The sequence below is a fragment of the Ochotona curzoniae genome, unplaced genomic scaffold (genome assembly GCF_017591425.1).
Source record: "Ochotona curzoniae isolate NIBS_2020 unplaced genomic scaffold, NIBS_Ocur_1.0 scaffold_4506, whole genome shotgun sequence".
Classification (NCBI taxonomy): domain Eukaryota; kingdom Metazoa; phylum Chordata; class Mammalia; order Lagomorpha; family Ochotonidae; genus Ochotona; species Ochotona curzoniae.
Window position 1 is genome coordinate 5,706,810 of NW_024467119.1, and position 141,413 is coordinate 5,848,222.

General features: G+C 53.3%; 1 protein-coding gene across 1 annotated transcript; it reads left to right on the forward strand.

The window, feature by feature from the left end:
• The first annotated feature begins 21,240 nt into the window (after positions 1-21,240).
• KIT (KIT proto-oncogene, receptor tyrosine kinase) lies at positions 21,241-85,435 on the forward strand. The gene is made up of 23 exons (XM_040967093.1): positions 21,241-21,876; positions 21,961-22,141; positions 22,227-22,658; positions 47,290-47,559; positions 49,479-49,760; positions 51,390-51,526; positions 54,591-54,762; positions 56,993-57,182; positions 58,578-58,693; positions 69,598-69,712; positions 71,024-71,208; positions 72,423-72,529; positions 72,837-72,963; positions 73,217-73,321; positions 73,403-73,513; positions 75,202-75,352; positions 77,059-77,150; positions 78,032-78,159; positions 78,998-79,120; positions 82,631-82,742; positions 82,837-82,936; positions 83,093-83,198; positions 83,785-85,435. Exons 1-23 carry the CDS (start codon positions 21,241-21,243, stop codon positions 83,911-83,913), a joined length of 4,107 nt encoding a protein of 1,368 aa, XP_040823027.1. The 3' UTR covers positions 83,914-85,435.
• Positions 85,436-141,413: the final 55,978 nt, after the last annotated feature.

A 141,413-nucleotide genomic window follows, 5' to 3' on the forward strand; every position in this document is an offset into this window, starting at 1 on the left:
TTCACTGTGACCACCACCACAACCTACACTAACATCATCACCACACCACTGCCATCACCTTCACCATGACCACCACAATGCTCACCATCACCACACCACTGCCATCACCTTCACCATGACCACCAACCACAATGCTCACCATCACCACACCACTGCCATCACCTTCACCGTGACCACCACCACAACCAACACTAACATCATCACCACACCACTGCCATCACCTTCACTGTGACCACCACCACAACCTACACTAACATCATCACCACACCACTGCCATCACCTTCACCATGACCACCACCACAACCTACACTAACATCATCACCACACCACTGCCATCACCTTCACTGTGACCACCACCACATGCTCACCATCACCACCACTGCCATCACCTTCACCATGACCACCACATGCTCACCATCACCACACCACTGCCATCACCTTCACCGTGACCACCACCACAACCTACACTAACATCATCACCACCACCACCATCTCCATCACACTTGTCTTTCCCGTCACCATGACCATCACCATGTCATCATGGGATAGAAATCAGAGTTTTGGTACAGCTTTTTAAAAACAAGGCAAGCATTGTAAACAGCAGTTTGAACTTGCGATTTGTTCAGGAAATTCTCTGGCCATGTAGACAGTAGGATCAAAATAAGAAGTAATATATGAGGCCAAGGAAATCCAGGCAGATCTGAAAATGATCCTCGCCCCTAGCAAGAGCATCTTGTTCTGGGGATTTTATTTTTGGCCTCTCTTCACTTGTTTTGGTCACTGTGGAAAAATAGGCCTGCTGAAGGTGAAAATATCTAGTAATCCTGAGCTTGATTTAGCCTTGCAATTAAATACATTTTATAAATGCTACTAATTGTACCTTAAAATAAACCAGAACTCGCTGAAAGTGGATGTCACAGTCTAAAATTACCAATCTATTTTGAAATCCAATTCATAGCTTCCACTCAAATGTTTACAGATTATAGTAAAAAAAATAAGAACTATCAAAATTATGAAATGTTGAAGTATAATTTAGAAGGAATTTATCATTCATGATTTAATTAAGTACTTCTTTGCAGCTGTTCAGGTTTAATCTGGAACAAAAATATCTTGCTCCAGCAGTGTTAGGGAAAGCCAGAAGTTCTGGTGCAATAGTGTTTGCTCTTGTTTCTAATTTTTTTCCTTCCAAGTGTGAGACATGGGAAAGGTGTGATTTCCTTAACTCCGCTCTTTATCTCTTTGAGAGCTATAAGAGGCGAAGACAGAGAGAAGTAGAGACAGAGCGAATGAGATTACCTCTGCTGGTTCACTTCCCCAATGCCCACAATGGGGAGAAGGTCAGCAGGTGGGAGCCAGAAGCCAGGCCTGCCTTCTGCACGCTGGGGCCGTCGTTACTACCTCCTGGAAAGCTGCGATCAGGGCTGACAGCCAGCTGCTGACCAGCTCTTCCGACCTCCTAACAGCTGGGCTAAATACCCACACCAACACCTTTTAAAATGCAGGGGATATTTGTATATCAGGCCTCACTGCCCCAAGTTCAAGGAATGAATGACTCGGTGCAAAAGACTTGAGGAACCCCCAAGGGGCTGAGAGGGTCCCTTATGCCCTCATCCTTCATGTCTAACCTGAACCTGGATCCCGTGATGTGGGCCAGGCAAAAACCCACCAGGCTAGCTCATCTTGAAAGTCTCAAAGGCCACGTCCAAGCTGAACATGAAGTTGAGTTTTGATCATCTTCCTGCATTCAACTGATCCAATGACCTCAGCCTCTTCTTCACCATCACCAGCTGTGAAACGCAGGATGAGAGGGGCCTGAATGGTTCCTAAGACAAGGATTCCTGGAGTCAGGAAGGGAAGTTTACCGGGAGCTCAGAAGGTGAACCCAAAGAACTGCCCATCCTGCTGGTCTCTGATTCAACTAGGAACAGAGACAGAGCAGCAGCTCTGAGACAGGTGGTGTGGGTACAGAGCGGATTTCACAGCCCAGTCTGCCCACAGAGCCAAATTGGGTACCATTTTGTCTAGAGAGATAAAGGCTTTTGAACAGGACTGCCCATGCTCTGAGCTGGGGGTGAATTCATTTCTAGGTCAGCAAACTGCAGCAATGTGGCATCCTACAGGCTCTCCCCAAGACAGGACCAGGTAGCCCTCAGACCCGATGGCCAGCAGATCAAGAGCTCATTGAGTAACACATCAGGTGCCATTTTGTACAGTGCGGCAAAGGCTTTGAGACAGCAAAGACAACAGTGAGCTGCATATGCGCTGAGCTTGGCGAGAACTCACTGAGCTCAGTGCATTGCACTGGTCCCGCAGGAAAGTAATACCAACTGTGGCATTGTGTGGGTCAAAATAGGTCCATGTGGCCCTCAGACCCAAAGGCCAACAGGTGCTGGCAAGATCAGCACCACCATTAACCTAGCTATATAGGATATCTGATGTCTCCCTAACCCTGGGAGCCTCTCCAACCTGAACGGGGAGAAAAGTTGTATGGACAATGGTGCAGCCTCAGCACGGCATCACAGGACGTGGAGAGTGGTGAACCAGGAGCTGGGACTATGCAGACCATGGTGGAAATTTAACATAAGAACCCAGACCTGAAACGCACTGGATGGAGTGGCACAAGTGACTGCAAACAAAGAGCCATGTACCAACTGCAATAAGTAAAATCAAACTGTAGACCTGTGGGTGATAAAACTTAGAAACCTACCCCAAGGAGAAGAATCTGATAACTGGAAGTACAATGACCAAGAGCAATACAAGAGACAAAGGTACAATGAATATTACTGAAGACTCCCCTGAAAAGGAGCAAAAGCCTTTGCCAACCTCAGAGTTAATTGAGGAAATACATCGAGAAAATGGGGGGATACAAAATTCAAAACACTTGTTATAAAGCTTCTTATCAACAACGAGAAGCAAGTAAAGCAGGTATTCAAGGAATTCAAGGAATATGTTACACGGAAATGAATCAAATGAAAGCTGATATATCAGAAATGAGGAATAGAGTGGAGCAAATGAAAAGTACAATGAAGAGTCTCCAACATAGAATGAAGGAGGCAGAAGAAAGAATCTCAGAATTGGAAGATATTTCCTGTCACCGGGGGAAACAAACAAAAAGCTAGAAGCAGAGCAGGGTCAAGTTTAAAGAAGTATTCAAGAATTGAAAGACATTATTAAAAGGTCAAATATCAGAGTTATGAGAGTTCCAGAAGGTGCAGAAAGAGAAGTTGGATTTAAAAATATATTTAATGAAATAATAAGGGAAATTTTCCCTAATCTAGAGAAAGAATTGGAAAACAACATCCAGGGGTGCACAGAACTCACCACAGGGTTGACCAAAGGTGATCTTCACCATGACACATGATAATCAAATTCTCTTCAATTGAACATAAGAAAAAGATTCTTAAATGTGCATGTGAAAAAAAATCAATTGACATATAAAGGAATGCCAATTAAACTCGCAGGAGACCTCTCACCAGAAATTCCACAGGCAAGAAGAGAATAGAGCAACATATTCCAGATTCTAAAAGCAAAAAATTTTCGGCCCTGAATAATGTACACAGCAAAGTTTTCCTTTGTCTTTGAAAATGAAATAAAATTCTACAACAAATAAAAGGTAAAAGAATATGCCTCTTCCAAACCTGCCCTACAAAGGATACTTAAAGATGTTCTTTTGACAGAGAAGAGGAATAGCACCCACCAAAACCAAAGGCAAATGGGAAGAACATTCCAGTAGTATAACAACAGAAAACTAAATCATTGAACAACCCATTACTAAAATGACAAAACCAAATTACCACCCACTCATATTAACCCTGAATGTAAATGGCTTAAACTCATCAATCAAACTTCATAGATTAATGGACTGCATTTAAAAAAATCTACTTGTTGCCTACAGGAGACATATCTCACCAACAAAGATCAGCAGAAACTATATCTCCATAGATTTTTATGTGTTTTTCCTTTTTTTTTTTTTAGTTTTATCTCTTCAAAACACTTTCTCATTAAATTCTTCACTGACTCATAGATCATTCAGTCACATCATTTCTTCAAGAAGGTTCTTGATTTTCTTTTTCATTTCTTCAACGACACATTAGTCACTCAGTAGCATGTTATTTAATTTCATGGCATTGTAAGTTTCTATTTTTCTTCCTGTTGTTGATTTTGTATTGCCTTTCATTTAAGGGGATGTACAGTAACTGTGTGATGGAGACTATCATATCCAGATGTGAGGATACAATGCAGTATACATCTCTACTTCCTTTTCAAAGATGGACTCCCAGTGAAACTGTTTACTGTATCTTGACAATAGGATGCTGGACTCTCTGCCATTGCCCATGCCCACAATGATGGACATATGACTGTGTGTGAAGAACTATGCCATAGTATAACATAGGGAAACTCAGTGGGGGGAGAAGGGAACTTGGGGAGGGGGTAAGGGAAATCTCAGGGCCTATGGAAGTATATCATATAATAATAATAGTAACAAAGCAAAATTTTAAAAATCAAATATATTGGTTAACATAGTGCAAAAAAAAAAAAATCCTTTGTTGTAGATAATCCTAAGGACAGAAGAATATTCACAAGGGAAGACAATGTTTGTTTAGCAATTGAATGCTGATGTCATGAAAGAAAAATCAAGTGTACAGATTCTGGGTAGGTTTTAAATAAATATATATATAAAGATATTTAGTATATATAAATTTAATTATTTTTGCTGGAGGACACAACAAATTGATCAACTTCCCCAGCCAAGTGTTGGCAGTGAAAATCTGGGGACCCGGAGACTCTAAGGTGCACTATGCCAGCCAGTGGATTCTGGAGAGATTTCATCGTGCGGAGTGGTGAGATTGGCAGCAATTCAGAACCGCTGAACTATCAAAGCCACTTGAGCAGGACCCTAGGAGCATGCCCAACACCCAGGACCCAGATGTGGGTGGGAGGCTGGGTGGGGCTTCTCCCTTTATCTCCACGTTTCTCCCAGATATTTCTCCCAGATAGGGGAAGGAAAAAAAGAGAATGTAGAAGCAATGGTCTCACCCACTTTCCTCTAGCCCTTGACTCTCACACCCTACTCAACTATGTAAAAATCATCAAAGATAAAATTTTTAAATAAATAAATAAATCTTAGGGAAAAAAAAGTAGGGCTGACGTTGGCCTGGAGGAATGAGTTCATTTGCGTGGGGAGGGTCCTCATAGAAGGGCAAGGCTGGCCCCTCCCTGACCACTGGCTTCCTGCCCTTCCACTGCATGGTCCTTCCCAGAACTGAAGTGCTCAGGGCTTAAGCCTCCAGGGGGTGAGCAAACTTTTATGACTTTGCACACATCACCCGCCTCAGGCACTGGGTGGTGGGTCCAGGAAATAAACAGACACAGCCTGAGGCAAGCAGCGAGCAGAGCTGGAGGCACAGGAGGGCTGCCTCTTCGCAGAAGGCATCCAGAAAATCAAGGTGTTCTTGCTGGCTGCCAGAGTCCGAAGTGCGGCACATCAGGGCGAGTCTGAGGGAGGCTCAGTGTCCCTGTGGAGAGCCAGCCACAGCAAAGACATGACCGAATTGCACAAGTTTCACAATTTATGAGGAAAATTATATGGCCCTGCATCAGAGTCTTGCTCCAATATAATGATTTCTGTATTTTTATAATTACTGAGAGGAAGTAGGTTTTCTGGAAAAGGAGGTGGGGCTTCATTTTTTGGTTGTTTTAGCTCTTTTCAGAACGTTCAAGGTGGAGGCAGTCAGGTTTCCAGGTCTTGGGCTGTGGTCCGCTTGGGACTGACCGGAGCCGCTGGTGAATCCAGCAGCGCTTCCACCCTCAGGGACAGCGGCTACACGCAGCCACAGGCCCTGGAAGCACGTCAGAGCCAGAGTGACCGCAGGGGGTAACAGTCCCAGCTTCCCGGTCCCTATGATTGCATAAGTCAGGCTTCAGGCATCGTTGGTGGCCAAGTGCGGGTGTGAGTTTATGACACAAAAGATGGATACAACTTGAACCTGGAAGATGGTTGCACATATCCATGCAAGTGACAAAAGCACATCTCGGCGGGGAGAGGGGCAGAAGGGCCCAGCAGCAGCTCATGGGTTAGGTCTCTGTCTACAGTGCCAGCATCCCATACGGATGCTGATTCAAGTCCCAGGTGCTCCACTTCCAATCCAGCTCCCAGCTAATGTTCTGGGAAAAGCAACGGAAGTTGGGCCAAGTGCTTGGGTCCCTGCTCTGCACCTGGGAGCCCTCACCCTGGCCCAGCCCTGGCTGCTGCAGGCATTTGGAGAGAGAATAAGACAAGAGGGACTCTGCCTTCTCTACTTACCTCTGTCTGTCCCTCTACCTTTCAAAGAAAAGTGAAAATTCATACAAAAATTATAGTAGTAGTGAAAAAGAAAGAACCTACTATCCAACTGTCGTCTTTATGGAGTTCCTCCAGGCCGCTCTTTTCCTGCCTCTCCGTAGTCAAGGCAACTGCACAGCGTCTGCTGAGCGCCACAACAAACCCGCGCGTTCACACCAGAGCAGCTGTTTCCTGCGCAGGCAGTGGGCACTGAATGAGTCACAGCATCTCCGTTCACTTTCGTCGCTGAGAGCTGAAACCCTGGGGAGACACAGGGGACGGGAACTTGTAAGCCCAGTGTGCTACAAGCCAACAAATGAGAGATCTGATCCGGGAAGAGGGAGAGCCACAAGGACCATGCCTGCACCCGATGTCCGCCGGAGACTCCTCACCCCTGCCCCGAACTGTGGTCCCCCTGGGAACTGTCGGTGCAGTGTAGCAAGGGCAGGGTCTCACTGCCGGGCCTGCACACTCACTTACAGGGGTGGGTCCCATAGCACATGGAAACAGTCACCGCTAAGGACCACAGAGGCTGTTTCCTGAATTTCACACGGCTCGGGATGCAGTCTTCTTGCTGGTATACATGGCTAAAGAGCAATTCCATGGACTGAGGAAAGTCAGGATTTAATATTTCATTATCTTGCTAGCACTTTGATTCTTCTGGGGGACTACATGCAAACTCCCTCATGAATATTTCTGTGAAACATCGCTATTGCTAATTATAATTATAATCTCCAATGACATCATACAACTCAGGAGCAGATGCTGTGGCCCGGATGAAGCCACCACGTGGGACATCCACATTGCATGGCTGAGTGTCTGGTTCGAATCCTGGCTGCTCAGCACTTCCAGTTCCTGCTAACGCACCACGGTGATAACAGATAATGGCCCCAATACCTGTGGCTCTGCCATCCTCCCAGGACACCAGGACTGAGTTCGTGGCTGCTGGCTTTAGCCTAGACATCCCCTGGCTGTTACAGGCACTTGGGAAGTCAGCCAGCAGATGCAAGATTTCTCTCTCTCTGTCTCTCTCCCTCCCTGCCTCTCTCTGTCTGCTGTCTATGGAGCTAGCATCCTGCATCAGAATGCCATTCAAGCCCTGGCTGCCCCACTTCTGATCCAGCTCCCTGTTGATGTTCCGAAGAACGCAGAGAGGATGGCCCATGGCCTTGGGCCCCAGGACTGCCCCAGGACTCTCTCCAAAAATAAACACATCTTTTTAAAGAGAAAGTTATGGAGGCTGCAACAATGGGCTATCAGGCTATTCCTCTGCCTGTGGCACCAGCATCCCATCTGGGCACCATTTCATGTCCCAGATGCTCCACTTCTAATGCAGCTCCCTGTTCACGGCGCAGAAAAACAATGAGAGATGGCCCAGATCATTGGGCCCATGCAATCACTTGGAAGACCTGGGCAAACCTCCTAGCTCGCAGCTTCAGACCGGCACAGCTCTGGCCACTGCAGCTGTTTGGGGAGTGAACCAGCAGATGGAAGATCTCTCCCTCTCTAACTGTAACTTTCAAGTAAAATAAATAAATCTATAAAAAAGGTATAAAACTCAGAGTTGAAAAGATGATAGAGTTGCTAGGATATTCACAAAACTCACATCATGAGCCAACAGAAGACATCTGAGCGATGGAAGTGAATGAAAGATGGCAGAGATGGACACCAGGGCCCAGATGACAGTTCTCTATTAACAATAATAAAAACCACAGCTTCTCCAAGGTCATCTGCTCCTTTCCCACCGGTGCGACCACAGTCAAGGTAAAGACCACGGAATTCAGAGGCAAGCCTGTGGCCCACTGGTTGGTTCGTCTTTGGGAACAGCCACACCCATGTCTAAGTGACTGAGGCCGGGCCCACTCCGATTCCAGCTTGTTCTAGGAGGCAGCAGGCGGGTTGCTGGCATCCATCTGGGCACCCTGGAGTGAATCACCCACTCCTAATTTGAGCCTGCGCCAGTGGGCATTTGGACAGCGAAGCAGCCAATGGGAGCTCTTGATCTCTCTCTCTCTCTCTCTCTCTCTCTCTCTCTCTCTCTCTCTGCTTATCAAACAAGTAGAAACAAATAAATAAACACAGGCTGGGCAGGAAAGCTATTCTCCTGCTTCCTTAGCTGTGTGGCCTCAGGCAAGTTGCCTAACTCTTTCTTATCTGCATAATGGACCAGTCATCTGCATGGATTGTTTGGAGATAATTAACAGGAAAATCATCCCCTTTGGGGCTGGGTGATCTTGGTTGGAGAACTCTGTCCTCTTAGCTGCAAGGTGTCTAGCATTGTCCCTGGGGCTCCATTCACTTCTGCACACACCCCTCTCCTAAAGCCCCAACAGGGCATTGACAAATGTTCCCTGCTGGCTACAGCCACTCCAACCAGTAACATTGGCAATGCACCTGACACATAGGAGATGCTTTAAAAAGGATTCTCCAGTAGTAATATTAGCTTTTTAAAGATTTTTGTTTTTTGGAAGGCAGTAGAGAGAGAAAGAGAGAGAACTTCTATTCCCTGATTCACTCTCTAAATGTCCACACCTGCCGGGGCCGGGCCAGGCCAAAATCAGGAGCCAGGAGCTTCTTCTGGGTCTCCCACAATGGCAGTCCTAGGGCCCAAGGCCATGGGCCATCCTCTGCTGCATTCTTTGGAACATCAGCAGGGAGCTGGATTAGAAGTGGAGCAGCCAGGGCTTGAATGGCATTCTGATGCAGGATGCTAGCTTCATAGACAGCAGAGTAACGTGCTGTGCCACAGCATGGCCCCCTTTCGTCAGCATCACCATGACCGTTACACCACCAATGATACTGGTTTATATTGCCGGTAGACAGCAATTGTGTGCTTAGAGAACCTTTGTTCGTTTTTGCATTGGCCTTCAGAGGGCAGGAAAAGGACCCCAGGTGGCAAGGAATGGAGAGGGCCGGATGCCCCAGGCAGTGGCATCAGCCCCTGCCAGTCTCTTCTCCCGGGGGGTTTCCTTTTGTTCTTCCATCAAGGATCAGTTGGTGCCCAAGACCGAAGCCTGGCATCCCAGGCTCTGCAGACTCCTGAGCTCCCGAGGCCACTGTGGGGGAGAGGGGAGCAGGACAGCACAGCAGCTCCCATGCGCTTGTGCAAGGAGCAGCCTGGGGAACCGGCGGCCCGCATGTCATTTCCATGTCTTTCTTACCCATCGCCTTTCACCACCGCTATTACTTAACCCACTGACCCCAGCACTGTTCATTAGCAATGACTACGAGCCGAAGCCTTAGTGGGTGTTGCACCAAACAAGAAGTTTCTGATTTGCTTTTAGCTCATTGCCCTAGAGCCATGACATGAGTAATTCTGCAAAGCCTGGCTCTGTCATTTCTATAGCTCCGTGCATTTCATTTATGAAGTTTCCCCTGCCCCCATGCACATAAGCCTCATTCACTTAATGAATGTGGATGAGCTCTTATTGTAGCGGGCCTTGTTGTCCCTGCAGGCATGGCGTAGGTTTCCAGAGGCCTGTGCTGGCAGAGGCAGCGGGCTGGGACACAAGCAGCAGGTTAGGATGCCGGAGCAGGTGTGTCAGGAGGTAGAAGGAGGACCCTCCCCCTCCAGGCCTCAGGGCTTGGAAAGTGGGAGACCCAGATAAATTCAAGCCCCCAGGCTTTGTTCCTGGCCTTGCCCTGATTGTCGTGGGGGAGGGGGCTCTGAGGGAGTGAACCAATAGATGGACCATTTCTCATTTTCTCTCAACTCTCTGCCATCCAAATAAAAGGAGAATTTAAAATTCAGTCACGAGGGTTACAGGGACATTGTGACCTCTGCAGAGTGCGCCTCGCTCATAAATGCGAGCGCATCGGACGGTAGGAACGTTCTGCTTCACACGGACATTTTTAAAAGATTTAACTACTTATTTAAAAGGCAGAGCTACAGAAAGAGAATCACCCATCCTCTAGTTTACTACCCAAATATTCACAACCTCTTTGGGCCAGCCTGTAGTTAGGAGACGAGGACTCCAACCCCATGTATCCCATGTGGATACAAGGGCCAAGCACTCGAGGCCTCCTCCTCTGCTTTCCAGGTGTATTGGCAGGGAGCAGGATCGGGAGTGAAGCAGCCGGAAGTCAAACTCGTATCCATAAGAAATGCCAGCATTGGGCCTGGCACCATGGCCTAGCGGCTAAAGTCCTTGCCTTGAACGTGCCAGGATCCCATATGGGCGCTGGTTCTAATCCCAGCAGTTCCACTTCCCATCCAGCTCCCTGCCTGTGGCCTGGGAAAGCTGTCAAAGACAGCCCAGAGCCTTAGGACCTTGCACCCGTGTGGGAGACCTGAAGGAGGTTCCTGGCTCCTGGCTTCGGATCAGCATAGCACTGGCCACTGCGCTCACTTGGGGAGTGAATCATTGGACGGAAGAGATCTTCCTCTTTGTCTCTCCTCCTCTCTGTATATCTGACTTTGTAATGAAAATAAAATTAATCTTAAAAAAAAATGGCAGCATCCCAGGGCACAGTGCTACAATGCCAGCCGCTTCAATATTTTCTGGTTCCCTAATTTGTTCCAAACAATATTTCAAATAGCATCTTCTTTATTTTCTAAATTATAAAAAGAACAGACAGATGTATTTGAATAAAAGCAAACAGTTCAGAAACAAATTGAGGTCAGTGAACCTTCTCCAGGGACCTGTTGAATCCTCTCTACCTGCAGATGCCCACGCACACCCCTCTCCAGCCCGGGTGGACAGGGAAGGCTGGAGCACGGCCTCTCGAAGCTGCCTTTATCTGGAACAACGGCACGGCCAGCTGCTGCACGTGGCAGTCAAGGGCAGCTGGGGTTAGCTGCCACCCCGGACGGTTCCAGCTAATACAGCACAGAATGCAATTCCCCCTCCGTAAAGTATGCAGTGGGCTCTGCTCCTCCTCTTCGCCCTCTCTGTGAGCCGACAGCAATCCGTCTTACTTCCTTGGCACACGGTGTCTCTAAAAGTCTTATTAAAAAATCATGTTGGGAGGGTAGATGACGGCTCGAGGGAGGTGGTGCCCCTGCGAAGGTGTCACTGCCAGGAACTCTTAAGGAGCCGTGCTCAGGTCACCCACAGTGGCTACTCTGCACACTGCGAGTGGCCGAGGACACGCAGGAGTAGTGTAAGAAGCTTTCCGTGTGCCAACAGAGGAGGGGGCAGTCCCCCTGCCCTGGGCGGGGCTGCCTCCAGCTGGCAGTGTAATTTACCTTGCAGCCACCCAGGGCTCTGCAGCCCCTCTGGAGCTGGGGGCTGCGGGCTCCACACAGTCTGGGCAAGAGAGCGCCTGGCTCCAGCAGCCTGAGGCCCCACAGTCTGCGACCCAAAGTTGTGTGTGTGTGTGTGTGTGTGTGTGTGTGTGTGCTAACAACAAATGCTAACTTATTTCACTTACCTGATCCCCCCAGATCGCTGCCATTCTTCTTGATTCGCTGTTTTTCATAATAACACCCTCAGAGGGTAATTGGAAGGGGCAGAAACCTGTGTTCAGATGTTTGCTTCAGTGCTGATGAAAACAGATAGGCTTGGGCTGGCGCCCTCCTCCTCCGTGAACTCCAGCGTGTTTAATAGCCGTGGAATGGGGCCAGGTATCTGTTATTTGTGCACACAGCAGGCAAGGCTCTTTGCAGAGCCCCAGGATGTGGCTGGAACCCCATTCCTTCCCCCCTCCCTTGAATAACTCACCCTGGGTCACGTGGCCAGACAGTGAGGGTGCAGTGGAAACAGAGGGGGAACGTGTATGGGGTTAGTGGTTGAGTGGCGGAGCTAAAGGCAAAGACTCAGGGGACTTGGCATCCTTCAGCTGAATCCTCCAATGTGAGGGCGGGACAGGGAGACCACACCACACGCTAACTCATCAAGGGAGGAGGACCCTGGCCCAGGGCACTTACGGGCTTGGGCTGGACGAAGGTGGCTCATGGCAGTGCCAGGGACAGGCATGGCTGTTCCCAGGGCTATTTTTATTTTTTTCCCATTTGCTTAAACACCACAAATGACTTTTACAAAATGGTTCACTGTGGCAACAGCTAAGCATCTACAAATGCACCGAGCCTTTAGCAGCCACACGTCTGGGGAACCCCAGCCATGCTGCCCACTTTCCTTGTCACTGAGCTGGGGCTGTTAAAGAGACCGGCCTGCAGGGCTGTCAGCTTTCCATCTTAGAAGGCAAAAAGAGAAAGAGACCGTCTATCTGCTCATCCGTTCCCCCCAGACACCTGCAAAGCCAGGGCTGGACTGGATCAAAACCAGAAATCAGGAACTCCGGGTGGGTCTCCCACAGCTGGAGGGACCCAGCCACGAGAGATGGGAGCCATTGCCTGCTGCCTCCCAGGATGCACCAGCAGGAAGCCGGTCAGAAACAGAGCAACTGGGACTAGGACCCACACTGTGATGTCAGAGGTGGGTGCCCCAAGAGGCAGCTTAACCTGCTGTGCCACAGCCTGCTCTCCAGGAATTACTCATTTGCTGTGTAAGTCAGTGCTGGCTGGTGGCTCTTTCTCTCTGTCCGTTGGAAGCTCCTGGCAGCCACATTGCTTGGTCCTTCTTCCTTCTGCTTGCAGAGGTGGGCAGCAGGAAGCTGGCTGGAGCCCTGATGCCCAGGATGACCACTTGCCTGGCCCTGGGGGGATGCCCCTGAGAGCACTGCCATGGAGCTGGTGAGTGTTATGACCTGCTGCCTCTGCCTGAGTCTAACAGAAGGTCTGATTTTCACAGAAGACCCCCTAAAACAGACTCCCCCCGTTTGCCTCCTTCCTCCTGCCACCCACAGTCCCTGCCATGAGCCTTCACCTCCAGAGCCCAACCTACTGCACATGTGGCCACAAGCCATGATGGGGCACCTGCCACAGGAGGGCAGGGATCCTGCACATCCACTTGTTTGCCTGCCTTTTTAAAGATTCATTTATTTTTATTGGAAAGTCAGATATACAGAGAGGAGGAGAGACAGAGAGGAAGATCTTCTGTCCAATGATTCACTCCCCAAGTGAGCACAACGGCCGGTGCTGTGCAAATCTGAAGCCAGGAGCCAGGAGCTTCTTCCAGGTCTCCCATGCGGGTGCAGGGTCCCAAGGCTTTGAGCTGTCTTTGTCAGCTTTCCCAGGCCATAGGCAGGGAGCTGGATGGGAAGTGGAACTGCCGGGATTAGAACCGGCACCCATATGGAATTCCGGAGCTTTCAAGATGAGGACTCTAGCCGCTAGGCCACGGTGCCGGGTCCTCCTGCCTTCCTTTTAAAAATATATACGCATGTATGTATTTGCAAGGCAGAGTGAGTGACGGAAGACAGAGGAATTTTCCACCTACTGGTTCCTACCCTAGATAGTCACAACAGTCAGAGCAGACCCAGGTAAAAGTCATGATCAGGGGCTTCTCTCGGGTCTCCCACACAGGTGTCGGAGCCCCAGGACTCAGGCCGACTGCTGTTTTCCCAGGAAATTGGATAGAAAGCTGAACAGCCAGGACTCGAACCAGCACTCAGGTATGGGAAGCTGGCATTGCAGGCGTTGGCTTAACCCCCTGTGCCACAATGCAGCCCCTGAGCCCTTGCCCTAGTTTGTACCCTTTAATAGTGAGTGGTGCCCAATTTGAAATCTTTTTAAGAAGCACACACAGATGACATGCAACCCTGGCTCCATGGTTTCCGCCAATGAGGAAGCCTCATTCATCTGTAGCATGTCTTGTGTTAAATTCACACTTACTAACTGTAGAATTAACTTTGCAGCCTGTTTGTGGCATAGTGAGTTGAGCTGCTGCCTACAGCTCTGGCATCCCAAAAGGACACCAGATCAAGTCCCAGCTGCTCCACTTGTGATCCAGCTAACATGCCTGGGAAAGCAGTACAAGATGGTCCAAAAGCTTGGTTCCTGCACCCACATGGGACACTCAGAGGAAGGCCCTGACTTCAGATTGTCCCAGCTTTGGCCATTGTGGCCTTTTAAGGACTGAACCAGTGGATGCGTGTCCTCTCTGCCTGTCCCTCTCTCTCTTTAACTATGCTTTCCAAAGAAACCAATCTTTGAAAACATTCACTGAAGCGTTTAGGATGCGCAGAGAACGCGTTCTCTTGCATCATGACTTCTTTATCAGAGTGGAAGGAAAATGCAAAATAGCAGAAAGGTCGCGGTGTTCAGTGAGAGATGAGCACAGATTCACAGATTCGGATGATACAGATGTATGCAACAATCGGAATGAAGACTCTGTGGGGCTGCCTGGGGCCAAAACAAATGCTGACGCAACCAAATGCTCCTCCCAGTGCATACTGTGGGTAACTCAGCAACATGCAGTGCCTACTGCGCGCCTGGCTCTGGGGAAAGCCTCCAAGGAGGCTCAAGGGGGAAGTCATTATTTGGAGGAGAGGCTCCGATCAGGTAACAAAGAATTCTGACACGCACTGGAAAGGGAGTGACTTGGCAGGCGTCAGGAGCACCTGCGCAGGGCTGTGCAGACCCAGGCGGGTCTGAAGTCCAGATACTGCTGCTCATCCTGGGAGGCGACAGAGATGTCCGCAGGCAGCCCTGTCAGCCGCCATTTCTGTGCACTGCTCTGCTTGTGGGACCTTCCAGCAAACAGCTGCTGGAACCACCAAGTGAGGCTCTCACACACACACACAGTACGTGGCTTTTACCTTGCTTGAAAGCCGCAGTGACAGGGAAGAACAGAGATGAGACCTTACTTCTACTTGTGTCTCAAACGGCAGCTGGGGACGGACCAGCCCAGGCCAGGAGCTTCTTCCAGGCCTCTCCTGTGGGCGCCAGGAACCCCAGGGCTTGGGAGAGGTGTCTCCCATGGGGAGCATTGGCAGGGAGCTGCATCAGAAGTGGAGCAGCTGGGACCTGAACCCGCGCTCATGTGGGATGCTGCCTTTGCAGGTGGCAGTTTGGCCCACTGTGCCATGCCCTCCCCCTTCTGGCATTCAACCTTCCACAGTGCACTTCCACAGGCTCCCAGCTCCCTTTTTATTTGTTCATTTACTTTTGCACAGTAAACCATACTTTTTCTTCCAGACTTATTTTACTATTTTTTAATTGGCAAGTTAAATTTAAGTGAGACATTCCATCCCCTACTTCACTCCTCAAGTAGCCACAATGGCCAGAGCTGAGCCAATTTGAAGCTAGGTGCCAGGAACCTCTTATGGGTCTCCCAAGTAGGTGCAGGGTCCCAAGGCTTTGGGCCGTCCTTGACTGCTTTCCCAGGCCACAAGCAGGGAGCTGGATGGGAAGTGGAGCAGTTGGGATTAGAACAGGTGCCCATATGAGATCCTGGTGCATGCAAGGTGAGGATTTAGCCAGTAGGCTACCACGCTAGGCCCCTGAACCATACTTTTTGTTGACCATGGAAACTCTGGGATTCAAAAGGAAGCTCCTTGCCACGAGCTTCTTACAGATGCCAACATGGCAGTGGCGTGGCCCATGCTGCTGTGCCGTGACAGGTGCACCTGCAGGAGTGAGGAGTGGCTGCTGCCTGGGCACCACAGATGCCAGGCCCGGGCGGCTGTCCTGGGGCTCCGGGTGTCTGCAGTTAGCTGAGCCAAACTTTCTTAGCCAGCTATGAGGATGCTCTGCTCCATGCAGGGTGGGTGTGAGCACATGTTTAAAATCTGGTGTACGGGGGAAGAAAGACCAAACCAGACGTGTCTAAGGTTTCTTAAGGAGTCTTTATTAACCAAGCTTGGTGATAACAGGGCCCACTAGAAATAGCAAATCACAAGTCCGTATGGCAGGGCCTGGGGGCATGGCCTAGCAGCTAACGTCATCACCTTGAACACACCAGGATTCCATATGGGCGCTGGTTCTAATCCCGGCAGTTCCACTTCCCATCCAGCTCCCTGCTTGTGGCCTGGGAAAGCAGTCGAGAACAGCCCAAAGCCTTAGGATCCTGCACCCATGTGGGATACCCGGAAGAAGTTCCTGGCTCCTGGCATAGCATCGGCCATTGCGCTCACTTGGGGAGTGAATCATTGGACGGAAGATCTTCCTCTCTGTCTCTCCTCTTCTCTGTATATCTGACTTCACAATAAATAAATAAAAATGTTTAATAATAAAAAAAACAAGTCCATATGGCAATCCAGAAACAGAAGGTCATTACCCTCAAGTCCATCCATTAAGCTGAAGACCGATGTCCCAGCTTCCCCAGCAATATAAGTCCCTTATCCTAAGGGACACGCAATGAATAACCTGGACACACAAAGCTGCAGACATTCACCTTCCCCTGGCTTCTCTGCCCATCACTGCTAGGCCTCACCTCTCCTGGAGCTCCTGACAGCACACACAATATGTATCAGTTTGCTCACCTGAAGAATGGGACCATGCCTCGAGTCCTTCTGAGAATTTAGCAGAGACACCTGCCAGCCTCTGTCCATGAACTCAGACTGATGGACTTGGATTTGACCTTTCCTGCAGGGCCAGCTCTCACGTCGCTGACTGCTGCTGTGCTGAACATCCTGCTCTGGGGTGCCATCTCTGGGGTCCCTGCATCGGCCGGACACAGGACAGAGTGGTCATGGCTGAACCCAGCTGAGGGGGAGGACCCTGCTCTGAATGAAAGGGGGTGAGGGAAGAGACAGAAACCTGGAGAAGCAGATGGGTCCCTTTATTTAGTTATTTATTTATTTTTCCAGCCGCTTCCCATGTAAGGGCGGGACAGGAAGACAGAACAATAGAAAATAACGCAGAGGGTAAACATCAGGGTACTTCTGGTTACCTTTTTTGTGTGTAAGAGTTAAGGCCAGAGGGACTCATTATTATGCTGATAAGCAGCAGCTGGGAGGGGGGATTTGCCTGTTATCTCCCTCACCTTGAGTCCCTGGATGGTGAGCTTCCTCTCAGCCTGGTGACCTGGAGCTTCATCCAGAATAACGCCTTTCTGCTATTAAAGAAAAAAAAAAAAGATTGGCTTATTTGAAAAGCTGATTGTCAGGGAGAGAGTGGGGTGGGGGATCTTCTGGTTCACTCCCCAAATGCCTGCCACCCTGGGCTGGGGCAGGATGGAGTCACGGGGAGTTAGGGACTGCGTCTGTGTCTCCCATCTGGGCAGTGGCGCAGCAAGAGCCCAGGGCAGCGAGAGCTGGATCAGAGTAGGAGGGAACAGGCATGCTGACTCAGCATGCAGGTGCCCCCCCCCCCCAGGATGCCTTCACATGCCGCCCCCAGTGCTGGCTTGTGGGGCCAGTGTTTCTCTGAGCCTGGCAGGAAGGAGCACAGGGCAGGTCCCTCTGGGTGCCACCACCTCCCACAGGACCAAAGCCCGGCTTCTCTCTCCTCCTTCCACCCAGTTCATCCCCAGACCCAACTTGCATTCTCCGTTTCTCCCCAGGGTCTCTGCAGGTGGCTCAGGCCCTGGTCCTTCTACCCTCAAATGTCCAGCAACTCATTTCTGCTCAGAGGATGCCATTGCCATTGCCCAGCACACAGAGGCGCTGTCTGTGCTCCCCGAAGGTCCTCCTTCTGGCCTTTCACACCTGGGCTTCCCTTGTCCTGCCCCCACACGCTCAACAATGCCACCTCTTCTGGAGGAATCACCAGCCATGAGGTCACACTGTCCCCACCTATAGCTCCTCTGGCTTCAGATGCAACTCCAGACCCAGCTCTGAGCCACAGCAGTCTCCCACCCTCTCCCTGCCTGGAGCACAGCAGGTGCAAAGTAAATTCAGACTGAAAGTTGAATAAAGACCGGGCCTTGGCCTTATCTCCATCCAGGCAGGTGCCAGCTGCAGACTCTAACAATGAGCATCTGATAGCTCTCCGGTGTGAGGGCCAGAGGCTTTCCAAGAGCCACCGGAGAGACAAGGACAACTCCTTAGAAGCACAGGCTTCTATCCATCTACCCAGAGCGGGCCAAGCTTGGCTCTTCGAGGTACGCACAGCAGACATCACAAGGCAGCCAAAATGATGCCGCACCCACAGATGGACGTGACACCTGCCAGCAGCTTGCCCAAGCATCCGGAGTGATTCAGGAGGGTCATAATTAGGAAAAAAAAAAAAAAAACTATCGAAAACTACCTAAATGAAACAGCACGACGAGGGACAATCATACAGAACTCAGTGATCACGTCGTCTGTCATTTTTATTCCGTTCTAAGTCTTTCGGTTTTGTCCAACTTTTCTGCACCAAGCAGCTGTACTTTTGTCGCCAGAAATAAAGCAAAAAATATTTTTGGAGTTAGGAATTTTGGCTGTGAGGGCTATATAGTAACATCTTTTGTTCTATTTATGCAGTAGCATTCTTCCTTCCCCGGAGCTGGCTTCCATTGGTTGGGGGGAGGTGACACCCTGAAGTCCCAGCTCCCTGGTGCTGGCCGTGTGACTCAGGTCTGCCCCATCACTGTGTTCAGTGCGGGGCACGGGATCAGGAGGATTCAATTTGAACACTTTCTACAAGGTCTGTGGGAGCTGGAAGCTTAGAGTTGGCTGTCTGCACACTAGCACACACTCATGGGTGTGCACACACATACACCCTTGAGCCATGGTCACTTTGGGTCCTTGGATCCAGCAGTCTGAACCACTTACCATCCCCAGATTTTCCCATGATACGAGCCAAAGTCCTGTGGTTTGCTTACGCCAGCTGGACCACGGTTTCTACAAGTTACAACCAAGAGTCTACAATGAGGGGGAAGCATTGTGGCACAGTGCTTAAGCCATGGCTTGCAATGCCAGCATCTCTTATGCAAGCGCTGGCTCCCTGCAAAGACACCTGGGGAATCAGCAGAGGACAGCCCAAGGGACTGGGTCCATGCCACCTGTCTGGGAGACCCAGACAGGATTCTGGGCTCCTGGCTTCCACCACATCCAGCCCTCAGCATCGGGGCCATTGTGGGACTGAGTCAGAGGATGAAGATGGCGTCCTCTTTTTGTCATTCTGTCATTCTGCCTTCCAACTAATAATAATAATAATAATAATAATAATAATAATAATAATGTGTTGTGGTACAGTGGATAAAGCTACTGTTTGGGATGCTGGCATCCTACATGGCACAGGTTTGTGTCCCCTTTGCTTCTCTTGATTCGGCTCCCTGCCAACGGCATCTGACAGGCAGCAGAAGGTGGCCCAAGTGACTGGGGCCATGCTACCCACGTGGAAGACCGGCATGAAGCTCCTGCTTCAGCCTGGCTGGCCCACGGGGGCCACGGTGGCCACCTGGGAATGAACCAGCAGGTGGCAAATCTGTCTCTCCCTCTCTCCCTGTAGTTCTGTAAAAGAGGCCCAAAGCAATTATAAAAACAATAACATCCATAAACTCGATTCACGAGAGGCCTAGCACTCTCAGGAGATGCAGCCTAGCACGGACTGGGGCCCAGGGACATCTCCCAGGGGCCACCACTGCTCCGTCCCGTGGATTGCTCCCTGGCAGGCAGTCCGCAGGCGCTTAGAACCTGCAGGCACAGGCCCAGCAGCAGCCGCTCTGCAGGAGCTGGAGGCCCCGGGGTGCACTGGGAAGGGGCTGCTTCTCTCATCAGTACAGAAAGCAGTGCTGCAATGACCAATAGGACCAAACCCGTGAGGGCTCCCTGGAAGCATTATTGGGTCTGATTTGGGGGTGTGTGCGTGTGCCCCCTGCTGAACTGGGAACCCCCAAAAGCAGGAGGGGATTTGGTCAGAGGTGGTGTGTTGTGTGCTGACTTGGTGCCCTGAAAGAACAGTCCCACGCCGCTCCCTGGGGTGGGGTGTTTTTTCTTTCCTTCTGTTAGTGGCACTGTCTGGCCTAAGGATTAAATTGCAATATGGTCTCTTTTCACCCAGTCTGCCCGAGCCCTTATCCTCCCAGGATCAGTTGATTGAAGAAGAAAATTGTAAATTTTCTCTCCCAGGCATAATGTGATTTTAACTTAGGGATTTTTCTTTCTTCCCCTGCCACCTCTCACTTCAAAATGGATTTGGGAAATCAACCAAGATCTGGGTACCTCAGGCTCACCCTGCCTGGTCCGAGGGCGCGTGCTGGGCGGCAGGGAGGGCGGCAGGGAGGGCGGCTCCCATCCTTGACTGTGGGGGTGGGCCTGTAACCCCCCCCCCCCACCGCCAGGCCTGCCCCGTGCCACGCAGCAGGAGCTCCAACAAGGCTTGATGAACGAATACATAAATAAATCCAAAGAGGCAATTATGCACATTGATCATCTCTGATAATTCTGAAGTGATTAGCTTTAAAAACCACTTCCCTTAGCCCACCCCACTCCCACGGAAGAGCTTTCGATGCCGTAAGAGGTGAGGGAAGGCAGGTCAGGGGTGAGTTTGCAGTCCAGGTGTGTTGTGTCTCGTGATTCTGCAACCTTCCCCCCGCCCCCTAATGGATTCCACTCCTAAGCTCTCCGGGGGGAGGGGTGCGCGTGAGGAAGTGGGGGGATGCTTTATCTCTCAGAAGACCCAGCTCGGCGGGGCTCAGAATGGGAGCTCCAGTCCCGGCTCATCCCCTCTCAGAGCCACGCAATCCTGGGCCGCTTTCATGTCTGCCAGAATAAACACATCTGCGCTCTCCACCTGACAAAGCTGAGTGCGAGCGCGCAGGAGGCCCGGGCCGCGCAGGGACAACCCGCACAGGTGCGGCGGCCGCGGCTTTCCAACGGCGCTTCCTTCGTGGGAGCGCAGCAGCGGGAGCCTGGGCAGAAAATCGGCTTCCCCTGGGCTAGAGACAGGAACAAGGGCGGGCAGCCGGGACTCGACACTCATTTGCAACCCAGGAGGAGAAACCGCACTCCCCGGGGCGCACCCCTGCTTCCCGCCAGCCCAGCCCTCACGACACCCGGGGGGCCAACGGGTTTACAACTCGGAGGGGAGGGGGCGGCTGCGGCGCCCTGGGCGGGGCATCTCCCGGGTCTCGCCGAAGTCCGGGGGCTCAGGGCGCGCGTGGCCACGCCCACCCGAGGCACCCAGGGCGTCCCCACGAGCTCCCGGGCAGGTGAAGACACTGACCATCAAGGAGGACCCGCGAAGCCCGGCTCGGCTTCCCGCCGCGATGCCACGCGCCATCCCTTCCACCCCGGAACGTGGGGACCCCAATTCCTGGCCACTGCCCCTGCACCATCACCGCGAGCCCTTGGCGGCGTCCAGCCTGGAGCGTGTGCTCCCGGGGCCCGCGCTGGACCTTACTGTCTGGGGAGCACCTAGCAGGTGCCGGCCGCGGCCCGCGGGCAGCAGCCCCCCTCGCTCCGGGGTGGTGACCAAGGCTCCGGGGAGGCGGGGTCCAGAGCGGGCGGCGCCGGCGACCGCGGGGCTCCCCGCCTTCTCACCCCTGCCCCCGAGGGCACAGCCCCCGGCCCAGCCTCCACCCCCGGGACTGCGCGTCCGGGCGGCGGGGGTGGATGGGGCGCGGGCGAGGGAGGGCGGCGCGGAGGGGGCGCCGCGGGGCGTGGCCGCGCGCAGGGGGAGGGCGCGGGGAGGAGCGGCCGCGGCTCGGCGCCCGCGGCTCGGGGCGCCCGGCTTGGCGACGCGCGGTGCACTCGGGCGGGAGCTGGAGCGCGGCACGGAGCTCGGCTCCCGGCGCAGCCGCCGCGATGAGAGGCGCTCGCAGCGCCCGGGAGCTTCTCGGCGTCCTGCTCGTCCTGCTCCGCGTCCAGACAGGTGGGACTGCGCCCGGGGCGTCCGCGGAGAGGTGGCTCGCCGGGCTCCCGGTGCCCGTGCGTGGCGGCCCCTGGACCCCTCGAGCCCGCTCCGCCTCGCTCACCTGCGCCTGTAGCCCTCCGCCTCCGAGCCCGAAGTGCGGCGGGGATGGTGGCGGGTCTTCCGAGAGCCTGGGCAGCCGCGGCGCTCAGGCTCGCGGGAGGCTGCGGGCGAGTTTGCGGTGGCTTTTGTGCCGGCGCTCGGCTCCCGGCTCGCCCCGGGGAGCGCGCTGTGTCTCCCGGCCAGGCGCGGCGACCGTGGCTGCTTCCTTTTGTTAAAAGTTGCGTGTGAGCGGGCGAGCGCGGGGAAGCGGCACTCCGTCCCTGGCCGCGCCGTGGGCAGACTTGGAGCGCCACTTCCCCGCGCTCGCCTTCCAGTCGCCGGCGCTCTTTGTGCCCGGGACCGGGCGCACAGGAGACCCGCTGCCGCCTTTGCTGCCTCGCGCGCGGCGCCGCCCGTGGAGGCGAGCGGGGAGGGACGCGGCGGCGCTTCTCGCCTCCGGCCCGCGGGCTCGCGGCTCTCGGGGCGGGGACCCCGGGAGCTTTGGAGGTGGCAGCGGCGGTGGCAGCAGCCACCGGAGCAACTTGGGCAAGGGCGTGTGGAGAGCCGCCGCTAGGTTGCACACTTTTGGCTTTTGTGATTCAGGAGGCTCGCCCGTTTCTTGGCTGCCACGCGCCCCGGAGCGGCCGGAGGGTGCACGGACTCCCGCCAAGCCCGGCCGACCCCGGCCGCCTCGAGGCGCCCCGAAACCCCCCTGGGCGGCGGGTGTGACCCGTAACCGCAGGCCCCAGCTTCCTGGCGGGGGGTGGGGGTGGGGAGCGGGAGGTGACTCGGAAGCTTCTTCGCAACGCCTTCTCCCTCGCGGCGTTCACCCTCGTGGGGTGCCTGGAGATGGGGTGGGAGGTGGCATGGAACTTTGTGCAGGTGCACCCCGGGTTCTCAGCGCTTTGGGGGAGCGCCCGCACGGGGTGGGGGGCGGGGAGGAGCCCTCAGGTGCAGGAGGTTTGGTCAGACCGCTGCCTCACCCCTCACCCCTGCTCCTGACCGGGGGTCGCCCTGCCGGCGGGCCGCCCCCCTCAGCCGCGCTCTTGCCCAGGCGGTTGGAAACAAACGTGCAGACTATTTTGGGTTGCCTTGGTGAGGTCAGGAGAGCAAAGGAGTCAGAACTGGAACCGGGCGCCCCAAGGAGGGTCACAAATAAGCTATTGTGAGACTGTCGGCCCCTGAAGACCCCACACACAGTGTCCGGGACGCGGGAGGGGTCGCCAGGGCTCACCCGCTGGTGTCCTTGGTGGAAGCGATGTGTTGACCTAACGGGAGCGCGCGCTTGCTCGCTCTTGGTCGTTTTGTGCGTTGGTCCTTGTGGCGTGCGTGGGCGCGCAGGTGTGTGGACTGGCTCCGAGCTAGCAGGAACGCCAGAGAGGGCGCCCGGACTCTCAGGCTTTCCAAAACTAAACGATTCAATGGTTTCCCTTTTCTTTGCGAGTCGCCCCGTTTGGGCGTAAGGAGTATTCGGGTCTGGCTCCTAGCTAGCACCCTGTCTTGGTCTGTAGGCACCCAGCCCCGTTTGTTTCTCAGGCGGCCTTGGGTGGGGCGCATCCTGGGGTGCGGGATTCCCTGCACGTTCCCTGCAGTGTCCCCACTCGACCTTTCCTGACCCCTGGCCTGCCTTCCCGCCGCCCCTCCCTCAGCTCTCCCAGGCTGCGTTCAGGCGGCCAGTTTGCCGCCAACAGGATGAACCTGCGAGGATAGTGAATCATGCCTTCTGCCTTGTTGGTTCCTGCACGTGCGGTCCTGGGCAGCAGCTGGCCTTGGTGCTCTCATCCTGCTTGGAATAACAGGGCGGCGAGCGTCGTGGCTGTGCTTGCTGTCACTGCAGTTTGTGGAGTGCCTTGTGCTCTTGGGGGCTGTAGGTGCTGTTGGTGCTGTAATCCCGAACTCTGGGCAGGGCAGCCCAGGAGGAGCTGGTGGGTGCCTAGCCCACGGCCCAGCGTTGTGCTCCATTGTAAGCAGTGGCAAGAGCCCTGAGACCAGCTTGGGACGGCCGTTTGGGTGTGCGCTGGCTCTGCTCTCACCTGATGCCTCCAGCTGAGTGGACATGGTTTAATGAGCACAGACTCGGGGCCAAGTGTTGTCAAAGGTGCTGGGAGTACAGGCTGGCCAGCTGGGCTGCCCTGGTGGTGCTCCCGAGGGAAGGGAGGTAGTGGCCGAGGCAGGACTCCTTACTGTAGGGTGGGCATTTGGTCCCAGGGTTGTAGTCAGGTGGTCTCCACTGTCCACCCCCCCCCCCGACTCCAAAACATGGGCTTGCTAAGTGTGCAGGAGAAGGTGCCCGTGGCGCTGACGCCGTGGGCCATGTGCTTTCTCAGCCCCCGCTGACCGCTCCCAGCCCTTGTCCCCATGAAGCACTGGACAGAAATGAGCCAAGTGCTTGTGAGCCTGCCCTGACGCCAGTTTAGGTACAGATGTGGCCCCGTGATGGATTTGCTGCTGTTGACAGCCGTTAGAAGTTACCCCAAGGATTCTGACTCATTTCCTCACTTCCCCGCCAGCCTGCTCCAGTGTGCATGGGGGAGGGGGCACGGGCAAGTGAGTGGAATTGTGAGAGCTGGGCTGCGGGGGCTTGGGGACCCCATGACGCACAAGGCCAAGGCTACTGCGAGCTTTGGGTTACCAGGTGGCAGGCGAGGCCGCGCGGTGCTTTGTTGTGCTGCGTTTCAGGGTTGCATGCTGTTTGCTTGCGGGAATCCAGGACACGGGATTTCTCGTGCAAGGAGAGGTGTTTTCACAGCTGTGAGTCCAGAGTGAGGCAAGGGGAGTCCGATGCTGGGCTCTGTGGGGAGTCGAGGAGAGTTAGGGGTTAAGCCTGGTGGGGGGGGTCTGACTTCTGACCTCCTGGGATATGACATTGGGACCCTGGCTCATTTTGCAAGGTGAGACTTGGGCGCACAAGCTGTGCCTGCAGGAAGCTTTGTAAGGAAACAGAGGAAATGTTCGCAAACCTCTGGAAGAGCCTGGTCCCTTCCGTGCCCCCGGCTCCTCTGGTTCTTTATGCTGTATGTTGGTCTGCTGCCAGCCCTTTGGCGATGGGCAGAGGTCCCAGGGGAAGGCAGGTGGGGCTGGAAGGTGTCCATGGAAGGGGCCAGTGGTCAGCAGGCAGCCTGGCCTGATAACTCCACCGCCTTGGAGTGAGCCACTTTCTGATCACTCCCTTTTGCTTCCTGGTTTGGCTATGGACTTGCTGTGTGACTTTGGACAAATTACTTAACCTCTCTGTGCTGGTCAGCGTGTTGAGATACATACACACACACCAAAAGGTTGTGTGTGTGTGTTTCTGAATTTGGGTATGAAAACAGAAAATATGATTGTTTTTTTATTCGGGGGAGCTCTCCCCGTCTCTAGTTCCCTCCCCGTGGCCCGCAGTGGCCCAGGTGTGAGCCTGGAGCTCCCATCTGGGGCTAAGGGAGCCGTTCTCTGCAGCCTCCCAGGACACATTTGCAGGAAGCTGGGACCCAGGGACCCCAAAACGGGATGCAGGCTTCCCAGGGAACATCCTAACCTCTGCACCACACACCCCAACTTGTCCAAGGATGCCCCACGGTCGTACTATGTGGTGATTGGCAATTAGGAATTGCTGTTACCCTCTAGTGGGGATGGTGCTTGCCCTTGACACAGGCTCAAGAAGAGATTCTTATGTCCAAGGGGCCCCCAGTACTGGAGTGGCTTCTCTGTATAAGTCGCCCTCCTGCTGCCGATTCGCATTTGCCAAATGCCCTTGGCCGGGCCGCACACTCTGACCTTGGTCTTGGGTTTGCTGTGGCCTCTGATGCGATTGTTGGATCACCTGTGTCAGAGCTGGGGCAAATGCTGACCCTTCTGTCTCCCCAGAAGACCCCCACGGGGTCGTCGTCTGAGAATTCTGTACTCAAGGGCTGGCATGGTGTGCCCGAGCCACTCTTCTGAGGGGTCTCCGTTGCGTGCTTGCCTTCCCGACAGCTCCGTAGGTTGTGGCTGCTGCTCTGTTAGTACTAGGGTTGGCAGCGTCAGCATGGAGGGTGCGCTTTCTGCCTCTTCACCCTGGGCTTCAGGCCGTCCCGGTCCTAGCCGTGCTGGCTGGGTGATCTAGAGCTGGACAGGAATGGGGCTGACCCTGAGGACAGAGCGCTCCTCGTGGGGCACTGTGCCTCTGCCTGCGGCAAGCCCAGTGCCCCTCCCGGAGGCAGCGTGCGCCTCACACTACCGCGTGTGTTCCATGTCAGCCTGGTCTTGTGGGGGAAAAAAAAAACATTGTAAAATCAGATTATGTAGGATGTTGTAGTTTTTGGTTTGTTTTGGTGTTGAGATTTATACCTTGGCTGTGCAGATTTTTGAAGAGTCCACGGTCAGTGTACTGGTTTCTCTCCCGAGTTCTCTTTCGAGTTCTCTTTCGTTTCGTTCTTGGCTTCCTTTCCACCGCGGGAGGTCGGTTCTGGATGGACGCGCGGGGGACGGGGGAGTGTGTACGTGGTCACTTCCTGCAGGTGCAAACACAGTGGGTCCTGGAATCCCCGCTGCTGGCCAGAGTAGGCACCGGGAGGCCAAGGGGCTTTTCCTGGACCACTCTTCCTGAGGGGCCACTGCCCTGGCCGGACACAGGAAGTGTTGGTTTAACGCTGCTACTCCTGGACTTGGCGGCTGAAGACGCCGGGCCAGCGTCATTCTGGTTCCAGTCCCAGCTTTCCGCCTCCTGAGAAGGCAACGGAAGATGCCCGGAAAATGCCCGAGGGCTTGGCTTCTGCCACCCGTGGGGAGACCCGGAAGAAGCTCCTGACTCCTGGCGGGGGCCTGGCCCAGACTAGGCAGCTGTGGCCAATTGGGGAGTGAGGACGGAAAGATATTGTCTGTTTCCCCTTTACCTTTCGAATAATAAACTCCTGGACCACAAGTTGGATGTTTTAAATGCTTGGTAAACACATTGGGTACCTTGAAGATCTCTGCATCACAAGGCTTTGTGCCCACAGGGGCGATCGGGGAGTGAGGGGTGAGCTACCGACCTGGGCGAGAATTTAAACTCAGTGTTTGTTCCTCTGGGTTAGGCAGGTAGCATGAGGGACCAGGGCACTTCGAAAGTTCACGGGCATTAGAATTGAGGAGAGCCTGATTTGGTACAGAAAGTTCTAGAATCTGCATGGCTAAGTTAGTACTATGCATGCATAGACTTCTTGAAGTCCCTTTGTAACAGAGTATCCTTCTAGGAAACAGCAGTTTAGATTACTTTTTGCCTCTCTTTTATTCAAGATCTTCTTTCTTTATTTGAAAGGCAAGAGTGGGAGAGACAGAGCGCTCTCTGTTCACTCCCCAAATGGCCACGTTGACCAGGGCTGGGCCAGGCTGAAGTCTGGAGCCAGGAGCTCCTGACTGGGTATCTGAAGTGAAGGCCAAGCACTTGCCATCTTCTGCCTCTGTCCCAGGCATATTGGCATGGAGCTGCATCAGAAGTGGAACAGCTGGGACTCGAACTGGCCCTCATAGACTGCTGGCCTCCAGGCAGTGGAACCGAGCGCTGTATCTGCACCGCCAAGGAGGCACCTGTCGGTTTGTAGCTGGGGCTGCTTCGAAGGCAGCTGTGCAAACATGGACTGACACATTCAGGAATCCTTAGAGGATTCCAAGGTCTTCTGTTTGGGGTGCTGAGGCCTTCAGAGGAGGCCTTGGCCCCATCCCTGAGGAGGGCTCCGGTGTGCAGACTGCCTACCACCCTGTCCTGTCCTGCTTTGCTGTGAGCCGTGCCACCAGATGTACCAGGGGCACGGGTTCTGTGGGAGCCTTCCAGGGGCGCTGGTCAGGATGGCCAGCCCTGGTTGGAGCTGGCCGGGACAATGGGGCAGCTTCCGGCACTGTGGGCTGCAGCGGTAGTGGACCTGGCGTGAGGGAGTGTCCTTCACTCGGCCCTGAGCTTTGGGGGCCTTCTGTATGTGTGGGGATCGGGGGCATGGTTGAGGTTGAAGCAAGCAGGGCCTGTGTCATTGCAGGTGCGCGGGCTAGGGCTCGTGGCGGGCTGGCAGGAGCCAGGAGCCAGGGCAGCTGGGCTGCAGGAGGGGACCAGCCCCGGGTGCTGTGGTGGTTCATGGATTCTTTGTGTATCTGACCTTCAGCAGAACAGGCACAGTAGGGGATGGGAAGGAAATTCTTCAGGTTTGGGTGGTGGAAGATTGACTTATATGGAAGGCAGAGCTACCGAGAGAAGGACTGGCACAGAGCGGAGGGCTCTGCCATCTGCTGGTTCACTCCCCAAGAGGCTGCCAGGGCTGGGGCAGACCCAAACCAGGAATATCCTCTAGGTCTCCCACATGAGTGACAGGGGCCGAGGACTTGGCCATCCTCTGCTGCTTCCCCAGGCACGTTAGCAGGGAGCTGGCTGGGAAGTGGAGCAGCTGGGACTCAAAGTGGAGTACTCTGCTGTCGGAAACCGGTAATGCTGGTTGCTAGGAAAATGGTTTGAAAGTAAGTTTTGATGGTTTTTTTTGGTCAAGGAATAAAATGGATATTTTGGGTGTTGGTGATGACATGGAATTGATGGCAATTCTGAGAAATAAGCGCTTGGAAGGCAACTGGAAGAAATCGGGTTTGTGCTGTGTGGAGGAGGCGGGGTGAAAGGCAGTGTAACTGTTGGTAGTATGTGGGGGAAGGAAAGGACAAAATAAGGGTAAATTGCCAGGAAAGAAACCAGGTTTAGCTTTAGTTTTTGTTTTTAGCTGTAGAGTTGGAAAGCAGGGGAGATAGCTCATTGTGTGAAGGAGGCTGGTTTGGGGCAGTGTCCTGGGATAGGGAAGCCCCATCAAGTGCCCTTTGGGGGCTTCTGAGTCCGGGGGAGGGGCGGGGGGCAGTGTGAGGCCCTCCGGGACGGATGAGCACGTAGAGCCAGCTGCAGGATCGCGGGGTTCTGGGGGGATGCTGAGTAGATTGGAAACGGCCAATCGCCGGTGAGGGACGTATCACAGGAGGGAGACGGGGCACTGTGTGGCTCTGTGATCTTGGGGCTGAAGAGCCTGCTGCCGCCTCTTGCTGAGGTCCCATCTGTCCTTTCCCCTGCTCATTTCATGGTCATGGCTCCAGGGCAGGCCTGGGACCAGGTGCTGGTCCAAGGGGGGCAGGTGGTGGAAGGAAGCCAAGTGGCTCGCCAGCGGCTTCTGGGGGATGATGCCACGGCGGCACTGACCAGAGTGGCCACCGAGGCAGGGTTCTGGGACCCGCAGGAAGGTCAGGGCTGCTGGGTGGACCCTCGGGTGGTAGGATGGGTGAGGTAGGATTTGGGCCACCGGTCTGTGCCCATCCCCTACTGCCAACTTGGAGAACATGGGCATCCAGGTTCTGGATTCAGACTGGACTGGGGTGAGACTGATGCCCACGTGGGCCAAGGGCTGCCCCAGGGAGCTTCCTGCACAAACCAGTGATTTAGCTCAGCAAGACTTAAGTCTCTGGTCATTGGACATTGCAAGTTCAGTGTCATCAGGCACATGGACTTTTTTTTTTACTCCGTTTATTTGAAAGGGAGTGACACAGGCATTTTCCATCTGCTGATTTCACTTTCCAAATGCTGGCAGAAGTTAGAAGCCCAGAACTTGGCCTTGGTGTCTGGAGCGGCTGGCCAGGACTCAAGTGCTTGAGCCATCACCTGCGTCCAAGGGTGTGAGACGCAGAGCTGAGATATTGGGGTGTGGGTGTCCCAGATTCTGCTGTGCCTGATGCTTTGAGCTGTCTGGAAGGCCCTGGTCTCTTACTCCTCACCTTCTCTTAGCCCAGCCCAGATGATGGATGGACCTGTGGTAGTGGCCAGAGGTGGCTGTAGAATCTGTGTTACCCAGTTTTCCATATTCAGAAAATATCAGACCTTCTACTGAGTGGCTGGGAAAGGCATGCTTATGTCAGCGTGTTGGTTAAAGCAAAAACAGCAACAAGCAAATGCCACACCTAGAATGAGGACCTGTCTGATTTCGGGAATGTCAACCTGCTGCCAGGCGGCTGGGGATGGGAGGGTAGTGGTTGTGGTGGGTAGAGTTGTGCCATTCCCCAAGTGGCCACAGCAGCCGAGCTGGACCAGGCTGAAGCCAGGAGTCAAGGAGCCGGATCTGGAGCAGCCATGTAACTGGCAGGGGCCCAAGCCAGCTTCCACTGTACTCTCAGACACACCAGCAGCGAGCTGGATGGGAAGCAGAGCAGCTGGGACTTGAACTGGCACTCCTAAGGGGTGCTGGCATGGCAGGTGTGGCTTAGCATGCTGTGCCACAATGCTGATCCCTGATAAACGCCTTGTTGGCAGGTAGGAACAGTGGGAAGGGGAGAGACGCAGTCCTTGAGTGTTGGAGCAGCCCATAGAGGCGCAGTGTCCACCTTGGTGGTTACCCAGGCGACTGTGGCATCTCAGAGTTGCCGGGGACTCGCAGTGATCTACAGAGAACAGCCCAGGTGATTGTTTAGCCCAGCAGTTGCTGGGTAGAGTTAGAACAAAGGAGGGCGGATCAGAGAGCTCTGCAGGTGCGTGTATCTGTGTTGGAAGACGTGTGTGCAACCTCGCACGGGAGCCCTTACTTCTGCGGAAACTGTTTCCCAGAGATTTCCAAGGTGCCAGGTGGTGGGGAGCATGGGCTATCTGTTTGTCTACTTGGGTAGGGTGCGCGCAAAGGAAAACACGATTATGTTTAAGAAAGTCCAGTAACTGCTGGAGGGGGGATGGGTACCTAACGTGATAGGAGAGTTTAGTTTGTGTCTTGTTTCCAGTGCACCTGCAGTCTGCTTTTCACTTCAGTGGCTGAGGTTGCGGGAACGGGGCTTGCCAGGGTGGTCAGCGTCTGGAGGGGGCGTGTTTAACTGGTGGAGCCCCCGCTGGGCATCCTTCATCGGGTGATGTGCACGGGGGCAGCCAGTGGCAGTGGTCACTTCTGGCTCTGCTGTGTGTTTGCGGCAGGCAGAGCTGCTAAGTTTTTAGTTGAAGCAAAAGATGCGCTACGTTGACGAGAGAGGACCTCGCCTCCCTCACCCCTAAACCCTGCTTTGTAAGATGCACTAGCACATATAGAAGGGTCTGCCGTTTTCTTTTTAAGGAGATCTGAAGGTGTTGCCTGATTTGCGTTCCAGCATTTCCAAGGGATGTTGTTTAACAAGTCATCCTAGTTTCGAACCACTCCCTGGACCATGCTGGCCTGGGAGCCGCCAGGTGGCAGTGGTCAGCGGGGCGGGGGGGGGGGTAGCCCGGTTCAAGGTGCGTCAAGCTTCTATAAGTGTGGGACTGCTCCTTCTGGAATGGTCCAGAAGGTTCTTGCAGTCTGGGTGGGTGTCAGGAGTCCACGCCGGGGCTGGGCTCTGCCTGAATCTTTCTGAGGACTAGGGCACTTGCAGCGCTTTTTATAATTCTTTGATCTTTCTTGTGTTAAACTCTGTTGCAAAGACTGTGCTACACCGATAGCTCTTGGCATCTGACAATGCCATTTCGGTCTTTTTTTTCTTTTTTTATTTTTTAGGGTTGATTTATTTGAAAGGGTTACAGAGACAGAGGAACACACAGAGATCTTCATTTACAGGTTCACTCTCCAAGTGGCCAGAACAGCCAGGGCTGGGCCAGGCTGAAGCCAGAGCTTTATAGCAGCTTCCCACATGGCCGGCTGGGGCCCGAGTCCTCGGCATCTTCCACTGCTTTTCCCAGGGAGCTGAATCAGAAGCCAGTGTCCCATGGGATGCAGGCGTTGTAGATGGCTTTACCCACCATGCCACAAGGCCAGCCCTATCCTTGATTCCGTTTGCTCCTCCTGTAACAGCTGGCTACCTCTTGCTAGGGGGCGGGGGGCAACCATGGGACCAGCATAGATGAGGCACGGAGCAGCTGAACCCACTGCTCCCTGCCAGCCCTTCTGCGCACCAGCGGCTTAGTCTGGGGTGGGCATTCAGCTCTGTGGCTGAGCTGCCCGTGTTCCGTGAGGGCCAGCTCCAGCTCCTGACTCCAGCTTTCCTGCCGATGTCCACCACAGGGACACCTGGATTGGGTTTTCCACCCTGTCCCCGCCAGCCACTGGGGACACTTGGGGAATGAGCCAGCAGATGGGCACTTGTTCACTGTGTCCCCCCCCAACCCTGTCCAACAGACACAAAACCCCAAGAAGTCTGTTCTACAGACAGACGGTCACCTACTGTTTGATCCTGACTGCGTGCACGCGTATGTCCAGCTGCCAGTCCTGGCTGCCTGCGTGGTGTAGGAGGCAGCTTCCGGGACCCGTGCACATCAGGGTGTGGTCTGTGTGCTCTGGGTCAGGCTGGGGGCAGTGGGAAGACCCTTGGCTCAGCTGGCCTTCAGCTTGGTCTTGTCACCCAGTGCTGGCCGTTTCCCTCCTCCTGCACGGGGCTGGTTCCTCAGCCCGGATCCCCAGGTGTCCAGGCGTCTTTCGACACTGGCTGCTGTGGGCTGTGCGAATGTTGGGTGGTCTTTGCCCGGGTTTGTGTCTGTCCCATTCTGCAGTCCTGGGATTCCTGCCCGCTTGCTCCCCTGTCTGGTTGCTCTCCTGTTAGTGCTCCTTTTGCACGCCTTTATTCCCCTTGACTGCCGATTCCTGCTTGTCGTCTCGCCCATTTCATTTCTCTGGTTTGTGCGTGGGATTCTGATGAGTTCTCCTTGGTCAGGAGGTGCAGGGCAGCCTTCCTAGCGCCATGCGCCTTGGGCAGCTGTATGTCCGTTCACCCCTGTTGTGTTCTTGGGTTCCAGCAAGTTCTCTTCAGTGTGGGGCTTTGGTCTGGTTTAATATGTAGGTGTCAGACCTCTGTCATTCTAGAGCATGCTAGCGTTCTCCGGGACATGGTAGCAGCACATTCTAGAACATTTTGGCATACCCCACAACATGTTGGCACATTCTGAAACATGCTAGCACAATCCCTTCTGCCTTACTTCCAGTGCCTGTGGCTGGTCTTAGAATGGCCGGGGAAACTCTTCAGGGATTGCCTGGGGACCTGTGCCCACCTCTGCCTCCGCTTTCCTCGGGCTGGTAGGGGGCTCCATCCTGACCTGGTTCTGTGATGGGGTTGTCTGTGGGTATGGGCCGTTGCTCCTGACACCACCCACCCTGCAACCAGCAGTGTCTTTCTGGAGTTGACGCAGTCACATTTGAGTAACTGGGTAACCTCTGATCCAGCACACCACACCCGGGAGTGGAGTGTCTGAAAGGTGACCGCTCTAGCAGCTATCTTTAGAATATATTCTCCCCCAAAAGTCATGAACATGTGTTCTGGATACAGACTTGACCTGTTCCTGTCTTCCAGCTGAGCGGCGTGGAAATAAACTCCCCAACTGTTGTTCCTAGTTAGCTTGTTCAGCTCATTGTTCATGACACGGCCCAGGGTCGGAATCCAGAGCGCTCTGCCGAGCAGCTGTTCCTGAGATGAACTGACGGGAGGCCCCAGGCTTCTGTCCTGCTTGTTTGGTGCAGGATTCCTTGAGTTGAAAAGACAAGGTGCCTGTATAGGCTTGGAACTTGCTTATGCAGATAACCTCATTACTTCCTTAGGTGATTTTCTCTCTGTTTACCCTTCCTCCCTCCCCAATAAAATTTGCATATCTCTAATTATAGCCATTTGGGAAAAAAAAAATGCTGCCAGGGCTTGACATGATATTAATCTAGATTTCCAAAAATACAAAATTTCCTTCCTCCAACATGTTTCCTCCAATTGGCCATTGATTTAAATTACATACTAGAAGGTTGCAATTTTAGATTTGGCCTCTTTTCTCTCCTGCTTGGAGTGTGGGCTTGGCCGTTAAGAATGGCTTGTCCAGGAGAAGCAGCTTGGTGTCTTACTCTGAGTGAATGTTGCCCAAGAAAAATTAAAGGGAAAAGTGAGCTCTCATTAAGCAAATTGACGAATGTTGAAACAAGTTTGAATAAAGCAATTTTGTCCATTAGTGTGCTTTTAAACCAGTGCGGTTGTTTGGGTCCAATTATTTTCCCTTTTGTTTATTCCCATGTAGGATGGTGCAGGATCGGCGATCACAGCAGCGGTCTGATTAGCGGCCTGGGTCTTGGCGGTGGCAGCGGCCCCGATGTCTGCACGGGCTGGGGCAGAGCAGGCTAGGAGAAGGAGCCTGGTGCTGGCTGCGCCTGGGCCCTGTGGACCCCTCACGGAGGGCCCTGCCCAGGTCAGCCGGGCTGCTCTGACAGCCTGCGTCCACCGCCTGCTAGTGCGGGCAACAGATCGACAGATCCCTGCCCCTGGTGTCAACATCCTGCAGGCCTGTCGCTGTGCCTGATGACTGCTGCCATGCTTCCCACTTCAGAAGCTTGGGGATTCGAGAAATCTGTGCCCGGGTGTCTGCCAACACTTGTCGGGGGGGACCCAGTGTGAGGCCCTGTTCTGGGTGTAAAAGCCAGGCAGATTTGCTCACTCAAGAAAAATCTGTTTGCAGGTTTGCTGGGCGCTTCAGGATGCAGCGTCTTGGCCGGGCTGGGCTTCCTCATGGATGGGTGTCCTGGTGTGTGTGTGTGTGGTGGGCACAGGCGAGCAGCCCTGAGGGAGACACCTGGCATTTGGAGAGCCCGGGCTGTGTGCCCAGTGCTGGGCTGTGATGGGATAGGCTCCGTGGCTTCCCAGGTTTCCTTCAGGGCAGACGGGGCTGCGGGTTTCATCCCTTCCATCAGACTCCCAGAGACGGATGAGCTGTGCAGTTAAAGCCTGTCTTGGCCCATCCAAGTCCTCCTTCCTGGGGCTCTGCACCCGGCACCTGCCCAGCCTTTGCTGTCCTTGGCCTGGCTCTGCACTTCAGGCCCCACCCAGTACCCTGTGTTGGCAGGCCTCTGGGACCTCCCACGGCTGTAAGGGCCCTTGCTCGAGGCACTGTGTGTCTTTCTCACTGTCCACATTATACTTATATGATTGTGTACTGACTGGCTTAATGCACACCCTGTGGACGAGATGGGGGTGCCCTACTTGCTCTCCTGCCACCCAGGGGCCCAGTGTGGAATGAAGGTTCGTTCAAGACCTGTTGGGTGCACAGGTGGTAGCTGGCCATCCCCATGTTTACCCTCCGGTCCCCAAGGCTGGTGAGGTAAATGTACCCACCTTTGATTGAGGATCGCCTCAAGTTTAAGGACCACCTAGGGGAGCTGGACTCCTGCAGACCGGGCCCTGTCCAGCGGCCATGGACTAGCTCATCCCAGTTTTGGTTTGTGTCCCTGTCAATGAAAGTTCTTGGAAAGTGTGGGCTGTGGAAAGACCAAGAGGTGGCTGCTGGCTTCTGATTGCCCCAGCTCCGGTCATCGTGGCCATCTGGGGAGTGAACCAGCAGATGGAAGATCTCTGGCTCTCCCTCTCGCTCTATAACTCAAATAAAATCAATATTTTATAAAAATGAAGGAAGTGTAGCTAGGTCTCTAACCCAGGATGCTCAGCTGGCCATCTGTCGACCATCTGTGAGTAGATTGCTGTGTGGCCTTCTACAGACCGTGCTCGGCATCCTTTTGGGAACCCCTGGTAGGTTAGCACACGAGGTGAAATGCAGTGAGTCTGGGGACAGAAGCTGCCTCGCTGGCTGGCACACTGGACCAGCAGTGGGTGCAGGCACCTGCCATGGCCTGTGCTTCGTGTGGACTTCATCACTGCCCCTCCTGGCTCCTGTCCTGGCCCTGCCCCGGGCAGGCTGTGTGCTGTGTCCACCTCTCTACTCTCCCAGGCTCCCCAGCACAGCAGTCACAGCGGCCGCTGCAGCATCCTTTACCTGGGGTAGCAGGTCCCTGTGAATTGGGAGGATTGTGGAGGTCAGAAGTTGAGTTCCCAGGAGGTCAGGGTTGCTCTCCCAGCCTTCCTGTTGCCCTCCACCCCAGTAGACTGCCTGGCTGCTCTGATTCCCGGCCTGTGTGCATTATGTCGCTTCTGCTTCACCTGCTTACCCCAGCTCGGAGGCCCCTGGGTTTCCAAGGCTCGCATCCTGGATCCCATGTCTGGCCTTTCAAGGGTCTGAACACAGTTACAAGTGTGCACAACCGCTTGGCTTGGGAGAGCAGAGAGCATTTAGGACCTAGACAAAAGTTGTGAGTCTGCAGACCTGGAACACCGGGCCCCAGCCTGTGCTGCAGTTACTGTGTTTCTATGTTGCTTTTTGTTTTTTCCCTCCCCTGGACCTTTTGAGATTGCTAGCTTGCTCCCTCCTGCCCTCTCCGACAACTCTCAGTAGAATTCATCCTGATTTTTTTCCCTTTTGCTTAAGGCTTTTGCTCCCTAAGGAAGCTGGGTTGGAAACAGCAGCTGAGATGGCCTCTTTGCAGCACCCCAAACCTGCATCCCCTCCTCAGGCAGAGGGGGACCAGGGCGGACGATGAGGGGGCAGGGGCAGCTCCTTTAGCCCGGGGTGGTGGGCAGATGGAGGCACACGTTCTAGTTTAGTTATTTCTGCTTGCCACCAACTGCCTGGATTGTTTTTTTTTTTTTTTCTTTAGTTGTTATCACTTTTTTTCTTTTTAAACCACCTTTGGTAGAGACCAGCTCTGTGGCTGGGGAGTGACATGTGAAAGGAGAAGCAGGAAAAAGAAAAAAATAAAAATAAAAACAGCCTCTCTGTGCCGGTAGGGGAGAGGAAGGGGAAGAACAGTTTCCCTTATCTGCTAGGCCAGGAGCTGCGCAGCACTGCCTGGGAGACGCTGTCCAGTCGCCAGTTACCACGCAGAGGCCCTACAGGGTCTGTGCAGGTGCAGGGCCTGGTCGTCTTCCTGGGTGTGGGCGCAATGCCCGGGGGAGACGGCCAGCAGGCCAGAGTTGACGGCTCAGCAGGATGGCCCTGCCCAGCAGGATGGCCCTGCCCCGGTGTGATGGCATGGTGTTCAGCCTGGGATAGGAGGCGAGTGGTTCTGACACGTGCAGCAGTAGGCACTAGCCTGGGAGGTGTTCAGTAATGGGATCAAATTAGGGGGCTGCCTGCAACTGTCAGGTCCGTAGAGAAAGGGCGGGAATCCTGGGGAGGGGGTCTTTGGGGGTCTTTGGGCAGTCGTAGAACAGCTACAGTGTTTGTCTGGGGAGTGGAAGAGCCCCCGAGCTGGTGGGTGAGCTCTGCAGAGCAGTGGGAATGGGCACTGCACCTTGGCCTCACGCTGTTGAGGCCCTTGGTGTTACGTGTGACATGTTATGCAGGCTTAAGGAATTCTCACGTGTCCTGCCTGCCCCATATTGTCCCCGTATTGCGTGCATACGTACGCAGAGATTGTACGTGTCTCTGGTCACCAGGTCTGGTCTCTGAGTCAGGAGGACTTGACGCAGTAGAACCAGAGTGCAGACGGTCCTTGTTTATTTCCCGAAGTTTCTGTATGTCAGGTTCTAGCATCCCCTTGGAGGAAATAATGAGATAGTGACACCGGCCTGCACCCCCAGGCTTGCCTGCTGCCTGCCTTGCAGTCCCTGCATGTGCTGGGGTAGGGCAGGTGCTGTCACAGCCTCTCCTGCCTGTGTGTGGCCATGCCCCGAGCCCGGAGCCCCACTGCAGCTTTGTGCTGGCCTGTGACCTGCATCCTGACCCCGGCCTGGCCCTCCTGACCTGCCAGTTTCTCTTTGTTCTCAGTTCTCTGAGTCAGGCAAATTAATGTTGAAAGAGGGCCAGAAGCCCCCTCCCCGCAAAGCCTGGGCTTTGTAGATGGCGAGACCCCTCCCCGTGTGAGTGGACAAGAAGTGTTGAGTGGGTCCTGGACGTGGTGTCGACTCTAGCTTTGCTAAAACGTGTTTTCCAGAAGGCAGAGCGTGCAGGTCTGTGTGCTCAACCCCACGGGCCGGACTTGATTCTGCCCCCTCGCTGGCGGGGGATGCACCCTCCTTTGTGCCCGCTGACCTGGGCCTTATCTGCCTCCGCAGAGGCCGCTTCCCCCTCCGTAGGCGTCTCTGCTGGCTGAAGGGGAAGTCCTGCTTCCTCAAATGCGGGGGCTGTGCTTTTTTGGGGCAGGGGTAGAGTGAGAGTAGGGGTCCACCATCAGGGGCTCCTGGGAAAGCGTGGGAAAGTGATTCGCAGAGAGCCTTGCGTCAGATTCCACCGGTTCAGGATGCTGGTTCTCCAAGGCAGGTGCCAGCTGCGTGCCTCACGTCTCATGAGCATGGCTGCTGCCTCCCGGGCAGCTGCCAGAGCTTTTCTAAGTGTTTCTCTGCCCCCACCCCCTCCCCTGGCACAAGGATCTGGTGGGGGTCCCGGAATCTGAGTGTTCAGGTGTGCTGCCTTATTTTTCAGAGGATTGGGCACCTTGTCCTGGGGATCCACTGTGTCTCTGTGCTCTGGGCTAATGATTGAGAGCCAACGGGTGCGGCCACCCATGGGACTGAAACTGCACAGATGCGGGATAGTGCGGGATAGGCCGGCTCCTCCCACGTGGGCAGAGTGGGGTTTCTGTAGGTTTCCAGAGGAGCCCTGGGACATTGGTCTTGGGTGTGCTCTTCGGAGAGCAAAGCAGCTGTGGGGTGACCTTGTGGGAGTCTTGTCATCCTGGTAGAAGAAATGAGGCCAGGGGATGATGGCGTGGAATTCAGGGGCCAGCATTGTGGTGCAGCAGGTTAAGCCACCACCTGCAACACCAACATCCCTTATAAGTGCCAGTTTGAGCCCCAGCTACCCTACTCCTCATCTAGCACCTGTTAGAGTCCAAGGGCTTGGGCTCCTCTGCCCACATGGGAGACCTGGTGGACTGTCAGGCTCCTGGCTTCACCTGGCCCAGCCCTGGGTATTGTGGCTATGAGTGAACCAGCAGATGGAAAATCTCTCTCTCTCCAACCCTCTTCATTCCCCATGGGATGTGTGTGAGGGCCGCAGAGGCTGCCTGCATTGCTCCTGTCACAGTCAAGAAAAGTGCAGGCACCGCAGGAAAGGGGCCCTGGTGCAGGTGATTTTAGCACTGCATGCTGGGCCCTGTGGTCAGGCAGAGAATAGCAGAGGTGGGGAGGGCAGTCCTCTGGGCAAGGGTGGCCAGGACCCAAACCACAGGTGAGTCTCCTCCACCCATAGGCTCACACGGAGGCCAGCAGGTGGGGAGTGTGACACCCACTTGCGGGACCCTGGGCTCCAGGCGGCCACAGGTAGTTTCCTGACAAAGATAGGCCCCCGAGGTGGGGCCTTAAAATAGCATTTGCACCTAGCTGGCCCCACCTCGCAGCCCACAGCGGGCTCCTGTCTGTGACCCCAGATGGGGCAGCTGTTGCAAGTCAGCCTGGAGCCTTCCTTCCACCACTCTGAACATCCTCTCCCGCCACCCAGCAGCCCAGCAGCCCTGCAACCCAGCTCTGTCCTCCTGCAGGGCTGAGGTGCCCTGCCCAGGCCCCTCAGGTTGATGCCCCTGGCCTGGCCAAGCTGCCAGCTTGGTGGCACCAGAGCTGGTGCAGCCATGAGCAGGGAGTTCCAGGGTGCCCCTCCTCACTGTCACTGTCCCATTCTCTGTTGCTGCTCTCTGAAACCTCATGGGATGCCCCGTCTCCCCGTCATGGAACCCCAAAGCAGGACCATCCTCCCTGGGCCCAGCCCTGCCCCACACTGACCTGGTGAGTGGCTGTGTCTCCTGGCTGCCCCCACCTTGGAAGGCAGGTCAGGTCGCATCGATGCCCTGTTCTGTGTGGCACCCCTAAGGGCAGATGTATGCCAGTGCTCATGGGGAGGCGCTGCCACCACCTGCTGGCCTGCCCACCCCTTCCCTCTGCCCCAGAGTCCCCTGCGACTCTGACTCTGGGCAGCCACTTTGCTGATCCTGCTTGGTGGCTCTTGTATCCCTTGTTGCTGAAGCATGAGCTTGCTGGACCGGGAGAGGCTGTAAGCCAAGGGTGCCGTGTCTGTGATTGGGCATGGCTGGACCGACCTGGAAGTGGATGTGCATCAGGAACTGTCTGTCAAAGCATGGTGCCGCGAGGAAGTCTTGGCGCTTTTGTGATTTTTAAGCTGGCTCCCAACTGGCGAATCCTTGAACAGGGATTATTGAAAGATTTTTTTTTTTTAAAGATCAATGTATTTTTATTGGAAAGGCAGGTTAAAGAGAAAAGGAGATTCAGAGGGAAAGATCTTCCATCCACTGGTTCACTCTGGCCTCAACAGCTGGAGCTGAGCTGACCCAAAGCTAGGAGCCAGGAACTTCCTCCAGGTCTCCCATGTGGGCACAGGGTCCCAAGGCTTTGGGCCGTCCTCGACTGCTTTCCCAGGCCACAAGCAGGGAGCCGGATGGGAAGTGGAGCTGCCAGGATATGAACTGGTGCCTACATGGGATCCTGATACATGCAAGAAGAGGATTTAGCCACTGTGCCAACACACCAGGCCGTGTTGGCAGGTTTTGAAACTGTAAGCTGTCCTGAATATTTAAACAGCTTTGGAGTGTCTCCCAAGTATCCCGGACAGTACTGACGCCTCACGTGCAGTTAGAACATTTCTGTGTTTTGTAAGTCTGATTTATTTGAAATGCAGAATGAGTGAGAGACAGGGAGCGCGCCTCCATCTGCTGGTTCATTCCTCACATGCCTGCAACAGCCAGGGCGTGGCCGAGCTGACGGCAGAGCCAGGGACCCCACTCAGGTCTCCACGCTCCTGGTTGGCACCCACATGTATGGGCCCTCAGCTGGATTGGAAGTAGAGCAGCTGGGACTCGAACCTTTGCCCATGTGGAATGCTGGCGTTGCAGGTGGTGACTCCAGCAACTCCAGCCTTTATTTTTTTACTGTTTGAAAGCCGAAGTTGCATTGGAGAAAGCAGTGGGTTTACCTTTCTGGCCCTGTGTGCAAGTTTTCAGTTCAAACCTTGCCTGGCAGTGTGGCGATGGCATCGGCTAGTTGCTGGTTGCTGGCCTGGAATCTGACCCTGAGTTGACTGGGATCACGAGTTGTACTCGGTTAGAACTTTAATCTCTCTCTCACAGGATCAAAGGTATGAGGGCACTTTGGAAAGTTCCCCGAAGATGAAATTTCAAAATACAGGCTTAATTTCCTACCACAAGCTCCATCCAAGATAGTTGATGAAGTTTGAAACCAGGCATTCATTCCATCCTTCAAGAATCGACTGTGCTGGGCCGGTTGTGGCACGGCATGGAAAGCTACTGCCTGCGACACCAGCCTCCAGTATAGGCGCTGGTTCAAGTCCTGGCTGCCCCACTGCCCAGCCGGCTCCCTCCTCATGTGCCTGGGAAAGCAATGAAGCATGGCTCAGGTGTTTAGCCCTGCCACCCATGTGGGAGACCTGGATAAAGCTGGCTGCTGGCTTTGGCCAAACCAGCAGGCGGGAAAACTTGTGTCTCTAACTTTTCTTTCAAATAAGCAAACTAATATATATATACTTTTAGATTTATTTATTTTTATTACAAAGTCAGATATATAGAAAGGAGGAGAAATAGAGAAGATCTTTTGTCTGATGATTCACTCCTCAAGTGAGCGCAATGGCCGGTGCTGTGCAAATCTGAAGCCAGGAGCCAGGAGCTTCTTCCAGGTCTCCCATGCGGGTGCAGGGTCCCAAGGCTTTGGGCTGTCCTTGACTGCCTTCCCAGGCCATAGGCAGGGAGCTGGATGGGAAGTGGAACTGCCAGGATTGGAACAGGCACCCATATGGGATCCCGGTGCTTTCAAGATGAGGACTTTAGCCGCTAGACCACGGTGCCCGGGACCGAAAGCAAACTAATATTTAAAAAAAAAGATGGTTGAATCTCCCTTAGCCCCACCAATCCCCAGGTCTTGGCTTTCTAAGCCTCCTGGGTGGCCAGGACCCCCTTCTGTTTTTGGTTCGCTGGAGCTTATCTCCATGGGAATGCAAGAAGGTAGCGGGGAGAGAGAAGGGTGAGGATGCAGGGTTTACTGTTTTGAATCGGCAGCGGTGGTTAAGCAGGGTGGGAGCCGCTCTGGTTCCACGGCTGTTCCTCTAGTTCATCTTTCCCAAAGTCAGAGCAGCGCTCCCGAGGCGGGCCTCCGCCGGCCGTGGGGCAGCTTGCTTCCTGATGGCTGTCCAGCACGGGAAGGCTTTGGCAACGACTTCTACTGGCAAGGCAGCCCTGCAGTTTTAGGCATAAGGGAAGGGCGCCCGGGCCTCCTGCACCCCGGCAGGACAGGGGGTGGCCACTTGACTGGCTGTTGAGGCCAAAACGATAGGCAGGGCCCCCCAGTGGTCTTAGGTGGCCTCTTTTTTTTTTTTTTTCTTTAAGTAGGTATGTCTTGAATGTCTTGTCTTTGCTTGAAAAAAACAAATGGACAAGTGGCTTTTACTTTGTCAGGTGGCTCCATGTTTTCATTGTTTTTGTTAAAGGTTTGTTTGAAAGGCAGAACTGGAGACACAGAGAGCTTCCATCCACTGCTTCATTCTTGCATTGTCTCCAGCCACCAGGGCTGGGCGGGCGAGAGGCAGGAGCTCCATCCGACTCACACCTGCGTGCCTGGGCCCAAGGACTTGGACCATCTTCCCTTTTCTCAGACCTTAGCAGGGAGTTGGATGACGTGGAGCAGTGTTCGAACTGGTGCCCGTGTGGGATGCTGGTGTTGTGGGGGTGGCTTTGCAACATCACAGTGCCAGGCCGTTCTGCAGTTCTAAGCCCCCTCCTTGTCCTGGACCACACAGTAGGCTTGGCGCTTGCTGAGTCTGAGCGCTTGTGAATGGAGGGCCTCTGTCCTCTCCCAGGGTCAGGGTAGAGTTGCTGCCACCCGCAGTCAGCACGCACCCCGTGTGCACACACTCGCCTCTTTTCTGTCTGCTAATGTGGACCTCATGCGTGACTTTGCAGGGGTGCGGAAGGAGGTGTCAGGTCAACTCAGACACAGGACTGGTGGGGTGGGAACATGTGAGTGAGTTGGCTGAGCGATGAACTGGACAATGATGCTTCTAAAGGCTGCTCGCTTTAGAAGTGCCGGGGCAGTGGCTGGTCTTGGGGATGGGCCCCGCTGCTGAAGGGCGCTGATTGCCAGCAGCCCCGAAGACCTCCTGCCGGGGCCCTAGGGACTGGATCCTGCAGGTGACTAGGGGGCATCCTAGGCTTTTGTGGGGCCCTGGATGAGTTCCTGTAAAATAGATATAACATACCATGTAGGGTTTTAAAGATCTGTTGATGCGAGGAAGAGAGAACGAGCCACCAGCCTCTGCTGGTCCACTCCCTAGCACCCTAAGGGACCCCCAGGCCAGGAGATGGGGGGGAGTGGAGCCGTCCACAGGTGTGCCGACCCTGGACCAGACCTTATTTGCTGAAGTGGACCAGATGCAGGCCCAGGCCGTGGCATTCAGTACACGTACCATGTTCTGCACCCTCCTCCGTGACCCACTTCTAGAACCTTCTTTGCCCATCCCAGACTGAAGCCACTCGTGGATCGGTGCTTCTTCTGGCCCTTCTCCTCCCAGCCCCGGGTCAGCTGCAGGGATCAGCCGTCTCCAGGCTGCCACATGAAGGCCGCCCTCCCGCGTGTGTGTGTGTGACGGGTGCATGAATGTACACGTGGGCTGAGGTCGGATCTCATACTGCCAGCGAGTGCCCAGGCTGATGAGCGGGGAAGAGGACGGTGCCTCCCCATCAGGGCAGCCTTCAGTCCTGGAGAGCGAGGGCTGGCTTCCGAGGGTGCAGTGTTTATTTCCACCTCCCGGGGATCCCAGCCCAGAGTTTATTATTATAGGAGGTGGGGCCCAGAGCAATGGGTTTTGCCGTCTTCTCTCTCCTATTTTTTTTAACATGTGTCGAGGGAAGGGAAAACGTATTTTCCATCCTGTTCGCCCTGGCCGCACATAATTAGGGAAATCCACTCTCAAAGGCAAAAGCCGCGGTGGGCAGAAAACACAGAGCCGATGTGTGCTCGCTCTTTGGGGGACACATTCAAGATATGCCATCATGTCAGAGCATTCAAAGCCCGGTTGGAGTACCTCTTATCAATGTTACTCCCAAATGAATCTCTATTTATAAAACAACAACCCCCATGAGTCTCATTTGTTTATTGAAGGTATAAGACCATTGCAGCGGAGCGGGCACTGGGGACAGCTTTCTGCATCCACGGACTGAAGGGGACAAGCACCTTGGGGCCCCCAGACCTTGGTGTGGGCATAGCTTGGGGAGTGAGGGGGACACGGGTTAGGATGAGCTGTGGCTGCGTGGTGGGCGTTGGCCAGCACAGGTGCCACCGCCCCGGGTCTACAGAAAGCACCTTCCGTGGGAGGCTGTGCACACGGGGCGGCGGAGGGTTGATGGGGTCCTGGGTGTGGCACGGATGGTGACAAAGAGCTGGAAATCAGTGCCGTGAAAATGCTGTTTGGTTGTGTGTGGTCAGTGTTAGCCCTGCCACCCCTGCTCCGGGAGAGAGGGTGGGGTTGTTGGCAAGGTGGTGTGGGAGCAGGCACACAGTGTGGCGGTTAACCCACTGCTCGGGCCTGCCAAGCCCTTAGCAGGCTGCCTGGGTTCAGTCCCCTCTCTGCCCATGTGCAGCTTGGGGGGCAGTGGGTGGGGCGCCAGTTCTTGAGTCCCTGCCACCCACGGGGAGGTTGGATTGCGCTCCAGGCTCTTGATTTTAGTGTGGTTGAGACCTGGCCACTGTGAGCCTTGGGCAGTGAACCCGGAGACAGATCGCTGTCTCTCTGACTTCAATTTAAAAAAAAAAAATTAAAAAGATTTATTTGTTCCCCCAAATGGCTGCCGCTGCCATGGCCAGCACTGGGCCAGGCCGTTCCCACGAGCTTCATCCAGGTCTTCACGTAGGTGCAGGGGTCCAAGCACTTGGGCCAGCTGCCGCTGCTTTTCCTTGCACATTCACAGCAAGCTTGAGAGGGGAAGTGGAGCAGCAGGGATTTGAACTGGCACCCATAGGGAATGCTGGTGCTGCAGACTGAGGCTCACCCTCTGTGCCACAGCACTAATCCATCTCAATTCTAAAAATAATTCAGAGTTGAGGGGGTGGCCAGGGGCTGCCAGGGGAATCTTCCTGCAGATCAGGGTCCCTCTCAGGCTGGGCCGATGTCTGCAGGAGTGGAAGGGGCTGGAGTCCTGGGGGCCAGCCGGGGGCTCTTCCTTCCTGCAGAGCCAGTGGGGCTATGGGACCCCCTCACACTGATGGGAAGTGGGCGAGTCGGGGCTGGCTGGCCGTGGTGATAAGCAGCTCTGTGTGTGGAGTGTGGGGTACGGGGCCACGTCTGCGACAGTGAGCAAGGAAGATAAGTGCCCTGAAAATCGTGCTGTGTTTTTCGGCAGGGGCTCTCACACTTGGAGGACTCTAGCACGCACGGCTTTTGCATCTTGTGCACTGTGTAAGCATCTGCCTGTAGCCTTTCCCACTCTTGTGTTTTGAAGTGCCCTTATCAGTACAGCTCACAGCTGTTTTAATTTTTTTTTTCCTTTGGAGATTTATTCGTTTACTTAAAAGGCAGAGTTAGAGCTTCCATCTGCTGGTTCAGCCCCTCAAATTGGCACAGTGATCAGAGCTGAGTTGGACTGAAGCCTGGAGCCAGGAGCCAGGAGCTTCCTCCCGGTCTCCCACGGGGGTGCAAGGGCTCAAGAACTTGGGCCATCCGCTGCTTTCCCAGGCACATGAGCAGGGAGCTGGATGGGAACTGGAGCATCCAGGATTGAAACTGGTGCCCAGCTGGAAGCTGGTGCCACAGGCGATGGCTCTGCCCGCTATGCCACAGTGCCAGCCCCTCTCCTTTGGTGGAAGGTCTGGTCGTTGAGACATGGATACCAATGTCTGTTGCTGCCGTGTGGTGCTGCGTGGCCCTTGCAGACACGGGGAGTCCCCTGCGTCCCTGTGCATCACCCTGCTGGCTGGAGCTCAGGCACCTGCTGTGGTACCATTGGCCTTGCACTTGTCCCTCACACATCAAGGCTGCTTTTGATCTGAGGTGTGCTGTTAACACTGCTGATGAGGGGTGGGGCGTGTGTGTGGTGGTAAACAGGAAGTGTGGGAAGAGAGCTGAGCCTCACGCATTCCTGCAGGACTCTGCAGCAGCTGCCCACCGACACCTCCTCTGTGCCAACACTCCCCTATGCTCTGCTCGCCGGCTCTTCAGGCTTGTACACCTGTAGCTGTGACCCTGGAGCGTGTCTGCACTGAGCCGTCCACCTGCTGGGTCTGGCTGAGCTCCCCACTCAGCTCAGAAGCACCCCACTGCCCTGCGCCTTCCACAGCTCCCTTACTCCACGGGATGCTCAGAGCCCTCCATTTGCTGCCACAAGCAGTGTCTCCAGGAGCCACTAGGCTACAGGAAAGACCCTCAGTTCCCACCCTGGCTCATCCCTGCCCCCATGTCCCCCTGCTCCTGGCTACCTCCTGTCCGCCGAGGGCTCAGGCTGACCTTGTTTCCTGCCTCACATGTGCATGGCCAGTACCCAGCAGCCGTCCCCTCCACTGTCCACGGAAGTGACTTGGAGCAGCCTTCCCCAGGGACCTTTGCTGCCCGCGCCTGGGTTGTCTGCATCCTTGGACAGTGTGGACATGTGCTGTGTCTTTGCGTTTTTTCAGCTCCTGGCCACAGTTCTTGTCTCTACTGCCTGCCGGCCAGTGCCTTCCTGTCATCCCCTTGTGTCCCCTGGAGTCTCTGCTGCTTGCTGCGCCTGGCACGTGTCCACAGGAAAACCTACAGTGGGTCCCTGTGATCGCCAGATGCCATTCCGAGGTTCACACCGTGTCCCCCCAAGACAGTGTCACCCCCTCCCCTTCCCCACCGGGAGCTCTGCCTGCAGCCAGGCTTGTTTCTTTACAGCTGCCCTGGCGTCCCGTGTCAGCCCTCTCCCCTCCCCGGCCTGGTCCAGCTTCAGCTCACCTTGCCTGTTCTTCAGCTCAGCGCTGAATCTCCCAGCCAGCATTCCCCACTGTGGCGCCTCAGCAGGTCACTGTTCAGACTCTGGAGAGCAGATCGGTTCTGCGTGTCACCCACACGTGGCGTGATGTCCTTGTGGGCCAGACTGCAGCGTGGGGATGTTGTGAATGAATGAACAAGTGACTGTCAGAGGTGTGTTTCCTGAGGCCCCGGCTTTGCGTTCAGGGGTCTGAAGTTTGCGTCTCTCTTCCACCTGACTGCCCTCGGGGCACCTCACAGTCTGATCTTGAACGACACTCCTGGCTGGTGGTTGGGTTGAGCAGGCCATGCAGTGTAGTGTAAGGATGGGTACAAAGCAACTGTGGCTCCACGGCTGGGGCCACACACGCCGGGGGTGTCATGATCGGATCCTGCCGAGTGTCGCCGTGCCAGGGCTGCAGCGGGGCTGGCACTGAGATAACCCACGGTGAGCCCTGGCGCCCCACCTCAGCCTTGCCAGCGTGACTCCTGGCTGAGTGGCGAGTTTGCTGAAAATGACGGAATTTTGCAAATGGTCTCAAGAAGCTTGAGACACGCTCTCTTTCTAGCCATAAACAGGGCGGCCTGGTCCTATTTTTGTGGTAGAGTACACAGACGATGGGACTCGGTGTTGGAAGAGATGCTTTTCGCTCGTACTCACAGGCCCCTTGTTCTTGGCAGGCACGTCGCAGCCATCTGCGAGTCCGGGGCGACTGGCTCCCCCCGCCATCCAGCCTGCGGAAGCCGAGCTCGTCCTGGACGCCGGCGAGCAGCTCTCGCTCACGTGTGCCGATCTCGGCTTCGTCAAGTGGACTTTTGAGAGTCTGGGCCAGCAAAGTGAACACAGGAACTCGCACTGGGTCCGGGAGAAAGCAGAGGCCGCCCACACAGGGCAGTACACCTGCACCAACGCAGACGGCCTGAGCAGTTCCATTTATGTGTTTGTCAGAGGTGAGTGTGACACGTGTGTGCAAGACCCGTAGACAGTCTGTTCCCCCACTGGTCCTGGTGCTTGAGTGTCAGCAACGCCCTGGGGACCAGCGCAGGGCAGCACTCCGAAGGGCATGGCCCACTCCTTAGGAGTGAATGCTAGAAAAAAATCACTCGATGGGCTGCCACCACCCCCGTACCCCAACACCCACCCGCCACTGCCACAGGCTGATGGCCACGCCTACCTGCCTGGGGTGAACCTGCTGGCCCTTTCCTGGTCGGGTTTGTCTGGCCTTGCGTGGGCAGCAGAACGGAGGAGGGTGTCGATAGCCACAGCTGGGTTCTGGGCAGCAGCTCTGTAGCCACAGAGAACTGGCCAGGCAGTAGTGTTCTGCTTGCAGTGGGTGCATGTCCCCCAAGAATGCGAGGGGACCTGCCAGGTGGGCCCCAACACTGTCCTCTTGACCCCCATGGTCTCCAGATGGTAGGCACACTCAAAGGTGGCTTCAGCATAAATCCCACCTCTCCAGCTGTGGCATCTCCACTCTGGGGAGGAGGCAGCCATGCCAGGTGGGCACGGAACTTGAAGCTTGGTCCTGGCCTGTGTGAATCAGGGTACCTGGGGGCTAGGCCTGGCGGTGTGTCCCCTCGTGCTCACAAGGAAGGCACCTGCCATCTGTTCTGACACTGACAAGTCCCCACTCCATGCATCTGGAATACCTTGGTTTGCAGAGGTGCCCACCACACATTTGCATTTGGTGTGCAGACAGAGGTGTGCTGCCGCCTTGCATGCAGTTCCCTGCTGGAGCAAAGTGTCTGGAGCCGCACACCTCACTGCAGCTGCTGGGGTGTCACCTGTTATAAAGCAGCGAGTGCTCTAACAACAGGTGCTCTTGAGGGAGAAGAGCAAGTGACAGCAAGGAGAAGCTTGAGCGATCTTCCACCTGCTGGCTCACTCCCCAAATGGGTCCAACGGGCTGGGCCAGGCCATGCCAGGAGCTTCTGCCAGGTCTCCCATGTGGGTGTCAGGAGTCAAAGCTGTTGGGCTGTGCTTCTTTGGGCGCTGGATGGGAAGTGGAGCAGCTGAGACACGAAGCGGGTTGCCTGTTGATGATAGTGCCCTGATCTTGGGATGCTGCAGGCTTCACTTTGCTATCACACTGGGTTTGTGTGAGCAAACCATTTGTGGGCCTTGCCATTTTAGGGGTGCTGCATTTTGCAGATTTCATCCCAAATCCAAAAACCTGATATCTGAACTGGCTTAAATCTGAAACTTTTTGAGCAGCATTTTGGCCTTCTGAAAGTGTCAGATCTGGGAACATTTGATATTTTAAGCAATTATTATTTTATTTGAAAAACAAGTAGAGATGTTTCCATCTGCGGGTTCCCTCCACTGAGGGCTGTGACAGCAGGGGTGAGACCAGGCCAAACCCAGAGCCTGTCTTTTGAGCTATGTGGATTAAAGGGGCCCGGGCACGTGGGCCACCACCCTCTACCTGCGGTGGTGCGTTGGCAGGGAGCTGGGCCACACGGGGAACAGCCAGACTTGAACCTGCACCTGTGTGAGATGCTGAGAATCAGGCGGGGGTTTAGTGGACCACAGTGCTGGCCCAGTGTTGGGGTGAGTTAGGCTGGAATGGCTGCATATTCCTGTAAACTCGCTCAGCTGTGAAACACTTCCCAGTGTCGCACTAGTGGCTTCTCCACCGCCTGCACCTGTCACACAGGTGTGTCTGGAACATTCAATAAGATAAAAAATGGGTACCAGCCCCTGCTGAGTGCCCGGCACGTGGAAGTCTGCACATTACCTCTTACCAGTTCTGCACAGACCAGTCCTGCCTCTGGCTGCACGGGTGGGGCTGGTCCCTGGTCGCTGACCCTTTAGGGACCCTGGACGTCAGGGTGGCCACGGGGACCACTAACACTCCATGTGTTTGTAGATCCCAAGCAGCTCTTTCTCGTCGGCCTCCCCCTGTACGGCAGAGAAGACTCGGACACACTGGTCCGCTGTCCCCTGACGGACCCGCTCGTGAACAACTACTCCCTCAAGGAGTGTGACGGGAAGCCCCTCCCCAGGGATCTGACCTTCGCCACGGACCCCAAGGCCGGCGTCACCATCAGGAACGTGAAGCGTGCCTACCACCGGCTGTGTGTGCGCTGCACTGCAGTGCGGGAGGGCGTGACCGTGCAGTCTGACAAGTTCATCCTCAAAGTGAGAGCAGGTGCGGCCTCTTCTTCCCTCCTCCCCTCCCTCCTTCCATCCTTGCCCTCCCTCCTTCCATCCTTGCCCTCCCTTCTCCCTTCCCTCCTTCCATCCTTGCGCTCCCTTCTCCCCTCTCTCCCTCCCTCTTTCCCTCCCTTCCCCCCCCACCTTCCTCCCTCCTTCCCTTCCTCCCCCTGTCCGTCTCTCTCCTCCCTTTCTGTCTTTATCCCTCACTCCCTCTCTTCTCTCCCCTTCTTCCCTCTCTCCCTTCTCCCCTGCCTCTCTTCCTCCCTCCTTCTCTGTCCCTGCTCCTTCTTCACCCTTTCCCAATCTCTTTTCCTCTGTCCCTCTCGCCGCCTCTCTCCCTCTCTGGCCCCCTCTCTCACCCCCCCATGGTCTCCCCAATTGTAGCCCAGTGTGCCCAGCTTCACCATCACTCTGTTGCTGGGGTCTTCTCCCTCTGGCAGGTGGGTCTGGCCTGGGCCGTGCTGGGGACAGTCTCCCTGATGCTGGCCTGGGCCGTGCTGGGGACAGTCTCCCTGATGCTGGCCTGGGCCGTGCTGGGGACAGTCTCCCTGATGCTGGCTTGGGTTGCTCCAATTCCTCGCTGCGTCAAGTGCTCCTTCTCAGAGACTCCGCTGGGAACCTTTAATCCGCTGTTGGCCAAGATTCCTCTCCAGGCCACTCATTCTTTCACTCACTGTGTCGCATGCAAGCCACCGTGCTCTCCAACTGATTTTGATTGTAGTTTTAATGCATCCTCAAGCCAGTCAAGACCTGAACTGAACCATGAACTGTCATTCCTGTGGCAGTGTGGAGCAGTTGTAGGGGCTGGAAGGTAATCGGTTTTGTGTCTCTGAGGGTATCTAACTGAATACCGGCTGACATTCAGCTGTTGAGATTTTGTTATTTTTTAAATTAAGGCTTTTGAAAAAGTGTGCTCATTGACATTAGGGGGGAGATGGGCTTGTTTAAAACCTGGGTCTTGTTTTTGCCATGCCTGAGAGAGGGTCGCCTTGGTGAGGGCACGTCATCCTGCGTGGTCACATCCTTGTGAAACCATCAAGGTCAAGGTTGTCAGAAGTAAAGAAGCAAGCTGTTCCTAGAGGAAGGGAGAAGAGGGGGCGTCCGAGAGAGAGAGAGAGAGAGAGCGAGCGAGAGAGAGAGAGAGCGAGAGCGAGCTAGCTCTTCCACTTGCTGTGGACTCCCTGAATGGCTATACAATGACTGGGTTGAGTCAGGCCGAAGCCAGGAGCTTGGTTCTGGCCCCCTAGGTGGGTGCAGGTGCCCAAGGACTTGGGCCATTTCCAGCTGCTTTCCCAAGATGTTAGCAGGAAGCTAGGTCGGAAGTGGAGCAGTCAGGACATGAAGGGTGCTGTGATGGGATGTGGGCCACAATGCCAACCCCTTCTTGTCTCGGGAAAATGTTTTCCCAGAAGTGCTGGATTCTCACAGTAGCTGTTTCAGTTTGTTTGAAGGATGCCCACTGATGGGTTCACATACCCAAGGGGTAATTGTAGGTTGGTATCCCATGCTTTTTGTAAGAGATGGCAGGGTAAGCTGTAGACGGTTGGAGAAAAGAGTTCAGTTAGAACTGCGTGCTGTCTTGGAACGGGCTGTGTGAAGGCCACCTCTCTTCTCGTCGCAGCCATCAAAGCCATACCTGTGGTGTCCGTGTCCAAAACGAGCTATCTGCTTCGAGAAGGGGAGGAGTTCACCGTGACCTGCACCATCAAGGACGTGTCCACGTCCGTGGGATCCACGTGGGTGAAGGAGAACGGCCAGGTGAGTGCCTGCTGTGCTGCGTGGGGGCTTTCGGCCTTTTGCTCTGTAAGGGTCTGTCCGGGGGCACCTGCAGCCTGCCCCACGTGGGCAGGTGGGGGCATTTGTTTAGAGCACCCCGAGGGACCTCAAGCTTTGTGTTACTCCACCAAGTTGCTTCTTTGCATGATGGATTCAGGGGGAAACTGAGTTGCTGAGTTGCTGACGTCAAGCCGTTCCTGACGCCGCCCAGGCTGGAAGCTGGAAGCTGGCACCTGAGTTTGTTTTTTTCTGTTTATATTGAAAGACAGTAAATCATCTGGGCTGTTTAACCCAAAAGCGTATGCTGTGTTTGAGAGCTGCCTCTTTTGGTGCTTGCATCTGGGCCTTCCTCCAGGCTCATCACCTGGGACTCCTTGCTAATGGTGTTCTGTTTGTTTTAGCGGCTATTAATATAATGGTTATCTTTAACCTGAAACGTGCCGACCTATTCAGGCCCTCATTCATCTAACAAACGCACATTGAATGCCTTCTGTCCGTCAGCTACCACGTTGGGCATATCTTCAATCGATTTTTGCTAGCTGTATTTGAAGGTTTCTTTGTTTTTCTCTCCTGTTACTGATAAGTAGGATCTTTAAATGATCTCCTGCCAGTTTTTCTTTGCAGTTTATTTCCATTGTCTGAACGTTTCGTGTTTTCCCCCAAGTCATCTTGACCAGCCAGCTCATTAGCTACCCCTGTGTTTTTCTTCGTGATACACGTGAGATGCTCAAACATTTGCATGGAAATCTTTTTTTTTTTTTGCATCCAATAACTTTCACTTCCATTTTTGGTGAACTTTCTGAAGTAACCCGTGTGTAGGCATCACACTGGAAAAAGAACTGCTGTGTCTTCTTTCTCATGATTCCCCACGTTGGCAGCTCCGTGCCCATTGCAAACCTTCTTTGCAAACATAAGCGTGGTGATTAGCGTCATGCACAGAGGGCCACGGCGCTGACCTGTGATGGATGAGGTCCTGTTAATGAGGTCTGCCGGTGACACAGAGAATGGCGTGTGTTCTCTGCTTGTTCTTCCGGACCAGTGGCTCGAGAAACCAGCTCCGTCTGCACAGTAGCTCCCACACGGATGCCTGGCTAACCTTACACAGTCCCATGATCCTTGGCTTTCTCAAGTTTTTGATTTCAGACAGGAGGGCCACTTGGACCGTGTGTGTGTGTGTGTGTGTGTGTGTGTGTGTGTGTGTGTGTGTGTGTGTGTGTGTGTGTGTGTGTGTGTGTGTGTGTGTGTGTGTGTGTGTGTGTGCGCGCAATGTGAAAATTAGCCTCTCTGAGACGGGAAATTAGATTGCCCCCGGGCAGTTTTGTTTGGGACCTTTTTTTCCCCAGGAGTCCCACGTGCAGTTCCCCATTAACCCACTGGCATCGCTGGATGTGCTGCCCGTGGCAGGAGCTCTTTGGGGAAATCCCAGCGTGTGCCTCCACGGGTTAAAGAGAAGCAGACCACGTGCAAGCAATATGTAATGTGTGACTTGCAGATGGGGCTCTTGGCGCCCTGCCAGGCTTTGCCCATGAATCTTTTATTGATATCCTTTGGTTTAATTTGGAGTGCTGTTAGCACTATCAAATTATTTTAAAAAATCCATCATGATATTCGATTCTGACCACTTAGGGTAAGTTTAGCCCGCAAACGAGATTTAGGGTAAAGCGACTTGAGTTGTGGGAATTGTTGCTTTGGGCATCACTGCCGTGGAGTTGACTTTGCTTTTCGGTCTCGGTTAGCTCCTCCGGGGTTTCTGAACCGCCTGGACTTTCCCTGGCTTTCCACCGTGATCTGTGCTAGCCTTTGGCTCTGCGGTGGCTGTCATGTCCCTTTGGACCTGGCTGCTTCATCCCCACCCCTCATTCGTGCTCCGTCCTGGGTTCTGGTTCAGTTCCCTGATGTGGCCCCCTGGGCTGTTGAGAGCAGTGAACAGGCAAGGTGTCAGGTCTGGGAGGCAGCGGGTTGCCTGTTCTCTGCCTTGGTACAGAGATCCATAGCACCAGGTGCCGGGAGAGGAAGCCAGTGTCCGGGTTGTCCTTCACCCAGCCAGCACGGCACGCGGCCAGCCGGCAGAGGGATTCCTGCTGGGCCACTGCTGGGACACCAGCCTTCTCCCTTTCTCATCTCTTTTCCTGTCCTTTTCTTCTCTCCCTTGTCCTTCATTTATTTATTTGTTTCCTTAGTTATTGTTATTATTTTTAATTTTATTTATTTTTTTTACTAATCACTGCATTGGAGTATTTCAGCAAGTTTATGAGCAATGGAATTGAAAAGTTAAGTTTCATTTGGTGCAGAATTCTTTGGAAATCCATGCATATAAAGTGAAATCTTTGGGGTTTCAGGATGAATGTGACACCAAAATCAACTTTTAATTTCATAGTTGTTCAGAAACTTTTTGCAGTGTCAAGATACAAATGGGCCCTTGACCGTCAGACTCATGGCCCATGTCTGTATTGTTGGCAAATGCAGAAAATTGTTTGTTGGTGCCTCATTGCGAGGCGGTGTGAGTGGGATGGGGCTACCTCAAGGGATAATACAGCCTTCCCTGCTCAGCCTTGGGGTCGGCTTGTCTGTGGGCCACCTGGTCTCTGCCACTGCCGTGGAGGTAGCCAGAACTCTGCCTGGGAAGAAGTGCAGGTTGGAGTGCTAAGTTAGCTGTAAACACGCTCATTCCATCTGTCCCTGCAAAGCGCAGGCGTTAAGCACAGCCAGGCTGCTGCCCTCAGGGGTCTCTTCCCAATTTGTGGGATGCAGGATAAAGAATACATCACAGAACTGTTCCTGTGATGTACATATGCTGACTTGGACATTTGCACTGCGACTTTGGTCAAGACGAACGTTCTTCTCCAGTGGTGAATAATGAGTGTCTCAGTACCATGCAGGGTGCCAGGCCAGCCGTGTCAGGCTGCTTCAGTATTTCCTGCTTAAGTCCTGTATTGTGAATGCTAATATGGAGATGTTAATTGCTGCTATTTTTAATTTAGGGGAGGTCCTGAATGTAAATCATATGGTAATTTTTGATTGTTTTCTTCCCCTTCCCTGAAACCAGCAGATGAAGGGCCAGGTAAAACGCAGCAGCTGGCACCAGGGCGACTTCCAGTACGAGCGCCAGGAGACGCTGACCATCAGCCCAGCGAGAGCCAGTGACTCCGGGGTGTTCACGTGTTATGCCAATAACACTTTCGGGTCCGCCAGCGTCACTACCACCTTGAAAGTCGTGGGTAAATATCACCTGCGGGAGGCAGACACGACTGTCAGCAGGGGAAAGGAAATGGCTGGGTGGCTTCCTTGGAATGCTCATGGAATGCTGAACAGACTAAGCGTTTTATTAAGAATGAGTGGAAATCATCATTGCAAGTTCTTCCCTGCCCCCTGCCGACCCCATGTGCCCCCAAGCAAAGCGGAAAGCTGTTGTCCCTGCTGCCCGTCCCCACCAGCTGAGCACCCCAGGAGCAGAGCGGAGCCCTTGTAGAATGCCCTGGTCCTGGCTGTGTGTGAGGGCCAGTTTGGCCATGACTGTGGGCGGACTCTGTATCCATGGTTAGAAGTAGCAGGTGCTTCAAGTTCTTCTCCCTGTCCTGGGTCAGGCTGCTCTGCTTTGGCTGGCCCAGGGGCTTGCCCTGATCGGAGTAAGGACTGCGTGGCTGCTTCTCCCCAGGGCATCTCACCCACTCACCCCCTCCACACTTCCTTCCATGATATCCTTCATGACAGCAGAGCAGAGCAAGCATTTGACATTTTGTGTTGTGCCAAGAACAATCGTAATTATTTCAACATGATTTCATTAGGACTTCTTTTTTCCTTTCTAGTTTTGTTTGATTTCACTCTTTTCCCTGTCTGTGTAAGGCAGCCAGAGTCCTGCTGCTCGACCCTGAATGCTGGGCTGGGAGGCACATGAAACTGCCCTGAGCCAGGAGGAAATGACCCAACAGTGTCCCCGCCGGATGAGTGGTTCCCCGCGTCTCTGCCCTGGTCGTTATCACACTTGATCTTAGCCAAAAGGCCGAGAAGCGAGTGCCCTAGTCCTTATCAGAGTGGGAACAGTCTGCCCGAGATACTGTCCTTGCCGAGCCACAGTTGGCACGCAGAACGTGTCCTGCCCAATCCATCCGTGTGGTCGTGAGCCACTTATTAATTGGGCTGGAAGGCTGTGCTTTTAAAGTATTAAACTCCATAAGCGCTCATTTGCTAAGTTGATTAGGGAGCTTGTTGATAGATCAGCTTCGGCTCCAGAAAGCAATTAGAAAGGCTCTTCTGAGCATCTTGTTGGAGGTAATCGGATTTTTTTAAAAAAAAAAATCCATTCATCAGTTTCCAAGAATTATAATCATGTGCCTGGCAAGGCGTGTGTGGCCGTGAAATCCGAATCGGATTCTGGGGTGTTGGGGTGGGAAGGGAGGGGAAAGGACCTCACAGGTGTGTGTGGGGGGGAGGTTTTCAGACACTAGAAGGGAGGGTGCAGGGAATGGCATCAATGGCATCAGCCAGACCCACCAGTTTGGGTTTTGTGCTCTAAGTAAAATTGCTGCAGGTTGTGTGTTGCCAAGGTCTGCAAACATACGCAGGTAGTTAAAAAAAAGTCAGCTACTGTGAGGCAAACAAACAGCCTGTGCTCACGTGGTTACCCTGTTTTCGGGCTCGTTTTGAGGCCAGAGCAGCTAAGACCTGACCTGGTTTCGTTTGAGGTTTGGTCCAAGCCACTGCCTATAGCCACCATGACACAGGCATGCGCACTGCCGTGACCAAATGCTGATGCTGGCTTATTTCTTCAGGGAGAAGTGTGTGAGATGTGGGACCCCCCAAGCAGGGTTCCCTGACCCCCACGTGACAGCCTCTTGCTGTCCTGGAAGTCCCTCTTCTGGTCCTTGCTTGTGGGACATCAGCCAAGGGGCAGCAGGCGGCAGGGACTGCAGCGGGCTTGGGTTGCCGGCAGTAAGCTCGGCGCAAGCGCTGTTGTCCGAGGTGTTGGAGCACTTGCTCGGCCCGGATTGTCTTCCGGCCTTTTTCTTCCGTTGCTTCCAAAAGCCGGGCAGGCCGTGTCGAAGTTTGGCCCGATGACGAGATCCTGCCCCTTGGCCTGAGCGCCACAGCGTGGGACAGCTCGCGCGCAGGCTTCTGCGGATGCCAAGTGACGGTCTTTGTGTTTACTCACCATAGGGCTTCGTGGGACACCTTCCTTGCCCACGTTCAGTGTTCGGGTCGAGTCCACATTTTTATTTTTGACCTAGCGAGCATCAGGGCCAATAGATTGAAAGCCTGGAAGGTAGAGGGAGAACAACAGTGTGTGTCTCGATTGATGGATTTTTACAAGAACAGAAGTGAATGTCACCCGAGAGCTTAGGAAGTTCTAGGCTTTGCTGTCTTCTGCTTTCGCAAATTCCCAAACGGGCTTGAGTTCCGCTGAGTCGCCACGGCCAATGACTCCTTTCTGCCTCGCGCTCTCCCCGGCAGACAAAGGATTCATCCACGTCTTGCCCGGGATGAACACGACGATATTTGTCAACGACGGGGAGAACGTGGACTTGGTCGTGGAGTACGAGGCGTTCCCTGGCCCCAAGCACCAGCAGTGGGTGTACATGAACCGCACCTCCACGAACAAGTGGGAAGATTACCCCGAGTCTGAGAATGAGAGCAACATCAGGTGAGTAGGGGGGCCTGCCCGGCCCCTGGGCGCACGTGGGGCTGCCACTGCCGGTTCGTGTGCCTCAGTTTCCACACTTGTCAAGTGGACAGCGTTTGCTTCCTGGAGCTCTGGCATGGTCACCAACTCAAGACATCGCAAGGGACTGTCTTGCCACAGGTGGGTGGCCTTGGGCATGGTCAGTTCCCTCTCCTGCCCCTCAGAAAGCTGCAGGCGTGAAGCAGCAGCAAGGTCGAGCTGCGTGTGGGACAAGCCAAGCGTGCTCGTTTCTGTGAGGTGTGGGCTGTGCGGTCACGGTCACTAGCGTGCAGATTGCAATCCCAAACACGCCCACCTGACCCTGGGGTGGACCTTAGCGTGGTGCCCCAGATGGAGGGTTTTGCAGCTGATCTCAGGTGACAGAGGAAAACTAAAATGAAGGTGTGGCAACACGTGGTCCCCAAATCTGAAATGAACCCGACTCCCCCAAACACACCTGTTTCTGAGCATGTCAGCTAGGGGGCACCTGAGCTACGCTCGCCATGTAACGTTGAACCCCACAGAGTTTTGGGGTGGGTGTGCTGATTCAAACCCCCATGTTTTAGATACCAGAAACGGAGGCAGACCGGAGTGATGTTAATTGATCATGGTGAGGCACCCGGGTGGAGTTTGCCACATTTTCTTAGTGCGGAGCTATTGGCTGAGAAGGGTTGTGGTCTGCACTAGAGGTGGGAGGGAGGAGGGAAGCGGGCAGTTGGCAGGTGTCAGGTCCCCTTACCAATGCGGCTGGATGGTGGCTGAGGCTGGGAGGGGTCTGATGCGCAGCATTCAGCATTCGCAGGTCTGCAGGTCTGAGCTCTGGGTTGACACCGAGTTCCAAGTCAGAGTCCAGAGAGGTGGCGTCTGAGGTCACAGGGTCCCTAACTCGAGGGAGTGGAGGGACCAAGACTGGTGGCCTTGCCAGGCAGGATGGAGTGGGCTCCTGGCCTGCGGACCTGGCCTGGCTACTCTCAAGCACACGTATGCTCCGAGGAGCCTTCCCTGGGCCTGTGAGATGGGGTGGGGATGCCAGGTCAAGTGTGCCAGCACCCACTACGACGGCAGGTGTTGGGGGTAGGAGCAGCTGGCATGGGCTGGAGTGTAGCAGCTAGTCTGCTAGGTCTTGTTAGAAGCTCCAGCAGTGGCAGGGTCCCCATGAAGAAGAGACCATATGTCCCTTATGAGGGTCAAGAAGGGAGTGCTGAGGGTGGCCAGGGCCGCTTGACCTGGAAGTGAGCGTTCCCTGCCACAGACGCGTGTCGTAAGCTGAGAACGGGCGTCCGTGGGCAAAGGTGGATGTGGCCAGCGCTGGAGCAGGTGGACCATGTCCCCACGCCCTTCTCCCAACACCCTGAGCTCTGGTCATTTGCTTCGCAGGTATGTGAGCAAGCTTCACCTGACGCGGTTGAAAGGGAGCGAAGGAGGCACTTACACCTTTCTCGTGTCCAACTCTGACGTCAGCGCCTCCGTGGCCTTCCATGTCTACGTGAACAGTGAGTCCACTGCTGGGGCTGCGTGTGTGACAGCCGCGGTGCCAGGCTCCCCGGAGGCTGGGCAGAGAGCGCTTGCATGATTGTTTTGACCTTGGCGAGGGCCTTGTGGTTTGGTGGTGAGAAGAGGGAACTGATGCCTTGTTCTGCAGTGCCCTGACCGCAGGACCCGGGGTGGGAGGTCATTCCTGCTCTGAGTGGTGCCTTGGACGCACACGCGAGCTGCAGTAACAGGTTGCCAAGTGCAGCTGTGGGAGGGGCCGTGTGATGATGTAGAGCAGGAGCTGGTGTGGGGGTGCCCGGAGGGGGAGATGCAGTGAGGCCCTGGGAGCTGGTTTGGGGGTGCCCGGAGGGGGAGATGCAGTGAGGCCCTGGGAGCTGGTTTGGGGGTGCCCGGAGGGGGAGATGCAGTGAGGCCCTGGGAGCTGGTGTGGGGGTGCCTGGAGGGCGAGATGCAGTCACTCCCTGGGAGGTTTTGTGGTCGGTGATTTCCTGGCTCTGGGGGCCTCTGGGTTGATCCCTCTCGCCACAGCTGGTGTAGCACCCAGGGTCCTTACCTGTAGAACACAGCAGGTGGTATAGACTGGGAGGCTGGACACCTGAGTTCTGCTTGTCCCACCCCTTGCTGCTGCCCCCATGGCTTCCCTGGTGGTCTCACCCACTCACTGCCACCCCCAGGCTTCCCTGCCAGTTCCACCCTGCTTGCTGCCACCCCCATGGTTTCCCAGAGCAAGATTCACACAGCAGCTGTGGTCCGGCCTTTAGCAAGCCATGGGCTTCCTCCCCTCTTGCAGGGGCAGACAAGTGCCATGGTCCCACACACACCTGCCTGAGCGAGGAAGGCCTCCCAAGACGGGATTCTCAGGGCATGGCCCTTCTGGGTGTGTGTGGCACTGGGACACAATCCAGAAGATTCTCCCTAGAACGACTTGGTGTGTGTGCCTGTGCCCTGTCTGTTGTGGTGGTGGGTGGCAGTCATGGGACCCCTGAAGCAGCTTGCTTGCTCTGCCTACTTTTTGCACCTGAGTGGGAGCCGCAGGGGAGCAGGGTGGGGGGCCCAGCACCCAGGGGTGCTGTGCATAGGCTCCTTTGATCTCCACTTGGAGTCTTTTGTCTATATCAGCGTTTCCAAAATGCCACGAGTCGAATGAGAAGCTTGTAGACACTTCAGAAGGGCCACATCTGTGTAGTGAGGCACTTCTCCCAGGCCTTCCGAAGCGCCCTAAGGTGCTGATGCAGGCCCTACCACCCAGGAGGGGCCTGACCACAGCACCCCTGCTTCTCCAAGGGAGCCGTGCTAATTGATCCCTGGCTCCTGCGAGCAGACTCGCTCCTGGCCCTCCCTGCAGACAGCTTGCATGAATTGCAATGGACCAGAGAGACCAGGACCTGCTTCTAAAAATGTTATAGCATTCGGCTAATTGTAGGTGGTGCAGGCCGGTGGGTCGGTGTTCTTTCCATTTGGGACTACAACACCCACTAGGCGTTCTCCCCATCCCATCCCCTCCCCGTTCCCAGTTCTCTGTGGATCAGTGCTGTGAGATGCAGCCGCTGTGAATGGCCAGAGGCATGGAATGTGCAAGAACAGACCTAGGCATACACACATGCGTGGGGTGTTTTATGCGGCAGATTGAGCAGAGAGGATTGCTCTGTCAGGCTGCCCCTTCCCGAGGCTTCGTAGTGTCCCTGTGGGCCAGGGACAGCAGGTCAGGGGCAGCCCCCTGGATGGTTGGGCTCTTTGTGGAGTCAGGTGTGCCTCGTCATGGCTCCGGCTCTCCGTCTCCCTCCTGCCTCCCTTCCCCCCAGCTTTGGGTAACCAGGATGTGGCCTGCACCGTGGTCCTTGGACCCTGGCCTTGGGGATTGCCTCCGCCGCCTTTCTCTGGGGGCAGAATGACTGCTGGTGGTGCCTTTGGCCACCCTGAAGGGACTGTGCTTGGGCTGACTTTGGAAGGAGGCCTTTATTGTGGGGTGCCTGGGCTTCGGATACTCCCCCAGCATTCCTGAACCCCTGCGTCTCAAGAAGGGGCGGGGGCAGGGTGTGCAGTGCAGATTGTATAGGTCCTGGCCCCTTGGGTGGAGGTCTTGGAGCAGTTTTTCAGTGGGTGTCAGTTTGTTAGAAAGAAATGCTAGCCTGGCAGAGGGCCGAGAGAGAGAGACAGAGTGTGTGTGAAACTCTTGAGCTGTCAGGTGAGGCACATCTAGCATTGTTTTGCAGAGTTAGGCAACTACTGATGAGCTTTTTGGGGTGGGAGGAAGATAATTAAACAAGTTATTCCTATAGATCAGGGTCTCGTGCGTTAAATATTCAAATCAAAAGCTACAATCATTTTAACATTTCCAAGATTGACCTGGTAGGCCCACTTATTTGGACGTTGTTTTGGCTGAACTGGCTCTGTGTGTTGGGAGGGACTGCGGTGTGTGTCCTGTTCTGCCTCAGGTGTCAGAGGACTTGCATTCTGTCCTCAGATACAGAGAGAGAGAGGGAGAGAGAGCGAGCGAGTAAGCATGAACTGGTTCAAAACAGGGCTTGCTGCGGGCAGACTGCAGTCAGCGACTGCCGCATGAGTGCTTGCTAGATTCAGCACTAAGACACTGCTGGTGAATCCTTGATTTGGGAAGGATACATGGTTTAAAAATCCACATGTTCCCCAAACCCCAGGTGTAGAGTATGGTGAGTGGGGTGGGAGGGGGGCTGGAGGTAGGGGTGGAAATAGTTGTGTTACTTCCAAAACCATACCCTGACACTGGCTGTAGAGAGGACAGTTAAGAAGGCGACCTGTCAGGCTTGATGGTGCTGACGCCGCCTGGCGTGACGCCCTGGGGTCCATTCCAAGGGCCCAGGGGCCCCCAGGGGGCTCTGACCACCCTTGGCTGCAGGAAGCTTGTCTTTGCCTGGCGCTTGCAATGGATCCAGGGGAGTCTCCATGGAAAAGCAAAGGCCAGTTTTAGAAAGCCCATGCTGATGCGTTGTCGCAGTGGTTCATGGAGTTGCTGACCCACGGTGTGTGTGGGTGAGGGAAGTGCTCAGTTCTAACAGGCTGGGGGTTCTGGAGGGGAGAAGAGTGGCTTGCTTTCCCGGCCAGTGGGAACTGGGAAGAGAACAGAGTTCCAAAGCCTGCAAACACACCTCCCACAGTGTTCCCCGAGTGGGTGTGCTTCTCTCCTAGCCCCTTGGGGATGCCAGGGCAGAGGAGCCCCAAGGTCCTATGGTCACCCGAGCTACTTGGTTAAGAATTTGTGGTCCCTGTGGTTGCATGCAAAGTCACAGGCTAAGGTCAGTCCCAGATCTAGGGCAACTGCCAGGCCAACTGTGTGCTTTAACCCCACGGGGGCCCTTCGGGTTTTTCCCCACTCCATCCGTTATTCCTTGCCATAAACCATGCTCTCTGCCGTGAGCTTCGGTAGCAATCAGTTAAGTCAATATTGGGTGAGTGTGTCTTGGCTTCTGATTTCAAGTAACCTTACATGAATGCTAATCCATATAATCACAGAAAGAAATGATTGACGTGATGTGTCATGTGCTCTATCTGAGATCTAGTCACCTTTAAAGTGATAGCTACTTCAAAACCTTTTCTGATAGCATTTCTAAAAATAGGTAGCAAGCTGTGTTCAGGGGTCCTATTCTCAGTTTTTTTTGAAAAAGAGTATTTACATGAAAAAGCTAAGTTGCGGACAAAGAGGGAGAGCCAGAGATCTTGCACCTGCAGGTTCATTCCTGGAATGGTGCAGCGGCCGTGGTCGGACAGGCTGAAGCCAGGAGCTTCATGGCGCCTCTCCAAGCGCTTGGGTCACCTTCCGCCCCTTTTCCTGGGTGATGAACAGGGAGCAGGGTCGGATGTGGAGCAGGCAGGATTTGAACCTGCATACATAGGCTATGCTGGCATTGAGGGCATGGCTTTCTTCTCTCCAGAGTTGTCCCCTAGCGTCCAGCCTCAGGTAGTTCGGTGGTACACCGTGGTCACTGAATGATGGCTGGGGTCCCAGAGCAGCTCCAAAGAGTGTCCACTGCCGCTCCGGGGTTTGGTTTGTGTGTCATTATGGCAGTTACTTATAAATGCTCCCGTACCCCAAGATCTGCCCAAGTTGTGACGTCACCCAGCATAGGTCAGAATCTCGCTCTCTCGATGGGAGTGAGCCTCTGGCCATGCTGACGAGGTCTCAGCTGCCATTTGTGCATTCGACGTGTGGTCACATTGCGTTTTAGGCACAGGTGGCTGCTGTGGCCCTAGGGATGAGGGACCGAGCCACGGAGTGGCACACACATGGGAGCAAGGGGCCACCTCAGTGGGTAGGTGACTGGACTGCCTGCCAGCCATCTGGGCCATCCACCTGGCCAGGTTAGCCAGGCTGAAGCCATTCTGCAAGCATGGCTCCAACCCCTAGGGCCCTGCACCTTAACACGGAGTCGGCGAGAGCCTCAGAGAACTGCTATCCTCGGGTTTTGCACGTTGGAAATGCTTTAGTTTTTTTCTATTCCACTTCTGAAAACTAGCAGGATCTCTCTCTCTCTCTGACATCCCAGCCAACCTTGTGTTTTAGGGCTGCGGGTCCAAAGGCCGCCACTTGCCCATTTGGTCTGTTTTGATGGGAGAGTGTTTTGGTTTTTTAACTGCCCTTCCTCCAGTTGAGTAGAATGTAGTCTTCTGTGTTAAATCATTGGGATTTCTAAGTATTAAATGAGTACCGAGTGTAACTCCTTTTCTGTTTCATTGATTGGCCGTGGAGTTTCTGTAAATCTCTATAAATCTTCTATAACAATGACTGTGTGTGTGTGTGTGTGTGTGTGTGTGTGTGTGTGTGTGTGTGTAAAAACATATACATGTATACGTATGTTTTTAAAAGTGATGTCTTTTTTTGCTGTATAATGTTAGGAAATGGATAGAAAAACTTAAAGATATATTTAAGCAACAACAAAAAGCATGTTTCAACAACAATTTGTTTTGAAATCTGAGAGAGATGCCCCTACCTGCTGATCCTCTTTCGGACGGCCCGGCCGTCTGGGTGAAGGCTGGACCAGAGCCGAAAGGCAGAGCAGTCCCGCTCCCGGGTGGGTGGCAGGAACCCGCGGGCTCGAGGCCGTACTCCCACCCCAGGGTCTGCCTTGACCGGAAGCTGAAGGCAGGAGCCAGACGTGGGCTTGAACCCAGGTGCTCCGATACACGGACCAGAGCAAAATGCTTAATTTGACATTTTACTTGAATGTTTCAGGAAGATTTATTTATTTGAAAGGCAGAGGGATGGAGAAAGGTGGCAGGGACGGAGAGGGAGGAGGTGAACGCCTCGCACCCAGGTCATTCCCCAAGTAACCACACTGGGCAGGGCTGGGCCAGGCAGAAGCCAGGATCCCAGGTGCATTAGCAGGAAGCTGGACCAGAAGCAGAGCAGCAAAGACACAAAGTGGCACTCTTGATAGGATTTCGGCTGCCAGTGTCACCTGTTGTGCCAAGTCAGATCCATCTGTTGCATTTATTAACTACTCTTAATCGTCTTTATTATGCAGATCCTTCCAGACAATGGAAGTGCCCCTCCCCCTTGCACAGAGCTCTAGGGCTTCACCGCCTTGTCTCCCACAGTGCTGTTGGCGGATCCGTTTGGAATGCTTTCCTGTGCTAAAGCATTTTTCTCCACGCCGTTCTGGCTTAGCATGGTCGGGTCTCTCTTAATTTCTTTAGGTCACAGCTGATGAGGGTTTGAGACATGGTGAAGTGAGACGAGACTCTGAAATGATGTGACTGCATTTACAAAGAAACCTGTCAGCCGAGCGTTCAAGTTTGTAATTATCTCGTTTGAGTCTCTGAGTAAGTGACCTTGCCTCGGTGCCAGGGAACTCCCAAGGTCATCGTCTGTGGTTGTCGTTCACACACTGGCATCTGTCTCTACCCCTGTGATGGGAGATGGCCAGTGGGGGTGGCCTGAAGACACCTGTCCACGCAGAGGTGTCATCCCTGCCCGTGTTACCTTCCCTGCGAGGTGTCTCACTGGGTTTGTACTGTTTTTACTTTCTCTTCCTAAACTTAGAGTGAGTACGGGCTCTTACTGTGCTGACTCTGTTGATAAGACTCTCTTGGGAGACAGGAGGCTGGGGAAGGGCAGACATCCTGCACCCCACCTGTGGGGTGGAGCCTGGCGCTCCCCTCCCTGCTGGAAACCTGCAGCACAGGTGGCTCTTGGCAGCTGCTCTCACAGCTCGGCTTGCACATCTGACACCAGGGTCGGTCGTGAGGCCAGACTGAGGGCATGCCCACACCGTGTAGATCGGGAGCCCTTGGCTGTCCGTCTTGGTGGACTGGCTGGTCTGGCCGGTCTGACGCGCGTGTACGCGTGTGTGTGTGTGTCCATCCATCTGGCTGGTCTGGCCAGTGTGTGTGTGTGTGTGTCCATCCGTCCCCTGGCTTATACCACTCTGCAGCGCAGCCTGCAATTCTGAGGGAATTTCAGTTAAGCCAGGATTAGGTGTATTTTCCCCGTGGGCCTTGGGTCAGTGCCGTTCTCTACTTCTGAATCATGTGGCAGAATCCGTCGGCTGCTTTCACGGGGCCACAGGCCTGTGTTGGTCCTCACCCCACCCACCTGGTGGAGGTGGGCTGTCTGCAGGCATAACCATGGCTTCTCGGCTTCATCTCTCTCATTTGTCTTTTCCTTGAGATGGATGGAGGGTCCTGCCCTCTGCCAACTCACTCCCCACATGCCCACATCGACACTGAAGCTCCAAGCCAGGGACTGAATTCTGCGTCTCCTATGTGGGTGCAGGGACCTAACTCTGGGCCATCCCTGCTGCCTCCCTGGGGGGTGCACTAGCCAGAAACTGGAATCAGGAGCAGAACCTGGACTTGAACCCAGGCAGTTAATGTAGGAAGCTGATGTCTGTCCCATGGCGAACCTGATGGATGACAGTCCATGCCAGCTCGTGGACCAAAATTCAGACCTCAGCCTGGTGTTCCATGACTCACAAGCTAAGACACTAAAAAAAAATAGTTGATTAAAAAATGAAGGGATTTTGGAACACATGGGAATATGAAACTGGAATGTCAGCAGTGTGGTGGGAGGCAGCCGGTGCCCGTTGTTCATACGCCAAGTGTGCAGGGGATTTGTCTCAGTGCAGCCTTCCCTTTAATAAGGAGAGGCCGACATGAGTTATTTTCATGTTGCCATCTCAGCTGATTTTAATTCCTTTATTAAACGGGAGTGTTAGGCTCATGCAGCTTGAAACCAGAGCAGGGACACATTACTGGGGGGCCCAGCCAGGACCAGCAACCCCAAAGCTCCTCCTCCAGGATCCTCTCTGTTCAGTGCAGATCTGGGCTGTGTCCTCTGGCCCACCCTACAGAGTGTGTGCAAAGGAGGGGCTGTTCCCAGGATGACCCTCCCCGAACAACTCTGCCAGCCCTTGTTCTCTCGCATTCATTTTGTTCTTGCCTTGCATGTGGACCTGGGGTGGTGGGAGGCAGTGTCCCCAGTGTGTGCCCTGAAGTCATGCTGTGTTGGGCTGGGTGCCTGGCACCAGGAAGCCTGGAGGTACCAGGACATTGTGAAGTCCCCCGCACCCTGACACTGCCAAAGGTCACGTCCAACATCCACACCTGTGGGGCTGATCGTCAGCTGCCGCTCACAAGGAGGGCAGGAGATGTCCCTCCCACACTGCTTGCCTCGGAGGGCCTGGCAGTCCGTGGCCTTGGCAGTCCGTGGCCCTGCGTCAGTCGGCAGCCACGCGCAGTCCTGTATCTTTAAACGCATGATGTCTGTTCAGTTCCACACACGGTGTGCTGACATGCTGCAAGGGCGCCAGATTTTCATTTTGAGGAGTCGGATTTCCCCCCCCAAACTCATTCTTTATGCATTAAACATTTTCCTAGTGTGTCTCGCTGGGCACTGCTGGTATCACTGTGCCTTCCAGGAAGGGTCTCCCAGCCCTACAAGGCAGTGCTGGCAGGGCTGTGCTGGGAGGAACAGGCAACAGGGGGAGGGTCCAGAATTGGGGGCGGTGCTTGCAGGTGCCAGCTTTCCAGGCGTTCTGCAGTGGCACCCCCGCCCCCCAGTGCTGCATTCTAGCCCCGGCTTGGAGAGGTCGGGTCAGCTCCTGTGCTCACGGCAGCTCTGCGGTGGGGACCCAGGGCTGGGGCCTCTTTCCTGTGTGGTTCTCACATCGCCAGGAAGCCCAAGCAGGACCAAAGCTGCCCAGCATGCCTCAGGTTCTGACCCACCTGGGTAACCGGCGCACAGAGCAAGCGGCCAGGTGGCTGTGGAAGTGCTACCAGGTGTCTTGCTGGAAGGGTTGGCTCTCACAGCACCTGTGACCGAAGCTAAACGTGCCCGATTATGTAACTCTGAGCTGTTCCAATTTTTTAATTAAAAAATGCTTTGTGGGCTTGATTTGGGCTCCGTGTTCATTATAATGTAAAATTGGAAAAATAAGTTGGAAGAATAAAACGGAACTCCACATGGCCGTGCTGGCCGGCCTCAGCAGCTGTTCCATCTTTCTGTCGGGTTACTGCTTGGTTGGACTGAGTGTCGTGTGGCATCACGGGTGTTAGGAAGCGCGAGTGACGGTGCCCGTCTGCTTCCCATCGGATTCCCACTCTGTCGTCTCTGTCTACACTCCCCCTCTGGCAGCCTGAGCATTCAGAGAAACTCGGGCACTGGCACCGTGGCGTAGCAGGTAAAGCCACTGCCGCAGCATCTCCCGCGCGCCGGTTCCTGTCCCAGCTGTTCCAGTCGTGATCCCACTCCTTGCTAATTAGCCTGGGAAAAGCAGCAGAAGATGGCCCAAGTGCCTGGTCCTCGGCCACTTGCCTGGAAGAGCTGGATGAGGCTCCTGGCTTCCACCTGGCCGCAGTGACCATCTGAGGGGTGATCTAGCAAATGGAAAATCTCTCAAACTGTACTGTTCACATAACAAAAATCCTAGAAAAAGGATCTCCTGGCCTGGCCTACGTGGAGGTCCTTACCTGTGGCCTTCTGTTGTGAGAATGGGTGGCAGTAATGCCCTACCCCACAAAGTCCCTTTAGGATGCTCTCCCAGGTCCCTGCATGCATCCCGAATGTGACTGTGTGCCTGGGTCCACCCGGGCCTTCCGTCACAGAGGGAGAAGCCAGTGCCATGTGAGGAAGGGCCAGTCTGATGGAGGAGGCCTTGCTGCGATCTGGCCCCACGGTGACAGAGATCATGAGTGCTGTGGGAAGTGCAGAGAACCCCCTCCCCGCTGGGGCTTCGGAAGCTGGGCTGGCTTAGAAAAGGAGGTGACCCTTCAGTGGGGGGCCTGAGGACGCAGCACAGGGCACGCAGCATCCTGTGAAGGTCCGCCGTCTTCTCACGCTGTGTCCCACTTCCCGCCTGCTCGCTCGCACGGTTGCCCAGGGATAATTAAGTGAAGCCTGCCAGATGGATTCCTTCACGAGAGATGGCTTGTCTCCTTGCTCTGTCTGTGAGGCTGGCACTGGGTCTGGATTCTCAACGCTGCCGCTACCTTGACATTGCTTTGGAGAGTGGTCGGCCTGGGCACGTGTGTGTGTGCACGCAAGCGAGCCTAGCACCTGCCCGTCCACAGGGCCAGGCTGCGTGGCAGGTGCCTTCATGCACTTGGAAGCTCTGACCCCAGCCAGCCCCCCTTCTGACTTCTCCCTGCACATGATGGACATGGGCTTCCCGGGGCAGCAGGGTGAGACACAGCTGCATCACCTCACCGCCTTCCAGAAGCAGTTTTTGGATGAGGGGCTGGCCAAGCTTTAATAGGAGACTCCCTCAACCCAGCTTTGAGCTCCCGGCTTCCTGCTGAGATGCTCCTAGGAGGTAACAGGTGGGCTCCCTGCCGGCCTGGGGGAGATCTGGATGGGGTCCAGGTTCCTGGCTCTGACCCTGCCTGGTCACAGGAAGCACAGTTGATGGGTGACACTGTGCCTCTCAAATTGTAGTTGGTATATGGATGGTCCTTGAGAGCTTAGAGTGACAAGTACAGGCACTGTGTGCATGGCAGGCTTGAGTCAGAGGTGTGCCAGGGATCGGTGACAACGGTGAGGTCGCTTGTCACTGTGACTAGTCTGTCTCATGAGATAGCTGCTGTTTCATCCATCTTGCGTACCTGAACAAGCAGACTTCAGCAGAGAGATCCAGAAACGCAGCCAAGGGCAGGGGGCAGGCAGACCTGGGGGCTGGCCCTCAGCTCTGCCCCCTCAGCTCTGCCCCCTCACCCCCACGTAACACATGCATGGCCTGCAGCAGCTCTGTGGTTTGGTCCAGTCCCCCGCCCCTCCAGCAAAGCCCGGGCAACTGGAAGCTTCCAGCGCATTGCCTGGAGATGCACAGACTTGGAGATCCCTGAACATTCGTGGATGACGGTGGTGACAGATGTGTGCCAGGAGAGAGTCTGGGGCTCAGGTCCCGGGCCCTGTTTTGCGTTTGAAATACAGATTGGGAGTTAACAGGGTGCCTGGAGTTTTGCATTTTAACTGTCCTGTAAATGCCAGAGCCACTGGCATTTACAAAGAGAGAAGCTCTTCCTCCGCACTTATCTATTGCAGGGCCCACTGTGCCTCATGGTGGGTGTGGTGGGGTCAGGAATCTTGCCGAGAAGTGGCCTTTGAGTCCCCCCTCCCCAGAAGCAGACCTGCAGGGTGGGGCTCTGCAGCCTCTGCCTCAGCCCCCCATCACCACCAGGGTTCAGTTCTCACACTCCTTATCTGGGGTTGCTGTAGGAGTGAGTGGGGCCTGCACTTACCCCGGCAGCTGGCCCTGCAGCCTGCCTCTTGGCATCTTGCACACCCAGCATTCCGGGTTCTCCCCTTGCAGCAGCCAGCATCCAGTGGGGGCACTTCTGCAGCCTCCAGAAGGCTCCAAGGCTAGGAGCGCAGAGAAACTGGCTGAGGTCTCCAGCAGCGGCCTGACAAATGTCGCCTTCTCTGTTTCCGCAGCAAAACCCAAAATCCTGACTTCCAGCAGGCTGGTGAACGGCGTGCTGCGGTGCGTGGCGGCGGGCTTCCCAGAGCCCACCATCGAGTGGTACTTCTGCCTGGGCGCCGAGCAGAGGTGAGATGCTCATTTCTGGCGTCACTTCAACGCGGGTGGGAAGGACCGCCATTCAGTGGAAATTCAGACGCATTTTCAGATTTTTTAAAAAAAAAGGGTTTGTTTTGATGATTCCCCCCTCTCTCCATGTGCCTCTTCAGAGAGGGGATAATGGCCATGTTTTCCTCGGTAGACATTAATTTTGTTTGCTGCAAAATGATTACTGAACGACTTTGGTCTGTTTTGGGGTGGTTATCTTTTTGGATTTATCATGCAATTTCTAGCCCGCAGGTAGATAAAGCAATTTTCCAGGATGGAGTAATTAGATTTCCACTCTATACACAGGAGGTAATGTGTGTGGGAGAAGCGCCTGTCGCTGTCGTGGACAGAATTACCTCATGAGTTAATTGCCGAGGTAGCACAAACTCCAGAGCACATAATTATGCCATATGTATGGCGTCTGTGGACTGCGGGGGCTGTGCCAAGGGGTCTCCCTAATGAGGTGCCGGCCCCTAAGTAGGGAGCAGCTGGCACTGTGTGCCGGAGACCCTGTGTCAGTTGAGAACCCGCACCGCACAGCTCAGCTTGGCGCGGCTGCGGTCTTCATGTGTGCTCAGGCTTGCCGAGTGCAGGTGCCTCCTGAAGACACAGCTGGGGATGCTTATGTCCCTCTGCATTGTGGTGGAACAGACTTTGGGGGGAGTGGGAACAGGGTGTCTGGCGGCTCAGTTGCATACCTTGGCACCCCAGTCTCTGCGTTACGGGCTTGCCTTCTGGCAGATGGAGATGGACGAAGGAGGAGATAAACAGCTAGCAAGTGCAGGGGCAGGAGATGAACCAGTCCTCCCAGGCACTGTGAGCTCATTCTTGAGGTTCCAGGCAGGCACCCCCTTGCTTTGAACCGCAGGCCTGTAGTGTTGAGGCTTTCTGTGTCTGCTCCGATCGACTCTTCACGACTCCTTCCTCTAGTTGCCTTCTCACCCCCTCTCGCATCTTGTGCATTTGATGTTGTGTGAGCTGGGATGGTTGGTAGCTGTTTGAGGCCGTTCACTCCTGGCCCCCAGTGATTTACTCCTTGATTCCAAGATGGGGTTATGCCTGGCTGTCCGGCTGTGGGACCCGAGCCTTGGAGCATGCACAGGGCGGGGCAACCACGGACACACACTCAGTGTGGGAGGCCCGCATTCCTCTCTCCCCCTTCTCTCTGGCCCTCTACCATCACCTACCCACCTGTTAGAGTGTCCCTGCTGTGGGGCACCCTGCCCTGCCCTGCCCGTTACCTCCTGCAGGCATCTCACTGAGCGCTGACCGGTGGCTCTGCTTGGCCCGCAGGTGCTCTGCGCCCATGGGGCCGGTAGATGTACAGGTCCAGAACACGACGGGGCCGCCGCCCCTGGGGAAGTCGGTGGTCCAGAGCTCTGTGGATTCGAGTGCCTTCAAGCACAACGGCACAGTCGAGTGTAGGGCTTACAACGACGTGGGCGAGAGCTCGGCTTATTTTAACTTTGCGCTTAAAGGTAACAACAAAGGTATATTTCTTTTTAATCCAATCTAAGGGGGATGGTTTCGTGAGCCCATTCCGCCCACTCCCACCCTGGCCATGTGATGTGTGGTAACACCCATGCTCATCCGTATTGCCAGCCAGCTGTGCTAACCCGCTAATGGAGCTGGTGTGTGTGCTTGACTAACGTTACCACGCGTTGTGTAAGCAGATGTGTGTGTGTGTGCTTGTGTGAACCTGTTCGTGTGGAGGTTGTGTATTTTTGCCATTGGCCCCATCAGAAGGGCACAGAAAGCCCACAGCTTACCTCGTACCCAAGCATAAGTCGCCCAATTAAAGCGTCGGTTCAGTTATTGGTTAAAGGGAGTCGCAGGAGCACGTTGGTGGACTGACTGTGGTGAGGCTGGTAGGAAGTGGTTTCTTTTTGAGTTAGAGAGCGAGGTCTCCCGTCTGCTGGTTGACTTCCCAAGAGACTGCAATGGCCAGAACAGGGCTGCCCTGAAGCCAGGAGCCAGGTGTTTCTTCAGGGTCTCCCATGTGGTGCAGGGACCCAAAGTACTTGGGCCATCCTCCACTGCTTTCTCAGGCCATAGCGTGGGGCTAGATCAGAAATAGAGCGGCCAAAGCTCGAACTGGTCTCACATGGAATGCCAGCGCTGGAGGTCGAGGATTAGCCACGCACACCACCGTCCAACTCCCCAGAGTCCCGTGCTCTTCTAAGAACGGGAGTGTGGACCAATGAGGAATTGGGTGCAGAGTTGGAAGATGGGGAAGTTGTGTGCCCAGACAGGGCTCAAGGTTTGGTTTTGTCAGTTGGCAGAGTCAAGTGCCAGGAAGTTAAGTTTTTTTCAGAGTGAGTAACAGGAAGAAAGATGCTTAAGTGGTCCCAAAGCATGGGTTTCCCAGACAGGCCAAGCAGGCAGGCGGGGTCGCACGGGGAAGCAAGGAAGGAGACTAAGCTGTCCCCAGAGGAGGCTGCCTTGCTGCCGTTGGCTGCACCAGCCTGGGCTCATGCCAGGGCTCATGCCAGGGCTGCAGGCTAGCCCCTCCTTGGGCACGGCAACTTAGGGTGCCGCGGCTGGACAGAGTCCTTGGAGGAACAGGGGTAGGCCATTGCCAAGGCCAGGGCCTGCCCTACCATTGATGGTCCCACAGGGCAGGTCCGTCTGGGGGTGGCCGGGACCCCTCCTGTGGGAGCGTGCTACTTTTCCATTTCTCTCACCCCCTTAGAGCAGATCCAGGAGCACACCCTGTTCACGCCCCTGCTGGTGGGCTTCGTGGTCACGGCCGTCGTCATGTGCATCATCGTCATGGTCCTTGCCTATAAGTACCTGCAGGTGAGTGGCCACCTGGGCCCTGCTGGAGGGGTGCTGCCTGGGCCCTGCTGGAGGGGTGCTGCCCGGGCCGGCTGCCTGGGCCCTGCTGGAGGGGTGCTTGCCTGGGCCCTGCTGGAGGGGTGCTGCCTGGGCCCTGCTGGAGGGGTGCTGCCCGGGCCGGCTGCCTGGGCCCTGCTGGAGGGGTGCTGCCCGGGCCGGCTGCCTGGGCCCTGCTGGAGGGGTGCTGCCTGGGCCCGCCAAGCCAGACCCTGCCCCGGGGCTGGCCGACCCGTCAGCATGCTCACCATGTCTTCCCATCTCTCCATAGAAGCCCAAGTACGAGGTGCAGTGGAAGGTGGTGGAGGAGATCAATGGCAACAACTACGTGTACATTGACCCCACGCAGCTCCCCTACGACCACAAATGGGAGTTCCCCAGGAGCAGGCTGAGCTTCGGTCAGTGGGACCCCGGGGGACTTTCCGGGCCACCTTTCTGGGTGCACCTCACAGCAACTTTAGGGAACTAGGGTGGCTTCCGTGGTCTCTGCCCACCTGCACTCACCAGCGTTTCCTGTGAGAGCGTGCCCAGCTTGGTTGGTTCGAGAAGACAGGTGCATGTCCGTGACAGCCGTCTTGGCCTTGAGGTTGTGGCAAGAGGCCATGAGTCCTGCGCATCTCCACTGCTGACTCTGTGCCATTGCTTCTGCAGGGAAGACCCTGGGGGCGGGCGCCTTCGGGAAGGTGGTAGAGGCCACTGCCTATGGCCTGATTAAGTCGGACGCCGCCATGACTGTCGCCGTGAAGATGCTTAAACGTGAGTGCGTGCTGCTGTCTGGGAGAGGGGATGGTTTGCCCGGGGCAGTCTTTGCCACTAGCAGCTGCTTTCCTGTTCCAGCGAGCGCCCATCTGACCGAGCGGGAAGCCCTCATGTCCGAGCTCAAGGTCCTGAGTTACCTGGGCAACCACGTGAACATCGTGAACCTGCTGGGCGCCTGCACCGTGGGAGGTAAGGCCATGTCCGCCCTGGCCAGGATGTCCGAGGGGCAGAGAGGCACTTTGCCCAGGCTGGGTTATGAGTTAGCGCTCAGGGAATTTTAAGCAGGGTCTTGGTCCCACTGGCTGCATGGTGTTGTACTAGCTGTCCCTGAGAGCAGGCATGTCGGTGATTGTAGGAGCCACGTCGCCGGAAGGAGCCCCATCAGGCATGCACACACTTCAGAAAGCTAGTGGGAAAGGGAGTTAAAAGATGAGATGATTTGAGTGGAAACTTATTTATTTGAAGGAGTTGTAGAGAGAGAAGGAGAGACAGACATCTTCCCATCTTGCTTATTCGTTTCCCAGGGGCCACAAAGGCCTGAGCTGAGCCAGGCAGGAGCCAGGAGCATCGTCCGGGTCTCCCTGTGGGTAGCAGGGGCTTAAGCACTAGGGCCTCTCCGTGCTTTCCTCCAGTTGCAATAACAGGAAGCTGGGCTGCAAGTGGAGCAGCCAGGACTGAGCCCGGTGCCCATCTGGGATGCCAACATCAGAGCCCGTGGCTTTATCTGCCAAGCCAGGACACCGGGCTGAAAAAAAGGTTTTGAAATTCATACATTCAGGGAGTCTGTAAAAATTTTGTGGCAATTGCATATTGAGAAAGGATGCATAAATTTTAAGTGTTCTGTATCAAAGAGAAGCTATCGCATTCTTCTGCAAGCATCCTTGTGTGTGACATCAGTAGTAGTGGTGTCTTTAAGACATTTAAAAATTTATTTGAAAGGGAGAATGCCAGAGAAGGAGCAAGAGAGAGAGATAGGCACACAACCCCTACCTGCTGGGCCACTCTGCAAATGCCTGCCACAACCAGGGCCAGTCCAGGCCAAACCAAGAGCCAGGAATCTCCTCTGGGTCTGCCATGCGTGCCAGAGAACCAGGCCTCGGGCTCTCCACTGCCACCTCCCAGGCACCTTAGCAGGGTGCTGGATGGAAGGAGGTTGGCTTAACCCTTGCGCCATGAGACCAGTCCCTTTAGTGATGTCTCGGCCAGCGGGAAGGCTCTGTCTTACCTTGCAGGCTTCATGTGTTGTGGGTTCGTGTCTGGTCACTGGAGTGCATCCCATCATTTTAAATGGGCCCCTAAGCTCCTAGTTCTCAGATCGGCTTGGATGGGGGCAAATGCTTTGCTTGTGCAGATAGCTGGCAGCCTCAGTGGGAGGGCCCATCCAGAAAGTCTACAGCAGGCGGGTCTGCAGGAAGAGAGGAGTGCTCGGGAGAGGGTGCTGCTCCTGCAGGTGCAGCCAAATCCACACTGAACATCCAGGGACAGCGGTGGGGTGAGGCTCTGGGCCAGGCTCTGAACGAGCCCTGTAGACGTTGTCTCGCCCCATCAGGAAAGCTGCCACCACATGGGTTAGCTGCCTGGGAAGGATTTTCTCCCCCAGCAGAGGTGTTGGGAACCCAGCTCAAGGCAGGTGGGCCACTCCCAGCTGCCCTGTCCTGCTGCTTCTGTCTCCTGCAGTGCAGCCTTCTTCAGAGGATGCGAGCTCTCTTGCTTGGTGGATTCCGGAGGGCGAGGGGGAGCCTGAGACCAGCAGAAGCCCCCAAGTGCTAGCCTCACCGAGGCCTTCGCCAGACCTGGAGGCTGATGCTGGCTGCTGTAGACACCCCTTTGGGTGAGCTGTGGCATAGCTCACCCTGCCTTCTCTCCCATGTTTGCAGGGCCCACCCTGGTCATTACGGAATACTGTTGCTATGGTGATCTTCTGAATTTTTTGCGGAGAAAGCGTGATTCGTTTATCTGCTCGAAGCAGGAAGATCCTGCGGAAGCTGCCCTGTATAAGAACCTCCTGAATTCGAAGGAGTCCTCCTGGTAAGGCTGATTTCCATAAACAGGCAGCAGTTCATGGGGTCAGGGAGACCCATCATCAAGGCCGATTCTTTAGAAAATGAACTGAGGAGCGAAATCAAGATGATGAAGTTATTCAAATGTTGATGAGCATCTCAGAGCACTCAGTGTTTGAGAGATGCAAGGCGTGTTAACTTGAGGTGTGGCCTGATGCTTTTGGTTTTAATCCATCTCTGGGCCTGTGTGGCTTCTAGCGGCATTTCTCCAAGTATGGTTCGGCTGTGCCGTGCACCTGTGTGTTAACCACCTCTCTCTGGGGATGCTGCTCACAGGGGGGGGCCAGATCGGTGGGGATCTCACCTCTCCCCGACTCCTCCGCATGCACTCCGGCCCCTCCTTGAGCTCACCAGGTAGTGAAAAGGCATCAGTCACCAAGCACATTGTCAAAGACTGCACCTGCCCGCCATGTCTTCCTTGCCAGTGACATCCATGTTTGGATGATGGGTGAAGAGTGCTGAACTGACGGCAGAACGGGCCTGGACACCCGTGCATGTCGGATGCCGGTGCACGTCGGACGCCTGTGCATGCCTGCTTCCAGGAGACGCCGGCCGTGGGGGTTCTCACGTGGTCCGTGTGAGCTCTGAGCATCAGGTCCCCATGCACACGCCATTGGCACCACTGTTGGCCCTTTTCCTCTTCAAGCTGTTTTCGGTAGTTCTGGTTGGCATTTGAAGCCTCAACCAAAGGGTCCTTTTTTATTGGTTTATTTTAACCTTGTAAACGTGCCAGTTGCTGACCCAGCACAAGTCTTCGATTGGCAGAATGAACCACACTTGGCCTTCTTTCTGAAACCCTGGCCCTGTGCCGATGGGGGTGCTTCCGAGAAGGAGAAGGCCTGGAAAGGGAATGCAAGGCAGTGTCCACTTGGCTGTGGAAACGAAGTCCACGCACAGGTGGGATCTTCTCAAAGAGCGTGGGAAGTTGTGTCCTGAGCACGCGAGGGTTTTGGACATTATTTTTACACCACAGGGGACACACTGCTGGGGTGTGTATCCTGCTGCACTTTGCCACATGCCCTCCTCCTATTTTTCTTTTTTAAACTCTTTGAAATAATGGCCTCGATTGTTCCATCCGGGGCGACACTGCGCCTTGGGATCCCATCTGGGGGTTGGAAGCGCAACACGTTCCGAGGGAGATCGTTGTCATGGTGTTTCTATGCTAATCAGAAGCAGGAAGTACTAGAAATCTTGAAGAGCCTCCAGCCAAATGGTGCAGATTCAAGAGGTCCAGATGGCTCAGCATATCATCCAAATGATTGGTGTTTATCTGAACTGCACACGGGTTTTTAAAACCTTCTCCCGTCAGTTCCCGCACGTCAAGGAGCCCTGCCTTTCCCCCGCCACAGGGCCGGAAGCTCTTCGTTTGGTGTGGTTTGTTTAGAGTTTGACGTCTTTTTTCTCTCTGTTTCCTGTTACAATCCACCATGTCAGGAGACAGGACATGGAAGGGTCAACACATCCCTGGAACTTGGACCCTGCTGTTGCGTATCCAGAGCTCGAATCTTCCAGAATTAGGTCCTCCAGTTCTTGGTTCAAATCCTGTGTTGCTTGCTTTAAGTGAAGTCCATTTGTTCCATAGCAGAGCTGATAGGAGCTGGGTGTGGCCCCCACTTGACCCCAACCTCCATACACCAACCCCCAAGTTGTGACCCTACGGGTGTCTTCTCCCAGCAGTGACAGCACCAACGAGTACATGGACATGAAACCCGGCGTCTCCTACGTCATCCCCACCACAGCAGACAAAAGGAGAAGCACTAGAATTGGTGGGTACCTCGGGGGTTGGAGAGGGCTGCTCTGTGTGGAGGAGGAGGGACCAGCCAATGGCCGGAGAGGGCGCCCCACGCTAGCCGCCGCCTCACACACCCTGGGAGCAGGCAGTCATGGCTCAGGCCACTGGCTCCTGCCTTCCGCATGGACCGTGTGGACTGGGGGCCTGGTGTGTGCTTAGCTTCGCCTCAGCCCCGCTCAGCCTTTGAGGGTATTTGAAGGGTAAACCAGCCTTTGGGCACTACCCTCCACCCCCATATTTCTCTTTCCCTCTCCAATAAGTCAACGGCTTTTGAAAAATGAAAGTGGTGTCATTACACCTCAGACCTCACTGTGGTCGTGGCTCACAGCATTCCTTGTTACTGAGCGATTCTTGGCGATTGAGTCACCTAGGCAGGGCTGGCGGTGAGAGGCGGGTGGTGTCACGACTGGGTGTTTGAGGTCAGAGCGCGTGTGCACGCACACATCTGTGCTAGAACGTCTCCATGTAAGCCTGTGTGTGATCAGACATGTCAAGCATGGCGCACGAGGTGCAGGTGTTCACGCGCAGTGTGTCTCCCGTGAGGACCATGTGGCCCAGCCCTGGATCCTCAATTCCTGCCTGCCACACCACCCAGGAGACAGGCCTGTGAGTGCACGTGAGGTCATTTATTTCTGGTATTCAGGACAGACCAGCAGCGGTGGGACCCTGCTTTGGGTCCAGGCCATGTGTGTTATCTGCCAACGTCATTCATGGGCCGTGTGAGATCACCAGTGTGCTAATCAGCCCTCTGTGGGTGTCACAGATGTTCCCCACCTCTGGACCAAGGTGTGGTGGTGCCTGCTCCTACCTTGTAGGTTTTGAATTACTGAAGAAAGCCTTCTGTCTCCCCAACAGGCTCCTACATAGAGCGGGACGTGAGTCCCGCTGTCATGGACGACGACGAGCTGGCCCTGGACCTGGAGGATTTGCTGAGCTTCTCGTACCAGGTGGCCAGGGGCATGGCTTTCCTGGCCTCCAAGAACGTAAGTGGGCCAGCGATTGTGGTCCGAATCCTTCCGCCCACTGTTCCAGAAGCAACATTGGCATGCAGTGCAGCAACCAAAACCGGGGGTTCAGGCTCTTCTGGTTCCAGCTGCACTCTGGAATTCCTGCTGTAATCTCCTGAGCTTCGTGAAGCTGAGCTGCCCGTGAATATTCTTTCCTGTACCTTGAATCCATTTAGAACCTGGGCTTTCACTCCCAGAGAGTGGTGAGCTCAACCCTGGCCCTTCCTCCTGGGGAAGTTGCAGCCCAAGCTTGGCTTGCCAGGCAGCAGGAAAGAAGGGGTCAGGGAGGATAATGATGGTTTGGGGAAGAGAAGGGCAGAGGAAGCGGGGAGCTTCCCCAGCCAGTGAGCTGAGTGGAGAGCAGGCGTTAGAGAAGCCTCCCATCGGCATCACGAGTGACATTTCCCAACAATTACCAAACTGAAGGAGGAGACAGGGTGACTGAAATAGGACCTTCTGTCTCGCATCCTCAGGAGATGGCTAACTCAAGGTTGCAGTCACTTTAGGAACTCTTGGAAGGTGGTGCAAGCCAATGGGCATGCAGCCCCGAGAACAGGCCAGGGCAGCTGTGGGCAGTGTGCTTGCCAGGAGTGAAGGCAGCCCGAGAGGAGGAGGTGGTGCTCTGGAGTGGCCTGGGAAGTGAGGCTGCCAGCCCCAGCCTTGAGCTCCCCAAACTCTTGGGACACTTTGGGGGCTTCCTTTTGGGCAGCAGTGTTGGATCTGTAGGCCATCCGCGGTGCTCCAGTGTGCGAAAGAGCCTTAGCAGAAGTGGATATGACTTTCCCTGGTTTTCTCTCCCCACCAATCCTAACAGTGCATCCACAGAGACTTGGCAGCCAGGAACATCCTCCTGACCCACGGTCGGATCACCAAGATCTGTGATTTCGGTCTAGCCAGAGACATCAAGAATGATTCCAATTATGTGGTGAAAGGAAACGTGAGTACCCCATTTTAATAAGAAGGAGTTGGTTAGGACTTGCCTAATTTTTTAATGCAAATCCTGCCTTGAGATAGCCCGTCCTGGAGCAGTCAAATGAAGTGTACTTCAGGAAGAATCTGCATCGGCTGCTAAACATCATTGCCATGTTAACATCTGATAATAGAACTCCTAATTCTAATTGTGTAGTGCCGGGGCGTGTAAAGGAAACAGAAATAGCCTTAATTTTCATTATAGCTTGAGAATAGCAATGAACTTGATTTTTGCTCAAGTGTAACAAATGTAGACCTGAAGGTCACAGTGGGAGAATTTTTTAAGATTGACACACTCAGTGGGAAAGATCAGCAGCTGAGTTCTCGTTCAGAGTGAGCTGGGTGAAGGGGGGCTGGTGACGGTTTGTTCAGAGTGCTCTAGTCCAGGTAGCCTCACAACCAAGCCAGGCCCCCGGGTGCTTGTCCTGCTCTTGTTAACAATTGGAGAAATGGAGTCTTTTCATGATGTTTGTTCATCTGAGATCCAGTTACTTACAGGAAGCTGCAGTCAGAGTTCATGGCTCCCATGGCTGGGCCCTGTTGGTGTGGAAGTCCCACTGGGGGGACTGATGCGTGGTGTATACGTGCGGCTGTCCTCCCAGGCCCATTGTACAGTTTGAGTTGTATTTCCAGGGGGTGTTTTCTTTATCCCCCCAGTATGCCAGCTGTGTGTGGGCTCTATCAGCTATACTGGCTGTGGATGTTGTCAGGATGTTGTTGGGCTTATCTCCTGGCCCAAGCATGCAGTTCTGCTAAGGCCCCTGGAGCTCACATCTGTACTACAAGCCTCACCCCACCTGGTGCAACACAGCCAAGAATCAGCCCCGAGTGCCACCAGAAGGCCAATGGGGGGGGAGGGGAGACAGGGCAGGGCTGGGCTTGCCTGCAAATCTCCTGTTGGAAATCAAAGTCGTGGTGGTGCTGCTTTGTGAGTTATTGGTTAGTTGGTCACTTACCTAGCTGGTTAGTGACATTTGGTTAGTTGGTGTGGTTAGTAACTGTTGGTTAATTGGTTAGTGACTGTTGGGTAATTAGTTGGTATGGTAAGAATTGGTTAGTTGGTGATGGTTAGTGACTATTGGGTAGTTGGTTAGTTGGGGACAGTTGGGTAGTGGCTTGGGTAGTTGGCCAGTCAGCTGGTTGGTGACAGTTGAATAGCCAGTTAGTGATGGTTAGCTGGTTAGTGGCATTCAGCTGGTCAGTGACTTTTGGGTAGTTGGTCAGTGAGTGGTTACTGGTTGGTATTAATGGGGATGGCATCTTGATTGTGAGTTCTGACTCAAGTCATGTGAACCCAATAATCACAGACATTGCTTTCATTCAGGTACTGGGTAGGGAGACTTCACAAATTTAAGACCAACTCTCATGATGTGATTGCCCCAGATAGTGTATCCTGGCTGCCTGAGGTCTCTGCGTGTCTTTCCCTGGGGCTGGGCTCTGCGTCCTTCCTCTTGCTGAGACCCCTTCCGGAATCCAGTGAAGTCTGCGGGCTCCTGGTCAGAATGCTGTGTGGGTGTGAAGCATGAAGTGCTACCAAGAGAACCAGTCATGCCCAAGTCTGATGATCAAAATCTTACAACGCAGATGTGTGAGGAAGTGATTCATGTGGTTCTGGAAGCTTCTGTGGGAACAGGTGTCCAGTGGATGTTGAGAGATCTGTGTCCTGGGTGTGCGCTCTGCCTTCCCTTGCAACCCTTGGGAGGGAGCTGTCGTGGCCAAGTCAGGGTTGCTGGTCTGGGTTGGGCGCCCAGCCCCAGCTGTGCAGGCGTTTAGGGAGTGGGCTGGCAGGCCAGCTCTCTTTCCCTCAAATACAAAGCATTCCTTTTCGTTTAAAATGAAGAAACAAAACCTGTACTGTTGTACAGTTGGGCGATAGCTGCTTTCGCCTGAGTAGGGATATGGAGAAATGTTTATTGGCGGCAGAGCCACAGGTTCTGGTGTTCCAGTTTATGCCTTCATTTGTAGTTCAAGTTTGTGCCAGACTGCACTTCGGGAAAACGGATGCATTGTCCCCCTCTGATTCAAGTTCCAAGGCCTCTGAATCCAAGATACCTTATTGATCTCAGGCTAGCAGCCGCCTCAGCTATAGCACAAGATCCAGGCAGAGGTCTCCCGTCTGCTGTGTATGGTGAGGTCCAGCCAGAGCCGGCAGCTGGATGCTCCGCCTGGCAGAGACCCGCGTCCTTGCCATCCCCTGCCGCCTCCCGGGCTGTGCATGAGCCTCAAGCCGGAGCTCAAGCTGTGGCACGCTGCTGCGGCACGCTGCTGTGGCTCTCCAGCACGCACAAAGGCGTGCTTCTGCAATGACTAAAACGTGTTTCAAGTGAGAAACCACCGCCTCCCGGTTACATGGGTTACGAGAATTAGAGGAGCTCTCTGGCAGCTTAACACCGAGCAGCTGGCAGGTTGTGTAAGAGTGGTGGTGGCAGCCGAGGCTTGCCTTCACTGAGGCGCCTGGAGGGAAGCCCCTCTGCTGAGTGGGCAGCTGTTTTGGGTGGCTGTGTGTGCAGTGGGGAGCTAGCTGCTCGCTCCATTTATCCTGTAAAACGACTCATGAAAGTCCAAGCATTTCTTTCTCTTTTCTCTTGAAGATTTTATTTTTCATTAGAAAGGCAGATAATAGAGAAGGAGAGACAGAAAGATCCTCCATCTGCTGGTCCACTCTCCAAGTGGCTGCAATGGACAGAGCTGAGCCAGTCTGGAGCCAGCAGCCGGATGCCAGGTGCCAGGCATCTTCTCTGGGTCTCCCACGTGGGTACAGGATCCCAGGGCCTTGGGCCATCCTTCACTGCCTTCGCAGGCCACAAGCAGGGAGCTGGAAGGTGAGGGGGACAGCTGAGACATGAACCAGCATCCACCAGAGGATGCAAGGTGAGGATTTAGGCCCCAGGCTGTCACGCCGGGCCCTCCAATGGGCTTGACCATTCGCACATAGGTGGACTTATTGCATGGATTAAGTGAGTGAGCGCTTTGTGTGAGACAGAAAACCCAGAATAAAATCAAAGACAGCCTGGAATCATGGCCTGAGTTAGCGCTTCCCCAGGGAGAGTCAGGGCGAGTTCCTTCTACCTCTCCTGGGTTCCCGAATGATGGCTGGCTGGTCACCAGTCATCACCCTCCAGGAGGCAGGCAGGGGGCACCGACTGGCTCCCACGCCTCTCCCACGCCTCTCCCAAGCCCCACAACTCAGCTGTGTCATGTGGCTGCTGTGGAGGCCATGTTTCTGTTACCGCAGAGAGAGAAGGGGCTGCTTGGCCAGGGAGCCGGACTCACAGCTGGCTGCCCCACCTTCTGCGCTCTCCCTTCTCAAGCTACGTGGACTCAGCATCCCCTGGGGGTGCACGGTTGGCGATCATGTAGGTGAAAGGGCTTGGAGAAGATGCTTCCAGAAGCCTATGTGGAGGGAGACGGAGTGTCTGTGTAGTGATTGGGAGCCCGGTAGTTAAAGGGGCCTCTGCGTGTTGTCCCTCCACTGTAGGCCCGGCTGCCCGTGAAGTGGATGGCCCCAGAAAGCATCTTCAACTGCGTGTACACATTTGAAAGCGACGTGTGGTCCTACGGCATCTTCCTGTGGGAGCTGTTCTCCTTAGGTGATGGCCCTCGCCCAGGGTGGGGTGGGCCCGGTGGGTGCTGGGAGCCTGAGTCCCCCTGACTGACGCCAGCTACCTGCCCTCTGTGCCTCAGGCAGCAGCCCCTACCCGGGAATGCCTGTGGACTCCAAGTTCTACAAGATGATTAAAGAAGGCTTCCGTATGCTGAGCCCCGAACACGCCCCTGCTGAGATGTAAGCGCCCCCCGGAAAGCCATGCCCCTGTCCTGGCACTGTGCCCCACCTTCCCTGGCCGTAAAGGACAGGGAGTCTCCTTTGCCCTGCGTCTGGTCACGTGGCCCTGAGCATGCCGCCACATGTGGTGGTGAAGGCTCCGCCCCATCCCGGCAGGTATGACATCATGAAGACCTGCTGGGACGCCGACCCCCTGAAGCGGCCGACCTTCAAGCAGATCGTCCAGCTCATGGAGACGCAGATTTCCGACAGTACCCATCATGTGAGTGGCCGGTGCAGGTGGCGTGGGACTGGGGCGGGAGGGTCCCCTTAGGCGACTGTAGGGAGGCCTGACCCTGGCCCCTCCTCTCATTGGTTGGGCTTTCTGGGGTGGCGGAGGGGGTGGGGCAGGGAGAGCCCTGGGAACATGCCCACCCCGAGCCCAGGAGGTGTGTGCAGTGAGCAGGGGGCAGGTGCAGGAGCCGCTCATCCTGTGGAGGACATAGCTCGGGCCTGCAGGGGGTGGGCCTTCTGTTCAGGCAGGAGGGAGGGGAAGGTAGAGGGGCTGTCCAACTTGGTATCCTGTCTTGAGATCTGGGGGGGCGCAAGACTGGAAATCTGTCATTTCTTTTCGTGATCCTGGTGGAGGGAGAGGATCTATTCCAGGCTCAGGGCTTTTGCGCTTGCGGCTTTTTCTTCCTTGCTGGGCTGGCCCGGGTGTGGCTGGCTTGTCCTGAGCCTGGGAAAACCAGGGGTCAGGCAAAGGTGCTGTTTGCTTTTCCCGGGTCCCTGGGATGTGCCCCCCCCATGCCCGGGAGGTGCCCCCTCTGCTGCCGCGTCTGACACCACTGTGGGCTTGCTCCACACAGGTGTACTCCAACATAGCCAACTGCAGCCCCAAGCCAGCGCACGCCGCACTGGAGCATGCTGTGCGTGTCAACTCTGTGGGGAGCAGCGCGTCCTCCACGCAGCCCCTGCTGGTGCACGAAGATGCTTGAGCGGCCTCGAAGGACTGTGCCCCCATGCCCGTCCCTGAACCCTGTCTCCAGGAGCACACTTTAGTGGCCGATGAGGTCACTCTGCCACATCCCCCCGCCCCGGCCTCCATCCCCTTGCATAGGTTCGAGCTGTACATATTATATTATTCCCGGGCGCAGAAGGAGCCCAGCACCGTGGCACTGGCTCAGTGCCCCAGCAGTCCTTTTCCAAGACTTCCCCAGTTCTGTTTGAGTTAGTGGAGTAGGTCCCAGTGGTCACTTTCCTGCAGCCCTTCTGCAGCCTGTGCACCTGGGAGAGCTTCCGATTCTAGAAGCAGCCTTCGCGTGCAAGGCCACCTGTGGATTTGGGTTCTGTTCTGTTGTGTCTTTCCATGTAGGAATGGATCAAGAACCTCGTGCGTTTCAAGGAAACAGTTCATAGCTTTTGCTTTAAGAGAGAAAAAATGTACCCTGCAAGCATAGTTACTAAGAAGTCTCCCCCGTTTCTGCCAGTGAGCTGTTCGCTTTGTCCAGAGCGAGCCCACGGCTGCTGCTGGCTAGATTTGATGTTGCTGGCAGAAGCCGTTGGCCATGGCCTCCCACCGCTGTGAGCAAGCAGTGCCACCTCCGTGTGGCCTTCGGACAGGGCAGGAAGCACAAGTCAGGCATGGTTCCTTGGCAGGAAGGTCCTGGACGTCAGGCCAGTATTTGTATATATGTGTGTGCGTGTGCATGGGGCCGTGTGCGTGGGCTTGCCCTGAGTCACGTGGGGGGTTGGTCCCGCTGCTGCCGCTCTTGGTGGGCCCATGGGAGCAGCTCGCCCAGCTCCTGGGGGAGGCACACTCCACAGGCCATCCCCACCCCCACCCTACTGCCAGAGCCCCCCGAAACGGATTCCAGAGGCCCCTGGAGGCCTCAGTTGTATTCTCACGGTTTCCTGCTTGGTTCTTCCCCCTGCCCAGCCTTAGTGCCAGGTGTCTACACAGCAAGCTTTAGTTTAGGGATGTTGCTGTCACAGTTCCCCTCCCCCACCCCCATCCCTCAGCCTCCCATCCGGAGAACTGTGGCTGCTGATCTCGAGGTCCCACTGCCGTCGCCGCCATCCAAGGCCAGCCGGTTCTGGGGGCGTGCTGTCCCATGGGAGGTGACTGCTGTCTGCGTCCCCGGTGGCCATGGTGAGCAAGGCAGGCCGCTGACACTGTAGCTGTCCAGGTACTCTAGGGACACCTCGCTGAGAGTTTTGTCTTGAAAGTTTATATTTTTATAATTTTTTTTTTACATCAGATGTTTCTTTGCAGTGGCTTTAATGTTGGAAATTATTTTATGGCTTTTTTCTGTAAATATTGAAATGTAGCAATAATGTCTTTTGAATATTCCCAAGCCCAGGAGTCCTTGAAAATATTTTTTATATCTACAGTAACTTTATGTGTAAATACGTCGGCGGTGCGAGCTGAACAGATATCCGTGTGTTCTTTTTCTCCTGATGTCTTGTCCAATTGTTGACAGTTCTGAAGAATTCTAATAAAAATGTAAATATATGCAATCAAATGGAGTGTTTTTTGGATTGTTTCGAGCTTAGCGAGATGAAGCTGTAAAGCATGTTTGCCCTGACATTGGAAAGCGTGGAATCCAGTTTGCATACAGCACACGCAAGACCCCCCAGCTCGAGGAGGGATTCAGATACTGGAGGATTTTATTTGTAGAGCCTGAAGTCTCATTTAAATTGAAATGTAAGTGGAAACATTTTTGAGAATTTTACACAGAGCTGTGATTGTATGTTGACTCCCACAAAATGGCCGTTTGGGTCGCCAAAGTCACGGTCAAATCACAGCAATTTCCTGTGGTTCAATCTAAAACACCTGAGGTGTTTTTTTTCTCCTGCAAGAGATGATCTGAAAATGAACTTGAACAGGGAAGTAACGCACAGCCTTGAGAGTAGGCATCCCTGGAGGGGGCACTGCAGGAGCTGCCTCCCCACCATGCTGGGGTGCTGGCAGGCTCCCCCCTCTGTCCTCAGTCTCCTGAGACGGAGCCAAGCTCCAGCAGCTTGGGGAATAGGAACTAGGGGGCTGCTCTGGGTGGGTGGGACGGAGCTCTGTGAGTACTGGAAGGAACAGAACTGCCAGAGGTGAACGGGACGGGGATCCGTCCTGCGGTTTCACAAGTGGGAATCTTGGGCTTCTTGAGTGGAATTGAAGGCCAAGGGGGCAGCAGCACCCCGGGCTCAGACCTGTGCTTGGGTAGACAGCGCCCTAGGAGGGGACCCCGCCAGCTCGGAAGGGGTGGCTTCCCACAGGGTCAGGGCAGCCCCATGGCTCGTGCCTGAGACCGCAGGCCCACGAACAGGGAGCCAGCAGAGCTGGGTGCTTCCAAGAGAGCAGGATCAGTGGTTACTCCAGATGCTTCTCCAGCCCCCACCCCGCCATGTTTAGCAAGACCAGCTCTCCGGGGTAGGCACTCTGTCTGGTACAGCCTGACCTTGGCTCTAGTTGCAAGATCCCATTATAAAGTCTTGGTGGTCATTGTCAAGACTGCACGTGAACTTGGGAGGGACACTCAGCCCACAGTAGACTGCAACAGTCTGTGTGGCAGAGGTGACCTGGTCCCGATCCCTGGGGCACTGGGACAGGCTCCCTGCAGCCTGCGGGGGTGTCAGAGCCCCCTTTCCCATTAGTCCCCCAAGGGGTGTCTCGTGCAGCGCTCTGGCTTGCTGCAGGGGCTCGGAACACACTGTGCCCAGGAAGCCTTTTGCAGAGGGACCTGTGCTTGCACGGATGTGTTGGGCTCTCTGTGCTCCTGGTCCTCTCTTCCCATCTACCTTAAAGACAGCAGGTCCAGGCTTTTGGTCCCTGACTGTCTCCTCTGACGGGCTCTCCCCACGTTGTGGTCTAACACCTCCAGTTTCTGGGATGTGGCTGTTGCCTCCCAAGTGAGAGTTTGCTACCCTGTCCCTGGGTCCAGCATCCCTGTCCCCGCACAGTGAGCTGAGTCGGAGACACCCAGGTAGAACATCATACAAGTGACAACATCGAACAGAATACATCACATGTTGTGTTGATAACAATAGATGTTTAGAAATGCAGGAAGCACAACCACTTTGCAACTCATGGCTGGCTTCTCTAAAACACTGGCAAGGATGTGGTTGAATTAAAAGCCAACACAGAGTTCGAAGCTAAGTCTGCCTGTGGAATCAGCATTCCATGTGGGCACTGGTCTGTGCTGACTGTTCCACTTCCAAAGCAGCTCCCTGCTTAGTGCCTGGGAAACAGAAGATGGCTCAGGTCCTGTGGTCCCTGCACCCATGTGGGAGACCAAGGAAGCTCCTACGGATGCACTCAGCTCCAGCTGTTGTAGACATTTGGGGAGTAAACCAGCGGATGGAAGACACTGTGTGTGTAAGTCTCCTCTGTATCTTTGCCTCTCAAAGATAAAATAAATCTTAAAAAAAAAAGCTAGATCTAGGCCAGCACTAGGGGGCTGTGGCTTAAGCTGTGTCTAACACCAGCATCCCACATCACAGCTCTCATTGGTTCAATCCCAGATGCTCTGCCTTTGATCCGGCTTCCTGCCACCACACCTGGAAGGACAGCACAAGATGGCCTAAGTGCTTGGACACCTGGCCATCGAAATACAGGGAGTCCAAGTGTGGGACCCAGGTGGGGTCCTGGCTTCAGCCTGGTCTCAGCCCCAGCTGTCGCGGTCAAGTGGGGAGTGAACCCCCAAATCAGAGATCACTCTGTTACTCTTGCATTTTTAAAAACAACAGAAACAAACAATCAGGGTGAGGTACCCCTGATTACCCAGCTCCTCGTTCTGGCCGCAGCCTGTCCCTCTGCTGCTAGCATCGTCTTGCTCACTTGAGTTGGAAAGACATGGGTCTGCATCCCAGACGGGAATGCTACAGGGGGCGTGTTGCCAACAGCTTCAGGTCCCAGGGAGTGTGGGCAGAACTGCAGTGAGTGGCCGTGACAGGCTCCAAGGTGGTCAGCTCCCCTTTGGCCATGGGCAGCTCTGTGCTGTGGGCTTCTCCAGGAGGGCTCATTCCCCGGCGTGAATGCTGCTGGCAATGTGGAGAAGATTCACTCCAGCCCTAGATCGGTGTTAACTTTGGTATAGCATTTTCTGTATTTATACAGGCTTACGTTTTTGAAAGAAAGGATGGCGTATGTGTGCGCTAATTAACATTTTGACCCACCAGGTGTCATGGCCATCACTCCAAGTCACTACATAGGAATTAAACTTTGTAATTTCCGCCCGGAAGGATCATTACCAAAAGCCCCATGTTTGTGACTAAGAACTTGACATCCTGGTTGTTAGAAGTCTGAGACCTCAATGATTCCTGATGTCTGCTTCTGTCACCTGTAGAGGATGGGATTTATTTGCTTATTTGGATTTGAAACTAAGGGGAGTAGGTTGTGCTGGCTCGAGTGAGCTGGTTAGATCCAGGTTATCCTGCTAAGGGCCTGGCCCAGGGTCCCCCCCGCAGGGCTCACAAATGGGTGATTAGGCCTGCAAACACTTGAGCAGGTGAAAACAGTGGGAAAGCCAAGGGAACACTGCCCGGTCTACTGCACCGATGTGTATTGGATGTGTTTTAGAAGTAAGCTCGTTAGCTTTTCTTAGATGTCTAAAGGAAACTGGCAGGAAAGGAGTTATTTTCCAATCATGTGCAGGCTTCCCTGTGATTAAAATAAAGGCACGCCACTCCAGGGCTGCATTAGGCATGCACGGTTCGGATGGCCACGAGCTCGCTTTCCCTCGGGAGGGGCCCTCAGTGTGTGCCACCCCTCCTCCCAGGAGTGTCAGTCAGGCCCAGCTCGTGCTCCGGCTCCTGGGTAAAGCCTTAGCCTGCTCTCTGCTGAAAGAGCTGCACTCCAGGTGCCTGGCAGGCAGCAGAGCCGTCAACTCCCCTGCCATTCAGCAGCCGTCACCAGCTTAGTGGATAGAAACAATGCTGGTGCCCGGCAACTCGCCGGGCATCATCGCCCAGCCCTCTCCTTGGCAGCTCTGCTTGTGGGCAGAAGAAGGCAGGCGTGTGGGTCAGTGGAGACCGTGCTGTAACCCAGATAAATGATCCTCTGGGCCGAGCCATCCGCTCCCACTATTCTAGGTCAAGGAAATTGTGAAATGGGCCGACCATGAATCATGTTTGAAGTTTGAATTCCAGCCCCGCCAATATGTGCTGTAAAGACTTGAGGGCAGTCCCGGAAGTCCTGTGCACTTCAGCTGTGTCATCTAGAACAGCATAGGATCAGCTCCTGGATCATACACTGTTTGCAAAGTTCAATGAGCGTCGGGCCCGGCGCGATGGCGCAGTGCTTAAGGTCCTCGCCTTGCACGCCCGGGATCCCATATGGGCGCCAGTTCTAATCCCGGCAGCCCCGCTTCCCATCCAGCTCCCTGCCTGTGGCCCGGGAAAGCAGTCGAGGACGGCCCAAAGCTTTGGGACCCTGCACCCGCGTGGGAGACCTGGAAGAGGCTCCTGGCTTCGCATTGGTTCAGCTCCAGCCGCTGCAGCCGCCTGGGGAGTGAATCATTGGACAGAAGATCTTCCTCTCTGTCTCTCCTCTCTGTATATCTGCCTTTCCAATAAAAATAAAATAAATCTTTAAAAAAAAAGTTCAACGGGCGTCAACGTGAAGCGCCGGCGTGACTCCAAGCCTGGGCTGTAGTAGAACATACTAGAAATAGAAATAGCAAATCACAAGTCCATACGGCAATTCAACCAATCATAATCCAACCAATTATAATCCAACCAATCATAATGTAAAGAGGAACAAATGGTCATTATCCTTAAGTCCATCCATTAAGCTGAAGACCTATTCCCAGCTTTTGCAACAATAAAAGTTATCCTAAGAGACATGCTACGAATAAACTGGACACACTCACAAAGCTGCAGACATTCACCTTTCCCTGGCTTCTCTGCCCACATTCCATCACTGCTAGGCCTCACCTCTCCTGGAACTCCTGACAGCACACAAACCAGAAACAACATTATTATATCCATTGTCCCATGTAAGCAGTACACAGGGACCATGCTCAGGGGATTACCTGTCCTGGGTCAGCCGAGAGTCAAGATGCCAGAGTAATGGAAGCATCTGACCAGAGCAAGCCTCTGTCTCATGGGCCTTTTAGAGGGGCTTGTGGCTACACAACAATACAATACTGTCCCCTCTCAGTTGATGAATACCTGAGTGTTGTGGGCTAAGGAGTTGATTAGTGCTGGTTGGGATGGACAGGAACAGGAACTGGGCTTGTAGCTAAAAACACCTAGACTAATTGGACTCATCTGCATCCAATATCCTGGCTAATTTAGGATGTGGGGGAGTGGTTGAGGATGGAATTCCATTGCTGTTAGGACAGAGGGCAGGGGACACAGCCACATTTCATTTGCCCACTGTCACTGGGTGCTGGCTATCACTGGCTGCACCCCATAACAGCCATTGCTTTCACCAGGGCCTTCTGGGGACCTGTGGGACTCCCCTCGAGGGCTTGACCCGTTTGCCAGCCACCTATGCTCACACCTGTCAAGGCGGGCACTTACCAGTCATGTCCGTGTTTTGGTTCCCAGACACCCGGATGTGTATCGCCATAATGTGTGTTAGTGTTTATATTAAACAGCCCGGGGAGCATGACTGGAGTTTGTCATTTCAGTCAGAATGGAGGGGGACGTTTGGAAGGCTCTTCTAAGACTGAGCAATCCCTGAAAGGTGCTGTCTGGGTCGATGCGGCTCTGGCAGCTGCTTACAAAGTGAGGAAAAAGGCCAGAAAGAGAGACGCACTCTCGGTGTTTCACAGATGGCCTTATTCCACACTGTAGAGAGGATCCGTGGAGGGCGCAGGTTGTCGAAGGAGGAGGGTGCCGGAATTCAAGGCAGAGACACAGCGCTGAGAGATGGCGGGGGCCTGCGCCCGCAGCACAAGCCGGAATGAGAGGGCGAAGGGAGTGTCCCAGGGGTCTGTAAGCAACCGACACTCAGCTAGCTCTGGTTTTGTGGCTCATGTTTTTGTTTTTTAATCAACCAGTCAATTACCGATGATGATCCCGCTAATGTCTCCTCATTAACAGCACTTCTCAGAGCCATGAGGGAAGTCTCTGGTCCCAGCACCAGCAGGACCTTTCCAAGAAGTGGAGTGATTGAGCTTAATGGACTTGGGCGAATTGGATCATAGATTTCCTCTTTTCTGAGACAAATCCTGGAACTCTGGTTTGGAGAACGGGTGCTGGTGGGTAGAGGGTGAGCTGTCCTCCACCTCCCATGGGGCGTGCGCACAGACCCCTGCGGCACCCCACTTCCTCTGTGACTCAGTGAGTGTGCCAGCGGCCCCCTGCCCTCACTCCTCACACGACTGGCGAGATCAAAGGGCATCCGAGTTGGCCACAGTAACTTTGTCATGTTTTGGAAGTCCTGTGTCTCGCTGCGCCCCCGGGCCATCAAGCCGCGGGAACTTGCAGCCAAGTCCTCACTGATGCCCTAACACACTGGAAAGCCCGGGGCTGCAGGGTGGGCGACAGCATGAGGGAGGGGTTCTTGCTGCCCTCTTGGGACCACAGTGGGCCGCTGTGAAAAGCACATTTCCACAAGGCTGACCCAGTGTGAGCAGAGGGGCTTTGCCTTGGCTGGAAACCAGGACACCCAGGGACCTTTGAGACACCTAGGAGTGACAACACTCCTTACCTCACCAGAGTTGGGAGCAAACCCCCCTGCTACTTGTTGCACCAGAAAGCTCCTATTCTGTGAGCACTTCAGGACACCTCCCAGCGATGCCTACAGCCCCTGCTTGCCCCTGGGCACTCTGGGAAGACCCAGGAAAATGCCTTCCACCACCCAAGACATTGGCATGTGCAGACTGCTGTGGAAGGGGCAGGGAGGGAGGCTGGCTGGCAGGAGAAGCCTTGGGCAGCTGCCCTGGGGGCTCCGAGCACAGTGAGGTGCCAGGAGTTCCCAGAACCCTCTTATACAGCTCGGGATGAACTAGAAGAGGTGGGGGCTCCAGGCAAGATGAGCTGGAAACCCTAATGGCTCCGATTGGATCAGTACACATGGAACATCTGTGCGATGAAATATCACACTGTCCCCCGGACATATGCACAATGAATATGTGTCAATCCAAAATGTGTCTCCAGTGTTTAAGGAAATCAGAATGCTAATTGTTTGAACATTCCACACTTTCTCTGAGTTACCATGCTCCACTCCACGAAAATGTGTAATAAACATTTTGATAAAGGTTCTGAAAGGAAGTGGGCATTGTCTTCCAGCAACTTCTGCCTGCTATACAAATTAATTTCTGCCCCATCTTTTTTTTTTAAAAGATTTATTATTATTTTATTGGAAAGGCGGATATACAGAGAGGAGAGACACAGAGGAAGATCTTCCGTCCGATGATTCACTCCCCAAGTGAGTGCAATGGCCGATGCTATGCCAATCCGAAGCCAGGAGCCTCTTCCGGGTCTCCCACGCGGGTGCAGGGTCCCAAAGCTTTGGGCCGTCCTCGACTGCTTTCCCGGGCCACAGGCAGGGAGCTGGAAGGGAAGCGGGGCTGCCGGGATTAGAACCGGCGCCCATATGGGATCCCGGGCGTGCAAGGTGAGGACCTTAATCACTGCGCCACTGCGCCACTGCACCGGGCCCCCGCCCGGTTGGCCCCATCTTGATAATCACTTTTTAGTGTTGGTAAAGATTCACAGAGACATCCAACCCAGCTCAGGGCTTCCTTGTTCGTTGTTGTTTTGTTTTGTTTTTTCATTTGTGAGGCAGAGAAAGAGAGCTAGCACCCCAGGCTGGAACCACAGCCAGGAGCCCAAAGCTCAGTGCAGGTCTCCCACATGGTTGGCAGGTACCAGTTACTTGGGATAGCACCACTGCCTTCATGTTTAAAGCAGCAGGAAGCTGGGGGCAGGAGCCTGAGGCCAGGTGCAGTCAGCACTGTAGGCGGACATGGGCCTGCTCACGACCCCACACAGCCACCGCAAGTCTTCACCTTCTGCCCCCTCTGCGCCCTGTCCTAAGCAGCATTGGCATCTGGCTGTGGCTCCAGGCACTGCCCGTCGTGCAGCCTCTCGGCGCCTTCTTCCCCTCGTGACCTCCACACACGTGCTTGCCTGGAAGGAAGCAGAGGGCGCCGTGGACACCTTCAGGTTCGGCCACGCCTCCTCCGGTGATTGCACCGCTCAGCACAGCCCGGAGTGGGGCTGGCTCTGTCATCTTGGAGATGATCCAGGACCAGCTAAGAGAACTTTCTCTGGCTGCACAAGCCTTTTGAAATCCATGCATGTCTTTTTTGTAACACATAAGTCTCATGAACTTTTAGGAGGACCTGTTTCCGTGGGTTTGAAGAGCCTGCATGGGCAGGATGGGAGTGGTAGGACATTGTGGGGTCCTGACTGTAGCTTTAAGCAGAGCCATGTGTCATTTAATCTGCTTTCTGGATGTGGGAAGAAGAACTAGTGAATGCTGCTCAGTGTGAAAAAGCTTTGCAAACCATGGGGCCAGTGGCTCGCTGCGGTCTGGGATGCTGAAGGCAGCTGGAGTGCTGAGAACAGGTCGTGATCTCTGTCCGGCACAGCGAGCCCAGTTAGGGTCTCCTTTGATGCAGGCAGAAGATGCTCGTGGCCCCAGCTGTCGGTTCAGAGCTGAGGCCTCACCCTGGGATGGCCCAGCTCCTCAGGGAGCCTGAGCTGCTCGGGCAATGCCCAACGGGCGCTTGATCCCTTTCCCTTGGTGGGTTACTGCTTTTTAAGATTTATTTATCTGAAAGGCAGACACACACACACACACACACACACCTGTTGCTGGCTTACTCCCCAGATGGCCACCAAATGGACTAGGCCAAAGCCAGGAGCCAGGAGCCAGGAGCCAGAAATGTCTTCAGGATCTCCCACATGGATGCGGAGCTCCCAAGTATTGTGGCCTGCCTCCACTGCTTTCCCAGGCACATTAGCAGGGAACTGGATCAGAAGCGGAAGAGCTAACTTAAAATGGCACCTGCATGGGATGCCAACACTGCTTAACTTGATCCGCCATTGTGCTAAACCCACTTGTTGTTTTTTAAAGGGGCAAAACCTTCACCCACCCACCCCACCACGCAGGCTTGCTCTGGCCCGCACCAGCATGAATCACGGCACAGCCAGACAGCTGGCCACCTGCCCTTCTGCTGTCTGGGCTTCTGTTTTGGTGTCCTGCACATGCCTCAGTGGAGCGGGGAGCTCCAGAGGCAGAGCTCCGAAGTGGAGCCAGCATGGCAGTTAGCGGCTTAGTCCCTATGGCTTCCAACTTGCCAACACTTCCCAGTGCCCACGCTGTATGAGGGCACGGGCATGCATGCAACAAGGAACATGGAGCAGGCGGTATTCCTGAGTACCCGGGTTTCTGGCTGGGAAGTGTCATGTGACACTGAGGTCTGGGGGCCACACACAGACAAAGGAACAAGTGGCTTTGCCTGGCAGACCCTGGGGACCGGGTGCTGCCGTGCAGTGATTCAACACGATGATTTTGAGATGACAGGCGTGGGAGCGAGGCCTGGCTCCGGGCTTTGTCACGCGCATGATGTGGAACATGTGCCCGAGCTTCCCAGGACCTCAGCTTCTCCCATCTGGAAATCAGGGCTGCAAATCAGACCTCATGTGCAGACCCCTTGGGAGGACGAGCAGTTAGCCTAGGGCATGGCACCAAGTCACACATACGATGGGCATTGGACGGGAATCTGCAGGTGAGAGGAAGGAGGGTAAGACCCAGACCCAAACAGTGGGAGAACTTCCTGGTGCTTCCCTCGGATATCATGACTGGGCCGTTCAGCTTGCCCTCCAGTCAATGCGCACAGCTCTGATGTGTCAATATCTCAGACTTGTTAAATTTTTTGTTTTATCTGAAAGGTAGATTTACAGAAGGAAGGAGAGAGAGAAGAAAATACTGAGAAAGATCTTCCATCCACTGGTTTAGTTCCCGAATGGCCACACTAGCTGGGACTGAGCTGATCTGTTCTCAGGAACCAGAAGCTTTATCTGTGTCTCCCATGTGGGTGGCACGTGTCAAAGTGCTTGGCTCATCTCCCAGTGCTTGCCCTGGAGGAACATTGGCAGGGAGCTGAATGGGAAGTGGAGCAGCCAAGACTCAGACTGGTATCCCTATGGGATGCAGGCACTGCAGGCAGTGGCTTTAGCCCCAGTCAATACAGAATGAACACAGCGTTCACACGGAGGGCAGTACAGCAGCCCTCGCTCTTTCTGCTTGCACGTCCCGTCCCTGCCTCGCCTTCTGTCTCAGGCCTCTCCTGCTCTCAGTTCAGCCCCCTCTCCCTGCCTGCCTTTTCCCTCTGATCCTTGCTTCTTCCTCTCTCCTTGCCCACCCCCCACCAGCTTCCTTCCCCCTCTCAGCAGCCCCCCTCCTGCCCAGCCAGGCTATAAATACTTCTGGGCTCCAGTTCCCTCTTCCTGCAGCAGGAAGCAAGCTGGGAGAATACAGCTGAGGCATCGCCCTGCCTGCGCCTTGCCCGTGCCCTGCCCATGCCTTGCCCGTGCCCCTGCTTCCCAGCAGCAGGGAGCAGGGAGTGCCCTGGGTCACGGGCACTGTGTGGTTCCTGGGCCGCTCATGACTTTGGGGCTGCTAACTTTCCCAGCCACCCTCTGCAGCAGTTTGCAGGTGCAGTGGCAGGCGGGGACTGGAGCTGAACCAGCCCCAGGTTGAAGAAGCCTGGATTTTGCAAAGAGCCACCGAGCCTGCTCTGCTCTGGAACGGATGCCCAGGCTGAGGAGTGAGCCGCAGGTGTTGCCTCTGCCCCGGGGCGCTCCTGACCCAAGCCTTTATACCCCCTGGTGCCAATGCTTCCCGTATAGTGACTCTTCCAGGTGGGGGCCTGGCCCATCGGGGCAGCTTCTAAGAGGCAGTAGACTATCAAACTGTGGAAACCTCAACAGGACACGTGTACATCATTAATGGGTTCCATAAAGAAAACAAAACGGGAATTGGTGGTATGGCATAGCAAGCTAAACCTCTGCCTGCTGAGTCAGCATCCCATATGGGTGCTGGTTCAAACCTCAGAAGCTCCACTTCAAATCCAGCTCTCTGCTAACGGCCTGGGAAAGCAGAAGGGAATGGCCTGGGTCTTTGGGCCCCTGCGCCCATTTGCAAGGTTCTGGTTCCTGGCTCCCGATTAGCCCAGCTCTGGCCATTGCAGCCATTACGGGGCAGTGAGCCAGCAGAAGGAAGATGCCTCTCCACTCTCTGACAATCTTAGAATAAAGAGAATAGATGAATTCATGAAGCCACCTTCATGGGGCAAGGGCGTGTGGTTAGAAAAGCCCTGGGAGGCGCTTACTGGATCATAAGAGGGGGCCGCCTAGAACCCAGGAAGGGCCTTCTACAGCCATGGAGGCAAGTGCCAGGGATTTTGGTGGGCAGAGCTGAGGGGGAAAGGGGCCCCAGGCACGCAGTGCAGGACCCAGGGCAGCGGGCGGTAGCAATGAGGCAGGAGGGAGAGTGGTAGCCAATCCTCACAGGGCCTTGTCAGTCACGACAACTGTTCACCCACTTGGCTGTTTGCCAAGTTTAGGAAAAGGAACTTGGCCCACAGGCTCGCCAGGGCCAGGTGTGGGAGCAGTGGGCACCTGCAAGGCCACTGCATGCCACCAGCTCCTGCTGGCTCCAGGGCCAGGACTCCCTACACCTGTCAGAACTTGATATAGTGGAGGGGTTTGGGCTCAGCTGAGGCGCTCCAGGGAAGCTTGAGCCCCGAGAAGCAGAGATGCCTGTGTGATTAGCCGTGGGTGGGGGTGCAGGGAGAGCGAGCGGGCAGCAAATAGGCTTCCATGCTCTCAGTGACTGAGCAGTGCCGAGGTCTGGGCTCCAGTGAGACAGGAGACCCAGGCGCACAGAGGGTGGGTGGTAACTCTGACCGAGTTCAAAGTCCTGAGGACCAGGAGAGATGTGGTGGAAGTGACAAGCTGTGTCCAAGTGGGAAGGCTGAAGAGCAGCGAGCCGACCTGAAGGTGGGCAGACAGGAAAAGCTCGGCCTTACCCCGCCTTCTGTCCTTGGGAGACTCTGCCAGGCACAGAAAGGGGCATCCACTGGACTCAGCTCCACCTATGCAAATCCTGGGTGCACAGCCCTACCCAGAATAACACCAAATCCGCTCTCCAGGTTCCCGTGGCATAGTCCAACTACACATGAAGCTGACCATCCCAGCGGTCAGTGTGGTTGGCAGTTGGAGTGGACGTGTGGGCACAAGAAAGCATGGGACACATGGGGTGTGATGTACTGGGTGGGAAGCAATGTCGACCACCTACCCAAATGCAAAGGGCACAGTGTGGGATTCTAGAACTGTCCATTCTGCACAAGGAAGTCACTGGAAGACTTGTAGCACAGTTTGTATTTTGATAAGGTCAGTCTGGCTGCTCAGGAGAGAGTAGATAGGGAAGGGACAAGGCTGAGGGCAGAAGCTTCTACAAAGGTGACATGCTGCCTTGAAGGCCTGGTGGCAGTGAGGGTGCCGGGAAATGGCTGAACGCAGAGTTGATTCCGGAGGTGAGCCGAGCTTGCTGACGGAGTCAGTGACGCCAGTTACAGGCCTGGGATGGGAAGTTCCAGGCCAGCTGAGTACATCTCTGACAGATTCATTCTGACATGGCTGAGATGCCTCTGGTTTTCTCAGTGACAACACGCAGTAAGCACTGAGATGTTCCAGGCACAGCTCAGGACGGAGGTCAAGGCTGGAAGTAGAACTTGCAGGACCGGCTTTGCTTTAACATCTGGTTCCGCTCACTATTGGCCACATGGCGTCTTGGTGCTCCAGCTCCTCAGCTAGAAAGCAGGGGTGTGTTAGCTGCATTAACAAACCACACACTGAGCAACTGAACACAGCTGAGATGCTCGTCTCACAGTGCTGGAGGCTGGAAGTCCAAAGTCAAGCTGCCAGCCAGGCCGGGCTCTCTGTGAAGGCAGCACCCCATGTCTCCCCAGCATCTGTTGGCTCCTGACAGGCGCTGGCATTCCCTGGCCTGACGTTCCAGTCGATGATTCTGACATCATCTCTCCCTGTGGTGAATGTCTGTGATGGACTTCCGTCTTCCTCTCCCAGAGACCTAAGTCACCGGCTGAGGTCACCCTGACTCAATATGACCCATTTTATCTCAAGTTAATGTTCCTGGAACAATGATGCATACGTTAACCAATGTCATTTACAGATTCAACACCATCTCCATGAAAATGAACTCTTCCGAAAACCAGACAAAAAATACTGGGCATGGTAAGCAAGTGCAAAAGACCTTGGATAGCCCAAGCAATCCTCAACAGAGACAACCGAGCCAGAGACATGGTACTACCTGAGATGGAGAAATACTACGGAGCTGCCCAGAACTGACATAAAACAGACATGAAAACTGGTGCAAAATGATAGAGAGCTGTGGCCAGCTGATCTTGGGCAGAAGTGTCAAAAACATGAGGCTGGCGAAAGAACAGCCTCTTCAATGAATGGAGCTGAGAACACTGGGCCCTAAGGCCTGCGTTGTGGTACACCCATGCCGGCATCCCATATAGGCCCAGGTTCAAGTCTCAGCTGCTCTGCTTCCAATGCTATTTCCTGTTAATGAACTTGTGAAAGGAACAGAGAGTAACCCAAGGACTTGGACCTCTACACCGCATGGAGACCCAGGAGGAGATCCCGGATCCTGGCTGTGACTCGACCCGTTACTCGCCTTTGCGGGCAGCTTGCGGGAGTGAATCAGAGGATGAAAGATCTCTCTGCTTCTCTGTAAATCTGCCTTTCAAACAGAAATAAAATAAATGTTTAGAAAACCAGAATACTGATACACAGGGAATTGGGAAAGCCATCTTCCTCCCTTCATCTTTGTCACCAGGTACAAAAATCAGCTCAGAATAAATCACAGTGGTGATGTAAGACCTAAGACTCTGAGAGCTCCAGATGAAAGCATTCGGGAAACACCCACAACACTGGTGTGGCAATGACTTGCTCGATAAGACCCCGAAAACGCAGCCAATGACACAAAATAGAGTAAGATGGGATTATATCAAACTTGCGAGCCCTCGCAGAACAAAGCAAACACACAACAGAATGAAGGAACAACCTACAGGATGCAAGGAAATAGTTGCTGAGACTGGCACGTGGCAAACCGGGCAAAGCTGCCAGCAGCGACGCTGGCACCCCATACGGGCACCAGTGTGAGCCCTGCTTGCTTCGCTTCCCATCCAGCTCACTGTTAATGGGCCTAGGAAAGCAGTGGAGGATGCCCCCAAAGCCTGGGGACCCTGCATCCCTGTGGGAGAGCCAGAGGAAGCTCTTCCCTCCCGGCCCCGCCCTGGCCATCGCGGCACGTGGGGAGTGAAGCAGCAGATGGAAGGTCTCTCTTTCCCTCTCTCTGTAACTCTGATTTTCACATAAATGAATCTTTTCAAAAAGTACACATCTGACAAAGGGCCAATACCCAGTATATGTAAAGGACTCAACGACCCAGACCAAGCAATGCAGCTAAGAGCAGAGGATATGAATAGATGTTTTTCAAATGAAGGAGTACAAACAGCTGAAGAAGCACTGAGTGCCACAGGCTGAGTGCTAGAATCACTAGTCCTCAAGGAAATGAGGAAAAACCAACACGAGCCATTCCCCCATTGGTCCGGCTGTGTGTGTAGGCTGATGTGGGTGACAGATGAGCCAGACCCCGCCCGTACTGGCTGGCACACACAGGAGGCAGGTCTAGGGTCACCTCTGGTGAGGTTTCTTTGGGACCTCTGCCCCCCCACCCCCCGCTCACCTCGCCATTTACACTGCTGGACTCAGAACTCCAACCGTGGGGAAAATGCCAGGATCTGTGGTCTGCCCGTGCAGTGCGTGTGTCAGAGCTGGGCCTCCTCAGTTCTGAAGACAGTGCAGTGGAAGGCACGCCCAGATGCACAAGGGGGATACGGCAGTCCGCTGGGCCTGCAGAGGACTTCTATACATAGCAAGGGATGGAGAGCAGAGCCAATTGGACAACTCTTGCAGCCCAGCGTTGGCAGTAACTCTCTGGGCGAGTGGAGACTCTGGGGTGGACCGTGTCAGCTCTTGGACCTTGGAAGGAGTTCCTCAGCCTTGGAGCAAGGAAATAGTAGCATTTCAGAATTATCGAAACCACTTGAGCAGATCCCTTGGAATACATTCCACATCAGGGACACTGGAATGACATTGGGTGGCCATTCCTCTCCCATCCCTGGGAACTGATGTTAGCATTCTGAGTGTGACCTCTCCCGCTCTCACTCCCATTGCCTCAGATATACAGGAGGAAGAAAAGGAAACTGGAAACAATGGTCTCATCTGCTTTCACCCATTCCTCAATCCTTCCCTCCTTAACCAGCGGTCCACGTGGGTAGGCTTCCTTCTCAACTATGTAAACATCATCAAAAATAAAACTTGTAAAAATGCATTATCTTTTTTAAAAAAGAGAAATACCCATTCTATTGTTTAAGGTATTTACAACTGTGTTTTTACATTTTAATAATCTGAAATTATAATACATGATATGAAGTAAGCATTACATTCATTTTGTTCCAAATTATAAAGAAAAAGACACAAAGTAGCAAGTGGTGGCCAGGATGTGGTGGAAAGGGAGTGTAGCTACTGCCTTTCTGGAAGAAGTTCCTCCAAACACCACAAATAGACGCACCACGTGACTCAGCCACCCCATCTCCCGGTGCGTATTCAAAGTCCTGGAACTCAGCATATGAAAGATGCTTGCAGCACCATGCACCAGAGCCAAGCTGTTCCATCCATGCAGGCATCCGTCAGAAGATGCGCAAAGCGAATGTGTTACATACACACCCCAGAATAGTATTCGGCCAAAGAAACAAAGCATGAAGAGTTGCAGCCCAAAGGCGGGACCGGAGACCGCTCCCTGCTGCGAAATACACCAGACTCAGAAAGACAAACAACGCGTGGAATCAAAGCCAGGTGGGTCTAAGAGCCAGGTGTGTGACCTGGTGCTTCAGACGCATCCTTCACCTCAGGATCCGGAGTCGATTCCTAACCCCCCAGTCTCTCCCACCGATGCTGATGGCTCGAGGGACTGGGTTCCTGCCAGGCAAGCTGGGAACCTGTTCACGTCTAGGCAATACGGACATCCAGGAGAAAAAGCCAGCCCATGGGAGCTCCTCTTGCTTATCTCTCTTAGGTTATCTTTGTCTTTCAACTGAAGTCTAAAAAAAACCCCACTATTGTTGGAACTGAAAACAGTGATGGGTACAGGTTAGACTGGTGCCTGTCTCCATCGGTTTGCACTGTGCATGTACGGGAGCATTGCACTGGACCCCATAGAAATGTGCAAGTCTGGCATGTCAAAAGTAACTTGGCATTGCAACGACCTTCCCTTGATTCCGTTTCCCACATCCTCTCTGATGCAGTCTCGTGTGCAGCAATGCCTTCTTTCCCTACTTGGCTGACTTTGGGGTTGGCGGTTTAACAGCTGTGAAGAGCAGTCCTTCCCACACACTGTAGATTTGTTTTCTCCAGAAACCATATATCAAAATGCTGCTCCTCCACGGGAAGGCCTTGGGAAGGCGCGCCCTTGGTGGCCAAATAGGTCTAAAAGAGATTCTAAAGGCCGAACTCCAGTAGCAAGCCAGTTCCTTGGAAGAGAAGCGAGAGCAGGTTCGCTCTCCAGCACGTCGGAAAGGAACGCAGCTCTGACGGCAGCTGAATGGCTAGGATACTGACCTTGGCCTTGTGCTGTCCGTAACCATACTCAGGGCCTCCAGAACATGGTTTGTTGTAGACTGCACCGCCGAGTGTGAGGGGCCGCAGGTCTGAGTGTGGCTGCTGGGCTCCTAGGGCGTGTCCACTCCGTAGCTGGCGCCCAGCAGTCTGCAGACCCAGTGGGTTTCTTGTGGTTCACACCAGTGCGCATGAGCTTGCCTCACTCCCCACCTCTATGTCACTTACACTTTCCCTGTATAAACAGCCCAGGACACCCGGGACTCAGTCGCTCTGAAGTTCCACTTCCACTGTTGTCCATGTGGTCACTCATGTTTGTGAAGTTCGTGTGGCGGCCTCTTGGTATTGGCGCCTTGGGTTTCCGAGGGAGTTATGGAAGTCTCTTATGAATACTCCGGATTGGAATGGATCACTGTGTCACCGGCCTGGCTGCTGCTCCGGGGTGCCCGCCACCGCTCAGTATTGTCTTCTTTTAGCTCTGGTGTCCTGGACAACTCTTCTCTGTGTCCTGGTTTAGAACCGCCGTCCTTCTAAACCTGAAATTTCTAAAGAAATTTCACACTTTGTCCTGAAAGCTCTGGCGTTGCCTGGACCTGGCCTGTGTGTGATGGGAGGCGGAGAGCGGGTGGCTCCCTGTCCACCTGAGTATCTGACCGCCCTGGCTCTTGCATCGGAGAGAAGGCGCTCTCCTGGCCCTGCTTTGCCACTCCCGCTGCGGGTGAAGGACAGCTGCTCAATGAGCTCTTACTGTCAATGCAGTTTGCAGAGGTCTCTGTATTCTCAGGTTCCTTGCATTTGCTTGTCATCCTTGGGTAAACATTATGCTGTCCTTAAAATAAATCTTTAAAAAATTTTTATATGTAGTTTTCTGGGAACACCAAAGTAAATCATGACATCTTCCAGTAAGGCAGCTGTGGGTTTTGTTTGTTTGTTTGAAGATTTATTTTATTGTTATTGGAAAGTCAGATATACAGAGAGGAGGAGAGACAGAGAGGAAGATCTTCTGTCTGTTGATTCGCTCTCCAAGCGGCCGCTCTCCAATGACCGGAACTGCACTGATTTGAAGCCAGGAGCCGGGAGCCTCTTCTGGGTCTCCCAAATGGGTGCAGGGTCCCAAGGCTTTGGGCTGTCCTCGACTGATTTCCCAGGCCACAAGCCTGGGAAGTAGAGGGACCAGAATTAGAACCAGCACCCATATGGGATCCTGGCATGTTCAAGGCAAGGACTTTAGCTGCTAGGCTACCGCGCTGGGCTCAGGAGCTCTGTTTATTGACACCCCCCCATCCTGGTTCCTGGTATTCCTGTTCCTCACACCCTTGGATTAGTTCTGTCACACTGCCTGGGGTGTCTGGTCCAGCCTGACACGCTGTCCTGAGCGGGCATGTGGGCCTCCTCGGCCTCCAGGCTGTGTGTTTGGCAGCTGAGCGGTCATGCTGCTGTTTCCCCTAAGCTAAGGGTTTTCCTTCTTTTTTTGTTTTTTCCAGTCACATCTGAATATTGCATTTGACGAAATAATTTTGCTACTTCTGTTATGATCATATGATTTTTCCTTTTGTTCTGTTGATGCAATAAATCACATCTATTGATTTTCGGAAGTTAAATCGACTTTGCCTTTTTGGCATAAAGACAGTTCAGTTCTGCATATTTTTTCTTTTTTTTCTAAACTATAACTTATGTATTTATTTCAAAGGCAAAGATAGAGGGAGGAGAAGAGAAAGAGAGCCTCTCCGTTCGTTGGCTCACTCCCCGAATGGCTGCAGTGGCTGGAGCTGAGCCTGGCCAAAGCCAGGAGCCAGAAGCCTCGTCCCAGTCCCCCACGTGGGTGCGGGGCCCAAGGACTTTGATGGCATCTCACTGCTAGTACAGCCCAGGTGCTCCAGCATGGAGCTGGATCGCGTGTGGGGCAGCCAGGACGTGAAGCAGTGCGGGATTCTGGTGGCCTCGCAGGTGGCGGCCTTACAGCTCACGCCACGTGCTGCCGCATGGTTTTTTTTCTTGTATTCAGTTATTGTATTCAGCTCATTGACTCTCTGGAATTTTCCATATATGAAGAGTCCTCCAAAAGTTCATGGTAAATGTATATTATAACTCTTTCTTTTTTCTTTTGTTTGAAAAACAGATTTAGAGGCAGAGGGAGAGAGAATCTTTCATTTGATGGCTCACTTCCCGGATGGTCCCAGAAGCTAGGGTGGGGCCGGCCAAAGCCAGGAGCTTTTTCTGGGTCTCCCACGTGGGCTCAGGGGCTCTAGCACTTGGGCCATCTTCTGCTGCCTTTCCAGCCACATTACCTGGGAGCTGGGTCAGAAATGGAGATGCAGAGAGTTGAATTGACACCCATGTGGGATGTCAGTGTTGCAAGCAATAGCTTTACCCACTGCACCACAATGCCAGCCCTCTAGTTTTTGTCTTTGGGGTAGAAATATTGGGTCAAATGTCCAAGGCTGGTGCTACAGACAGATGCTTTACTCACCATGCCACAATGCTGGTCTTGAAAAACCTCTTCTAATTCCGTTCTCCAGGCCCCTTTTGGAGTGCCCTTGTGCGTCTGTGGCAGATGCCAGCCTGCACTGCATAATGTGCGCGTTAGCATACAGAGTCTACGCCTGCTGGTCCGAGGCAGCTCCTTGGGAAGGGTTTGTCTTCTGAGGGCAAATCTGTGGAACTCAGGTTTCTTAGACACCGAATGACTTGGGAAAACTCGCTGATGACGCCCCGTGGCCGGTGGGCTTCTAGTGCAAGCATGGCACCGTAGATTCAATGAGTGGCGCAGGAGCAGTCAGGTTCCCACTGTATTTCACAATGAGTGTTGCTAAGCTCCGTGCACTCAGCTGCTTGTCCAGTTCATCTAGGCTTTCTAATCCATTGGCAAAATAAAATCCACAACTGTTATTGTATTTTCAATGTTGGTGAGACATAGAATGGCATTCTTGGTATTGGTTATTTGAATGGTGTCTCTTCATATTCCTTAATCAAGTTATGAAGAAGTTTATAACTTTTTTAGACTTTTCAAAGAATTGTCTTCTAATCCTTTGCATTACGTAGTGTTTTTCTTTCATTAATTTCTTGTTATCAAAAATAAAAACTACCAGATAAGATTTCGGATGCTCTTGTCGTAAGGAAATGTTCAATATTTGCAGAGGTAAATGTGATGACTTGATCGGACGACGCACAGCGCCCCTGTGCTGAAACAATACACAGGGCCTGTTTGCATTTTTATTCATAAGTTTGTACAATTTTTATGAATAAAATTTAACTAAAATAAAGCCCAAGAGTACACACATATTTTTTTCTTTCATTAGCTTTCATTCATTGATTTCTCATCGTCATCACCCAAGTCCTTCTACTTTCATTAATTGGCTCTGCTGCAGGGCCCGGTCCCCCAAGGGTTAACTCCACAGCTTAGCTTGTTTCTAAGTGTTCACAGGATTCGCAATCCTGGCCTGATACATTTAGCCCCTGGCTTGACCACAAGTTCCTGCTTCCCATTTATCAAGATGCCCCCAGGGGATCTTAGCAGTTGCTTGAGCATTGGAAAATACTGGGACAAACTAGGCAGACTATAAAAAGGCAGGCTAAGTTCAAATAAACGGCATTCTCTGTACAAGAATGACCCACTGCGTGTCTCTTTTTTGTAACCCTGGTCCCTTGGCTCGGCTCGGGGTACTCGGTGACGTGGGCGTTGCCCACACTCTGCTTGTTGTCCTGAAGGTGTTCCAATCAGCTGTGCCCTCCTGGGGTTGGTGTCTGGTGTAACTCCCACAGGGTCAGAGGACACGCACCACATGATTTCAGTTCTTTGAAATGTTTGATTTTGCTATGTGGCCCAGCCTATGCACACTTTAAATGGACTTTAAGTTGTGGTCTAGCTTTGGGAGTAATATTTATTTCCTATGTTCTTGCCTCTTACTGAAAAAAAAAAAGAAATTAAGCACAGACACAGACATGGCTTAAGCCAGTGGTAAAGCTTATTTGGAAGGTGTAGAATATGAACACGGGTGAACCATGTTCAGCGGGACGGGGCCAGAAAGGGAGAGGGTACGGGAGAGAGGTTTCTGTCGTCTGTCCTCAAAATCCATCTGTGGGAGGCAGGAGAGCCAGTGGGTGTGCGGGAGGCCAAGAGCCAGGCACAGGAAAGATGAAGAAAGCCGAAGCCAGAGCAGTGAAGCACGTGGCCAGAGTGCAAGCCCCTCCCTGGCCCGGGCTTTACTGGGCTTGGGAAGGGAGGGGTTATCAACAACACAAAGGCACAATACCTCCTACTCACCGAGTCCCAGGTTGTGATGGGCAAAGAGTGTTGCACTGGTGGGGAGGTGAGGCTTCCAAACATGATTCCAAATGAGCTGCTTGAGACCATATCACTTCCAGGTACCATTATTATTATTATTATTATTACAAGGGTTCCAGAGGGCTCAAGTGTGTCTGTGTGACTCTCTCTGTGTGGTCCATTTATATTCATTATTTTCATCTAGCTATAATTAGAGCAATTATATAGTAGCTGCGATGAATTTGATGTCTGTCAGAATCTTAGGTTCTTTTCAGCATCACCAGAGACCTATGCTTGCGAATTGTCCTGCATCCTTTTTTGGGCTGTTTCATGTGTATTTCAAAGTTTGCTCTGGCAGCAGCTGGAGCAAGCTGGGTCAGCCTCCCCTAACGAGTAGATCTGAAGTCGGGTTTCCTGAGGTCCCCTGCATTTCCACTCCCGTTCATGGCCAGTACTCGGAGACATCTGAAAATCACTCATGCAGATTCATTCTCTTGACAGTCTTTCTTGCATGTTTACCCTGGACTAACGTTCTATGCATCCCACGGTTGTCTATGCAGTCTGAGTAGATGGTGGTTCCTTTTAAGATGGAATCAGCACACCCAAGGAGGGCATTACTCACATGCGTCTTCAGTCCTCGGGGTGGAGCCGAAGATCAGTGTAACCCAGCCCACATCCCATGCCAGGTGCATCTCTCTCAAGCATCTCTCTCATCTGCTTGCTTCAATGGTGAAAACACACTTTGTCCCTGGCGCCTGGAGCATAGAAGGGTTTTGGGGTCCAGCTAGGAATATCTATCTGTAAGACAGAAGGTCAAGTTTTTCTGAGGACCTTATACTATACAATTTCACATGTGGAAGTGTGCATAGGCCCACAATTGGCGAGTTACATGCCTTTCTGGCCCCCCGCGCCCCACCGCCCCACAAGTGTTGGTGACCGTTTGGACAAACTTGCGGCAGGTATACACCTCCCTGCCCGCCCAGCTCTCGGCTACAGCAGACACGATCTGTGTGTCTGCCCAGATCTCTCCAAAGGCAATGCCAAGCTCTCACGCCTCTCCCAGCCAGTGGGTGGGCTAAAGAAGAGCCCTGCTCCCTGTAGCCATGTCTGTGTTGGGGCTTTGTTGCAACACGACAAACCCCTGCACAAGCCAGAGGCCGCAAGCAACAAATGCCTTTTTCTCTTGATTCTGTGGGCCAGGCTTAGCCTTACTGCACTCTGTGGGGTCATCACATAGCCGCAGTCAGGGGCTGGAGACCGCAAGACTGGCTCACTCATGCTTCTGGGTCCCACTAGCAGTGGCAAGGGGCTGGGCCTCCTCTCCCTCTGCATTTAGCCCCAGGGCCTTGGTGTCGCCACATGGGCTCCTCAGCAGGGCCACAGGACATGTAAGTGCAAGGGGCGTTTCATTTCCCAGGGCCCACAGACCCGCAGAAGGCTGGGTGAGGGCTCGTGCCTCCTGACCACTAATGAAAGAGGCAGAAGATGTCTTGGACAGAAGGGCATTCAGCTTCCGCAGCCTCTGCTTCGCGACACATCCTGCAATTCCTCACCCATGTCTTGAGACATTCCTGGCCCTTCTGGCTGCTGATATTTGAGATGTTTTCTACCGGAATTTCTGCTTGCCTCAATGGGAGTCATCTAAGGATGACAAAGAGGGGATGGGAATCTGTTGAAATCATTTTGTTTGCAACCCTAAGCAAAGATTTGGGAAAGTGGGGCAATTATGACTATTAACTAAATGATGCTTTGGTATTTTCTTCTCTGGATTTAAAAATACCCTATGTGCACACAGGCCTTTTGAAATCTGCAGAGCACTTTTTCTTTCGGTTTTCAGCATTTGTCAAAAGGATAGAAAAGGGATTTCTATTTCAGTTGTATACATGTTGTGAAAGATAAAAGCTAAATAACTTCCTCAACATAACCCGTGTAATGAAACCATCCACCTACTTATCTAGTGATCAGTCTATTATTTATTTGGAAGTTCAAGTTACACAGAGACAGGAGAAAGTGAGCTACAGAAAGCAAGAGAGAGAGAGAGAGAATGAGAGACAATCTCCCTCTGGCTTACTTTTTGAAGGACCATAATGGTCAGGGCGGGGCCAAGGTGAAGCCAGGGACCAGGAGCTTCTTCCAGCCTCCCACGTGGGTTCAGGGGCTTGAAGACTTGGCCCATCTTCTGCTGCTTTCCCAGGCTGTCACTGGGGAGCTGGATTGGAAGTGGATCAGCCAGAACATGAACCTGTACCTACAGAGAATGCTAGAATTGCATGCAGTGGCTTTATGTGCTATGCCACAGTGCCAGCCACTATCAATTGATGCTTAAAATGTGTTTCTTGTTTCAACATATATTCACGATTACCACTATTCATTAATTGCTACTTGCAGTGTACGCTTCCTGATTTACCAGTTACTGGGTATGCAGTGTTAAGAAACCATCCGTGAAACATATTTTCTAGTGCATTAGCCAAAGTCTCACATATGGAATTTGATAATGACACAGAACCCATACGAGGAGCTGTGAATCCGTGTCTCAGGGATACAGAATGTGTCTCCGGAGGGGGCTCCCCTGAGATGGCTCTGCTGGGTGGGAAGTGGCTGGAAGACAGGCTGAGGTCCAGGCAGAGGCCCTGGCAGTGGGGTGCAGCTCAGTGTGTGGGAATGCACGGGGAGGTGAGGGGCTGGTGTGTGGGTGACACAGGGCCGGGGCGTCTCCGAGGGATGGAGCTGGCAAAGCGGGGACTCCACATACGAGGCCTTCAGATGTCACACCTCTGAGCTTTGTGACCATGCCTCAGCCCCTTTCCCCACCTGTCCTGCATTTTCTTAAATTGGGCACAAATTACACTGTGCTGAAGCTCCAGCCTCCACTTCTCCCTGAGCCTTAAGTCATCTAAGGTCAAGTTGACATGTCCCCCATTCATGCACCCAGCAGGCATGCTCACTTTTGAAACAGGATTCTGTTTTCCTGGAGCTCCAGTCTCGGAAGAGCTCCCCCCGCCCAACGTGTCCTTCCTGCTTTCAGCGAGGTCCTCCATCACCTGCTGAGACGCATGGGTGATTTTCAGGAGTCCTCCACCCATCACTGCTCCTCCTCCTCCCCGAGACATCACTCACTGACTCCACCTGAAGCCACAGTTTCATCTCCTTGTTTCCACTGATATCACAGCCATCAGTATCTACAACTTCTCTCGTCTGGAATTGAAACTGACCTCGCAGCTGTCTTCCGGGTCATTCCTTGCTGTCCTGTGTCTCACTGCCCGCTCCACAGCAAGAAAACTCTTGCCTGTTTTCATATCACTTCTCTACCTGAAACTTACCTGTAGCAAACCACCAAAGTCCCTGGGTGCACCTGCCCTCCCCTGCCTCTTGGATGCCACCTTGCAATTCTTTGCTCACCATGCTTCAGCCACACTGGTGTTCTGTTTGCCTCCGGAACACAGCCAACTCACTGCCGATCTTGACGGTGTCACATCCACCCTGCAACAAAAAGGTCATTCCCACCTAAATGAGCCCCTCACGAGACATCTGCTAGGCAGGTTCATCAACCAATAGCAACTGTTCCCTCTGTCACAGTAGTAACCACCATGACCTCCTTAAACTGTCCCCACAGCAACCCCCACTCTGAGGTCATGTGTTTACTGCCATCGTGTCTACCTCACCCCAGCTTCCAAATACAAACTCCGCAGGGAACCAGACCTTGTCAATTTCACTTAGCCACATTGTTGGGAATCAAGCAGGGTTCAAACATCTGCTGGCTGCATGGACTAGTGTGTGGATGAAGCCACCTTGCCAGTTGTCCCACTTGCCTAGCTGCACACCAGGGATCAAGGATGCGAATTGAATTGAGATCAGGATGCTGTTGAGATGATCTGTACCTGCGTGAGCGCCATCGCAGCACTTAGCTGATGTCAGCACAATTCAGGGACTTCCCCGGCATGGTCATCTCTACCTGTCAACAGCTGCCATCAGGTCACTGCCTAGGTGAGCTCCACTGGGGACAGTTAGCTCTTTCCCAGGACTGGCTCCTTGCCTTACGTTTCAGGTTAAAAACAAATACAAAAGCCCTCAGGGAAAACCACCCCCACCAGCAGCGTATAAACTTTCAAATAATGATTTCGAACGGCTATTGACTGCCCAGTGGGTGATTTATAATTACAGATTGCACGTTTGGAAATAGGCCTTTGTGGGCCCTTTGAGACTTGTTTTACTGGGTTAACGGGTAATTAAGGCCTTTTATGTGGATCCACCATAACCGCTCCTTCGTAGCAATTAAAGATTGCGAATGGATCGAATGGATCGCAGCCCTGCCGCGTTGTCTCCCTGCAGCTCACTGCTGCAGAGCTGGGGGCACAGCCGGGGCGGCTGTAACCTTATGCTTGGCAGTGCTGGGAGGACAACGGTTTTGCATTCATGGTAGATTCCAGCAGCCTTAACCTGGGTGAGGAGGAAAGTTGGCTCCTAGTCTTGCAGGCTGCTCCAGCTGCCCCCAGCCAGCCTGGGACATAACGTAGATTGTGAAGATTTTCTTAGCAGGTGTGGCTGCCAGCCTGCGTGCTGTATGCTGTGTCCCCTCAGTTCCTACTTCTCTGGGCACCAAACACCGTTTTTCAGGTTTGAGTTCCAACTGTCTGTTCCCAGACGGATGCCTTGTCTAGGCCGCCTTCTCCTCTTCCTGACTGGGATTTTGAGGAGCTTTCGTGAGTGTTGGTAACAGCCTCCTAGCCAGGACTCAGCACCTGCTCCCTGCTTCGGAGCCTGGTGGATCTGGCTTCCAGTCTCTGTGTGGCTTTAATGAAATTACTTAACCTCTCTGGATCCCAAGAAGATCAGAGGGAGCCAACTTCTTGTGAATTCTTGCTAAGTGCCAGGAGTATTCGGAGTACTTGTATACATTTTTGTCCTCTTAAAAAGTAGAAAAAGATTGATTTAAAAGAAAAAAAAAGATTTAAAAGAAAAAAAAAAGACATTTTCCACTTTGAAGACGATGGAAATGTGTCAGAAGTGAAATGACTTGCTCAAGGTCACAAGCTATAAGAGAAAGTTTGAACTGAAGTTTAGCTCAGGCACTCGGTCCTCATGTTCACCTGGTTCCTGAGAGCAGCTGGCTGCACCGTTATTTTCTTTTTGATTTTTATTTATCGATCTGAGAGGTATTCCTTTTTGTTTTGTAAAATACCAATTTTCCTTTCATGTCAAAGGCAGAGAGACTGAGTAAGACACACATGGATGTGGAGATCTTCCAACTGTGGGGTCACCCCAAAGGCCTGCCACCAGGGGGGCTGGCACGGGCCAAAGCAGTGAGCCTGGAACTCAATCCTGGACTCCCCTGAGGGCAGCAGGGTGCCATGTACAGAAACTGTCGCCTCGCAAGGTGCACTTTGGCAGGAAGCTGGGCTCAGGAGCAGAGTAGCGCCTCAAACCAGGGCCTCAGCCTGGTTGCCAGCATCCCAAGCAGGGACACTAGTGGGGTCTTAATCGCTGCTCCAAACTCGTGACCCTTCCTTCTTGCTTGTAAAGGTCACACCAACTTCTCCTTGCCAACTCCTTTACTGGGCTCCTCCAACAGGTGCACAACCTCTCCTCTATACCACATGAACCATGATGATCTGTTGACCCATGTGTTTGCCCTCCTGGACTGCAAGCACCTTCAGACGTGACTTTGTAGCCTTACTCATTCCCAAGTTCAGTGTTAGGTAGAGGTAGTATTCCAGAGAAGTATTTCCAGTAAGTATCAGGGGATCCTCAGAAGAGTCCTGGAAAATGGAACTCAGACATGCATGCTTGATGCCAAAACGTTGAAAACCAAGCATAAGAGAAATATGCTCCCCCCACCCAATTTTTTGCACCAATACAAGCACATCTGTTAATCCATTTCCACAAACATCATGAAATCTCTTACAGTAGCAAGCTGAACTGCATAATTCAAGCTGCTGTGAATGCCTGGGGTCCCGACAGAGAATGTCCCATTAAGGAGCTGATGGTGGAATAGCATGGCGGGGATAGGGCATGGCAAGGAAGACCAGAAAGAAGGACAAGGAAGGCCTGGTCAGGCAGCTGCGCCCCAGGCCAGGTCATGTGACATCAACAAGTGTGGAGGATGGGGCCGGACCAGAGGCTTGGAGTCCACCTGGGACTCCATTGTGGTGGCTCAAGCAATGGACCAGAGGCAGCTGTGGCTGGCCAAGGCTGTGGGGGAGGGGTCTGTAAAGGAGGGGCAGGGGTCCCCTGTCTGGCAGACCTTGGGGCTCTTCTGTAAGCTTATGTCTACTTGCTCAACACCAGCTAAGAATTCCAAAGGGGCCCATGTGGCTTAGCGGGTAAAGTCACTGTGGGCAACCCTGGCCTCCCATATGGGCCCTGGTTGGTATCCGTGCTGCTCCACTTCTGATCCAGGTCCCTGCTAATGCACTTGGGAAAGCACCTAAGGATGGTCCAAGGACTTAGCATGCTCTGTCTGTATGGGAGACTCAGCTGGAGTTAAAGGTCTCTGGCTTTAGCCTGGCCATGCTCAAGCCGTTGAGGCCAGTTGGTGAAGTAAAACAGCAAATGGAAGTTATCTATCATTTTTGCTAAAACTCTACCATCCAAATAAATAAATCATAAGAGAAATTCCTAGTAACTTCTAATGTGGATTTTGGTGTCCTTGAGAAACAGGTGATGCGTCTGCTCAGCTGTGAGAAGCTCTGTTTGCTTGTTTCAGAGGGGGTCAGAGAGCTTTCTGGGGCTCCCTGGAGTGCTGCTGGTAGCTGCCAGTCTGCTCATCACTGGTTCACAAGAGGTCGAAGAAAACATCCAAGAGTACCTTAAAACAAAAACAAACAAACAGAAAATACTTGTTCAAGGTGGAATTAAAGCGCACATTTATTTGGGTGTAAAAGCTCAGAATTGTGTACACAGCTTTTTCATAAGGCACAGCTTCTGTGGACTGTCAGAAGAGCCCTCGCATGTGCTACATCTCGCCGTTCACAGGTGACCTCTGTCCACCCTGGCTCTTGGCCGGCAGGTTCCTGCTAGTTCATGAAGTCTGTACAGACAAGGAGAGTCCGGGCTGCCGCACCCCTTCCTTCCCGGCTCCCCAGCAGGAGAGGGCGCGTGCCTGGGGTCCAGCTGTGTGTCTGTCAGGTGCCAGCTGAACTCTTCCCTGGCCTTTGCCCCCTCCGTCATCACAGGACAGCCTGATCCTCTCACCCATCCTCGAGCCATCCGGCGGCCGCTGTGGTGTTGTTGATGCACATGCGCCGTGGGTCTCCCTTTTACTTGGTGCCTTGAGGGGAAGAAGTCATTGTGAAAGAGGAGCCAGGTCAGGAGGCAGAGTAGCGAGTCGATGGAGCACAAACACGTAGCCTAAGCAGTCCAGCTCTGCGGAGGGATCAACGGACTCCTCGGGGACCACACTGAGGCCTGTCGTCCTCTTGACTCAGGCTCTGGGCCCGGCGCCCAGTTACGATTTGGTGCAAATGGTCTTCATGCTGTCCGAAGTTTGCTGTTCCTGCAAGCTCAGCTGGGGCCCTGCAAGAAATGCTCTTTACAGCAGGGAGGGGTTGCTGAATCTACAGTTTGGGATTTGATCAGAGAAACTTTGTCAGTCGCTGGAGCATGTTGCATCGTTATATGCTTGATACCATCTCCATATAGATGTGAGCTCCGTTTAGCAGCTGAAAATTGAGATGCAGAGAATAACTTGAATATGTTTCTGAAGGTTGCACCATATTTAGGTGGTTTATAAAGAATCAAACAGAATTGCTTCACTTACCAATGTTTTTTTTAATTGATGTCTAAAATAGACAAGCCCTGTTTTTGGCTCTGGGCGGGCAACAGTAGGCAGACCTGAAATTTTCCCTCATGGATCTTACTTGTCCAGTGGGAGAGACACTCAGCAAATGCAAAACATAGAAAAGTGTAAAAAGAGACAAGAACCACGGCACCAGGAGAAACGTGGCGTTATGGCTTTGTGCTCGTGGTGCGTGTAACCGGAGCATCACCTGTAACATCTGACAGCAGGACGCTGCGCAGAAGGGCCAGTGCAGGAGTCCATGGAAGCGATGGTGACGTCCCAAGGCAGGTAGAGTCCTGTATGCTCGAAGGAGCAGTTGAAGTCAGTTGCGCTGCAGTGGATCGGCAAGAGCGTGGTGGAGATTGAGGCCAGGTTCTTGGTGCACGAGGGCTAGCCCAAGCAAGGCTTGGCCATTTGGTTCAGTTGTAACTAGGATGAGAAACCCGGATGGGGAGAGGAATCGGGAAGTGGACTTGGTTTCTACGCTTCAAGGCAATCATCCATCGACGCTAGATTCTAGTGGGACAAAACTAGAAGCAAGGACACCAATTAAGAGGGAATTGCAACAACTGGGGCAAAGATGACTGTTTTCAAGTCCTGGGATTTTAGCTGGCCACAGTGCATACTGTGGTTGTAATTTTAGAAAACTGGTAGATAGTTGAGAAGGTGGGTGAATTGCTGTCTTCACGATCATCCTTGTCTTTGCTTCAAATGCATTAAGGGGGCAGACGGTCCATCGGCACCTTGGTGAGCTGAGAGGAGGCACTGTGTGCCATGAGCAGGTGACAGCTGGAAAGGACAGTGTGGGCCATGGAGTTCCCCAGGACCAATACTGGCTGGTCCTCACCTCCACGTTTTCAAGCTCTGTGACAGTGGACAGGCTGCTTAACCTCTCTGAACCAATTACCATCATCCATGAAAGGAACGTACAAGCAGTGCTACTTGCCTGCACTCATACTAGAAGAGGGTTAGATTAAGAATAAGGTTCAAGGAGATTAAATGAGATAATAAAGCACCTAGCATCCCACCCAATAGAATTAGCATCCTGCTTTGAATAAGTGGCAGTGGTCATAATTATCCACCATGATACTTTTGCGATATTGCACAGAGTAAAATTAGACACAAGCGTCCCCTGCCTGGAATCAGGAGTGTCTGTCACTAGGCTGAGATAGACACATGTGGCTCAATGTAGGAAGCACGGTATTTCCTTTCTGCCCAAACCACTATAAAACACTTTGTGATTCCTGGATGGAAGAAATGATAGAAATGTGAGAGATGATTATTCCAACGAGAAGTCCTCTCCTGTGGAGCTCCGCTTTCCCTAATGACAGCAGACCATCTTGAGAGTAGCCTGCTCTATTCTCACCTGCAACAATGGGCAGTGTCGAGCACAATTACAGATTCTGCTGGAAAAGTCCGACCCTCCTCCCTGCCGGTAATTGGATTTCTGAATGCCAGTTGAACTATGGAGCCAGACCACTCTCCTCCAGCTCCGAAGTGCACCTGGTCGCAGCACAGCTTGCCATGGGGGAGTATTACGGCTTTGACAGGTTCTTGATGCTTTTGCCCCCGGCGGAAGAAGGATGTGCCCACGCATTGTGAGTCGGGTCTGCTGCTCGTCTCACCTCACTTCTGCTGGCGGAGATGCCTTGTGAAAACCTTGCCTGCCGAGACAGTGCCATCAGTGAAATTCCAGAAATTTCACCTTTCCTGAACTCGGGGCTCTGCGCTTACTCTGGGGATGCTCGGAGCTTCCTAGAGTTACCTAAATCTTGTAAACCCCCACGTCCCGATGTGATTTGGTTTCTAAAGATTTCTATTCAAAGACATACCATCAGTTACAAGAAATCAAAAGGGAATGTAGGTGTCTTAAGGTTTAGAAGATCTCATTTCCAATTCAGAAACCATTTTCCCATCTTCCTGTTCTCTCCTGCGCGCCACACTGTTCCTGAATTCCCACTGACTAACACATCCTGCTGTGGCGTGCATGAGGTTTAATCTCTAAATTTTAATATGCTAAAAGCTTGGTCCCAGTGTGGTAGGAGGGGCCTTTAAAAGGCAAGACTTCACAGAAGGTCATGAGGTCCCAGGGCCTTCATGGATGGATTAAGCTGGGTGTTGGGGAGTGTTGGGTCTCCCATAACACAACACAACATGGACTGGTACGCCTCCCCGCAGCCACGCTTCATCTCATTTAGCCTTTGGCTCTTACCCAGGATTCAAGCTCACTTATTCTTTCTCCACAACCTCTCACCTGAAGTCCGTCTCTTTGCCCTCCTGTTACCCAAGTCTGTGCTGTGGATTACAGAGGATCCAAGCGACCAGGAACCAAGTGGCTGCAGGGAGTGAAACATCCTATCCTAATAAGGGTTTGGCATTTTGTTCTAAACTCTGCTGAGGATGGGCCGGCAGAGCTGTGCTACCCAGGGTGCGACTTGGACCTTGGTTCCCTGTTGATTGTCTCCAGTTCCAGCTTGGACAACGTCTCCAAGGCCTCCTTGGGGAGACCCTGGAGTGTGTCTTCGAGAGGCGAATAGGAGGGGACATCGGGGTGAGGCTGCTGTTGCTGACCCCAGGGAAGCTTGGAGATATGGAAGATATGAGGGAACCTCAAAGCTTCACAGATCAAAGAAATTAAGATTTAAGTTTAGGGATCAGCACCATGCTATTGCATACTGAGCTTGTCTACAGCGTTTACAAATATGGGCACCAGTTTAAGTTCTGGCTGCTGCATTTCTGATCTAGCTCCCCATTCTTGGCCTGGGTCAGCGGTCAAGATGGACCAAGTGCTTGGGCCCCTGCACCTACGTGGGAGACCCCAAAGAAGCTCCAGGCTCCTGGTTCTGGACCAGGTTAACTCCGGCCTTTGTGTCCACCTGGGGAGTGAACCAGTGGATGGGAGATCTGTATGTGTGTGTGTGTATAAACTCTGTCCTTAAAATAATAATATTAATAAAATGAAGTTGAATCCTGAAGACAGCAGGTGCTGGATGCAGCAGTGATGGGAGACCAGAATTGGCTACTGCGGGATTGGAGAGTGAGCCAGCTGACGGGGGTGCTCCCCCTCCCTTGGAAGTAACTAGACAGATAAACAAACACATAGTTTAAAAGACAAGTTCACTTTGGCACAATTATTTTTCATGACACCCATCTTACATGGTGTTTTTGAAAATCCCTTGTAGACTCTTCCAGCATTTGAGATGCTGAGGAAGGGAAGAAATGCAGGGACTGGGCAGTGATAGGGAAGAAAATGGAGGAGGGCAGGGGGGCCCTGGACCCCTAGGGAGGTGCCAAGGGGAGAAGAGAGAGGACAGCAGCTCCGTGGCTGCTCTGGCTGTGCCTCAACTTGCGGTCTCGGACCTTGCCTGCCATCACCTGGGTGAGGGACAGGTTTCTAGAAAAGACTTTCACTATGCTCAGGGGCACATCTGGGTATGAGCAGCCGAGCCCCATGCTGAGAACACGTGGTCTCACAAAGGGACTCGTGCAGCATGCACCTGTTGCTTGCAGCCATTTTACGAGGTTTGGAGACCTGCGAGGCCTTCCCAGCTCAGAGTTGGCTGAGCCCAGAACACACGCATCTGCGGTGATGCCTGCAAGGGCTGAAGTTGTGGCTTTCTTACATACTCCTTCCTCTCCAGCAAAGGTTAAGAACTCCCTTTCTGGCTCCTTGTCACCTGTGTAGATGGCTTTGTCCATCTGGCCCCCACGTCTGCAGTGCAGTCCAGGCAGAACTGGATGGGCCTAGGTGGTGCAGGGCTGGGTCAGGGGTAGCCACACTTAAAATGGAAGACCCAGAGGCCACTCAGAGGCAGCCTGCTCTGTAGAGAGAGGGGCTGGGCTAGCCAGCTTGTCCCTCCTGCTGGCTGCTACCCTGGGCTGCTTCCTCTCCCACGGTGATGCTTTGGGACAAGGAGAAGATGGGGTTCTTGGTACCTACGTGTTGCCATGGCATCCCCCATTTCCCCTGGATCCCAGGATCCTCTCCCGACTCTCGTCTTCAGATGGGCTGAGTAAACCGCTCCCATGGTGAGGGCTCTGGGAATCTGGGGGCCTGACCCAGCCCCTGTGTCCCACATTTTCAGTGCAGGAGGGACAGGCAGGATGAGGCTGTGGGTACGCATGCTGTGTCTTTTAGTGCTGCTTGGCTACTGTCTCTCCTGCTGACGACCTAAGAGGGCCGTTCTGGCTCTGCATTGTGCCAAGGGTCCACCGTGCCACCGATACCTCTGGCCCTGACTGCCTCATTGGCTTGCTTTTCCCAAACATTCTCTTCTCCAAGTTATCACGGTCCTGCCACCCCCGCTTTAAATCATTAGGTTAAAGTTCATTCCCTTTATGCCAACAAGTGCAAATGAGGGAAACTTGCAGTTTCTTTTTTCCACCCACGGCCAAGCATAGTTTTAGGCCAGCTCAGCGCACCCAGGGGTGGGAAGCGCCCCAGAGAATGGAATCCCAGCCAATAAACTGGGCTGTTGTTCTTGGACCGCACGCTGTGAATTGATTTATTGTTTGAAGTGATGAAAAAAGGTGTGGGGAGACTTGGAGAGGAGTTTCGCTCTGGGGCGACGCCCTTGCCAACGCTGCCAATGGGGAGCGGGGTTCCTGGGGTGGCTCAGAGCGAGGAGATGTGGGGCTTATTTTGGTAGCTGTCAGCAGGAATTGGCTCCAGTCTGTACGTTAAGTAAATACAAACTGCCTCTTTCATGATTTAACTGCGAGAACAAACAGCCCACTGTTGGCAAACGTGGAGCAGTCAACAGTCAACTCTGCAAAAAGCCCGGGCCATTCCCATGATGTGGTATGACCCAGCCTGCACCACAGGCTCGCCTGCAACCCTCCCAGGGCTCTTAGCGCTGGCCGGCTGGCATCAGGACCCTGGCTGGAGAGGGGAGCACGAGGACCTTCTACCAGGCACCATGGCAGCCTCTGGCGGAAAGCTCGCTGGGGTTTGACTGGTGTGGGTTTTGCTTTTCCTTTCCTGCCTCTGCCAAATTGTTACATTCAGCTTCTGGCACAGTTGCATTTGAGCCACTAGGAACAAGAAGTCTACCTTATTCCTCTTCTGAACCCCTGTCACAGGAGTTGTAACTCTGGCCTTTGGAGAAAGTGGCTCGTCTGGCTGTGGATATTCTTGGCTTAGGACACGTGACCCTGAAGGCTGACTGATAGAAGCTTCTAGAGGCAGGCTGTGAATTTGTCTCTCCTGAACAACTAAATGCTAGAAAACCGATACTAGCAGGTAGCGACTGTCCTTTGAACATGAACTTGAAATCATGGTCAGAAAAATTGAGTGGGAAGTGTGTTTTGTGCAAAAAAAAAAAAATAATAATAATCCCAAATCCATGTGCTTCCCTTGAACTTTTGAAAGCTGTGTTAGGTTTATTTTGTGTGGTCATGTAAATACAAAACAAAAGCTTGCTTCTGTGAAAGAGCAGGGGCTTTGCCAGGTCACAGAAAGTAACTTCAAAAAGGTTATGGAAAATGATCTAGGTGCAAAGTAATGTTGAAATCCATGCATGGGGAGAGCTGTTAGAGGTCCACAAATTAGCAAGAAACTGCATAGATTTAATTTTTTTTGTATACCACAATGAATTTGTTTTTTAGTTCCATCTTATGTGAGCCTTTTGAAACGTCCACTTCCATAGATTTTCAGGTTAGAGAACCTGAGCAACAACTGGTATTTAATGTGAAGACCACGGGTGCTCCGAGACCACGGGTGCTCCGAGACCATGGGTGCTCCGAGTCCGGCTCTGCAGAGTCCTATTCCTGCTGTTGCTCTCCCCTGAAGAGGACAGAGGAGAGACAAAAGAGGCAGAGGGACAGCATTCTCGTTGCTGGTTTGCTTTCTCAGTTGCCTGTAATAGAGACCAGACCAGGGCCGGGCCAGGTCTGAAGCTGCAACTTAAGAACTCCACCCAGGTTGCCCACGTGGGTGGGCAGGATGTTACCTACTTGAGCCATCACTACCACAGGCTCCCAGGAGAGAAAATTAAGTCAGGAGCCAGAGCTGGCGGGGAATGGAGACACTCCAGTGTGGTTCCTGCTTGTCAACACCTCGAAGCTACATGCCCTGTCCAGCCCAATGGCTTTCAGTGTATGGGTTCTTACCAGGTGCAAGGAGTCAGGACTTAAACTCTCAGGCTCCCTCCTTAGGAGAGTTCTGTCGCCCCATCCAGGCTGGAGCTCTCTTCTGATTTGCTAATGACTTTTTTCCCATGCTTCCATGGTGCCTGCTCCAGATGCTGAGTATATAATTATGTTGCAACCGTCTGTGGGATGTTCCATTCTTATCTGGACAGTTCAGTGAGTCTGGGACTAAATCCGTATGCTTTATCCTTGCTGATGTAGTGCCCACTCAGTGCCTGGTACCCAGTGATTGCTCAGGAAATATTTGCTGAACAAGCCTACTTCTAGCACTGTACTCAAGTATACAAAAATACATGTAATAAAGGATATGAAGATAGTTACAAATTTGATGGCAAATGGAATCCAAAGTCAATGCGTAGCTTCTGCATTCTACACATTGTCCATAAGTTTTTGGGAGATCTCACATTCTTGGATTTCACTTTTGTTTCTTCTTGCACAAAATATACATCTTTTAATTCCATGTCATGCAATATTACTATTGTGCATATGTATATGTAGCATGGTGTGTGTATGTACGCAGAGATAGCCCCAACATATACTTGGTTATTCTGAGCCTTATTCATGAGTTCATTCGAAAATCGCAATGGATTATAAGGTCCCCAAAATGGACTGAGTCAGAGTAATCTTTCCTCTAAAACACTTTGATAGCGAGAACCCCGCCAAAGCCTTCTGCGCTGGTGGAATACATGCCAATCTCTCCCTGTCAAGCCCTTGCTCGCTGACTTTTCTAAAGCCAGTTCATCATTCTAAATTTAGAGTCATTTCCAAATATAGTGCCTGGCCTGTGCCTTGTCTTCCCTGGAAGATTGTCCAGCCCAGAGGGGGCCGCGCGCCTTTGATTAGCCCTGTTCTGTCTCCCCCTTGGCTGCCATGCACCAGCGGATGGGGGCCCATGTGACTGTGCTCACGTCCAAGCCGAGTGATTTGCAAGTCACGCTGTCACATGCCTCCTGTGTCCGGCTGTGCTGCAGCTGCCTCCTCCCCAGCTTCCGGCCATCTTGTGCTTGGGTGAGGAGTGCCTGCACATCTGCCCAAGCTGATTTGCCCTGGACCCAGCTGTATGTCCCCTGCCAACGGCGGGGTGTTGACCAGACCCACTGCTGTTCTGGCAGCACATGATCTATTCTCATACTTGGGTCTGGCTGTGTGTGGCTTGGCCGGCGCAGGCAGCTAGGCTAGCTTCTTTGCTCTGCGGTTGAAACTTCCCACATGCCTGCCTGCCTGTGTCTTCAGAGGAAGAAGAAAAGGCTGGAGACATTGATTCTGCGCATGTCATGTGATTGCATGGTTTGTGATGGAGCCACCGAGACAGCACACTTGCTGAGACAAAGCCAGGGGGAAGGGAGAAACGATATCCTTCCCCTTCAGATTGGAGCAAGTGGGAAATACATTTTACCTCCTAGGAAAGTTATTTCTTCTGTCCTGGTCCACAAGGATTGACACCTGTCATAGAGCAGTAGGTATTTTGTTGGCCAGTGACAGTAGGAAATGTCAGGGCTGACTGCTCTATAACCTGGGAAACCAGTTTACACCCCATGGGACACTGACAAATCTATAGCAGAAATGCAGATTTCTGGACTCGCCTGCCAGATCCCGTCCAGGGTGATGGAGGCGGGATGTGGCAGTCCTCACGGCTGTTGCAGCAAGCACATGGACAGTGATGCCCAGCGTCCCCCTGCAGCCTCCACGAGCCATCTGAGCCAGCTATGTGATCACTGTAACCAGATGCTCCTCCCGGATGGAGAACGTGGCTCAGGTGCACCAGGCACCCGTGGCAGAACTCTCATGCCCCTTCTGCTGGGCTGCAACCACAGAGCTGCATGGTCCAGGGCAGGCCACGACTGCGTGTGGCCCTCTAGAGCTGTAGCTGGTTGGAATTGAGGTGATGCTGTGCATTCTGGCCGGCTGCGGCTAGGTGTGTAACAGGCAAAGGGCTAATGCTTTTTTATGTGGATCACGTGCTGAAATGATACTTTTTGGATATGATGGGTTAAATAACATGGTTTCGTCTCTTGTGAAAGCAGTTCAGAGGTGTCGCTGATACGCCACAGCAGCATACGTTTACTGTTGACTAAGTGGTTTTTGGTGTGGCAAAGACTTAATGCATGTAATTTCATGAATGAGGATGTTTGTCCATGTACACTCAATAAACCCATCTCCACAATCAAGACAACAGACATACCCACTACCTGCAAGTTTCCCCATGTCTGCTCCCCTGCCTTTTTGGTGATCAGCACGCTTCCCATGGGATCTGTGCCTGCAGTGTTAAGGACACATGTTGGCAGCTGTAGCCTCCATGCTGTACAGCTCAGCACCAGCCTCCCTTCCTTGCACACCTCCCTTTGGCCCTGTTGAACAGCTCCCGTTCTCTTCGGGCCCTCTGCTGCTGGCAGCCTCTGCATAGTTTGCTGCTTCCATGGGTTTAGCTGTTTGAGATACTTCGTTTGAGAGGGACCCCACAGCAGCCGCCCCGCCATAACATCTTCTGGGTTCATCCATGCTGTCATAGCTGGCAGGGTTCCCTTCCTTTTGAGGCTGACCAATGTTCAGTTGTATGTGCAATTGACACTCAACGCCACGTTTTCTCCATCTGTTCATCTGTGGATGGACATTGCAGTGTGCCCATGTCTGGGCTGTCATGTCGCAGTGACTGTGGGTTCAGATTCCTCTCCGAGATTCTTACTCCAGCTTGTGTGGCATGAGCCTGAAGTGACTCTGCGGGTAGTATGCTAGCTCTGGCTTTTAATTTTCTGAGGGAGTTTCCTTTTTCCTAGTTATTTCCATATCATGTTGCATTCCCACCTTGGGTCTTAGAGTTGTAATTGCCCCCACCCTAACTCACACTGCCCTCACCTAATGCACACTGCCCCCTTTTGTGTTTTGTTTATTTTTAATAAAGACTATACTAACACATGTGAGATGTAGATACTTTTAATTTCCATTTTCCTGAAGTTTAAGTATTCTTGGTGTCTTTTCACACTTCTAGTGGTCATTTTATGTTTTGGAAAAATGTATATTTTGGTTCTTTGAGTCTTTAGTCCTTGTTGAGTTTGTTGTTTGCTTACGGTGTAAAATAAGGGCCAGAAATGATTATTTCACAAGCAACTGTTCAGTTTGCTCCACAACAGTGCTGCTCTTTTGCCAGACCAAAGTGTTTTAGTATCTGAAGCTTTATGCTGTATTTTGAAATCTAGAAGTTTACTTTAAAAATGTTTTCTCCAACATGGTTATTGGAAACTTGGAAATCACGTACAAGGCTTCACATTCTATTTCTAGTGAATGGTGCTGCTATAGAGATTTTTTTTTTAAATGGATTTTTAAAGACTTTTTTAAAAAGACTTATTTATTTTTTATTACAAAGTCAGATATATAGAGAGGAGAAGAGACAGAGAGGAAGATCTTCTGTCTGAAGATTCACTCCCCAAGTGACCGCAATGGCTGGTGCTATGCCGATCCGAAACTGGGAACCAGGAACCTTTTCCGGGTCTCCCACATGGGTGCAGGGTCCCAAGGCTTTGGGCCGTCCTCAACTGCTTTCCCAGGCCACAAGCAGGGAGCTGGATGGAAAGTGGAGCTGCTGGGATCAGAACCGGGCCCGTCTGGGATCCTGGCATGCTCGTGGAGAGGAGTTTAGCCACCAGGCACCAGCGCTGGTCCCCTAAAAATTTTTTTCTTAAAAGATTTATATATTTTCTTTTAAACGCAAAGTTACAGAGAGAAATCTATGTGATAGTTCACTCCACAAATGGCCACAACACCCAGGGCTGGGCAAGACCAAAGCCAGGAGCCTGAAACTCTCTGTGTGTCTCCCACATGGGTGCAGGGTCCAAGAAGTTGGGCCATGTTCTGCTGTTTTCTCAGGTGTGTTATTGCAAGGTGGATTGGAGAAGGAGCAGGTAGGACTTCAGCCAGCACTCATGTGGGATTCTGCTCTCACAGGTAGTAGTGTAACATGCTATGCTACCACACTAGTTCTGGGACACAGGCTCAGGATAGACCACGCACTGTCCTGCATCACTGTGGCCTGATAACATACCACAGGACAGCCTGTCCACTCTGATCACAGCTCAGCTTCCAGTCTCCGTATTGACCAGGCGTGTTTAGAAGTGAAAGCTTGAGAAGGGGCTGGTGGCTGAGGGGTACCATGCTGGTTGTAAGTTACTCACCAAGTCTGCCTGGTCCAGCGGCTGGGGGCGGTGGTCCACTGCCTGGCTGCCTCAGTCTCCCCCAACACATTCTTCTCATTCCCCAGTGCACATGTTGGCAGCTCAGCCTCCATCCGTCCCCTAGGCGCTCTGGCAGCTACGAAATCTTTAAGATGTTTGAATAGCAATATCCATTAGAGATAAAGGGATGGTGAGATCAAAATATATCTCTATTATTGGCAGTAGCAAAATCAAATCATTTTGGACAGCACTAGGACCTCATGTTTTAAGAGTCAGGAAAAAATTCTTACCCTTTGATTTAGTAGAACTATTTCTCAGAATTTGTCTCGAGGGTACAGCCGGCAGAAGCAAGATAAATATATAAAGAGATTCAATGCAGCATGATCTACTTAATCATTGAAGAATAGTTATGAAAATTATGCTGCAACAATTCGATATAATCTTCTATATTCATTCAAATGTATAATTATGTGGACTATCTAGCAACACGGAAAATTTTTTACAGGATAATGTTAGATTCTATAAAACAGAACACATAAATTATAGGTAGATTGTAATTGCACTATAGCAATTATGTACATACATATGGAAGAAGGCTGCAAAGAAACGCATAGAAAGGAAACCTCTAGTGAGGGTTATTAATGAATAAATCAGGGTATTTAACCAGATCGCAGTGTCTTGGACCTAGCCATGGGCGGGTGTGTCACGTTGAGAAGAGGGAACACAGATTCGGTCAGAGAAAGTGTCAGGTGCACCCAGCTGGGCCTGCCCCCGTCCACTGCTATCAGTTCCTTCACCTCCCACTCTTCTCTCAAGCTCCCTATCAGCCCAGCTCTGCCCCTGCCAGCCTTCCTGGGCTGCTTCTGCTGCACAGCAGCCATACCCTGAGCCACAAGCAGTTAAGCAGGGGTCTGAGGATGGGCAGTGGCTTAGCGCTGGCCAACTCCCCTGGCTTGGGCCAGCCAAGGTCATTGACAACAAAAGCCTAGCCCTGGTCTTGGCTTTTGGATGAGCTCACAGGGCTGTGTCTGATCTGTCCCCCTTCCTCTCCACCTATCCTTCCTGTCCAAGGTTAGAGCACACCTCTGGACATGTGAGGCCTTGTTCACCTCTTCAACTGAGTTATCTGCAAGGGGTCAGTTGCTCCAACATGGACTGAAAGAAGAGAGAGAAAGAGTGAGAGAGAGAAAGAGAGAGAGAGAGAGAGAGAGAGAGAGAGAGAGAGAGAGAGAGAGAGAGAGAGAGAAATGGCCTGCATTTCTAGTATCGTGCTCTGGCTGTAACAATTTCCCATTCCTACCCCAGGTCAATTCTTATTTATTTACCTTTTTCAGTCTGACTTCTTTGCCATCTCTTGGTTCCTCCTCTGTAATCATAAGTTTGGCAGGTAGTTAGAGCTGGGACAGGGCCCTCTGCCTCATCTCTGGGCCATGACCAGGGCCACCTGCACAAGGGCTCTGCCAACCTTGGACATTCTCCTAAGTGACTGCTCATGTACGGCCATTGACCATGGAGGTCCTCTGTGGTGTGGAGGCAGGAGCTGCAGGACATGGCCGTTGTCCCGATGAGGCCCCTGGATGGGATGAAGAGCCGTGGGTCTTGCTTGTTGAGACTCAGAAAGCAGGGTTAGGTTACCCCAGCTAAGTCCCCATCAGCTTCTTCAATGGCTAGAACTAGCTCAATTGGGAACTCATTTCCCAAGGACACACATTGCACGAGCAGACAAACCAAACACCTGTCTTCCCTTTGTGGTCCTAAGCGGGAGCTTGGCATTTTAGATGGGTTCTTGTGTGCCTGTGATAAAGATGCCAGCTTCATTGCCCAGCTCAGTGAAGCCATGAATCTTTGCTCTGAACCTAGAAATGCTAATAGAAGAGGTGTGTGTTTTTTCTAAAAAGCCTTTTTGTTGTTGTTCAAAACTGAAGCTCACACTTCCTCTGCCCTTTGGTCCTTGATCCTGGATAGAATGGACACACACTATGGGGTGGGGTGCTCCGGCAGCCATCTTGGCTGACAAGGTTGACATCTGCGTCTGATGACTGAATGACACGGAAGGAACCCAAGCCTCCGGCATCACGCAGCCCTGGAAGGCAACTGCCCTGGAGTGCCTGCAGATGCTGGCTGGGGAGAGAGGAGTGCACTTGTCCTCTTCCCCCATGGCTTGCAGCAACAGTCAACCTGCTCAGTCCTTGGGACAGTTGTCGCTTAAACCATCGCTGATGCACTCTGGAGCCTTTCCCCTCACCACTCGTCTCCCTCTCCCACACTGTAGTGGAACTTGCAGATGTATCTCCTAAAAGCTCTACCAGGCATCGACAGGAAGCACCTACACACTGCTGGGAAGTGGGTCCTACTTTCCAGTTCTCACTTGATAGCTGGACATAGATTATCTGCATCTAACAAGATAGATGGGCCGGGCCTCAAATAGCCAGAAAGCGTTTTATCACCATTATGGAGTCTGGAAGTTTAAGGTCGAAGTGTCCACAGATTTCCGCCAAGCCCAGATACCAGTGCTGCTGCTTTTTCTGTCCAAATTCCCTCTTCATCTAACTGCACCAGCGGGATTGTTCTAGAACCCACACTCACCTGAAGCCATGGCCTCTCCCAAGGCCCGATTTGAAAGTAGAGTGCCATTGTGATGTCTTGCAGGTGAGACCATCTGTCACCTAGGAGTTTGGAGGGAACACCATTTAGCCATGACCACGAGGACATGGAATGCGAAGGAATGAAGCAATTGCATCACTCTCCTAACACCACAGTGAGGAAGTGGCAGAGCGGGTTCTGAACTCAGGAAGTCTGGTTCTGGTCTGGCTCCTGAGCCGTGCAAGTGGATGGTGCAGTAGACATGAACCCCACATTGGTGAACCCCAACATCTGCAGGTGCTCATGCTCCCTGTTGCCACCAAGACTGGATTAAATAAGAACAGCAAACCCTGTGCTTCATATGTTTGCTAATGCAACCCATCTGGTCTTCACAACCACCCTACATCATGTGCTCCCTTGTATGAATGAGGACCCACGGTGCAGATAGGATAGACAATGTGTCAAGCTAACACAGCAGGTTGCATGGCTAAGCGGGACACAGAGCCATACAGTGTGACTTCAGAATTTGTGCCCTTAGTCATTACACAAGCGGCCTCCAGAGACCACAAGCCAGAGTCTGCTTCTCTGGGTGGCAGGTGTGGCCTCTGTGCACATACACCCACCCCAGGGACTGGCCACAGGGGAGTTCAATAGGAAATCATGTGCCAGATGTGTCCAAGGAGCTACACAGGGTTTAGTTCCTCATGCGCCATGAATATGTGCAAAGCAAAGAATGCCCACAAGCTCCCAGGACTTCTTTCAAGGTGTGTTATGTCATTCTTGCATCAACCTTCTGCAGTGGGCACTGTTATCTCATTTTATAGATAAGGGGAGATGATGATGATATGCTAGGTTACACCTGCCGTAAGGGATGGACCACACTTTCTGTACTGTGGCAGTGATGAGCTCCAGCTCATGTCACCATGTCACTTTACCACTCAATGCCACAGGGTAGCAAGGTCTAGAGCCAGCTGAGTGAGAAGATGATGGTGACAACAGGTTGAAAGCTCGCAGGACTGCATCATCAGAAGCATTTGCAGAAACATGTGCATTCCCAAGCAAGCTGGAGCCCGTGTCTCAAGCTCCACCTGCCAAAGCATCAGGGGAAGAGGACTCAACCGGGACATCGCTCATGACCTGTATGAGGTCCCTGTCACTGAGCCTGCACCTGCCAAAGCCCTTTCTCTGAAAGTGATGTACATGGATGGCATGAATGTTGTTTTAGGGATTTGTAGCCCAAACATTGCATTTCATGGAGGTTTGATGTTTTTTGTCCAGTAGCGGTATTTTTGGGTGCAATTTTTAAGGAAGGCAGGCGATTCAACCCTTGGCTGGCTGTCCCTGGCCCACAGAACCAACCGTCATTAGGTCCAGATTGCTTTCAATCTTCCCAAGTGCCCCATGCTTATTACGAGGGGCCCTGAGTGTGAAGGATGTGCCATTCCAGTGGAGAGATCCTGATGGCAGAGCTCAGTGCTTTGTTTCCTGGTGCTGGCCCTGCCAGCAGTTAGGGCGCTGAGACGTGGCAGGGGCAAGCTGCTGGATGGGACACAAGGAGTTCTGGAAGCCTGTCTTTCAGAAAACTCTACATTCAGGGATTCTGACAACCACACAGGTAAATTAGGGGCAATTTCCCACAGGGTTCCAGGGGATCTGTGGCAGAGCGTTTTGTAGACTCTAACCCTGATACTGCCATACATCAGCTGTGGGTGCCTGGACAAGTCGCTGAGCACTTAGAGCCTAGAGTCCCGACCTCCAGATACATGGGGTCCTTGTCTGTTTCAGGCTGTGATCAAGCTCAAACAAATTCTGAATTATCTTCTACAGGTTCTGGTGCAAAACAGCTATCAGAAATATTTTTCACTCTTTTATTTCTGAACGATGCAATCTTTCAGGCTTAATTCTGAATTTGCATTTTAAAATAATTTTGCAGCGAAAAGGAAAAAACTGTAATTTGTATGCATTTCTCTGGGAACATATCTGTTCATCAGAATAAAAAGGGACACTCTGAAATGTTCATCTCATTTTCAAGTGCCAGGTGGTGACCTGCTTAGCGATTTGATGTTGGCTTTGCTGCCATTTTGTTAGCAACTTTTCGCCAAGGAAGCAATGTGAGTTGCCCATGGCTCTTGCTGACTTCAGCTCAGTTTAATGGAGTGGTTTGGGGATGGGGCAATGTCCCTGGTAGTGAAGATGCCAACATGAAGGAGATGTGATCCCCTCAAGAGGTTCCCAGGCTGGGGGGCAGATGGATGAATGAAGGGAGGGCTTGGTGGAACTGGTGACCTCCATAACTGGTGTGAGCTTGGAAAGTGTTACACTCTAGTAAGAGTCAAGAGCAAATTTTTGGAGGAGATAATGCACAATGCTAAATCTGGCAAAACTCATGAATACATCCATCTAGTCATCTATCCATCCTCCCATGCATCCATCCATTCACAAGTTTACCTATCACATCCACCATCCACCCATCCATCTACACATCCCTCCATCCACACACATCCATCATTCTATCCATTCAGTCACCTAACCACACATCCATCCATCCATCCACCTGCAAATCCCTCCATCCACCCACATATCCACCCATTTATCCATTCCTCCATCCATCCATCCACACATTATCCATCCATCTACACATCCATGCATCTGTACATCATGACATCATCAATCTTTGCATTATCCATCCACATATCCATCCATTCATCCATACACCCACCCACACATCCATCCCTCCATTTGTACCATTCATTCATTCATCCCATTCATTCATACATCATTCCATCTACCCACTTACACATATTTCCATCTTTGTATCTTGGCATACATCCTTCCATACATGCATGCACCCACACATCCATTCATCTACCATTCATACATTGCCTCATGCATCCAACACACATCCATCTGCCCACCCACACATCCATTCATCTACCCACATATTTACCCACACATCCACCCACCCACCCAAGGACTCTTTATGGAAGCCTCATGGAAAATGAGTCTTGTGAAAAACCTATAGGGATCCAGCACAATGGCTAAATCCTCGCCTTGCAAGCATTGGGATCCTTTGTGGGTGCTGGCTCGTGTCCCAGCTGCTCCACTTCCCATCCAGCTCCCTGCGTATGGCTTGGGAAAGCAGCAGAGAATGACCCCCAAGTCTTTGGCCCCTGTACCAGTGTGGGAGACCCAGAAGAAGCTCTTTACTTAGCTCTGGTCATTGCCAGTCAGTTGGGGAGTGAACTAGCAGATGGAAGATCTTTCTCGCTGTCTCTCCTTATCTCTGTGGATCTACCTTTCCAATAAAAATAACTCAATCTTTAAAAAAAACTGTGAAAACATTTAAAATTGTTTTCATACTAAAATCAACTTGGTTTTTAATTTCATTTTTCATGGGTATGTGTTGAATGCTTGCTCTGTTACTCATCGTTACGGTTAGAATGGTGAGAGGTGAGAAGACAGTCTCCATCGTTGTGGCAGTCACTTCCTGCCTAGGTGGAGGTGGACAACCAAAGGCAGAAGCAAAAGCAGGGAAAAGCAGCCGCCTGCATCAGTGTGAGTGCTACAGAGGAAATTAGGGTATGTCTGTCAGAGCAGGTGCTGTTGAGCCTGGACCTGAATCACAGGATAGAGACAGCCATGTGGGGATCTACAGGCAAAGCCTCCTAAGCAGAGGACGAGCTTGGTCTGATCACAAACACAGCAAAGGGACCTTTCAAAAACCAGTTAGCAAACAATGTGTGTGGCTGAAAAACAGGGAGAGGGCAGGAATGGGTTGAAAGCAGAGAGAGGGCCGATCTTGTCCACAAGGCAGTGAGAGCCCTGGGAGAGCAGAGAGCAGCGTGGTCTGCTACCCTGCCCAAAAGCCACCTGTGAAAGCAGGAAGAGGTGCAAGACTGCAAAGCCCACCTCAGGGCAGTGGGCAGGGGCCCCTCCATGTGGGCACCGCCTCCCACAGGGCCTGCCTCGTGCTGCCTCTCCTTCCACCCACAGCAGGGACACTGAAAAGGCAGGAGGGCAGAGTCCCCAGTGAGGGACCTAACCGATGCCAATCCTAAGTGCTGCCCAGTGGACAAGCCCTGTTGCCAGCGGTGTGACCCAGCTGCTCCTGTCTTTGTGGGATCCGCCGACTCTCCATGAACACGGGACACCTACGTTGTTTCTAGGGTCAATCCTGGAATTGTTTGAATTATGCGTGGAGATGGAAGTCGCAACAATTTTTATGCTTTGTTTGTTTACTATTGCTAAAAATATTTTACTTGTCGATTTGAAAGGCAGAGAGTCAGGGCGAGAAGGCAGGAGGAAGAGAGGGAGAGACAGAGACTCTCCCCCCAGTCGGTTCACTTTCCCACACATTCAGAGCTAGGACTTCAAGTCAGCTCTCCCCACGTGATGACAGACACCCAGCCACTTGAGCCCCCCAGGATATGCCTCAGCGGGCAGCTGCAGCGCACCTGACGTGTGCAGCTAAACACTCTGGTGAGGAACACAAGCGTCCCAGCTCACACCCTAATCATTGCACCAAGTTTTAAATCTTAGCGTGTCAGATAACGAAGTAGAGGTTTGGAGAGGTAAGTCAGTGTGCTTGGGGTCACATAGCTACTGCATTCAGGCCTGGAATCCCAGTGATGTGTTCAGAGCTTGTGGTCATCCCAGTGGTACTCAGCAGGGCGGCAGACACCCCTTGACATGGCAGGGCTCCTGGACCCATGCTGGTGACATCTGGGTGAGAAGCCCCCTCCCCAGCTCCACTGCCTATCTCCATGCAGCCCTCGGAAGGTCAGTGCTGTGGTGGGACGGAGTGGAGTCCATAGCCCTCTTGTTGTCCTTGAGAAAACAGCCACTGGTGGCAGAGGGGTTGTGGGCATGTTCACATCCATTCAGGGCAGCCAGCAGTGGTCAATCATGCCAGCAGCCATGTATGGTGAGCGCCGATGCTGACCTGAGCACTCTTCATTCATGCCCACATTTTCAGCCTCTGTTCTGCTCTGTTTTGCCTGGTGCAAGCCCTGTGTTGGGAGTGGCATGCTGAAGAGGGTTGTGGAGCCTGTCCCTAGGAAACACCTGGCCTGGAGACAGTGGGGTGGATCTCAGGTTGTTCATGGTCACAGTGCCAAAGCCGTGGACAATCTGTGTAGGGATAGAGTCACACAGCTGACCTTGGAATTTCCACTAGGCATCCACCCACATTGGGAGGCACAGGGAGCAAGGGGATGCTGGCACGGGTCACAGATGCAGTGGAGTAGCTGGCCATGGGAGTGACTCCGCCATCAGGTTCCTGGGCCTGCTGAGGTGTTTCAAAGAAGTGTCTCACAGCCCTGCCAGTCTACAGCCTGGGTGGTGTGTGCCTTGTCCCCAAGACTGTAAAGGCACTGCAAGCCCATGAGATGGTTCCGTTCTTAGGTGGCAAGGTGGTTACCCCATGCTGTGTTGGCTACGATTGTCTGAAAAATGTTTGTGTTCTCCCAAATTCCTGTATGGAGCCTAACTCCCAGGATGCTTGGCTGGGAGGCAGGGCCTTTGGGGCCGCCAGAATGGGGTCAGCACTCTTAGGAAAACAGCCCAGAAAGCTGTCACACTCATTGCACCACACAAGGACCAAGTGAGAAGGGACCATCTATGAACCCAAAAGCAGGCTCTTCGCAGGTGCCAAACCTGCCACCACCCTGGCCTTGGGCTCCCTAGACTGTAAGAAAGCTACCCAGCTAATAATGTGCTATTATAGCAGCCTGAGCGGACAAGGGCACTGGGCAATACAATGAATGCAGAGGTTCGAACAGTCAGTTGTGTTGGAGACCAGTCTCCTTGGTCCATCTGCCAGGTACATGGGGGGCCTGTGGCAACATGGCTGGGTAGCCCCTGGCTCTGTGCAAGGGCAGCCCGGGCGAGGGCAGGAATTTGTAATTGGACACTAAGAACTGTAGCTAGAGAGCCCCTTGGGCTCCAATTTACACTTCTCCCTTCAGATCTAAGAGCCTGCTCAAAGGCCAGCTGGGGACATTTTACTGACAGCTCTGTGACAAGGGAGAGAGGCTCAAGGGACCAGGATGCACAGAAACTGTCCTGCTCCCAGGAGGTGAGGTGTCAGCTTCCAGCAGAGGGACCCTGCATGCAGGACACTCAGTGTCACCTGGGGAGCTGCTCAAAGGACACACCGCTCCAGCCTGGACTGGCCAGGGTGGCCGCTGTGGGCTGCTGCTGCACAGACACAGGCTTGAAAGGACGAAGCTGTCAGCCTCGGCTTTGCTGGTTGCTTCCATGTTTGAGATTGGCAATCTGCACTCAAAGCAGACATGCCACAGGATGGAGTGAGCAATAGCTGCTGTCAGCAGTACCTTTCCTCCATCATCTGTCAGTCAGTCCATCATCTGTCAGTCGTCAGCAGCCTGCCCCCCGCCCCCCAAATGCTCTTCACTCTCATCGACCCTAGCTAAGCCTCTTCCAAGAGCTGGACTCCGGTTTAATCTTGGGCAGGGGGAGTGGTGAGAGCCTCTGGTTGTCCCCTTGGGGGTCCGGATTAATCCACTTCCTGTGTATAGGGCAAGTTTCAGACTGTCTTCTTGTGGTTCACTCATCAGGCCGCCACCAGGCACCAGGCACTCAGTCTGGGTCTCCCACTTGGCTGGCAGGGTCCCGAGCACCTGAGCTGTCCTCTGCTGCCTCCCAGGGTGCACATTAGCAGGAAGCTGGAACAAAAGCAGAGCTAAGACTCCAACGCAGGCACTCTGATATAGGATATTGGGGGCCAACGTGGATGTCTTAAGCCCTGTGCCCTCCACTTTCCTGAGGGAGCCCCCGACATGGCCTGGTTTGCTTTGGAGACTGTTCTTGTCTGCCTCCCCTGGCACACCTGGCCCCTGTGTCTCCCTCCCCTCACACGCACACACCTGCCCCGTGTCTCCCTCCCCTCGCACGCACACACCTGCCCCGTGTCTCCCTCCCCTCGCACACACCTGCCCCTGGCCTCCACTGCTTGTGCTCTGTCACCCCCCGCCATCCTCATCTGATTCCTTCTCTATTCCCTGCACCCCTTGCCCAACTTTGCTTTGGGGTTCAGTAATTTCTTCATATCTGCAGCCTCTTCTGAGAATACAAAGGGTCTCCGACGCCTTGCGGCTGTCCCTGAAGAATATTAACTAATTGCATAATTAACTTTTGCTTAAAAGTGCCCAGTTCCTATAGAACATAGCACTAAAGCATCAGAGACAGTTCATCAGGTCTGCCCGTCTCAGAACTGCTCGCCTCCGCAGACTGCGGCAGGAGGTTCTGATTTAGATCAATCTTGCTTTGTTCATACATACACAAATGAAACATCAATGTAGGGAAGGAGGGGGAATGGAATCGTGCAAACCAAAGGCAAGGATCAGCCATCACTCACCTCTTGCACATATTCTAGAAAAGCAGGGCTTATCTTCCTTCATGCCAGAGAGGTACAGCGAAAGCTCAAGTTCCCAGTTTCCCAGAAACGCAGAGGTGTGCTGAGCATCCTCTAGGGAGGTGGGGGAAGGGCAGCTGGCAGGACTTGCTCCCTGTCCCCAACCAGCTGAGCGTGGGAATCTCATTCAGTGCAGATAAGAGCAAACAGACCCTTGTCGGAAGCACCGGGATGACTGGAGAAATGCAGGTTGTGGTCCCACCTTGGAAGGCTTTGTTTCATTTGGTCTAGAATGGAGTTCAAGAGCCCATGTCTTTCTCCCAAAATCCCCATGTGACTTTGGGGTGCAGCCAGACTTGGTGATGATCGGTCGGCTGTCTGCAGGCACTGTAGGTTCTCACTCTGATAGTCACCCTGTCCCTGGACCGTGGATTCTCACACCCCATCAGCCACCTCTTCACCAAGGCTCTACTGCACCCTGACCCACCATCCCAAGACTCCCCGTGAATTGGAGGCTTTGGAGTGGATGCGTTAGTTCTGTCCTGAAGGGGAGTGAGCAAGTGATCTCCATCCGTTGGTTCACTCCCCAGATGGTCACAACAGCCGAGGCTAGGCCAGACTGAAGCCAGGAGCCAGGAGCTTCTTCCAGGTTTCTCAGACGCATGCCATATGAAGATGTGACAAGAATCATGATGGTGATGTGCAAAGGACAAGCAGCACACTACAATGAAGGTGATGTCCTTCCTGTCTTGGTGAGCAGAGCCCCAAGATACCCCCAGCTCCTTACACACTCACTGAGCAGCCCTCACGACTCGGCATGCTCATCGTGCCTGCTGGCAGATGTCTCCCTGTGCTTTGGAGAATCGCAGATGGAAACTGAAGAAGGCACTGGGGAGGGAATTGTGTGCCAAGCCTGGTCACTGAAGTGCTGGCCCCAGTGTGATCGCGTTCGCAGGCAGGACTGTGAGGGCAGGTTAGGATTGAAGGACGTCATTAGGGCATAATCCTCAACCCAAAGGCGTGGAGCTCTCATCCCCAGGAGCAGATGCCAGAGCCCTGCCCACTGCCTGGCCCTCCTACTCTCACACACAGACAAGAGGCCATGAGACATCACAGGGAGAAGGTGGCCTTGCATAAGCCAGCAAGCGAGGTTCCACCAGGAACTATGTTGTAGGCACCTTCATCTTGGACCCTAGCCTCAAGGACTGGGAGAACCCACGTCTATCATTTAAACCAGCTGGTCCTTGATGTTTCATTATGGAAGCCCAAGTTGACCAAGACAGGGGGTAACATACATAAGCAATTGTAGGGGGCAGTGCTATGGAGTATCAGGTTAAACTGCCACCTGTAAGGTCAACATCTCAAAGGAGTGCCTGCTCAAGTGCCAGCTGCTCCACTTCCGATCCAGCTCCCTGCTGACGTGCCTGGAAAGCAGCAGAGGATGCTGGCCCAAGTGTTTGGGTTCTTGCTCCCCAATGTGGGTCACTCAATCGGAATTCCATGTCCCTGGTTTTGGTGTCTTCTGAGGACTGGAAATAGAGATAAGCTGTAAGGTGCTGTGTGCTATTCAAGCTACAAGTGAGACCTGGGTGCTTCTCAGATGTGTGACTCCCCACCTCAGTGCGTTCTTGGTCTGCAGATTTGCACTCCCCTAGATCCTGCCCTGTAGCTTGTAGCTTCACTGACCTGCAGCGGGCTAGCCGGGTGAGGGTGGGATGGTGTCCACTTCTCCCATGCACACTTCAAAGGCTTCAAAGGCAGCTGGACGCAGGCAGCACCAGTCTTTGAAGTGGGGGCACAGGCCCAGTGGGAATGCAGGCCTGAGACAGGGTGCGGGATGCCCACGCGTTCACACACAGCCTGCAGCACACAGGAACCTAGCTCATCTATCTGGTGGCTGCTGAGCTGATCTGTGTGCTCATCAAACACAACTTTGCTGGCTGTGAAGTGATTCATGAATATTCAAGTTTATAAAAGAGTTCCCCTACGTGCCAGGCAAGAGAAACCAAAATTTCAAGACTCAAAGCATCTTTGGAATACTTGATAATTTGGGGCTGTGATTAAGACAGCGGGATTTGAGATGCATTTCTTAATTCTGCCCCCCCCTCCCCCCAACAGGCATTTATTGCTGGTAACTTTCTGACTTGGGCGTCGTTCCTTGCACTGGCTGCCTGGCGACGATCGTCACCTTCCTTGCCCCATCAGGGCGGTCCCTGGCTCTTGGGCAACCCCGCTGCAGGCAGCAGTTGACTTCCACTTGACTCTGACCCACTCTGCTGCCAACGTCCACTTGTTGTCGCCCCTCTGAACTCCGGGAAGTGCTTCTCCTCTGTGTTGGCTCGCTTTCTTTTTCTCAGCTGAGTCGGTGTTCTCATTCAAAGCCTGTGGATGCCCCTTGCATTTCTAGCTGAGAAACTTCCCCCTCTGGGTGGAAAAGAGACAAGCCCTGGGGAACACCTGCCCAGAGGCCGTACCTACTTGGTGTCATAGCAAGCTCAGGAAAGGCAAAGCCATGCCTGCCTTCTGACCCAATCTGCCCTTCCACTCTTGCCTTCCCTTCTCCCCTGGGGACTGCTGTTGGTCTGTGGTGTTAACCCCTTTCTGTAAGTGATTCCCCAACACCACGCACTGGAGGAGTTTCCAAGGCAAGAGAGGTTTGTTTTTGCTTTGCAGTTCTGGAGGCCCAAGGTCAAGGAGCTACATCTGATGGTGGCTGAGTCCTGAGGTGGTGCAGGTTATCCTGGGGAGGGGGATGGGAACGTACCTGTATGTGTGTGTGTCTTGGTCTCACTTCCTCTTCTTTTATTCAATCACAAGGGCTCTTGTGTTTTTTGTTTTCTTTGCATTTTTTAAAGATTTTTTTTTTAAATCTGAAGATAGAGTTACAGAGAGAGGAGAGCTATCACTCCCGTAGAGTGCTTCCGTCAGCTGGTTCACGCCTCAAGATGGCCGTGGCCGCCAGGAGTGGGCCAGACTGCAGCCAGGACTGCAGAACTCCATCTGGGTCTCCCATGGGTGGCAGGGGCCCAAGCACTTGGCTGCCTTCCACTGCTTTCAGAGGTGCGTTAGAAGAGAGCTGGATATGCAGTGGCACAGCTGGGACTCCAACCAGCTCTCATACGCAGCTTAACCCACTTCGCCATGATGCTGTCAGCCCAACCCTCTTCATTCTGAAATGTATCACATTGTCACCTTCCGGAAGTCACAGCTTTAAACGCCACAGCCAGGTGACAGCTTCACCTCTCTAATACTTCCCACTGGGGGACACATTCCAGCAGCAGGAACTCTTATCCAGCCGGAGCGTGTCTCCTGCGCTTTTGGAACCTGCCTTCACTCTAGTTCGTCACTTTTCTTCCTTGTATTTGTTTGGGTCTCTTCAATGCCTTGCAGTTCCTACTTCTGGCACGTAGAGGGGGGTGACCTTGTTCTGTCAGGCAGCAGCTCCATGAGGTGTGGATTCTGGGAGAACTGCCACTTTTTTGTCATAGGACCTGTCATTATCAAGAAAAGACGGGCATTCTTGCAGCCTTCAATCCTCTGAACTCCCGTAGCGCTTAGAGTAACGAGGACACGTTTAGCCATTATCTTACTTGGTCTCCTGAATTACATGTCTTTTGAGAGACAAGAAAACTCCAAACATGTTGGCCTGGAACATCTTCACTGCCTGTTTTCTAGCCTCTGAGCTGTCTTGTCAGTTTTGGGTGTGTGGAAAAATTCACAGTTCTGAAGGCTGGATTGTCAGGTGGTACAATAAATGTGCTGGAGGTGAGCTCACAGGACACTTTTCCCCCCCGATTTAACCAGGGTTAGTCACTCTCAGAGGGTCATCTTTCATGACACTTCCCTGGGTCATGAGGGCAGGACACTTCCCAGGAGCCTGGAGGGCAAAACAACAGGCTGCTGGGGGCAAGCCCTCCGCAAGCCAGCCTGCCAACTCTGAGGTCGAACTCAGCCCCCACGCTGCTCTCCCAAACGCTCCTCCAACAGGAGAGGGGTGCAGAATGTCCTGGAAAAAACTCCCTACCTAACTTCTTTGTCTTCAAGCTCTTGTCTTTTGCTGGGTAGCCTGCTTCTTCTCCCCTTTAACCCACCTACCCCCAAAGACTGGGAAAAAACATCTCCATGCTCGTTGTGTGAAGCATTTTCGTCTTCGCTGAGCTCACGTAACTTCCTCAGCAAGCTGGCGTCCTGGCGATGACAGGCCTCTGGGGACAGTGGACTTCTTGGCGGGGTCCCTTGGGAGGGTGATTTGTTGACTTACTCCAGCATCCTGTGGCTTCGTCCCATAGCACCCTGCTACTTCCTGTACTGCCACCTTTGCGTATTCCCGCTTACTCCATTTTCCACCTGTGTTGTCCCATTTTCTGTTACTGTAACAAAATACACCAGGCTGGGTAACTACTAGAGAAAGGAGGCTTCTTAAACTCGGAGTTTTGGAAATCAAAGGCACAGATGGCCTGGCACCAGCTCCTCCAGCTCCATTGCCTGACCGACAGCACTGCAATGAATGTGTAACATGGGAAGGGCCTGGGGTGAGAGACTACATCCAGGGGCAACTGCACACATCCATTCCAAAGAGCTGTTCCATGACCTCCCGCTAAGGCCCATGCCCTGGAGTTACACCTGCTTCCACACACTCACTGCCTGCCACACCAGTGCGCTCCCTTCCCCGTTCCCTTCTGCTCTGGCTCCTCCCTTGATACTGATTTGCCAGTCGTGCTTATTCCCAGAAAGCCTGGGCCAATGACAGAGTGGGTTGGCCAGATGTCCTGGGCCAATGACAGAGAAAGCCTGGGCCAATGACAGAGTGGGTTGGCCAGATCTCCGCCCAGCAGCCGCAGAGATAAGAAGGTACCCTTGACTCAGCCAGTCCTCATGCAGGCAAGAGTGGGAGATGGCCTCCTGTGCAGAGCAACCCATGTGACCTTCACTGGTCCAGGAAGTTGCTTTTGCTTTATGTCATTTTAAGAGTTTATATGCAACTGTTTACTTACTTTTTTTTTTTTAATTTGAGAAACCTAGAGAAAGACACAGAGAAAGAGAGAGACAAAGAGAAACAGAGATAGACAGAGAGAAGTGTGCTCTCTCCAATACCTACATTAGCGAGGTAGGCCAGGCTGAAGCCCTGAGTCAGGATCTCCATCCAGGGATCCTGTGTGGGTGACAGGGACTCAAGTGTCCAAGCCATCGTTGGTGGCCTCCCACGACTGGTGAGTGGAGCTGGGACATAAAGCCGGGCACTCTGGTACTGGATATCGACACCCAAAGCAGCATTTGAACCTCTGCATCAGATACCTTGTCTCACTGCAAATGTCGTATGATCACAGACTTCTGAGACAGTATGATGACCTTAGTTTTAAAGGCTTACACTTTTTAAAGAGCAACATTTATATATTTGAAAGGCAGAGAGAGAGAGAGAGAGAGAGAGAGAGATTTTTCACCCACTAGGTCACTCTCCAAATAGCTGCAATGGCCAGGGCGGGGGCAGACCAAAAGCAGGAGGCAGCAGCTTCTTTCAGGCTTCCTACGTGGCAGCAAGGGCCAAGGACTTAGGCCATCCTCCTCTGCTTCCCCAGACATGTTAGCAGGGAGCTGGCTCAGAAGGGGAATAGTTGGGACTTGAGTTGTTGCCTAAATGGGGTGCCAGTACCCAGTTGGCTCTACCGTTGTGCCCCAACGGTGGTTCCCCAGCGATGACATACATCCGCAACATGTGATTATCAAATTTGAATAACCGGTATATCCATCATCTCATTGATTATTTCTTTGAGATAAAAATATTCCAGGTGCTTTCTCTAGCTATTTTGAAACATATACTATATGATTGTATCTATAATCACCCCACCATGCAATAAAATCCCAGGACTTTTTCCTACCCTGGAACTGTGCATTGGGGCAGCTTTTCTATGGAGAGGAGCAGGATTCTAGAAATAGCCTCACTCAGTTCTCAAAGGAATGAAGTGTTCCATCAGTAGATTCTATCATCTTTGTTAGCTGAAGCTGGTGGGGGCAATAGTTATAGAGCTTCAAATGTCCATCAGTTGCTGGGGTCTTTGGGAGCGTGAGGTCTTGGGCGTATCCCTAGCTCTTATCCTCAAAGTTGGCATACAAAGTTGATATCCATTCCACACACGCACCCCCAGCATCTGAAAATAGAGCACAAAAAAGATGATATGGGAGAAACTGGTATTAATTTATGTCATTGTCTTCTTTTTAAAGATCAATTTATTTATCTGAAAAAGCAAAATGCCAAAGAGAAAGAACCTCCTCCCACTGGTTCACTCCCCAAATGACCTCAACAGCCAAGGTTAAGCCAGGATGAAGCCAGAAGGAGCCAGGAACTCTCTCTGGGTCTCCCATGTGGGTGGGTGCAGGGCCCAAACACTTGGGCTGTTATCTGCTGCCTTCCCCAGTGCTTCAGCAGGAAGCTGGAAAGAAATTCAAGTAGCTGGGACTCAAACTGGTGCTCCAGTTGGGATGCTGGAGTTGCCAGCAATGGCTTCATCTGCTGTGCCATGACTGCCTCTTTGATGTTTCTGATTTCTAATAAACACCCAACAGGTGATAGGCTCTTGTGATGCTCCTTTGGGGGAGACCTAGATCCCAAGTGTCCCCCTGCAGGGGCATGAGGTCATGGAGGGTGGAGGCGCTGCAGGCTGCTGATGTCCCATGAGGTCTAAGCAGCAAATCTTCCAGGAAATGAAGATGCTGTGGTGGCATTGCTAGGATTTGTTCCATTGTTTCCTTGAAAAGAAAACCCCCTCAGGTCACACTGGTTGGCTTCTCTATGATGTGTTCTCGTTCTCCTCCATCCCTTTCCTCCTCTCCCTGCTTCAGGCCTCACCAGGCCTCACCAGGCAATAGCGCATGTGCACCTGTATGTGTGCACACGTGAATGTGTGCTTATTTACACATGTCACTGTGTCTGTAGATACCTGTGTGTCTGTGTACACCTGTGTGTACATGTGACTGTGTGTCTGTGCCTGCCTGTGTGCGTGTGTGTATAACCTAGGTGCGCACACGTGTGATTGCCTGTGTCTGTGTTACCTGTGTGTGCATGTGTACATATGTGTGTCTCTCTCTACATGTCATCTTGAACATGCTTATTCCCACTGTCACTATGCTTGGATGTTCTTAGCACAATGACTTGTTTCCCTCCCTCCTCTCCCTTCCCCCTCCCCCGGCTGCCAAACGGAACTGCCCATCTTCTCTGTTGCAATTGGGTCATGTTTTGACTTCACTCAAAGGAAGCCAGGGGCCGTCCGTGGGAAGGCAAGAGGCTCCCAGGGCTCACCACACACAGATGCTCCGGAAACGGGGCACTCAAGTGTGCGTCCCCACAGGGAACTTCTCAGCCAAAACACAGGGTCCTGGGTGCCAGGCTGGCTTCAGTCCCTGGGGTCGACCCGCCAGCATGGTTCCACATGGTCCCTGGAATCTCTCAGCTTCTTATCTAAAGTGTGGGTCAGCTTCCTTGAACCAGTAACTGTCCAATTGCACAATGCATCGGT

Bases quoted from the DNA above. Each gene is read 5' to 3' on its own strand.
- KIT (XM_040967093.1), top strand. From the start codon at position 21,241: ATGCCACGCGCCATCCCTTCCACCCCGGAACGTGGGGACCCCAATTCC. The intron at 51,527-54,590 runs GTGAGTGCCTGC...CCCTGAAACCAG, and splicing joins GGGTGAAGGAGAACGGCCAG to CAGATGAAGGGCCAGGTAAA. The intron at 82,743-82,836 runs GTGATGGCCCTC...TCTGTGCCTCAG, and splicing joins GTGGGAGCTGTTCTCCTTAG to GCAGCAGCCCCTACCCGGGA.